Below are 144,179 nucleotides of genomic sequence, written 5' to 3'. Positions count from 1 at the left end.
ACCTGGACAAGAAGATGGTCCAGAATCTCATGGTGCCGAGGTTTGCCAACAGGATCTTGGCCCTATCTGGAGCCAGGACAACATCGTCAACAGCACCCTTACCTGCAAGGAGCGTTTCAGTCCGGAGAGCTGCAGAAGCCACTTCGATGAATTTGGGCTCATCCTACAGGTGATGCAGAACCGCCTCCTGCAGATGCTGTGTCTGGTGGCCATGGAAAAGCCCGTCTCCACTGACTCAAAAGAAGGCCAAGGGGTTGAAATGTATCTCAGAGGGGTAGGAGAACAACGCTGCCCTGGCCCGTGCAGGGGGAATCTAACAGAGGACGAAGCTGAAAGGCCCGCCACCCGCCTCTCGGGGCGGTGCGGGAGGAGGAGTCTGACCACTGGCTCTGGGATCCCTCCGCGCCCGCCGTGGGGCCTGGCCTCCCCGGAGCGGATCCGGGTGTCCCGACCGGCTGCGTGGTGTCCGGACCGGCTGCGTGGTGGCCGGACCGGCTGCGTGGTGGCCGGCGGCGGGCCGAGGGGTGGGGCCGGGCGGCGACCGACCACGGAGGAGGTCATGGGAGCCGAGGGCCTCACCGCTTGGCTCTTTCCTCCCTCCCCCTGTGGTCGGCTCCCCGCTTGCCCGCGCTGGGGCTGAGGGTCCATGCGGCCCTCGGGGCCCGGTCAGGGGGACCGGGGCCTGCGTGGGCCGGCCACCGGGTCCCATGGGGGGGGGGGCGTTGGCTCCCCGACCCATGGCGGGAGCCCGGTGCAGGCTGCCACCCGCCCGCTGCCCCCCCGGACTGGGCCCGTTGCAGGGGCAGCGGCGGCAGCGGAGTGGGGCGCGTGCCCTAGCTCGGGGAGGCCGCCATGCTGCAGTGCACCAGCGCCATGGCCGGGCCTGCTCCGGGCAGATGCCGCTCCTCCGGGGCTGGGCCGCTCCACCGGCCGCACCCCGTTGTTTACTGGACGCCTGTGACGCCCAGACGCGCTGGAGTCCCAGTCTGCCCGCGGGCCAGCTGCGGGTGCTATGGGGGAGGGCCATCCTACCTTGTGGCGAGTTCGAGCGGCAGCAGCAGGAGCCGGGCAAGGACTGCGCCCTCCATCTTGCCTTGGGTCCTCCATCTTGGGACAGAGCCATGTGCGCCCTCCGTCTTGCCTTGGGTCCTCCATTTTGGGACGGTGCCATGTGCTTCTTCCCGGAAGACGCCGCTGCTAGCCACACCCAGGATTTCTCTGGACTGACCAATAATGATCAAGGGAAGTACACGCCATCACTATGACTGACTCGCACCTGGCCAATCTGGCCAATTGGCGGGACCCACAGTCCCCTCTCCTGCCCTCACTCCACCCCCCTTTAAAACCCCCTGTCCCATCAGGTCTCTCTCTCTCGGCCACTGGAGCTTACCCTTGCATCGGTGAGTGTGGCAGGGGAGCCAAACCTAGGTTTGAAAATAAATGACTCTTTGCTTTTGCAGCGGACTGACTGGCTCCCTGGAGGTCTTGGGAACTTTGAAATCTGGGCACAACAAAGCCACCGAGGGGTACCTGGACCTTCGTGCAGAGCTGCCCTTCCTCCTCCTCCGCTGCAAAGCCCTGCACACGTGCAAGACTGAGCCGTGGCTGCAGTGCCACGACGCTGCTGACAGCTCCCAGCAGCGCGCAAGCGCAGTGAGCTGCAGGCCCCTGGGCAGTGCAAGGGCCTGCACAGCCACAGGAGGGCCAGGAGGCCCGGCGGGTTCTTCCGACCCGAGGATTCAGAGCCGGACCTGACACACCGCAGCAGTAACAAGAAATGAAGCTCCGCTGTCCGTTAGAGCGCCTCACGCTGGGCTAATGTAACCGAAGCCACGGGGTGTGCCTGTGTGCCCGTGTGCCGTGAGGCGCTCCGACCGCCTGGCAGGTCTTCACGCCACTGCTGCAGGAGGCAGAGCCTGGGAGGCGCGCCCCGGGCCTACTTTATGGCAGCGGAGGCCGACCAGATGAGGAAAAGAGGGAGCTTCCTCTACCAGGACGCCTGCAAGTAGGTGAACCCCCAAAAGCGCGGAGTCCCTGGACCCCCGTCTCCGCTTGGTCCTGTCTGTCGCTCCCAGCCCCTGAGGATTTCAGACCCTCAGGCCGGGTGCTCGGTGCATAGAGTGTCCTTTCCAGGCACCAGGGTTGCAGGTCCCATCCAGGTCAGGGCACACACAAGAATCAACCAATGAATGCATAAGTACATGGAGCAACAAATCTATGTCTCTTTCTCTCTCCTCCTTCCTCTCTCATCAATTAAAAAAGAAGTAAAAATTCCCCAGCCAGCCCAGGCCAACACCGGCTGCCCCTTGCAGCTGCAGCCCGAGCCCAGCTACATTCCTCCAGCACCGAGCGCTGGCACTGTGCCTGTCCGCAGCCCTGCCTGAGCCAGCTCTGCCCACAGGACTGAGCCCCAACAGAAGGAAGGAGACGCATGGTCCTCTGTCTGTCTCAGCCACCTGGACCTAGGACAGGAGTTAGTAAGGACAGGGAAGGCCAGCGGGTAGACCTCAGGGGCATGGCCAACCACACCCCCGTATGCCGTTCAGTGGGGAATATATAGCCTTTGTCTGTCCAGGCAAATAATATTACACAGGAATAGAAAGAAGTAAACTGTTGTTTCACACGATTGGATTTGGAACGCGTTTTCTAAGATCCAAAGGCTGCACAGTGCTCTCTGGCTTTGGACTGTACAGTAGCCGTGTGAGTGAAAGCAGTCGCCCAAGAGTATATCAGGGCAATGGAGCTGTTCTTCTGGGTACGGTCTTGTGTGCTTGAGGTTAGAATAAAGAAAAGTGATGAACAGGATTTCTGTGAGTACTGGATTGGGAGTGAGAACATGAAAAATTAAGATTAATCATTTCAAGTAAGTAACTATAACTCAGGTTTAATTCCATGCCCCATCACTTGTAAGATTAGTGAGCTTAGAAAAATAATTTACCCTCAACACTTCAGTTTTTCCATCTGATAAATGTGACAATAAAAATACCTGCTTAATAAGGTCAGTATGCAATTTGAACATTAAAATAAATAATGATGGCAATAAAAAATAACCCATTACATAAAATAGGAAATCAAAACCACATATAGATATAAATAAAGAGTTGAATAAATTGAAATTTTAATGAAGTATGGGGAGTTCTATGATTATGATATATCTACCAGAAAAATGCTTATTAATTGTGATAGGGAAGCATAACTTTATAGTGAAGTCTGGCAGACAGCAAGTACCTTAATCAAGTGAGCAAGGTGAACTTAATCAGTAACAAAGCAAACTGAAATATCGAGCCAACTGATAAGATGCAAGAAGTATACAACAACAGATAGAATGACATTTCTCTGATATTCCTACCTAAGATACACAGTTTGAATCTAGTCGTGATGAAACATCAGGCAAATGCGGCTTGAGAGACATTTTACAAAATAACTAGCTTGTAACCTTCAAAATATCAAGATCATAAAAATCAGGAAGTGCCTGAGGAACTCACCCAGACTGAATAAAACCAAAGAGATAAGGCAACAGCTCTCTTGAGCTGGAACCTTTGCTCTAAAAGGCATCGCCAAGACATGAATTCAGCCTAGGATCAGAGAGTATTTATAACAACTGATTTGGACAGTGTTTTTTAGTCACATAGGAAAATGTCCCTGTTTGTAAGAAATGTATACTGAAGAGGAAAGATGAGACATCCAGTCAGCAAATTACTCTCAAGTGGCACAGAATGGACTGTTATTCTGTAATCTCGAGATTGTAAGATTGTAAGTTTAAATGATAAATATTAAAATAAGATGGACAGCAAAGACTTCCCCTTCAATTCTTAAGTAAAACTAGTACTGTTATAATTGAATTTGTGGAAATTCAAATGGAAAAAAACACACACACAGAAGTACAAACTCATTTATGTGACATATGTTTTCAATCTTTTTCCATCCTGGGAAGGTGGGTCCAACCTCCATAAAATGGTGGAGTATTTGATAAATTGATGTTGACTTTTCTTTGCTCTCATTTTGCTAAACTCACTTCATATTCAAGTCATTTAAAAAAAATTTAAAGTATTTCATCCCTGGCCAGCTAGTGTGGCTAGCTGGTTGGAACATAGTCCTATACATCAAAAAGTGGCAGGGGCAAGTTCCATTCTCTGTCAAGACACTGAACCAGGTTGTGGGTTGGATCCCATGCTAAAAACAACTGGTTGATGTCTCTCTCTCTCTCTCTCTCTCAAGTCACTAAACAAAATTTAAGTATTTAATTTATAACTAGCATTTGTTTTGTATAAATAACTTATGTATCTTACCTAATTTAATTTTCCAGATATAACCACATTCTAAGGAGTACCTATATAATTAAACAGATATCTATTCCTACTATATGTGTAGATATAGATATAGATATATCTGTACCTCACATATATATTCATATACACAAATATATTTATAACATAAGTATACATGAATGTAAACATTTCTATTTACATATATATATCTATATATATATATAGATATAGATATACATATAGATATATAATATATTCATGCATATATAGTGTATGCATACACACATATATTTTCCCAAAAAGGATTATATTGGATAACTTTTTAAAAACTTGCTACTTTTACTTAACAGGTAGTTATATACACATTTCTCATACCAGTTTCTCCAGATGTTTAAAACTTTGTTTTACATATTAAGCAGTATACTTGAATTCATAACTGGATGTGTTACAAATTTTAATGTAACGGATATGCTTCAATCAATATCTTAGTATGTATATACTTAGTATATACTAACATATATGTAATGATAGCATTACAAATGTAAATATATCTAGACATATGTACTACTATCTAATATTTTAAACAATAAAATAAAATAAAAAATAAAACTAAAAAAACAAAAAATATAAATATATCTTGTAGAATAAATTGCATGATGTTTCTATGTTAGGAATTTATATACATAAGCATATATATGTATATATATGTGTGTATATATGTACATATGCTTATATATACATATATAACACATGGTAGTATATATACATATAAAATTATTGCCAAACTGATATTAAAGAATTTGTACTCATGAACATTCATATTAACAATGATAAAGACCAGGTTCTCAGATTACTACCAACACTGGCTAGAATCAATGTTTTAAATATTTACCAAGCTAATAGTTGAGAAATATTATCCATTATAGTAGTTTTCATTTATTTAAGTACAATATAGCTGGCCTCAGAAACTTTCATTATTTACATAGTTTAGAGATTGTTCAGGGATCAATTCTTTCAGGCTTTCTATACATTTTTTTTTCACACTTGATCTCATTTCCCATGCACAACTATATGAATTCAATGCTATTATTTCCATTTTAGAGACAAAGAAAGGGAAGCAAGAGTTAATAATTTACCTGCAGACAGAGGACTATAAGTGGTGAGATTGGATTCAATCTCAAGTCTACCTGTCTCAAACCCTGCTTTTATACTAGACCACCCCCCTCCCTGAAAACTTTTGGTGAGCATAAAACTAGGTACTAAGCATATAATTATGAGAATAGTCCATGGGTTGGCAGGTTAGACATGAATATACATGCTGCCTGATTAGTATCAAATTGAGGCGCTCTTCTAAACAAATGGTACATCCTATTTCCTTTTCCACAGAGCCTGAAGGATTTTGATGCCTTATTTATTTATTTATTTATTTATTTAAAATATGTTTTTATGGATTTTAAAGAGGGAGAGAGAGAAACAATGATGAGAGAGAATCAGCGATTGTCTGCCTCCTCCATGCTCCATATTGGGGCTCAAGCCCACAATCCAGACATGTGCCCTGACCTGGAATGGAACTAAGCCACACCAGTGGGGTATTGATGCCATTTTTAAGTGTCAGGGACTCAAACAATTTACAGAACTAGTAGCTGATGCAAAGATGTTCCCATTTGAAGACCTTTGTAATGAGCCCCTCTATATACCCCACACCTGCCTATTTGAATTGTGCTCATAGGAGTGACTAAAAATGAGTATTTCCATTTGTTTGGATTCATCCTTTAAAGTGTGAAGATAAAGATGTATTTCCTTGGCATGTGTAGTATAATATGCTTTGCACTCAGTGGTTGCTCAGTAAAATTTGATGTTGGCTGAATAGGTGGTGGTGATGGTACCCAGAGTTGTTTTCTTTCAAGTCAAGACCATGGGCTTTTGGCCAATTGTCAATGTAAGAAACTTTCAATCCTGTGAAGAATTTTTGTGGGTTTATTTGAGCCAAACTGTCAACAAATGCTGGGAAACAGAATCTCAATGGATTGCGATAATGCTCCAGAGAACAGCAGTTTTGCATCTTATTTTATACATTACAATCAACAGAGGAGATGCAAGTGGGTTACATGAAATCCATTGGTGATAGATTAGGAAGGTGGGAGAAAGCAAAGCGGGGAAACTTCTCAGATTGAATAAAAAGTAAAATGATAGTCACAGACTTCTTTTACTTAGGTGGGTGCAGGGGAGTTAACAGACAACAATTACCTATAACAATGAGGGGATTTGTGGTCTCCACAGAGTGGTACCTGAGATTTGAGGGGTCCTGAAAAAGAAAAATTATTTTGACATTGCAAGAATATGTTATCAAAGATGCAGAAAGATAATGGACCAGCTCAGTTAAGGTAAAGATTGACCTTTTTCAGGGAAGATGCTGGCCTAGGACAGTGGTCGGCAAACTGCAGCTCGCGAGCCACATGCGGCTCTTTGGCCCCTTGAGTGTGGCTCTTCCACAACATACCACGTGGGCTGCGCACGTACAGTGTGATTGAAACTTCGTGGCCCGTGCACAGAAGTCGGTTTTTGGCCTGAGTGAGTCTGTTTTGAAGAAGTACTGTTGATATTTGGCTCTGTTGACTAATGAGTTTGCCGGCCACTGGGCTACGACATGACTACTCACAATAAGCTGCTGTTGGTTTAAAAAGTTTTAATTTCAGACCATACTTTGTGGTTACTTTAGGTCTCTGAGTTTGCAAGGCCACCACGCAGGCTTCCCCTGAACTAGCCAAGTTAGCATGTGGCCCCCTTTCATCCACACAATCAAAAAGAAAACAAACGTGTTCTGTCAAACGCTAGAGAAAGCCCTGCAGTCATTAAAAAAAGCCACTTATTTTTCACTGGCCAGTGGTACTAAGTAGTTAGAGCGTAGGCCCATGCACCAAAGGGTCTTGGGTGTGATTCCTGGCCAAGGGCACATATCTGGGTTGCAGGTGTCATCCCTGGCCCCAGGGGCACGTGCGGGAGGCAGCCAATTGATGTGTCTTCTTACATGGCTGCTTACCTGTCTGTCTGTCTCTCCCTCCCTCCCTTCTACTCTTTCTAAAAATCAATGGGAAAAATATCCTCCGGTGAGGATTAACAAAAACTAAACATTTTTAAAAATCCACTTAATTTGAAATGCCAAACATTTTTCTTATAGCACCCTAGTCTCTGTTTAGGATGCTCAGACCAGAGAAATTTAGTGGTTCACTCTTTTCTGTCATATTATAATGTTTAATACTATATTGTCAGGTGATGAATCAGAGGGTAGGAGTTTACAAATCAGTCCCTAGGGTCTTTGCATTTCATCTTTCCAGGCAACCTGGAGTGATAGGCCTCCCTTAAGAAAAATAGTTCAGAAGCTAAGAAAACTTTGGCACAAAAAGAGGAAATATGAGCTAGGGCACTCAGCGGCCAATGAGTAGAAAGGCCCCACGGCATTCACATAGTTCATGTATGAGGAGACAAGAAGAAATACTCAGTCCTCAGGCTGATGTGGGCAACCTCTCCTGTGGCTCCATGCGTGGTACCATCTAACCAGAACCTTGGCTGAGGTCGAGGAAGCGCCCCGTAATGAGCTGGTGTGGGCTCATGGACACATGCAGGACTGGCCCTGGAAAGAACGCAACCTCGCATGGTCTCTGAGCAGCAAGAAGGGGCCCTGCTACCTCCTGAGGAAGAAGAGATTTTGGAGTAAAGCAGGTAAAGAAAATCCCAGGGGATATGATGAACAGAAAAGAGCATCCAGGTCTGAAGGAGCAGTTTCTAGGACTTGTCTGGACCCGTTGAAAAGGTCCGGACGCTCAGTCCTTGTTCAGGAAGAGCCAGGCACAGTAAAGCAAAAAATCCTTCTTACTCCTGAGAACAAGTAGTAAAATTATTTACTGCCCACCTCCCTCCAAAACTAAGCAAATTACAAGGGGAAAAAAACATAAGAAAGCTAAATGCTCATTTGGGCATAATCACAAGCACATAACTGATGTAGCATATTGAAAAAGATGATAGCCTGTTTCTTTTTTTTTTTAAAGCTTGGCTTTTGGTTTGACAGTTTTACGTTAAATGTCTTATCTTTGAGTATGCATTTACCTTGCTGAGAGGGATCATTATGCTAAGAAAATGATCTATTCTATTGGTATTATTTATTAAGTAACTACTAATACCACTTTTTATAAATGGATGCAATTAAATCATAGAGTGGCAGCTTTTGCTGAAATTCTCTTCTCCTTTCTGAGCTTATTCTAATCTCTGACTGGAACTTGTGAACAGCTGTCTAGAATGGATGAGATGACCCCATTTGGGTCCCAATCAGCTCAGCAGGAGAGACTGTCATGCTTAGGAGCTGAGTGTCACTGATGTAGTAAAAGCAACAAACTAAAAAAGTAAAAGTGCAGTAGAGGGAAAAACTCACAGGCTAATCCCTCTAATGATCCCTTTACACAGAGCTGAGACTTGAGGAGGGAAATGTTAAAATAATTACCAGAGTAATAACTTATACATGTGGTTAAAACACTCAGTGTACTGAAAGTAGGGAGCTTTCTTTGAAGATTAGTTTGAAACATAATGTGCCAGAGGCTCCCCCTAAGTGTCCCCAAGCCAGTCTGTTCCCTCTCTGCCTCCATAACGGGTAGAATTTGCCCCAACATACCACCTCACCCTTTGTACCCATGCAGAATGTCTTCCATCCAGAGGTTTCAGTGTTTCCACAAATGTAAATTAACAAGCCCCAGCATCACTTCTGTCCACAGAGATGGTTCATTTAAGTACCACAGAAATTCACCGGAATGGCCCTCTCAGGGCCCCCTGACAAGTCCTTTGTGTCATCTGGTATTGGATATTCAAAGTGTAAACATACTTGCAGCCTCATTACGGTTCCAAATTTATTGCCTCCTTAGCAAGTACCACTGGAAGGATAAATCATCTTTCACCTTGATCAAGGCCCCTACCACTTGGCCTTCCTCAGTCTCATGGAGCGACCACATTCCTGGGAAGCCAGACTTCAGCCCTCCTCTTTCCTATCTTATCTGCCCCCAAACCTAAGTGAGTGTTAGGTCGGGATGTTAGGTCGGAGAGAGCCCAGGTTCGGATGCATGCAGACATGTGACAAGATAATGGACTTCCCCTGGAATTTCTCACAGATCAAGGTGCCAGACACAGATACAGGCTTCTTTCCCTTAATCCACATACCCCCACACAGATAAGAACTTTGTCCTGAATATTCCGCCCATTCCCTGCAGCAGAGAATTCCTCAGCTCATGTCCCCGCCCCTCACCCCAACCACAGTATAAAAAAAGCGCCCCCCTCCCTGTTGGCGTGAATCCACGTGCCCTGTCCTTGGGGTACGTGGGTCTCCCGGGGACGCAGAATAAACCTTTTCCTTTCCTTTCTTTTCTGATTCACTGGACTCTATTTCTTGCGCCGCCTCCTGAGCCACCTAACCTCACAGTGAGGACAGAACATGATGGTTTTTTAAGATATTTTAGGAATCACTTTGATTAAATAAATACTTGGCCATATATTTTTTTATTCCCCAAACTCGTTATTAATCCAGTGAACAAATATTGATTAGAAACTTACTGTGTTGCCTGCCACTCATGTGCTAGACACAGGGAACACTTCAGTCATGCTCCTCCCTTCATGGGAAGGACAGACAGTAAACAAGAATCAGCCACACTGTGGTCAGTGCTATGAAGATGACAAACGTGATGGGCTGGGTGAGGCAGGTAGGAATGGATGGACCAGGGAAGCTCACTAAGCAGGTGATATTTGAACTGAGACCTGGAGCATGAGAATAAGTCAGACTTTCCCTTCCTTCCTTCCTTCCTTCCTTCCTTCCTTCCTTCCTTCCTTCCTTCCCTTCATATTTTCATGTCTAAAAAAGTATACATCAATCTTTAATATTCCACATTAAAAAAAAGCTCTTTTGTGGTCATTTTATTTTTCCCCAGAGTATAATGATCATGGGACCAAAAAGAGAGAAAACCACTGTGGTCCATCCCCAACCCTGATTGGTCCATTTCTTGCTCTGACCTCAAAAGGTGCCATTGTGATCCGTTGCAAACCAGTCCTATATAAGGGGCTGGCTGAGCCCAGGAAGCTGTGGGTGTAGTAGTGGTTGGTTAGATTGGTTGGTGTTAGTGGATTGGCGGATTGATTGTTGCTTTTTACCTCTTCCTTCTCCTTCTCCTTCTCCTTCTCCTCTTCCTCCTCCTCCTCGTCCTCTTCCTCCTCCTCCTGCTCCCCTCCTACCACTGATCCCCTTCAGTGGAAATTTTTTAATCACTATGTGTGATTTTTTTGAGGACGCCTCGTCCCAAGTGGACTTCCAGTGTGGCAACTATGCCATCCTCAGCAGCATTGGAAGGGGCTCCTTCGGGGAGGTGCGACTGGCCCGGCACCTCCTAACCAGCATGAAGGTGGCGGTGAAAATCGTCAGCTGTAAAGATCCCGCAGACGTGGCCAAAGAAATTCATTGTTTGAAAGAACTCAACCACCCAAACATCATCCGATTATTTGAGGTGGTCAACACCAACCACCAGGTATACATGTTTATGGAATATGCCTGGGGAGGTACCTTATACAATTATCTGAAGAAGTGGGGTCCTTTATCGGAGACGGCAGCACGAGCCCCATTCCGGCAGCTGCTGTCGGCCGTCCAGTACTGTCACCAAAAACATATCGTCCACCGGGACATAAAACCCACAAACATCCTGCTAGACATCGGGTTAAATATAAAACTGGCTGACTTCGGACTGAGTGCTGTGTTCACAGAGGAAAAACTCACCACCTTCTGTGGCACTCCCAACTATAAGGCCCCAGAATTGTTCCGTCTCGAACCATACGAAGGCCCGAAGGTGGACGTCTGGAGCATGGGGGTCGTGCTCTATAAGATGGTGACCGGAGTACGTCCATTTGTGGGAGAAACCATAGAAGAACTCAGGGAGCACATCTTGAGTGGGGCCTTTTCTATTCCATCTTTTCTATCTATACCGTGCCACACACTATTAAAGACGATGATCGACATCGACCCCGGCCGAAGACCGAACCTGGGAGTAATTATGCAAGATGTCTGGGTAAACATCGGGGAGGCAGAGAACGTGACCCCATACACAGAACCACCGTGGACTGACATAGACCCCCATGTCACTAACATCATGACAACACTGGGGTATGAGCCAAAGGAGATAGAGTCATCCCTGCTGGAGAGGAAATATGATAGTGTGATGGGGACCTACCGGATACTAAACCTGCAACTTACCACCGGCATCCGGACAATAAAAGTAAGTGCCAGGTCCCCCTCATACTCCAACAGAACAGTCTGTACAACCGAGGGGACTTACGGGTCAGAGGCGAAGGGCGGACACCCTCGGAATCCACCACCGAGCCCAGAGTTGAGTGTGCTCACCACCACACCACCGGGGTACGGGTCAGAGACGAAGGGCGGACACCCTCGGAATCCACCACCGAGCCCAGAGTTGAGTGTGCCCGCCACCACACCACCGGGGGGGCTGGACTGGAGTACTGCCACACCTCCAATTAGAGTGGAGGTGAAGACGATCATCCGGCCACGCAGTGAGCACTTGCAAAACATCAGCCAGCCTGGCAGTGCACACCTGAAGAACATCAGCCAGCCTGGCAGTGGGCACTTGCAGAACACCAGCCAGGCTGGCAGTGTGCACATGGAGAACATCAGCCAGGCTGGCAGTGCTCACTGGCAGATCACCAGGCAGGCTGGCAGCACAAACTTGCGGACCACCAGCCAGCATGCCAGCGAACAACTGGAGAGCACTTCCCAGCCAGACACCAGGGGGGAGTTAAGGAAACAGAAACTGAAGCCAGAACTCCAAGGTGAGAGTAACATGCTCCCTGCCACCCAGAGCAGTGGCAGCCCCGGAGGCTGTAGTGGAGGCACAGAGGAGAACACCACCAACAAAGGCCACGCTAGGTCATCTGGTGAGGAGACCCGAGCTTCTTCACCTGACCATAGCCAGCGCGGAAAGGGGATGGCAAGGAGGATTTTACGATTTTTGAAAAGATGCTTCTGCTGTACGGGAGACCCTAAAAAACCACGCGTTAAAATTACACGTGTGGTGCCAATTTAACATTCATGCACGGAGTGTCGGTGGCCACACTTCACCCAGACACGCGAAGAGAATAAGAGATTCAATGGGCCACAAGTGAAGAGAAGAAAGTTAACTGAGTGAGACCATGACCGGACAGTACACCACAGCTCACTTTGGCAAACGCGAGGGGAAGCCTGTTCACCAACGCTCACCGACCACAACCTGAGTGGAGGACAGCTAACCACAGCTCACTTGGGCAAACGCGTGGAGAAGCCTGTTCACCGACGCTCACCGACCACAACCTGAGGGGAGGACAGCTAACCACAACCTGAGTGGCCCCAGGCTGGAAGCAGGTATCTGGGATTTATTTATCTTCTATAATTGAAACTTTGTAGCCTTGAGCGGAGCTCAGGGCCGGCCAGGGCAGGCGGGAAGCTTGGCTTCCTCCATCGCCGGGGGCAACCTAAGCCTTCTGCTCACTCCAATTCCTTGGTCACTGCCATCTTTGTGATGGACTGATGGAGTGAGGGTGTGATGGTTAATTTGTATATTACTCTTTTATTAGATAGGATTCCTTCCAGTGTTCTGAACTTTGTATATTTATTTGTCACCAGTGTTCTGAAATTTCACAGTGACATGCATAGGTGTGGGATTCTGAAAATTCCTGTTCTTAAATTTTTAAGAAGTTATGTTTAAAATTCTTTACTGACATTTTTCACCCCTGTCTTCCTATTCTTTATGTGGATGTTCTACTTACTGGACTGATCTCTGTTTTTTCCCTGATTTTCCTATTTTCTCTTTGTTCTATTTTCCGAGAGATTTTCCCAACCTCATCTTCTGATACTTCTATTGAGTTTTTCATTTTTGTCTATTTTGTTTTTAACTAATTATCTGAAAGTTTTCCTTTTTAAAATGGCATCCTAAGTCTTTTGGGAGTGCTAGAAATGTTCTATATATTGATCTTGATGGTGATAGCATGTATGAAAACTCATTGAGCATTTAGTATGCATATGGTCATGAATTACTGTGTTCCTGTATGTTCACAGGCATTCAACTTTACCAATAAACCTCAAACTAAAGACCCTCTGCTTTAGCCCCTTTCAGAACTAGTTTTCAGTCTTGAGAAGCTGAGGAGACAGGGAATGGGCAACTGCCTAGAGATACAGTATCAGGAAGGGTATCTAGGAATCTACCTGCTTATGAATAAGTTCAAGAAGTTCATGGGGCCTGTTGTCACTTATTTCCATCTGCTTTCTAGCTTCCAAAAGTTTGTTGTGTCTGCTTTGTTATCTCCATCATTGTTGGTGGGTATATGTCTTAAACTATCCATTTGTTTTACATGACTGAGGCTTCAGCGGGATCAAAATTGTATATGTATGTTCAAGGTATCAGTGGCCTAAAGCAGTGGTTCTCAACCTTCTGGCTCTTTAAATACAGTTCCTCATGATGTGACCCAACCATAAATTATTGTCGTTGCTACTTCATAACTGTAATGTTGCTACTGTTATCATAATGTAAATATCTGATATGCAGGATTGTCTTAGGCGACCCCTGTGAAAGGGTCATTCGACCTCCAAAGGGGTCGCGACCCACAGGTTGAGAACTGCTGGTCTAAAGTATATATATATATATTGTTTTTAAATATATTTTATTGATTTTTTACAGAGAGGAAGGGAGAGAGATAGAGAGTTAGAAACATCAATCAGCCGCCTTCTGCACATCTCCTATTGGGGATGTGCCCACAACCAAGGTACACGCCCCTGACCGGAATCGAACCTGGGACCTCTCAGTCCGCAGGCTGACGCTCTATCCACTGAGCCAAACCGGTTTCGGCTAAAGTATATTTTTAATGTTAAATGAAGTTTGCATCCCCAGAATAAACCCAACATAGTTTTGATGTATTATTTTTTAAATATATACTGATAGATTTAGTTTGCTATTTGTTTAGAATTTTTGCATCTGTGATATAATTGATACTGACCTGTGGTTTTCATTTTATTGCTGTTTCTGTTTAATTTTTTTCTTATATATTTTTTATTTATTTCAGAGAGGAAGGGAGAGGGAGAGAGAGATAGAAGCATCAATGATGAGACAGAATCATTAGCTGGCTCCTGCATCCACTGGGGCTCGAGCCCGCAACCTGGGCATGTGCCCTGACCAGGAATTAAACTGTGACCTCCTGGTTCATAGGTCAACACTCAACCACTGAGCCACGTCAGCCAGGCTCTGTTTAATTTTTGTAATTAAGTTTATACTAGGCTCTTAACTCTTTTTCTTTCTATTCCTTGGAAAAAATTGAATGCTAGGTCTCTTGAAAGTTTAGTAAACTCACCTGGAAAGTTATCTAGGCTTTGTATTTCTTGTGGGAAGATTTTAAAATCCTGATTAAATTTCTTCTTTCATCAATTTTCTTAGATTTTTTTTCCTTAGAATTTGACCATTTTGTCTTTTAAATTTATTGTTTAAAAGTTTTATTATTTTTTAATCTTTATTTGTTGAAAGTATTACATATGTCCCCCTTCTACCCCCTTGATCCACTTCAGCCCACTAAAAGTTTTATTCACTTTTATTTTTTAACCTCTGCTGTTTCTATAGTTATGTCCTCACTTTTTATTGCAATATTATTTGTGCCTCCTTTTATTTTTTTCCTTGTGCAATCTCTGTTTTATTAGCCTTTTCAGTAAACTAACTTTTAGCTTGATTAAGAATTTTATTCAGATTTTATAGTTTTTATCATTATATAGATCAGGATATTTTATGGGAAAGGTAAAGGATGGACTTGGTCACTGAATTCTAAACATTCAAGAGTTAAAACTTGAAACTTAAAAAATATATTTTTCATAAGATGATGATATGAAAGAGATTATCCCCAAATGCTCTTGTTATCTAAAACTGGAGGTATAAGAATAGTGTAGACAAACATATGAATGATAGATGTATATGAAATAAGAAATCTAGTGATCCTTTGAGTACATGTTTTTTGATTTAAAGAAGAAAAAGTCCTGCAGTCATAGAGGTATGCTTATGAGGGTAGTACAAAGCTAAATGGATTCTCAGTTCAATCTGTTGTTGTGTTCTTACAGATAAACTTTAACTTTTGAGGCTATTTTACTAACCTTTCTGCCTATGTGCTGTATATACTTTACTTCCATAATTTGCTGTACTCATAAATAAATGGCTACCTTGTCAGGTAAATATTTCTCTGATTTTGTTTTACCTGTTTATTTATTTAGGTCTCAAAACATTTGCACTTTAAATATTAAGCCAGATAAACAACACAGTTTACATTTTCTCTCTCATTTATATCTTTATTATTACTGCCTTAAGCTCATGCCTTTAAGTATTCAGTGAAGGTAGAGATGGATTGGTTAGTGGAGAGGCATAATATTTGTTGGAGAAGAACAGTCTGCTGCTATATGGACGATTACATATGGGCCAAATGTTTCTTGTATGTTTCTTATTTAAATTGTTTCTTAGAGATTAGTGTTTATTATTTAGCATTTTAGAACTTCTCTGTGGTACATATGGTTAAATGTTTGATAAGTAGTTGGTAGTGCAACATGCTTGGTTAGAAAAATTTAAAAATAGTAATCTTGAAGTTTAAAGTTTATGACAGTCCATCTTTTTTCTTCTAGTTTTCTCTTTTTATCCCTCCTTTCCAGCAATAGATATCAGACTACTCTTGTAATCAAGATATACCAGCTATTTATCTTCCAGATTGAAAAGGAAATGTAGAAGAGGTGTTGATAGTATAAAATTTTGTAAATTTAAAATAAAACAACAAATTATCAAGTCCTTTTCAAAAATTGGAAGTTCTTGTTAGTCATTTGGAAATAAATGTATTATGTTTATTATTATTTATACATTTTATGATTATTTTTTAAAGATCTCCAAGAGGCTTGTCTCATTCTCCTTGGGCTGTGAAAAAGATTAATTCTAAATGTAATGGTGATTATCAAAGTATGTATCAAAAGAGATTAACTGATGAAGCTAAGATTTTGAAAAACCTTCATCATCCAAATATTATAGGTAAGTTTAAATTTTATTTGGTAGCAGGATCTTGTATATTATTCTGTTTATCAGAAACAGTTTATATAATTTCTTAACCATTTTCAGTAATAAAAATGAAGAGGATGGTGGTAGAGTTTGGTAAGAATCAAATTAAGGTAAACATTCTAAAATAAAAGTTAGTTTACATTTTTAGATGCTTAAGTATATATTTAAAACATCGTGGGATCACTTATATATGGAATCTAATGAACAAAATAAACTATGAACAAAAAAGACCCAGAGACATTAAAGCATGCAACAGACTGACTTGTTTCAGAGGGAAGGCAGGAGGTGGGGGGAAGAGATTAACCAATAAACTTATAAGCGTATATGCATAGCCCATGGATAGACAAGGCCTGGGGAGGAGGCAGAATCAGGGTGGAGAGAGTCAGCGGGGACATCTAATAATTTCAACAGTAAAGATAAATTTTAAAAAATAATAATTTAAAAAATCATGGGAATATTAGTCGTGCCCTAGCTGCCTTGGCTCAGTGGATAGAGCGTCAGCCTGTGGACTAAAGGGTCCTGGGTTCAATTCCGGTCAGGGGCACATGCCTGGGTTTCAGGCTCGATCCCCAGTAGGGGGCATGCAGGAGGAAGCCCATCAATGATTCTCTCTCATCATTGATGTTTCTATCTCTCCGTCTCCCTTCCTCTCTGAAGTCAATACAAATATTAAAAAACATATTTTAAAAGAATAGTCATGATGCTGGTACTATGGAGAATTCAGGAATATAGAGTGATCTTCATTTAGATATATGTAGGGCTCGAACCGTTATATTAAGGAATGCATAAGATATTTTAAAATTTTAATTTGTGATACTATTTGTAAAAACTGAAGGCATTTTAAATTAGATGACTGAATTAATTTTATAAATAACTAGAGGCCCGGTGCACAGATTTGTCCCTCAACCTGGCCTGTGCCCTCTTGCAATTTGGGACCCCTCGGGGCATCTTGGAGAGCTGGTTTCTGCCTGATCCCCACAGGCCAGGCCGAGGGACCCCACCAGTGCACGAATCCGTGCACCGGGCTGCTAATATGCATATAAGATCTTTGGTTAATCTCTTCCTGCCACCCCCCCCACCCCCCAGGATTCATCAGTTTGTTCCATGTTTCCATGCCTGTGGTTTCCGCTCCTGCGCTGAGCATCTGCCCCCTGGTGGTCAGTGTGCATTATAGCTACCAGCCAGTTGCTTAGGCTTTTTTATATATAAACTAGAGGCCCAGTGCACGAATTTGTGCATAATTGGGGGGCCGATGGCAGGGCCAGCTGGCCAGGGGGTAGGGGCTGCAGGAGGTTGGCTGTGAGAGTGCACCGACCACTAGGGGGCAGCTCCTGCATTGAGCATCTGCCCCCGGTGGTCAGTGCACGTCATAGTGACTGGTTGACCAGTCATTCAGGTTGTTCCGTCGTAACGATTGCTTAGGCTTTTATATATACATAGATAGATAGCTGTTTCATTATATATTTGTCAGTGTTAATCAAGGTCCATTTTCAGTCACAGTACTATGAAAAACGTAAGTACTGTTGTCTTCCCTATTCTAGTAGAAAATGTTATGTTTCTTTAAGGTTATCGTGCTTTCACTGAAGCCAATGATGGTAGTCTATGTCTTGCTATGGAATACGGGGGTGAAAAGTCTCTAAATGACTTAATCGAAGAACGAAATAAAGACAGCCACGATCCTTTTCCAGCAGCCACAATTTTAAAAGTTGCTTTGGACATGGCAAGAGGGTTAAAGGTAACTGTACCATTATATTTTACGTGACTTTTGTGGAACATTAGACAACTAAGTACAGTCTAGCCCAGCCGTGGGCAAACTACGGCCCGCGGGCCGTATCCGGCCCGTTTGAAATGAATGAAACTAAAAAAAAAGACCGTACCCTTTTATGTAATGATGTTTACTTTGAATTTATATTAGTTCACACAAGCACTCCATCCATGCTTTTGTTCCGGCCCTCCGGTCCAGTTTAAGAACCCATTGTGGCCCTCGAGTCAAAAAGTTTGCCCACCCCTGGTAGCCGGTGTGCCTCAGTGATTGAGCGTCGACCCATGCACCAAGAGGTTGCCCATTCAATTCCTGTTCAGGGGATGTGCCCAGGTTTTGGGCTTGATCCCCAGTGAGGGCCGTGCAGGAGGCAGCCAATCGATGTTCTCACTCATGGGTATTTCTATCTTCTTTTCCCTTTCTCCCTCTCTAAGAAATAAAAACATATTAAAAACAAAGCAAAACCACCCTAACTGGTTTGGCTCAGTGGATAGAGCATCGGCCTGTGGACTCAAGGGTCCCAGGTTCAATTCCAGTCAAAGGCATGTACCTTGGTTGCGGGCACATACCCAGTAGGGAGTGTGCAGGAGGCAGTTGATTGATGTTTCTTTCTCATCGATGTTTCTAATTCTCAATGGGGGAAAAAAGGAGACATATGTACTACTATTTGTAATACTTTAAACAATAAAAAAAAAAACAATAAAATATATTAAAAAAAAACACACAGAAAAAAAAACCAAAGCAAAACCAAGTACATTATATACCTAATCACATGGTAGGCTTCTTCTCCAACCCCGCAAAAGAAGGGGTTGCCTTGAGTCAGCGGTTCTCAACCTGTGGGTCGCGACCACTTTGGCAGTCGAACGACCCTTTCACAGGGGTCGCCTAAGACCATCCTGCATATCAGATATTTACATTATGATTTATAACAGTAGCAACATTACAGTTATGAAGTAGCAACGAAAATAATTTTATGGTTGGGTCACAACATGAAGAACTGTATTTAAAGGGCCAGAAGGTTGAGAACCACTGCCTTAACACATTGTTTGCGGGTAGTTTTTATTGTGCGCTAACAGGTGGCACGGGCCATTTTTGCAGTTGAATAGATTACCGTTATACCTGGAAGTACATACATAATTCACCATTGTATGTGTTAGAGACCCAAATTTTGTCCTTTGGAATTCGTATATCTGCATGTTAGCATCCCTTTAGAGCAATAAAAAAGTATAAAAATAAACGTATTTATATGTTACCCGCATTCTACCGCTAGTCTATAAAAAACGTATTAATACGTGTCCCGCGCTCTACTACCAGTCAACGTAAAATGTATAAATACGTTTCCCGCATACAATGTGTTAAGTGAAAGTTTCCTTATGGCAGCGGTTGCCAACCTTTCGGACCTCACAGACCACCAGTTGGTGACCCGCTGCCTTATGGAATATTTTATGTTACAGAGTGTACTATTTCCTTATTTTGAAAGACCTTCACATAGTCCGAAATAACGAAATAACCCAAGTTAGGCAGTTTTGCTTACAGAGATCACATGTTAGATTTAGTTATGAAAGGATTAAATTTAACACAAATTTATGATTACTGGGGGTGTAGCCTAACCCCCTGTTGATGTAAACAAGCTTCTTAACGATTGTTTTGTGGCCCTAGCTGGTTTGGCTCAGTGGATAGAGCGTCACCCTGCAGACTTGAAGGGTCTCGGGTTCAATTCTGATCAAGGGCACATGCCTGGGTTGTGGGCTCAGTCCTCAGTGGGAGGAATGCAGGAAGCAGCCGATCAGTGGTTCTCTCATCATGGATGTTTCAATCTCTCTCTCCCTTTCCCTTCCTCTCTGAAATCAATAAAAATATATTTAAAAAAAAAGATTTGGGATAGAGGTTTTGGCATCATGAATAGTCATCTATAGCAGCAGTCGCCAACCTTTCAGACCTCACGGACCACCAGTGGTCAGTGGACCACCAGTTCGCGACTGCTGATCTATAAGTCAAGTGAAAATAGCTCTCAATTTTATGCAAATAAATTATTGTGCCTTTGGATGGACACAGTGTTAGAAATAAAAATAATTCCATATCCTAAATAACTTAAACAGAAGTAGTGATGGCCCCAGAAAACTGTTGGATGACTCAAATGCAGATTAGGTAATGATACTGATGTCAAAATTGTACCTTAGAGTTTAAATAAAATTGATATATGAAGTGTGAAATTGGAGAAAGGCAGTATTTCTAAAGATACTTATTTTTTATTTTTAAATATATATTTTTATTGATTTCAGAGAGGAAGGGAGAGGGAGAGAAACATCAGTGAATAGAGAGAATCATTGATTGGCTGCTTCCTGCCTGCGCCCCACTGGGGATCAAGCCCCCCCAACCTGGACATGTGCCCCAACCAGGAATCAAACAGAGACCTTCTGTTTCATAGGTCTACACTCAACTACCGAACCCTGCCAGTCAGGCTAAGTATATATTTTTAATAAGCGTATAGAAAAAAAAATTTTAAGTGGATAGGATAAACTAAATCAACAATTTGATTATTTAATAAATGACTTTAAATATATATAATGGAATTAATAAATTACGTATTTGAGCATATTGTCTTTATGATGGGCAACATTTAAATGAAGCACAGTGAGTATTTCAAGTTATATTCCAATATTTTTGTCTGCATCGCTTTCAAACCCAGTCATAGAGTAGATGCTCAAATGCTGATGAATGAACAAATAACAGGTTTGTAAGACATGTTTTATTATGGATGAATGTTGTTAGTTGTCAATTCTAAGAAAGGATTAATGTGTAAAACAAAAAATACTCTTAGATTATATTTCTGCTTCCTCTTCTTGTAGCCCTTTGTAGGGGAGGGATGGAGGGAGCGAGAGCAAGAGTGAGAGGAGAGGGGGAATGGGAGAGTGAAAGAGAGGGTAGGAGCGAGTGAGAGAGAAACATCTGTGAGAGAGTCATCAGTTGGTGAGAGAAGAGAGGGAGAGAGAGAGAGAAACATCAGTGAAAGAGAATCATTGATTGGCTGCTTCCGGCACACCAAGACCGGGAGTAGAACCACTGGATGCATGGGAAGATGCTCAACCAACTGAGCCACACTGGCGGGGCTTACTGATGTTTAAAGAGAGAGGAAACGGGAGGGAGAGAGAGAGAGAGGGAAACATCGATCAGTTGCCTCCTACACATGCCCTGACTGGGGATTGAACCCAAACCTAGGTACATGCCCCAACAGGAATCAAACCTACAACTTTTTTGTGTACGGGACAACGCTCCAACTAACTTAGCCACCTGGCTGGGGCTTCTGCTGTAGCATCTTTTGATATAAAAGTATTAAAAAGGGTTTGTAAATAAAAAGCTTATCGACAAGATTTCCAACATATCTCTTAGGTTTCTGGTATGTTTGACAGACCAAGATAACATGAGATATTTCCTTCTCTAGCTTCAAATAATTTGAAATGATGGTATAATCCTATAGTTTATGAAGGGAGTTCAAATTGTATTTGTTTGAAGGTTATTTATGTGTATTTAGTTTGTATTTTTGTTCATATATGTTAAATTTTCCACTATTTTAGTATCTGCACCAAGATAAGAAGTTGCTTCATGGAGACATAAAGTCTTCAAATGTTGTAATTAAAGGTGATTTTGAAACAATTAAAATCTGTGATGTAGGAGTCTCTCTACCATTGGATGAAAATATGACAGGTGAGTAGTATTCTAATTTGTAAAATTTCTTTAATATAGTTTTAAAATTTCTAATTTTTACACGTTTAAATCAATAACTTTACATTCTTCAAAAATAAAAAACTATTCATAAAGTGTACAATAAAAATTATCCTTCCTGTATTTTTCACTCAGCCACCAGTCCCGTCTCTTGCCACATACACAGTATAAATTATTGTTTTCTTATTAATATATATTATAACTGAAGATAACTTTAGGAACTATTTCTAACCTAGATTGGGATTTTAAAAAAATGGTAGAAGATCTGGGAATAGAAAATGAAAAATTTTAAAAATATTTTAATTGTTGTTGTTAATCCTCACCGGAGGATATTCCTCCTGTTGATTTTTAGAGAGTGGATGGGAAGGAGAGAGGGTTGGGGGGAAGAGAGAGAGAAACATGATGCAAGAGACACACATTGATTGGTTGCCTCCCACACATGCCCTGACTGGGGCCCAGGACTGAACCTGCAACCCAGGTATGTGCCCTGGGCCAGGAGTTGAACCTGTGACCCTTTGGTGCCTGGGCTGATGCTCTAACCACTGATCCACACCAACCAGGGTGAAAATAAAATTTTAATAAGATTTTATAAAGGAATTCATTTAGCGTCAATACATTGACAAGGTTTGGGAAACTGATAGAAGAAGAAACTAGAGTGGAAGTAGGAGAGAGGTGCTAGCAAACGCCAGTATTCCACTTGGTGGGATTCCAAGATGGTGGGGCCTGTGTTCCACTTGGGGGAAGCCTAGTGTTGGTTTGTCGGTTTTCTGTTTGCACATCATGATAGCTCCTGTGTTGTGTCTGCCCTCTGGTGGTCAGTGTGCATCATAGCTACCAGTCGGACGGACGAACACAGCCTTTTACATATATAGATACTGTTCATTCTCTTAGGGAATTTAAGTTTTATTCTTAGTGAGAACCAAGAGACAGCTTCAAAGAAAAAGCTTCTGCTTTTAACATATTTAATAACATTTAAATTTTTCTCTTTATATGAATGCTATTTAGAATACACACACACACACACACACACACACACACACACCCCTTAATTTCCAGCTAAAGTTAAGGTCTATAAGTTGAATTGAAGGAAAAAGTCAAAATAAAGTCATGAACCCTCAGTCTAACTACTACAGATATGAAACTTTAGAAAAGGAGAATTTTTTAAAAAGAATAAAAATAAGATTTTCTAACGTAATTTTCTCAATCCTTAATACATGAAGTAGATAAAACTAAGATGTAAAAAAATTAAAAGACTGAGTAGATAAGGTCAGTCTATGCATTAGAAAATTGATTATATATATTGGTTAGGATATAAAAAAAACCCTTGGTTTACAAAAAGTAGAAGTAGCCTAATGTTTGATATTCATTGTCCTTAGTGAAATACATCTAGATATTAGTAACATAGTTGGAAACAATAAAGAAAAAAACACAAACAAATTTTTAAATTTAAAATACTTATAATTGATTCTAGGCTGAATGAAGAAATCAAATTCTAGTTGTAAAATATTTAGAAAACAGTGAGACTGTAATAACAAATTAAAAGCAATTTGTTAGGGTCAAAGCTACACAAAGGAACACTTTTTCATTATTTAACCTTTATGAAGTTGAGTCATTTCCTGAGCAAAAGCCAATATGTGATTCGACTCTTTCCCTTTTCCCTGATTTAGCAATCATAGAAGCATAGAAATGGTATTTCTCTCAGCCTAATAACAGCATAGTTTGAAAAATGAAGAAACAGACACAGAGTAAATGTTTAAGGTTACAGAGCTTGTAAATGTCTTTGAACCCAGGCAAGACAATCTTGCTCTAGAGCAGAGGTCCTCAAACTTTTTAAACGGGGCCAGTTCACTGTCCCTCAGACATGCCACACATGTGCACTGTGGGCCTGGGACGAGTCGGATGCTAAGCAGGACAGGCAGCGGCGGCAAAAACACCCGGCGGGCCGAAGTTTGAGGACCCCTGCTCTAGAGTCTGTACTAACATCCACAATCTATTTATATTCTTACCACTTTCTAAAAGAATTGCTGATTCTCTACACCCTTGGCAACTATCCAGCTTTTTTAATATTTATCCATCCGATAAGGAAAAAGTAATTTGTATTAATTATTGAGGTTGAGTGTATTTTTTCATGTTTACTGGCTAGACTTGATAACCTTTAAACCACCTGTCAAATCATTTGCCCATTTTGGTGGTCGTTGTTTGCCTTTCTCAGTGAGTTCTTGTGCTGGCCCTTATGACAGTTCTACCTGTGTTTTGCTTGTTTCAGTAACTGACCCTGAGGCCTGTTACGTTGGCACTGAGCCTTGGAAACCCAAGGAAGCTTTGGAGGAGAATGGTATTATTACTGACAGAGCAGACATATTTGCCTTTGGCCTTACTCTGTGGGAAATGATGACTCTGTGTATTCCACACATTACTCTTGCAGATGATGGTGATTATGATGAAGGTATAACTACATATTTTTAATGTAAAACTCAATCTCTTTGGTTTGAAATAAGATTAGTTTGTAAAGTTACATTTTATTTTTCTATTAAGTTAACTTTAAAAAGAACAAGGTGTTTGATTTAGTTGCATGAGTTATAGATTATATTATTGTTGACTAATTTGGTATCATCTTGGTTTAATTGCATACAAATGAGATGTAGATTAATTCAGAACAGGGAGGTAAATTGAGAAAATTCAGAGGAACAAAAAGTTACCTTAAAAACTCTCTTTGCCTGAGAAGATTAGAAAGCTATTATATTAAGGGTTGATGATCATAGATTAAATCCATGTAACAAATGCATGACAATAGCTATTCTACACCATGGGAGGACAATGGAAGAGACTGGTATAATGAAAAGCAAACTGGATGATGTTTCAGAAGGGTGAGTGAGCAGTCGATAAGTTTTTCCATGATTTAAAGTGATTTTATTTGTTTCAAACTTTCTCATGAGCAGATAAAACTTTTGATGAAAGTGACTTCGATGATGAAGCATACTATGCAGCTTTGGGAACGAGGCCACCTCTTTATATGGAAGAACTGGATGAGACATACCAGAAAGTAATCGAGCTCTTCTCTGTGTGCACTAATGAAGACCCTAAAGACCGTCCTTCGGCTGCGCACATTGTTGAAGCTTTGGAAATACATGTCCAGTGATCTCATATGCACAAATACCTGAGCTTCCAGTAGGGCTCATATATATAACTGTTCTCTTTACTGTAATACGTTTATGTAGTTACTGTGAGAATCCAGTTATTAGACTGTTTGAAAGTGGCCTGTTTTAGAACCATAGCACCTTGTTAACATTTGAAAACCTTTGTATTATAAAGGTATTTCATTAGTATTTAATATCGTAGTGGGTTTTCTCTAAAACTTAAAAAACTTTTATACTTAAGGAACAAGTATTGTAATTTGTTCATAGAGATTTAAAACACTAGCAAAATACCATAAACTCCTATGTCTAACATTAATTTGGGTAAGGGAACCAGTACTTTTATTAGTGATTTTCCTTGAATATTCTCTACTTAAATGGATCAATTTAAATTAGCACTTTGAAGTACAGAAGTTTGATTTTCTTTTAAAACATAAAACTATGCTGGTCTTTCTTGGCTGATATGTTTATTAAATACTAGGGGCCCGGTGCTTGAAATTCGTGCACTGGGTGTGTGTGTGGGGGGGGGAGTGTCCCTCAGCCCAGCCTGCCCCCTCTCACATACTGGGAGCCCTCAGGCGTTGACCCCCATCACCCTCCGATCGCCTGATCGGCCCCTTGCCCAGGCCTGACGCCTCCGCCAGAGGTGTCAGTCTTGGACAGGGGACCTCCATCTCCCCCCGATCACTGGCTCTGGCCCCCGCCCAGGCCTGAGGCCTCTGGCCCAGGAATCATGCCTGGGCAGGGGATCCCCATCTCCCTCTGATCGCTTGCTCCACCCCCCGCCCAAGCCTGACGCCTCTGACCCAGGCTTCAGGCCTGGGCAAGGGGACCATCATATCCCGCCAATCCCCGGCTCCGCCCCCCACCCAGGCCTGATGCCTCAGCCAGAGGAGTTGACCCTCATCACCCTCCGATCACCAATCACCGGATCGGCCCCTTGACCAGGCCTGAGGCCTCCGGCAGAGGTGTCAGGCCTGGGCAGGGCACCCCCAGCTCCCCGCGGTTGCAGGCTCCGCCCCTGCCCAGGCCTAACGCCTCTGGCCTAGGCGTCCAGTCCGGGCAGCGGGGACCTGCAGTGGCAGCGGGGGGCGCCGCGATCGTGGGCTTCGCTTTAGGCCCAGGCAAGTGACCCCTAGCTCCTGGGACTGCCAGCTTCGACCGTGCCCAGCTCCCATCGCTGGCTCCACCCCTACTTCCTGCTATCACTGGCCAGGGCGGCAAAGGCACCTGATTCTCTGATCATGGCTGGGGGGCAGCCTTTGCCCTGCCCCCCAGCTCTTAGCTCCCCACTGGGTTTCCGATCACTGTCAGTGGCAGGGGGCTTCTTCCTGCTTTCCCTTTCGCCTCCCTGCATTGTGCCTACATATGCAAATTAGCCGCCATCTTGTTGGCAGTTCACTGCCAATCTTAGTTGGCAGTTAATTTGCATATAGTTCTGATTAGCCAATGAAAACGGTATCGCCATATGCCAATTACCATTTTTCTCTTTTATTAGTGTAGATTAGTGTAGATGATCATTGGAAGCTGAGAGAATATGGCACAGTAGCTCCTTGGGTATTTCCAAACATTTTCGGTTAAGGCTTGTCTTGTCCTCTTGGTTCTCCTCAAATCTTTGGTGTTTGCTTTCATTTATTAAATGTATTTCTGTACTGAGATCCTTTTTTATTTTTTGTTTTCTAATCTAGCTCTTAAGCATTTTACAGCTCTTGTGTAAAAATAATAAAAGAAATAGGATGATACAGAATAACGGACACTTTAGTTAATCAGAAGGTGTATTATCTATTTTATACTCCCATTGATCTGAGTGTTGTCATTAAAGTTGCAGAATGAATGTGAGTAGATTTCTTTCCCTCTCTTGGCCTTATTTTGTTAATCTGTAAAATGAGGGTGACTTGGGTCAGTAATTTCTATCTGTGAACCATAGCTCTGAAGAGAGCTGAGCCTAACCAGAAGAATCGAGCGTAGCCCCCCAAAGCCAAGCTAACCCCAAAGAGCTGAGCCTAGCCCCAAAGAGCTGAGCCTAGCCCCAAAGGGCAAACGCGAGGGGAAGCCTGTTCACCAACGCTCACCGACCACAACCTGAGGGGAGGTCAGTTCACCACCGCTCACCGGCCAGAATCTGAGGGGAGGATAGTTCACCACCGCTCTCTTGGTAGCGGTGGTGGAGCCCCAGAAGGAGCCACTAATGTAAACAGCCTTCAAGATGTGTAGCCTTTTAGGGGCACCCCAGCCTCTGCCTCTGGCTGCAGGCAAGGCTGGCTAAAGTGGTGGTTCGAAGGTTCTTCAGATTTTTCTTACAATTCCTATGCTGTACGCCACCCACCGATAAGCCATGTATCAAAAGAACAAGAGTGAAGTCAAAATAATGTTTTTGCAATAGTGGCAGCCAAAGCAGGACCACGGCCAAAGCTGCTGGGGCAATCAGGCAGCACTCACTTCATTTGCAATGTTGAACTTTAAAGATGCTGAGCTCCAGGGAGGCGGGCCATGTGGCCTGGGACATGAGCCAGAGGCTAGATACAAACAGCTGTGGTCAGAGCTGTGCCAGAAATACACGCTGTGTGTGCAAGGTGAGAGGGCTTGTTCCAGTGGACCATGGAGGTGTGCAAACTGGGAGGCGTTGTCTGCATGGGATTCACCTCAGGACAGTATCCGGCATCTCCATCCATGACCTTCAGGAGCATCTTGTCCAAAATGCCTTCTGAGCTTGGAGGACTGCCTGGAGCCCCCTGGGGGTCAAGAGGAGAAGCTGCCTCCCTGTGAGTCCCGCCCCTAGGCCCCCACTGGAATGAAACTTCAGAGACTGGACTGTTTTTCCTGGGCCCTTCTCCCTCCCCTGCTCTCCTTTGCTCCCATGTTTTTGGGGGTTCTTATTTAAGTATTTGATTCTTTCAAGTTTTGTAATAAACTTGATTTCTAGAAAGATGTATTGGATACTCTGTTTTTCATCCTCTGCACAGAACTGGGCATGTGCATCCTCTGGTTTGAGAAGCATGTAGTGATGTGGTACTGGGACTTTATGAGGGAACTCCAACAGTAACCAACGTGGTTCCGCAGGGAAAAGGCCAGCATCCAGCATGCTGGACGGGCTCCAGACACCAGGGCACAGCAGTGGGTGAAGCAGGCAGAGGCTTCCATTCTCATGCAGCTGATGGTCTGGGTGCTCTATGACCTCAGCAGGAATCATCTCTGCTGACCTCTTGGCTTTGCTCACTTCCCTCTGTGCTGGTGTCATTCTTAGGTGGGCTTCCCCTTCATTTAGTCAGACTTTTATAACACTGAAGGAACAGTGCTCCCGGTAGAGGGAGCCGCAAAGCTTAAGAGAGAGCTCAAGTGGGAAAGAACTTGGCTTTTTTCAAGGCCGCCAAAGCGGAGTGAGCCAGTGTGAGAACAGTAGGAGTTGTAGCTGCAGACGAAGGGCAGAGCTTGTGGACCATGGGAAGGAGCGTGAAGTTTATTCTGAAAACAGTGTTCAACCCATGGAGGGTTTTAAGCTAGGAAGTAACATGATCCGATTATGTTTTAAAACTACTAAATTGTGGAATATCTTTCCTTTGCAATCACCTTTATCTCTTCGTATTACGTGATTCACGAGGCAGGGCAGGTTTTCTTAGAATCACTGAAACAATGTGAGTTGGAAACTGTATGTATTCTCCCCACTTTTATCCTTTCCACATCAGTTCCCTGGACATGAAGAGACACAAATGAATACATTGTATTAAAAGGGAAAGAGCTACCTGCCTCTGTGGAGCTGATTCATTGTCTGGTATCACTGATGAGCTGATCTGCTTGCCCTTTTCCCTGAGGAACCTGGTGGCCCTCTGATTCATCTGCCCTCCTTCCCTGTGATCCCAGCAGCTGATGGTGTAGACCAGGGGTGGGCAAACTTTTTGACTCGAGGGCCACAATGGGTTCTTAAACTGGACCGGAGGGCCGGAACAAAAGCATGGATGAAGTGTTTGTGTGAACTAATATAAATTCAAAGTAAACATCATTACATAAAAGGGTACGGTCTTTTTTTTTTTTTTTTAGTTTTATTCATTTCAAACGGGCCGGACCCGGCCCATTCGGCTGTTCTGTCCGGCCCTTGCTCTCCCCTCCGCTCCTTCACCAGCAGCAGTGTTAACATGGCAACATCGGGAAACACGGCCGCAGCTCCTCCTTCTGAGTCCAGTTTAAGAACCCACTGTGGCCCTCGAGTCAGAAAGTTTGCCCACCCCTGGTGTAGACCTCTGTGTGACTTTCATCACTTTTGTTGTCATTAAGTGGTTCCTCATCCCTCCTTGCCCTGGTCTTCCATCCCTGAGGCCTTGGGGGCTGGGAACTATCTTACTCATCTTTGTATTTCCAGTCATTATCACAGAGCCAGGTCCAGAGTCGGTGCTCAGAAAATGATGAACAGGTGAATGATCAACCTGGTGACTATATAGTGAATTGTCCCAAATGAGGACACACTGGCGTGTGATTAATGATTTTGCTAGGACAACAGTGTAAAGTTGGACTGGGACTTTCTGGGATGTATAGTCACCTCGGTAATTGTAAATAATTATGAACAAAATTATGAACTCTGCAGTTCTGGAGATCTCTTAGAAGGCATTACTACTTGATTTTCCCAAGCTGGTTTAGAGAAATAGTTGCCAACGTGAGGGAGACATAATAGCATAGGAAGTGTGTGTGTTTAATCCTCACCCAAGGATTTTTTTAAAAAATTGATTTTATAGAGAGAGGAAAGGAGAGAGAGAAACATCAATGTGAGAGAGAAACATTGATTGGTTGCTTCCTGTGCCTGCCTAACTGGGAATGGAACCCACAACCTAGGTATGTGCCCTGACCAAAAATCGAACCCACAACCTTTTGTTTGTGTGTGTGTGTGTGTGTGTGTGTGTGTGTGTGTGTGTGTGTATAGGGTGACACTCCAACCAACTGAGCCTCCTGGCCAGGGAAAAATAGGAAATGTTTTACCTTCACTTATTCCTTCTCTAATGTTCTTCCTTTCTTTCTGGAGATCTGAGTCTTTGTCTTATAATTTTCCTTTTCTCTAAAGAATTTCTTTTAACATTTCTTATGTTAAAGGAAGGTCTACTGCTAGTAAATTCAGTTTTTGTTTGCTCAAGAAAGTATTTCTCCTTTACTTTTTGAAGGATAATTCTGTAGGATACAGAATTCTAGTTTGGTGGGGTTTTTTTTCTTTTCTCAGCAGTAAATATTCCACCCCATTCTCTTCTTGTTTGAATGGTTTTTGAGGGTGTCACATTTAATTCTTATTTTTCTTCCTTTATAAGCAAGGTGTTCCTCCCTTCCCTCCCCCAGCTTCTTTCAAAAATGTTTCTTTATCTTTGATTTTCTTTAGTTTGAATATGATACAGTATACATAGGTATAGTTTTGGGGACATTTACCATGCTTGGTGGTCTCATAGCTTCCTGGACTTGTGGTTTGATGTCTGACATTAATCTGAGGCAAGTTCTCAGTCATTATTGCTTCATATATCATTTCTGTTCATTTCTCTCTTTTCCTTTTGGTATCCCTGTTCTATGTATGTAACACTTTTTGTTGTTGTTTTACAATTCTTGGATATTCTGTCCTTTCTTTTTCAATCTTTTTTAAATCTTTGCTTTTTTCAGTTTTGGAAGTTTCCATGGACATATCTTCAAACTCAAGATTTTTCATGAGCCATATCCAGTTTTGTAATAAGCCCATAAAAGGAACTCCACTTTTCTGTTACAATATATTTGATCTCCAGTATTTCTTTTTGATTTTCTTAAAATTTCCTTCTCTCTGCTTACATTACCCATTTTTTCTTTCATGTATCTTTCTGTTAGAGCTCTTAGCATAGAAATCATAGTTTTAAAAATATTTCTCATCTTATAATTCCAGAATTCCTGCTCTATCTGACTCTGGTCCTGATTGTTGTTTGGTCTCTTCAAACTATGTTTTTGTATTTTAATGTCCCTTGACAATTTTCCCTTGATAGTCAGACATGATGTTCTGAATAAAAGAAACTGTGATAAATAGGCCTTTAGTGTATAGGTGGGAAGGTGTAAGGGGAGTCCTACAGTCTTATGAGTAGGTCACAATCTCTTAGTGAACCTGTCCTTGAACTTTGATCTTCACAGTGCTTCTTAGATTATTTTCCCCCTTATGTGGGAGGATGATCAGAGGGTCTGTGCTGTGCATTTTCCTTCCCTTAGGTCACTCGGGCTCTGATAAAATCTCAATAGTTTAGGCTCCAGGAAATTAGTTTTTCTCTTGCGCAGTCCTTGTTAGATAGAACAGAACGCTCTGGCATATTTTAAATTGGTTATTTTTTTCCTAAACACTGCCCCCTCTCCCACCCCTTTCCAGCTGGAAACATGACAGGATTTTTCTCCCACCTTCACTGTGAGAACCTGGCAGGGTTCTGAAGGTAAAACTGACTGGCCCCCTCTGGAGTCTTTAACTCTCAGATTCATCTACAATGAACCTTCAGTGATGCACCTGTTATGATCAGCACTGTTTCTGCAGAGGTCTCTCCTTGTGGGTTTCTATCCCAGGAAGTTTGATGTTCGGTATCTGCTTGTTCATGTCTTCAGTTTGGGGCAGTGGTTTGTCCTATGACCTTACTTCTCTGATGGCTCTAAGACGAGTTGTTAATATTTCATGTTGTCCAGCTTTTTACTTGTTAGCACCGAGTGACGCCTTCCAACTCCTCATATGCAAGAAACTGGAAGTCAGATGAGGGCCTTGTAGCATTAAAATGAGTACAGTGCTGGGCAACCAGGGTGGTTTGGGACTCTACTTGGGAGTACAGAAATCTGGGATCTTGTCTTGGCTCTGGTGAACCCCTGTGTCTTAGAGCTTCAGTTTCCTTTTTTATGAAAAGAGAGAGGGTTGACTATGGGCTTCTTTCCAGCTACCTTTTCATTGCACAGGATCTGATTTCCTTTATGCTGGGTGGTGTTAAGGAATGGCATCTGGATTTAAAATAATGGAGCCTCCTATCTGGGAGATGAAACATAAATTATCTTGTTAATCATTTTGTTTTCTTTTGACTTGGGATAATCTTGGCTTGGAAGGCACAGTGACCTGTGCTCTCAGAGAAAGGGCTCCCTGCTGCTTTCACCCATTGTGATGTTTGTTATGCAGCAGGGAGTTTTCTTCCCTGTACACCACCCGTTGGACAACAGAACGATCCTTGCTAAAGATAGAAATATGATATTCCGTTCCTTTTGGTTGACTTTCACTTAAAGCAGTGGTTCTCAACCTTCTGGCTTGTAATAAAAATCCTCTTGCTTTTGCATCAAGTTTCGGTCTCCGCGTTTGACTTGGGGTCGTCGCCCCCTCCGTCGGACTCACCGGGGGTCTTGGGACCTTACACAGCCAAGGTTGAGAACCACTGCTCCGAAGGGCTGGTATTGGATATAAAAAGCAGTTTGTCCTTCCCTGCGTTTCTCTTCCTTCCATTTATCTTTTTTTCTTTTTTTTTTTTTTCCTTCTATTTATCTTAAAGGATCCCTATTTGGTGGTAAAATGGAATCAGTACAAAGAAAGACCGGAAAGAACGGACACGACTAGTTTTGTCCTTCGCGCCACCCCGTAGTTTGCGGCCGCCGCCGGGGACGCGCGCGTTTTTGAAAGCCCGGCGGGTTCCAGTCTCAACGACCATAGCAGGAGGTGTGCTTGGCCGTCGCGACGCGGAAGTAGCCGCGGGGTCCTGTTGGCGGCCCCTCGGGACCACTTTTTCAGGTAACCTTGGCCGGGGCCTCTCGTCTGCCGGCTCCTCTTCCACCTGGAGCGCGAGCGCCGCGCCGCCCGGGTAAGTGGGTGTGGGGGGCCCTTTCCGCGCGGGCCCGGGTGCCTGGTCGAGCGTTGGCGTAACAGCTCGCGGCCTCGCAGGAAAGTTGAAGACGCTGGAAAGCGGGCGTTAAACTGGGAATTCTCTTAGGATCCTTTCCTGCGACCCAGACCCCAGAATCACGGGGTAGGATGGGGATTTGGTGGGAGAAGTTGTTCTTTCTCGAAGCGAAGCCCGGCCGTCTGCCCTGGTGGTGGCAGCTCCGTGGGCGGGTACGTCGGTCAGGCAGGTGGGGGAGCCCCGGCCTGGCCAGCTGCAGTGGGTTCCGGAGGGCTCGCGGGGAGGCCCCCCTCCAGGCCGGTGTTGGCGGTGCACCAGATCCGAACACCAGGCCGGATGCCGGGTGGGAACTGTCGTCTCGATTTCCGCTCTGCAGGGAGTTAGAGCCGGTGAAGGGTCTGTGGCCGGGACGGGGGGGCTGGAGTTGGAGGGAGAAGGGCGAAGCACAGTTCCCTGCTTCGAACCCCGCAACTAACGTCGTCCCCGGCTTCCAGGTGAGCTGACGGCGCAGGTGGAGGGAGGATGTAAACCACCGGCCTCTGTGAACTCCCGGACTAGGGAGTGAACGGGCTGTGCCGCCGTCCCCAGGAGTCCTCCAGAGGGCGCCCCGGGTGCGGGCCCTCGGGGATGATCCGATCAGAACTTACGCCCCGCGCGCGCCCCCCCGCGGTGCTCCTGTGGGCTTATCTACACTTAGCGGCGCCGCGGTGTCTCTCTTTAGCCAGATGGTGGCTGACAAGTGAATGGAAAGGGGATCTTGAGTGTGAATCGAAAGGCAGTGGTGATTGTAGCTACCTTTAAAAACAATGAACAGACGCCTTGTTAATAGAAAAGTAAAGCCGGGCCTTTGAGATGATTTCTTTTTCCTTGGCACAGAGTTTTCAAAGGTGCCGCGTATTAAGGGCTCTACAAGAAATTAAAGCAAGTATTTTTTATAGGCAAACCAAATGAGCTTTAGACATGTAGGAACGGTTTGTTTTACAGTAAGTAACGAATAATATGAAACCTCACTATTTTTTAAAATATATTTTATTGATTTTTTACAGAGAGGAAGGGAGAGGGATAGAGAGTTAGAAACATCGATGAGAGAGAAACATCGATCAGCTGCCTCCTGCACCCCCCCCCCCCCCACTGGGGATACGCCCGCAATTAAGGTTTGTACCCCTGATGGGAATCGAACCTGGGACCCTTCAGTCCGCAGGCCGTCGCTCTAGCCACTGAGCCAAACCGGTTCGGCGAAACCTCACTATTTTTTAAAAAAGAAAAATTAATTTATTTGTAAAAAAGGTTCTATAAGAAATATGTTATGGAAGAAATAGAAAGCCCGGATTAACTTGCATGTATGTGCAGTATGTACATTTTATTTGCATAGACGATTTTTATAATAGCTAATTGAGATGTAATTCACGCAGCATAAAATTCATCCTTTGAAAGTATATAATTCACACATATGTAATACCCTTTGTAATACTGTAAGCAATAAAAAAAAAGAAAGTATATAATTCAGTGATAGACTCAATCCCATTGTTGAATATATTCAACCACTACCTAATTTAGAACATTTTCATCACCCCCAAAAGAAGCCCCACACCCACTTCCTCCCTTCCTCCTAACCCCCTGGCAGCTGCTAAGCTATTTTTGTCTGGATTTGCCTATTCTGGACATTTCGTGTAAATGGAATTACCTATTCATTCATCACCTGTTGGATATTTCTGTTCCCTTTTTGGGGGCTGCTATAAATAATGCTGTTTGCATAGACAATTTCTTTAAAGGGTGTGAAAGACCTGTTAACTATTAGGAAGTGTGAGAAGGAGATTGACTCTTTACCTTTTTGTAGTGGCGATTTTTTTTAACCAACTTAATATATTTTTAATTAAGACAAAAAATGCCCTAGTTGATTTGGCTCAGTAGGTAGAGTGTTGGCCTGGGAACTGAAGGGACCCAGGTTCGATTCCCATCAAGGGCACGTGCCTTAGTTGCAGGCTCAATCCTGGCCCCCGCCTTGTGCAGGAGGCAACATATCACAAGTGAGACACATCTATGTTTCTTTCTCTCTGCTGGGTTTGATTGGTTGTGAGCGCGATCCCTAGTAGGGGTAGTAGTGCAGGAAGCAGTAGATGGATGTGTCTCTCTCATCAGTGTTTCTATCTCTTTCTCCCTTCCTCTCTAAAATAAAAGAACAAAACAAAAAACTATATATAAAAAAATATATAGTATTATATATAGTATTATATAGTGAAAAAATCTTTCACTAATAGTATGGCCTTGGGTAAGGAATTGTACCTGTCTGGGTTTCAGTTTTCTCATTTCTCATGTAAATAAAATTGGACTAGATATTTTTCTTTTTTAAAAATATTTTTTTACCATGAGTGAAAACTTTATCGCTCCAAGCAATTTACATGAATGTCACCAGCACCTCATTGGGGCAAATATATAAAAAGCACAATCTTCTCAGCTAATGCACTGTACAGAAGCTTCCCAGGCCACACCCTCTGCACAACGGTTGCATTTCAATGGCAGCAGCTGTACTTGCTGGAGCCTCCTTTGCAGGTGCAGTTCTAGGCACACTTGGTGGGGCTGGGGGAGCAGTAGCTTTTTCAACATGTTTTACAGTTGCAAGCTGTGCATTTGTAGTTGTCTCTACAGATGCATTTTCCTCCAGACCATCAGGAGCATTCCCTGGGGTCCATGGTCCAGGTGTCTAAGAGGCTCCCGTGCTGGAGAAGGGAGGCTCTGGACTAGATCATGATCTTTTTCAGTTCTCAAATTTAATGCTTAATATGATAAAATGAAAGCTACTATAGGAGGTTTTTCTTAATGAATTAGAGTTGTGTTCTTTATAACTGCAATGTAACTTTCAATTTATTTTTATCATAGGACCTAGATTGATTATTACAATGGAAGAAATCAATAATTTTAAGACACCAAGCAAATTATCTGAAAAAAGAAAATCTGGTAAGATAGGTATACTAGTAAAACCTTTTTTCATTGTTATTGTTATTAGAACTGTAGTTTGATGCTTTAATTACCACCCACAAATTTAGATTAAGTCCTCTTTATAATGTTGGTCTTAACAAATTAGACTTACTTTATCATCCTGGCCATGACCTGATTTCCTTTATTCCTGATTATCTGAATGTATGTTGAACTTTTCAGAATCTATTGGGATAGTTTTATTTTTTAGTCTGTCAATATGGTAAATTCTGTTAATTTTAAAATGTTAAACCAAACTTTCACTCCTGAGGTAAAGCCAATTTAGTCATGAGGTATTTTATATATTGCTTGATTCACTTTGCTAATATTTTCTGTGTTCAAGAGGGATATTGGACTGTTGCTGTTTTTTGGGGGTTTTTGGAATGTCTGTCTAGTTTTGGTATCAGGGTATTCTGTATTCATAAAGTAAGATGGGAAGTGTTCCCTTTTCTTGAAGAGTATATGTAGAAGTAATATATTTCTTCTTTAAATGGTAGAATTCACCAGTAAAGCCATATGGGCCAGAAGTTTTCTTTATAGGAAGTTTTTTTTTCTTCAGTTTTTTATTTTAATATTATATTAATATTTTAAGAAAAAGATCTTAAATATAATAATGTTACATACAATAAACAATATCTCAAGAAAAACGATTTTAAATATGATAATGTTACATGCAATAAATACCAGTTATTCAAGAAAAATGATCTTATATATAATAATACTAGAGGCCCAGTGCAGGAAATTCTCCAACTGCTGGCCAGGGCCTTCCTTCTTTCTGCGCCGAACCCTGGTGGTCAGCGCATGTCATAGCAAACAATTGAACTCCTGGTTGGTCGAACTCCAGAGGGGACACTTTGCATATTAGGCATTTATATACATACTAGAGGCCCGGTGCACAAAAATTTGTGCACTGGGGGGGCGGTCCCTCAGCCCGGCCTGTGCCCTCTCGCAGTCTAGGACCCCTCGTGAGATAACGCCCTGCTGGCTTAGGCCTGCTCCCGGGTGGCAGAGGGCAGGCCCAATCCCTAGGTGCAGCCCCTGGTTGGGCTCAGAGCAGGGCCGATTGGGGAGTTGGGGCGCCGCCCCCCTGTCATGCACAGAGCAGGACGGATTGGGAGGTTGCGATGCCACCCTCAGTCACGCTCAGGGTAGGGCCGATTGGGGGGTTGGGGCACCGCCCCCTGTCACACTCAAGGCAGGGTCGATAGGGAGGTTGCGGCGCCACCCCCTGTCACGCACAGAGCAGGGCCCATCAGGGTGGTTGGGGCTCCTTACCCTGTCATACACAGAGCAGGGTTGATCAGGAGGTTGGGGAGCTCCCCCCTGTCACGCACAGAGCAGGGCCCATCAGGGGGTTGAGGAGCTCCCCCCTGTCATTCACAGAGTAGGGCCGATAGGGGAGTTGGGGCACCGCCCCCTGTCAAACATACAGCAGGGTGGATCAGGGGGTTGGGGCGCCGCCACTCTCACACTCAGGGCAGGGCCGATGGGGAGGTTATGGTTCTACCCTGTCACAAACAGAGCAGGGCCCGTGGGGGGGGGCGGGGGGAGGTGGTTGGGGCACCGCACCCTGTCACACACAGAGCAGGGCCGATCAGGGGGTTGGGGCGCCGCAGCCTGTCACACACAGAGCCGCAGGGCGATCAGGGGGTTGGGGAGCTCCCCCCATCAGTCACAGAGCAGGGCTGATCAGGGGGTTGGGGCGCCTTCCCCTGTCACGAACAGAGCAGGGCGGATAGGGAGGTTGTGGCCCCGCCCCCTGTCACACACAGAGCCACAGGGCGATCAGGGGGTTTGGGCACTGCCCTCTGTCACGCTGATCCCGGTGCTGGGAGGCATATTACCCTTTTACTATATAGGATAGAGGCCTGGTGCATGGGTGGGGCTGACTGGTTTGCCCTGAAGGGTGTCCTGGATCAGGGTGGGGGTCCCCACTGGGGTGCCTGGCCAGCCTGGGTGAGGGAATGATGGCTGTTTGCAGTTGGTCACACATCCTTCAGGGTGGGGGTCCCCACTGGGGTGCCTGGCCAGTCTGGGTGAGGGGCTGAGGGCTGTTTTCAGGCTGGTGGGTGACGGAAGCTCCCAACTGCTCCTTTTTTTCTTTTTTTTTTTTTTATTCTGGGGCAGCTTTAGCTCTGAGGCTCCAGCTCTTAGGCCTCTGCTGCTAAAAGCAGGTATCTGGTTTGTTTGCGTTCTATAGTCTAAACAATGTATAACTCCAACTCTGAGATCCCGGCTCGCTGAAAGCAGGTTTTTGGGGTTTTGTTTAGCTTCTGTATTTGTTACAATGTTTCAAACTGCAGGCTCAGAGGCAGGCAAGGCAGGTGGGGAACGTTGGAGTCCTCCGTCACTGAAGCAAGCAAGCCTCATGTTAGTTTCAAGCTGCCTGACTGCCGGCCGCCATCTTGGCTGCAGTTAATTTGCATATCGCCCTGATTAGCCAATGGGAAGGGTAGCAGTCGTATGCTAATTACCATGTTTCTCTTTTATTAGATAGGATATAGATTACATGCAATAAACATTAATATGTAAATAATAAAAGGATTTTAAGTATAATAATATTACCAAAACTGTACTAACATAGTATGATATCACAGAAGTTGTAGGAAATATTAAAAATCTGCAAATAACAGGATTATTTCTATTATATTCTAGAATACTTTTTTCTCCTCTGACTCTTTGTTCATCAGTTTACGTTGTTCATTATATTCCACAAATGAGTGAGATCATATGATATTTATTTTTCTCCAACTTGCTTATTTCACTTAGCATGATGCATTTAAAGTCTATTTTGTTGGATATGAATACTGCTACTCCAGCTTTTTTATCTTTTCCATTTGCATGGAAATTTTTTGTTCACCCCTTCACTTTCATCCTGTGTGTCTTTTGTTTTGAGGTGGGTCTCTTGTAGACAGCATATGATTGGATCATGTTTTTGTATCCATTCAGCTACCCTACACCTTTTGATTGGAGTATTTAATCCATTTACATTTAGGGTTATTATTGAGAACTACTTATTTATAGCCATTTTAATTTTGTATGGCTAGGTTTCTCTCTCTGTTTCTTCTCAGCATTCTCTTACAGCAATCCCTTTAGCATTTTTTGTAATGCTAGCTTGGTGGTGATGAACTCCTTTAGTCTTTTTTTGTCTGGGAAGCTGTTTATTTGACCATCTATTTTGAATGATAGCCTTGCTGGATATAGTAATCTTGGTCTCAGATCCTTGCTTTCCATTACCTTGAGTACTTCATGCCATTCCCTTCTGGCCTGTAAAGTTTCTGATGAGAAATCAGGTGTCAGCCTCATGGGAACTTCTTTGTAGGCAACAACTTTCTTTTCTTTTGCTGTCTTTAAAATTCTCCCTTTGTCTTTAATTTTTGGCATTTTAATTATGATATTATGATGTGTCTGGGTGTGGGTCTGTTTGGGTTCTTCTTGTTTGGTGTTCTCTGTGCCTCCTGAACTTGTGTGACTTTTTCCTTTTCCAGGTTAGGGAAGTTTTCTATCATTATTTCTTCAAACACCTTCTCTATTCCTTTCTCCCTTTTTGCCTCTTCTGGCATTCATACTATTCTAATATTGTTACATTTCACATTGTCCCACAGCTCCCTTAGGCGGTCCTGTTTTTTAATTGTTTTTTCTTTCTGGTTCTCTAATTGAGTGATATTTTCAACTCTGTCTTCTAATTCACTGATTCGATCCACAGCTTCCCCTAATCTGCTGTGTATTCCTTCCAATGTGTTCTTTATTTGTATGTCATTCTTTATCTCAGACTGTTCTTTTTTCATAGTTACTATATCTTTTTTCATATTGTTGAGCATTTTTATTTATTTTTATTTTTTTAATATATTTTATTGATTTTTCACAGGGAGGAAGGGAGAGGGATAGAGAGCTAGAAACATCGATGAGAGAGAAACATCGATCAGCTGCCTCTTGTGCACTCCCCACTGGAGATGCACCCACAACCAAGGCACATGCCCTTGACTGGAATCGAACCTGGGACCTTTGAGTCTGCAGGCTGATGCTCTATCCACTGAGCCAAACCGGTTAGGGCTTGTTGAGCATTTTTAACATCATTACTCTGAATTCTGTTTCAGATAAATTTCTTATCTCTTTCATTTATTTATCTCTTTTTCTGGAGAATTCGCTAGTTCTTTCATTCGGGGGTTCTTTCTTTGTTTCCTCAGTTTGGTTGTCTCTTTGGGTTTGTGACTATGTTTTATATAGATCCTCTATACCTCTCAATCTCTAGTGCAGGATAGTGTTAAAGGTTGTTTCTGACTTATTGGATCAGGCAAAGACTCCAAACCTCCAGAGACTGCCTCTGTCCACAGACTAGTAGGATTCCGACTTGAATTGCCCCCAGCCAGGCAATGGTCCTCAGGTGTGGCAAGACTCTTCCCCCAAGGCAAGGCAGATGTCTATGTGGGAAAGATGTCCTCCACAGTGTGAGGGAATTACACAGCGCGAGAAACTTGGGGTGTCTGCCTTCTGAGCTCTATCCCCCGAGTCCCCAGTCATGAGTTCTGCTCTTACAGCTCCAGTCCACTTCACTGTCCCTCTGCCAGAGCACAAGGTGGGTGGCTCAGGGAATTTTTGTGCGTTGGCTCTTTAAGAGGGTGCCCGAACTTTTAGCTGCCACTCCTTGGCAGACAACATCCCACTGCTTTTCACAGCTAGATGTGGGTACCCTCCTCAGTTTTGGTGCTCTCTGCTAGGGAGCCCAACTTCGGGATTAGATCCCAGAGTTCTCAGTGGCACCCCCACCCCCACCCCCCCCAGCTGAGATATCTCTCCGGGACTTCAGTTGCCATCTTTGGGTGCCCCACCAGTCCTCTAGCGCCTCTGCCCCTCCTACCAGTCTCTATGCGGTCTCCACCTTTGGTCCTTGGGCATCAGGGTTCTCTCCTGTGAGTTTTCCATTGATTATTCAGGAAGCCTTTCCGTATTTCACTTGCTATTCCAGCTTGTTCCTGGGAGCATGTCCATGCAGAACCCTCCTACTCTGCTGCCATTTTAAATCTCCAAATTGTTTTGAAGTTTTATTTTTTACCTATGAATTGAACTGAGTCCTAAATTTGTCTAGTTTTCCTGGATGTTTAGCTACAGCTCTCCAGACTAATACTTACTTTCTTCCCATCCTTAGCCTTGGAATCAATGACTACTAAAATCTTCTTTATAGGAAGATTTTTAACTGTGACTTCACAGTTAAAAATCTTCTTTATAGGAAGATTTTTAACTGTGACTTCACAGTTAATTGATATTGGGCTATTCAAGTTATCTATTTCTTCTTGTGTAAACTTTGTTAGTGTTTTTCAAGGAATTTGTTTATTCTAAGTCAGCCGTGGGCAAACTACGGCCCGCCGGATCCAGCCCGTTTGAAATGAATAAAACTAAAAAAAAAAAAGACCGTACCCTTTTATGTAATGATGTTTACTTTGAATTTATATTAGTTCACACAAACACTCCATCCATGCTTTTGTTCCGGCCCTCCGGTCCAGTTTAAGAACCCATTGTGGCCCTCGAGTCAAAAAGTTTGCCCAACCCTGTAATCTAAGTTGTCAAATTTATGTGCATAAAGTTATTTATGACATACTCTTACTACCCTTTTAATGTCAGTAATGTCAGCAGGGTCTGTGGTGATATCTTTTTGATTTCTGGTACTGATTTTTCTTCCTTGATCAGTTTATCTTGGTGAATGTTTCATGCAATTGAAAAGATCACATTTTCTACTGTTTTTTGGTATAGTGTTACATAAATATCAATGAGGCCAATCTAGTTGACTTACGTTGAACAAGTTCAGGTCTTCTGTATCCCTATTGATTTTCTGTCTATTCTGTTACTGAGAGAGGTGTATCTTCAACTACAATTGTGGATTTGTCTATTTTTTAAAATATGTTTTTACAGAGAGAGAGGAAGTGAGAGGGAAACATCAGTGAGAGAAACATTGATTGGCAGCCTCCTACACGCCCACACTGGGGATCAAGCTCACAACTCCCAGGCATGTGCCCTGACTGGGAATGGAACCAGTGACTTCTTATTTCATGTGTTGATCCTCAACCACTGAGCCATATCAGCTGGGCTTGATTTGTCTAATTTTTTCTTTCCATTCTATCACTTGTTTTACATTTTTTGAAACTTGTTATTAGGTACATATACATTTAGGAAGGTTTATTCTTTGATGAATTTACCCCCTTACTGATATGAATTGTTTTTATTTATCTGATGTTGTACTCTCTTCTAAGTTCACTTTATGTGATATTAATTGAACCACTCCAGTTTGATTAGTGTTTGAATATTATGTTTTACAACCCTTTACTTTTAACCTATTTGTGTCTTTATATTTAAAGTGAGTTTATTACATAGCATGTAGTTACTTATGTCTTGTTTTGGTTTTATCATGTCAACTTCTGCCTTATATTGGACTGTTTAGTCACTGTCTACATGTGGCTATTTAAATTTAGATTCAAATGAATTAAAACTAAATAAAATTATAAATTTAGTTTCTTAGTTATACTAGTCACATTTCTATCATGACAGGAAGTTCTATTGGATAACACTGTGTAGACCATTTACATTTAATGTAATTCTCTATGGTTGGATTTAAATCTATTTTTTTTATTGTCCATAGCAAATTGGTGATATCCTTATTTTTCTTCCTAATATTTTTCTCTGTGCTTCATTTTTTTTTTTAATATATTTTTATTGATTTCAGAGAGGGAGGGAGAGGGAGAGAGAGATAGAAACATCAATGATGAGAGAGAATCATTGATCGGCTGCCTCCTGCATGCCCCCTGCTGGGGATTGAGCCTGCAACCCAGGCATGTGCCCTTGACTGGAATCGAACCTGGGACCCTTCATTCCGCAGGCTGATGCTCTATCCACTGAGCCAAACCAGGTAGGGCTGTGCTTCATTTTTGATATTTTTTGTTGTTTTGTCTTAAAATTTAGTGACCTTTTGCTCTAAGATGGTATCATTCTTATACTTTGTATTTTTCATTTCTCTTAAGTTCATTAGGATCTTTTTTAATTTTTCTGTCTTAATTTGTTATGCTCACATTTTCCTTTACATCATTAGTGTATTTTTTAAGATTTATATGTTAAGGCTTTTATCTGCTACTTCTATATCTGTATGTTTCTATTGGTTTATTTTTCTCCTGGAAAGGGTCATATTTTCTTGCTTCTTTCATACCTGGTAATTTTTTATTGGCTGTGAGAGATTTTACATGGTTAAGTGCTGAACTTTATTCCTTTGAAGGGTGTGTGATTTTGTTGTGCTGAACCTGCAGTTAAGTTTCCTGCACATTGGCTTTTTTCTTTTGAGTCTTGCTTTTAGGCTTTGTTCTAAATTTTTTCCTTAGGCTAAAATTTAGCTGCACTACTAAGTTATGACCCTTTAGAGCAGCGGTTCTCAACCTGTGGGTCGCAACCCCTTTGGGGGTTGAATGACCCTTTCACAGGGGTCGCCTAAGACCATTGGAAAACACATATATAATTATATATTGTTTTGTGATTAATCACTATGCTTTAATTATGTTCAATTTGTAACAATGAAATTGGGGGTCACCACAACATGAGGAACTGTATTAAAGGGTCGCGGCATTAGGAAGGTTGAGAACCACTGCTTAAAGGACTTTATTCAATGCCCTGTGTTAGAGTTACCACACTCTGGCTGATCGTAAGTGAACTATTCCTAGACCTGTGTCATCTCCCATCATGATTTAGCCTATTACTTGGGTTTGGTGGTTTCTTTAGCTTTGGGGAATCATGTCCATTATATGTACAGAAAGTATTTAGTCAAATGCTTAAAGGGAGATCTCTTTTTAGATCTCTGGAGCTTTCTTATTTTGTGGCTTCCTCTTTAGTTCTCTGCTCCATAAATTCTAGCTATTTAGGTTTCCTTGACCTATGACATCTCTCTCCTCAACTTGACAAGACCTCTGAGCTCTGTTTCTTTGTGCTTTGTCTAGAAACTGCTTTTTAGCAGTAAGTTAGGGTAACGATAGGGATCCCCCCATTTGTTTCTCTTCTCTCAAAGATCACAATCCTGCTCTGCCTATTGTCAGGTATATGAAAACTGTTATATTTTGTCAAGTTTTCTAGATGGCAATTCCAAGGGCAGTTAATTATTCACTAGCAAAAATAAGACTTCTATATTTTATTTTTTTTTATGACTATATAATGTTTTGTAATATAGATGTACTATAATTATGACTAATGATTATTACTAAGGGGTGTTTTTCTGCAGCCACAAAAGTGAATCCCAATCCTATATAATAAAAGCCTAATATGCTAAGTGTCCGGTCAACCGGTCGGCCGTTCAACCAATCAAAGCATAATATGATAGATATGCTAGGCCGCTCAACTGCTCGCTAGGATGTGCACTGACCACCAGGGGGCAGATAGTTGACCAGTCGACCAGTTGCTGTGACATGCACTAACCACCAGGGGTTAGCTTGCTGCTGGGGTCCGGCTGATTGGGACTGAGTGAGACGGGCCGGACATGCCCTAGAGCCCTCCCATAGTCCCTCCCCAGCTGGCCAACCTCCCACATTCCTTCCCGGCCCTGATTGTGCACCGGTGGGGTGCACCAGTGGGGTCTCTCGGCCTGGCCTGCGCCCTCTAGCAATCGGGACCCCTCGGGGGATGTCGGAGAACTGGTTTCAGCCCGATGCCACAGGCCAGGCCGAGGGACCCCACTGGTGCACGAATTCGTGCACTGGGCCTCTAATATTCAAATATATATGCTTGCATACATGTATGTGTATGATGTCTTTGGGCACATGCTGTACTGAGGTGTTGGCAAACTATTTGTAAAGGGCCAGATAGTAAATAGTTTAGACTTTAGACTTTGTTGGCCACACAGAAACACTATTGTATATTCTTATTTTACCTGTTTTTGTGTGTGTGTTTCTTTTAATCAACCCTTTCAAAAACATTTCTTAACTTCTGGACCATATAAAAACAAGCTTCAGTGTTACTGTAAGATAGAACTCCAAAAGTAGACTTGACCAAGGGGTCTCCATTTAAAATTAGGGTGGATAGTGTCAAATTGCTCTCCAAAAGATTATGCCAATTAATACTCTTAACAATAGTGTATTGCAAATGTTCAGATGCATTTGCAGAAGTCTTTTCAAATACTAATTTTTAATTCTTTCTGACACTTAGTGTTATGTTCAACTCCATGTATAAAAATTCCTGCCTCTCCGTTTATGCAGAAGCTTGGCTATGGCACAGGGGTAAATGTCTACCTTATGAAAAGGTGAGTACACGATTTTAGATTAACCTTTTTACATGGAACCATAGTTCAACTGTACTTGGAGACAAAGGAAAATTCAAGTATTTAGATTTGAGGTATGTTCCTGATCCTGCTATATTCAGTCTCAGAACCTTTTATAACTTTACCAGAGCTCTCTACCTGGTATACATTTCTTTTAACTTTTCTCCTAATTAATTATTAAAGGAACAGTAATCTACCTTATAATTTTTCCTTGGCTTTATGGGAAGGGAAGCAGCCTGACTAACACAATATGTTTTTAGGTTTATATTGTTTCTAGATAGAAATGCTTTCTTTAATATAAAGCTAATTAATTGAGAATAGCATAGCAATAATATGTAAGTGGGTGTCTCGAAGCATTTTGGCCACTTAAACACTCCTTTTGTGTTTGTGTGCTGTTTTGTGAACATGTGTTTTTTAGTGAATAAAAACTCAGTCATCTAAGTTATTTTGAAAGAAAAAAATTTTTGTAGACTCATGGCTAGTCTCATTTTTTTCCTCTTTCTTAAAAAATTGTCTTTAAATGTAAGTGTATTGTTAATAAAGTTCTACTGTATATAACAATCAAAAAGCTTCATATGGTGGCTGATTGAAAAGTAGCAGTCCCTGCCTGATTCTACTACTACTTGTAATGTGTCCCTGTCAGCCTGGGATTTTCCTCTCCTGGTAACCTGGAGATTGCCTTTGTTTCTCAGGTGAATTGGATCTTCTGTTGTTCTGTACCTCATGTCTTACTATTTCTTAGTTTACATCTTGTTTTGTTTGAGGACATTTGGTAGCTCCATATGAAAAAGTACACAGAGGTACCTTTTAAAAAATATATATTTTTATTGATTTCAGAGAGGATGGGAGAGATAGAAACATCAATGATGAGAGAGAATCATTGATTGGCTGCCTCCTGCACGCCCCCTACTGGGGATCGAGCCTGCAACCTGGGCATGTGCCCTTGTCTAGAGTCGAACGTGGGATCCTTTAGTCCACAGGCTGACGCTCTATCCACTGAGCCAAACCGGCTAGGGCAGGGGTGGGCAAACTTTTTGACTCGAGGGCCACAATGGGTTCTTAAACTGGACCAGAGGGCCGGAACAAAAGCATGGATGGAGTGTTTGTGTGAACTAATATAAATTCAAAGTAAACATCATTACATAGAAGGGTACGGTCTTTTTTGTTTTAGTTTTATTCATTTCAAATGGGCCAGATCCGGCCCGCGGGCCGTAGTTTGCCCACGGCTGGGCTAGGGCCACAAGAGATGCATTTTTGAGAATTGGCATTTCTAAAATGTTTTCATTCTACACTAATACTTGAATGGCTCTTTTTGTTTTTCTGGGCCAGAATTCTTGTTTGGACATAATTTTCCTCCACAACTTTGAGGACATTGTTCCATTATCTGTTAGCCTGCAATGTTGCTGCTGAGAATTCTGAAGCCTTTCTGATTGCCGTTTCTTTTGTTACCTGTTTTATGTTATCTACTAGAGGCCTGGTGCACAAAAATTTGTGCAGGGGGGGGGGGGCGTTCCTTAGCCCAACCTGTGCCCTCTCGCAGTCTGGGACCCCTCAGGGGATGTCAACCTGCTGGTTTAGGCCCTCTCCCCGGGGGGATCGGGCCTAAGCTGGCAGTCAGACATCCCTCTGGGAGCCTGGGAGCCCTCGGGGGATGTCCACTTGCCAGCGGGGAGCAGGCCTAAGCTGCAGTTGGACATCCTTAGCGCTACTGAGGAGGCGGGAGAGGTTCCCGCCACCACCGCTGTGTTGGCAGCTGTCAGCCTGGCTTGTCGCTGAGCAGAGCTCCCCCTGTGGGAGCGCACTGACCACCAGGGGGCATCTCCTGCATTGAGCATCTGCCCCCTGCTGGTCAGTGTGTGTCATACTGACCAGTCATTCCCAGTTGTTCTGCTATTAGGGTCAATTTGCATATTACCCTTTTATTATATAGGATAGAGGCCTGGTGCATGGGTGGGGGCTGGCTGGTTTGCCCTGAAGGGTGTCCCGGAACAGGGTGGGAGTCCTGCTGGGGTGCCTGGCCAGCCTGGGTGAGGGGCTGAGGACTGTTTTCAGGCTGGCCACACCCTTTTCAGGGTAGTGGTCCCCACTGGGGTGCCTGGCCAACCTGGGTGAGGGGCTGATAGCTATTTGCAGGCTGGTCAAGCCCCCTAGTGGGGACCCTCACCCCATGGGGGTGTGGCCAGCCTGGGTGAGGGGCTGAGGGCTGTTTTCAGGCTGGCCACACCACTTCAGGGTGAGGGTCCCTACTGGGTGGGGTGCCTGGCCAGCCTGGGTGAGGGGCTGATGGCTGTTTGCAGGCTGGTCAAGGCCCACAGTGGGGACCCTCATCTCATGGGAGTGTGGCCAACCTGGGTGAGGGGCTTATGGCCGTTTTCAGGCTGGCTACAGCCCTTTCAGGGTGGGGGGCCCTACTGGGGTGCCTGGCCAGCCTGGGTAAAGGTCTGATGGCCATTTTCAGGCTGGCCATGGCCCCAGGCTGGAAGCAGGTATCTGGGATTTATTTATCTTCTATAATTGAAACTATGTAGCCTTGAGCGGAGCTCAGGGCCGGCCAGGGCAGGCGGGAAGCTTGGCTTCCTCCATCGCCGGGGGCAACCTAAGCCTTCTGCTCACTCCAATTCCATGGTCACTGCCATCTTTGTGATGGACTGATGGAGTGAGGGTGTGATGGTTAATTTGTATATTACTCTTTTATTAGATAGGATTCCTTCCAGTGTTCTGAACTTTGTATATTTATTTGTCACCAGTGTTCTGAAATTTCACAGTGACATGCATAGGTGTGGGATTCTGAAAATTCCTGTTCTTAAATTTTTAAGAAGTTATGTTTAAAATTCTTTACTGACATTTTTCACCCCTGTCTTCCTATTCTTTATGTGGATGTTCTACTTACTGGACTGATCTCTGTTTTTTCCCTGATTTTCCTATTTTCTCTTTGTTCTATTTTCCGAGAGATTTTCCCAACCTCATCTTCTGATACTTCTATTGAGTTTTTCATTTTTGTCTATTTTGTTTTTAACTAATTATCTGAAAGTTTTCCTTTTTAAAATGGCATCCTAAGTCTTTTGGGAGTGCTAGAAATGTTCTATATATTGATCTTGATGGTGATAGCATGTATGAAAACTCATTGAGCATTTAGTATGCATATGGTCATGAATTACTGTGTTCCTGTATGTTCACAGGCATTCAACTTTACCAATAAACCTCAAACTAAAGACCCTCTGCTTTAGCCCCTTTCAGAACTAGTTTTCAGTCTTGAGAAGCTGAGGAGACAGGGAATGGGCAACTGCCTAGAGATACAGTATCAGGAAGGGTATCGAGGAATCTACCTGCTTATGAATAAGTTCAAGAAGTTCATGGGGCCTGTTGTCATTTATTTCCATCTGCTTTCTAGCTTCCAAAAGTTTGTTGTGTCTGCTTTGTTATCTCCATCCTTGTTGGTGGGTATATGTCTTAAACTATCCATTTGTTTTTACATGACTGAGGCTTCAGCGGGATCAAAATTGTATATGTATGTTCAAGGTATCAGTGGCCTAAAGCAGTGGTTCTCAACCTTCTGGCTCTTTAAATACAGTTCCTCATGATGTGACCCAACCATAAATTATTGTCGTTGCTACTTCATAACTGTAATGTTGCTACTGTTATCATAATGTAAATATCTCATATGCAGGATTGTCTTAGGCGACCCCTGTGAAAGGGTCGTTCGACCTCCAAAGGGGTCGCGACCCACAGGTTGAGAACTGCTGGTCTAAAGTATATATATATATATATATATATATATATATATATATATATATATTTTAAATGTATTTTATTGATTTTTTACAGAGAGGAAGGGAGAGAGATAGAGAGTTAGAAACATCAATCAGCCACCTTCTGCACATCTCCTATTGGGGATGTGCCCGCAACCAAGGTACACGCCCCTGACCGGAATCGAACCTGGGACCTCTTAGTCCGCAGGCTGACGCTCTATCCACTGAGCCAAACCGGTTTCGGCTAAAGTATATTTTTAATGTTAAATGAAGTTTGCATCCCCAGAATAAACCCAACATAGTTTTGATGTATTATTTTTTAAATATATACTGATAGGTTTAGTTTGCTATTTGTTTAGAATTTTTGCATCTGTGATATAATTGATACTGACCTGTGGTTTTCATTTTATTGCTGTTTCTGTTTAATTTTTTTCTTATATATTTTTTATTTATTTCAGAGAGGAAGGGAGAGGGAGAGAGACATAGAAGCATCAATGATGAGACAGAATCATTAGCTGGCTCCTGCATCCACTGGGGTTCGAGCCCGCAACCTGGGCATGTGCCCTGACCAGGAATTAAACTGTGACCTCCTGGTTCATAGGTCAACCAACACTCAACCACTGAGCCACGTCAGCCAGGCTCTGTTTAATTTTTGTAATTAAGTTTATACTAGGCTCTTAACTCTTTTTCTTTCTATTCCTTGGAAAAAATTGAATGCTAGGTCTCTTGAAAGTTTAGTAAACTCACCTGGAAAGTTATCTAGGCTTTGTATTTCTTGTGGGAAGATTTTAAAATCCTGATTAAATTTCTTCTTTCATCAATTTTCTTAGATTTTTTTTCCTTAGAATTTGACCATTTTGTCTTTTAAATTTATTGTTTAAAAGTTTTATTATTTTTTAATCTTTATTTGTTGAAAGTATTACATATGTCCCCCTTCTACCCCCTTGATCCACTTCAGCCCACTAAAAGTTTTATTCACTTTTATTTTTTAACCTCTGCTGTTTCTGTAGTTATGTCCTCACTTTTTATTGCAATATTATTTGTGCCTCCTTTTATTTTTTTCCTTGTGCAATCTCTGTTTTATTAGCCTTTTCAGTAAACTAACTTTTAGCTTGATTAAGTATTTTATTCAGATTTTATAGTTTTTATCATTATATAGATCAGGATATTTTATGGGAAAGGTAAAGGATGGACTTGGTCACTGAATTCTAAACATTCAAGAGTTAAAACTTGAAACTTAAAAAATATATTTTTCATAAGATGATGATATGAAAGAGATTATCCCCAAATGCTCTTGTTATCTAAAACTGGAGGTATAAGAATAGTGTAGACAAACATATGAATGATAGATGTATATGAAATAAGAAATCTAGTGATCCTTTGAGTACATGTTTTTTGATTTAAAGAAGAAAAAGTCCTGCGGTCATAGAGGTATGCTTATGAGGGTAGTACAAAGCTAAATGGATTCTCAGTTCAATCTGTTGTTGTGTTCTTATAGATAAACTTTAACTTTTGAGGCTATTTTACTAACCTTTGTGCCTATATGCTGTATATACTTTACTTCCATAATTTGCTGTACTCATAAATAAATGGCTACCTTGTCAGGTAAATATTTCTCTGATTTTGTTTTACCTGTTTATTTATTTAGGTCTCAAAACATTTGCACTTTAAATATTAAGCCAGATAAACAACACAGTTTACATTTTCTCTCTCATTTATATCTTTATTATTACTGCCTTAAGCTCATGTCTTTAAGTATTCAGTGAAGGTAGAGATGGATTGGTTAGTGGAGAGGCATAATATTTGTTGGAGAAGAACAGTCTGCTGCTATATGGACGATTACATATGGGCCAAATGTTTCTTGTATATCTCTTATTTAAATTGTTTCTTAGAGATTAGTGTTTATTATTTAGCATTTTAGAACTTCTCTGTGGTACATATGGTTAAATGTTTGATAAGTAGTTGGTAGTGCAACATGCTTGGTTAGAAAAATTTAAAAATAGTAATCTTGAAGTTTAAAGTTTATGACAATCCATCTTTTTTCTTCTAGTTTTCTCTTTTTTATCCCTCCTTTCCAGCAATAGATATCAGACTACTCTTGTAATCAAGATATATCAGCTATTTATCTTCCAGATTGATAAGGAAATGTAGAAGAGGTGTTGATAGTGTAAAATTTTGTAAATTTAAAATAAAACAACAAATTATCAAGTCCTTTTCAAAAATTGGAAGTTCTTGTTAGTCATTTGGAAATAAATGTATTATGTTTATTATTATTTATACATTTTATGATTATTTTTTAAAGATCTCCAAGAGGCTTGTCTCATTCTCCTTGGGCTGTGAAAAAGATTAATTCTAAATGTAATGGTGATTATCAAAGTATGTATCAAAAGAGATTAACTGATGAAGCTAAGATTTTGAAAAACCTTCATCATCCAAGTATTATAGGTAAGTTTAAATTTTATTTGGTAGCAGGATCTTGTATATTATTCTGTTTATCAGAAACAGTTTATATAATTTCTTAACCATTTTCAGTAATAAAAATGAAGAGGATGGTGGTAGAGTTTGGTAAGAATCAAATTAAGGTAAACATTCTAAAATAAAAGTTAGTTTACATTTTTAGATGCTTAAGTATATATTTAAAACATCGTGGGATCACTTATATATGGAATCTAATGAACAAAATAAACTATGAACAAAAAAGACCCAGAGACATTAAAGCATGCAACAGACTGACTTGTTTCAGAGGGAAGGCAGGAGGTGGGGGGAAGAGATTAACCAATAAACTTATAAGCGTATATGCATAGCCCATGGATAGACAAGGCCTGGGGAGGAGGCAGAATCAGGGTGGAGAGAGTCAGTGGGGACATCTAATAATTTCAACAGTAAAGATAAATTTTAAAAAATAATAGTTTAAAAAATCATGGGAATAGTTAGTCGTGCCCTAGCTGCCTTGGCTCGGTGGATAGAGCGTCAGCCTGTGGACTAAAGGGTCCTGGGTTCAATTCCGGTCAGGGGCACATGCCTGGGTTTCAGGCTCGATCCCCAGTAGGGGGCATGCAGGAGGAAGCCCATCAATGATTCTCTCTCATCATTGATGTTTCTATCTCTCCGTCTCCCTTCCTCCCTGAAGTCAATACAAATATTAAAAAACATATTTTAAAAGAATAGTCATGATGCTGGTACTATGGAGAATTCAGGAATATAGAGTGATCTTCATTTAGATATAAGTAGGGCTCGAACCGTTATATTAAGGAATGCATAAGATATTTTAAAATTTTAATTTGTGATACTATTTGTAAAAACTGAAGGCATTTTAAATTAGATGACTGAATTAATTTTATAAATAACTAGAGGCCCGGTGCACAGATTTGTGCACTGGTGTGGTCCCTCAACCTGGCCTGTGCCCTCTTGCAATTTGGGACCCCTCGGGGCATCTTGGAGAGCTGGTTTCTGCCTGATCCCCACAGGCCAGGCCGAGGGACCCCACCAGTGCACGAATCCGTGCACCGGGCTGCTAATATGCATATAAGATCTTTGGTTAATCTCTTCCTGCCACCCCCCCCCCCCATGATTCATCAGTTTGTTCCATGTTTCCATGCCTGTGGTTTCCGCTCCTGCGCTGAGCGTCTGCCCCCTGGTGGTCAGTGTGCATTATAGCTACCAGCCAGTTGCTTAGGCTTTTTTATATATAAACTAGAGGCCCAGTGCACGAATTTGTGCATAATTGGGGGGCCGATGGCAGGGCCAGCTGGCCAGGGGGTAGGGGCTGCAGGAGGTTGGCTGTGAGAGTGCACTGACCACCAGGGGGCAGCTCCTGCATTGAGCATCTGCCCCCGGTGGTCAGTGCACGTCATAGTGACTGGTTGACCAGTCATTCAGGTTGTTCCGTCATAACGATTGCTTAGGCTTTTATATATACATAGATAGATAGCTGTTTCATTATATATTTGTCAGTGTTAATCAAGGTCCATTTTCAGTCACAGTACTATGAAAAACGTAAGTACTGTTGTCTTCCCTATTCTAGTAGAAAATGTTATGTTTCTTTAAGGTTATCGTGCTTTCACTGAAGCCAATGATGGTAGTCTATGTCTTGCTATGGAATACGGGGGTGAAAAGTCTCTAAATGACTTAATCGAAGAACGAAATAAAGACAGCCACGATCCTTTTCCAGCAGCCACAATTTTAAAAGTTGCTTTGAACATGGCAAGAGGGTTAAAGGTAACTGTACCATTATATTTTACGTGACATTTGTGGAACATTAGACAACTAAGTACAGCCTAGCCCAGCCGTGGGCAAACTACAAAAAAGACCGTACCCTTTTATGTAATGATGTTTACTTTGAATTTATATTAGTTCACACAAACACTCCATCCATGCTTTTGTTCTGGCCCTCCGGTCCAGTTTAAGAACCCATTGTGGCCCTCGAGTCAAAAAGTTTGCCCACCCCTGGTAGCCGGTGTGCCTCAGTGATTGAGCGTCAACCCATGCACCAAGAGGTTGCCCATTCAATTCCTGTTCAGGGTATGTGCCCAGGTTTTGGGCTTGATCCCCAGTGAGAGCCGTGCAGGAGGCAGCCAATCGATGTTCTCACTCATGGGTATTTCTATCTTCTTTTCCCTTTCTCCCTCTCTAAGAAATAAAAACATATTAAAAACAAAGCAAAACCACCCTAACTGGTTTGGCTCAGTGGATAGAGCATCGGCCTGTGGACTCAAGGGTCCCAGGTTCGATTCCAGTCAAAGGCATGTACCTTGGTTGCGGGCACATACCCAGTAGGGAGTGTGCAGGAGGCAGTTGATTGATGTTTCTTTCTCATCGATGTTTCTAATTCTCAATGGGGAAAAAAAGGAGACATATGTACTACTATTTGTAATACTTTAAACAATAAAGAAAAAAACAATAAAATATATTTAAAAAAAAAAAAACTCAGAAAAAAAAAACAAAGCAAAACCAAGTACATTACATACCTAATCACATGGTAGGATTCTTCTCCAACCCCGCAAAAGAAGGGGTTGCCTTGAGTCAGCGGTTCTCAACCTGTGGGTCGCGACCACTTTGGCAGTCGAACGACCCTTTCACAGGGGTCGCCTAAGACCATCCTGCATATCAGATATTTACATTATGATTTATAACAGTAGCAACATTACAGTTATGAAGTAGCAACGAAAATAATTTTATGGTTGGGTCACAACATGAAGAACTGTATTTAAAGGGCCGGAAGGTTGAGAACCACTGCCTTAACACATTGTTTGCGGGTAGTTTTTATTGTGCGCTAACAGGTGGCACGGGCCATTTTTGCAGTTGAATAGATTACCGTTATACCTGGAAGTACATACATAATTCACCATTGTATGTGTTAGAGACCCAAATTTTGTCCTTTGGAATTCGTATATCTGCATGTTAGCATCCCTTTAGAGCAATAAAAAAGTATAAAAATAAACGTATTTATATGTTACCCGCATTCTACCGCTAGTCTATAAAAAACGTATTAATACGTGTCCCGCGCTCTACTACCAGTCAACGTAAAATGTATAAATACGTTTCCCGCATACAATGTGTTAAGTGAAAGTTTCCTTATGGCAGCGGTTGCCAACCTTTCGGACCTCACAGACCACCAGTTGGTGACCCGCTGCCTTATGGAATATTTTATGTTACAGAGTGTACTATTTCCTTATTTTGAAAGACCTTCACATAGTCCGAAATAACGAAATAACCCAAGTTAGGCAGTTTTGCTTACAGAGATCACATGTTAGATTTAGTTATGAAAGGATTAAATTTAACACAAATTTATGATTACTGGGGGTGTAGCCTAACCCCCTGTTGATGTAAACAAGCTTCTTAACGATTGTTTTGTGGCCCTAGCTGGTTTGGCTCAGTGGATAGAGCGTCACCCTGCAGACTTGAAGGGTCTCGGGTTCAATTCTGATCAAGGGCACATGCCTGGGTTGTGGGCTCAGTCCTCAGTGGGAGGAATGCAGGAAGCAGCCGATCAGTGGTTCTCTCATCATGGATGTTTCAATCTCTCTCTCCCTTTCCCTTCCTCTCTGAAATCAATAAAAATATATTTAAAAAAAAAGATTTGGGATAGAGGTTTTGGCATCATGAATAGTCATCTATAGCAGCAGTCGCCAACCTTTCAGACCTCACGGACACCAGTGGTCAGTGGACCACCAGTTCGCGACTGCTGATCTATAAGTCAAGTGAAAATAGCTCTCAATTTTATGCAAATAAATGATTGTGCCTTTGGATGGACACAGTGTTAGAAATAAAAATAATTCCATATCCTAAATAACTTAAACAGAAGTAGTGATGGCCCCAGAAAACTGTTGGATGACTCAAATGCAGATTAGGTAATGATACTGATGTCAAAATTGTACCTTAGAGTTTAAATAAAATTGATATATGAAGTGTGAAATTGGAGAAAGGCAATATTTCTAAAGATACTTATTTTTTATTTTTAAATATATTTTTATTGATTTCAGAGAGGAAGGGAGAGGGAGAGAAACATCAGTGAATAGAGAGAATCATTGATTGGCTGCTTCCTGCCTGCGCCCCACTGGGGATCAAGCCCCCCCCCAACCTGGACATGTGCCCCAACCAGGAATCAAACAGAGACCTTCTGTTTCATAGGTCTACACTCAACTACCGAACCCTGCCAGTCAGGCTAAGTATATATTTTTAATAAGCGTATAGAAAAAAAAATTTTAAGTGGATAGGATAAACTAAATCAACAATTTGATTATTTAATAAATGACTTTAAATATATATAATGGAATTAATAAATTACGTATTTGAGCATATTGTCTTTATGATGGGCAACATTTAAATGAAGCACAGTGAGTATTTCAAGTTATATTCCAAGATTTTTGTCTGCATCACTTTCAAACCCAGTCATAGAGTAGATGCTCAAATGCTGATGAATGAACAAATAACAGGTTTGTAAGACATTTTTTATTATGGATGAATGTTGTTAGTTGTCAATTCTAAGAAAGGATTAATGTGTAAAACAAAAAATACTCTTAGATTATATTTCTGCTTCCTCTTCTTGTAGCCCTTTGTAGGGGAGGGATGGAGGGAGCGAGAGCAAGAGTGAGAGGAGAGGGGGAATGGGAGAGTGAAAGAGAGGGTAGGAGCGAGTGAGAGAGAAACATCTGTGAGAGAGTCATCAGTTGGTGAGAGAAGAGAGGGAGAGAGAGAGAGAGAAACATCAGTGAAAGAGAATCATTGATTGGCTGCTTCCGGCACACCAAGACCGGGAGTAGAACCACTGGATGCATGGGAAGATGCTCAACCAACTGAGCCACACTGGCGGGGCTTACTGATGTTTAAAGAGAGAGGAAACGGGAGGGAGAGAGAGAGAGAGGGAAACATCGATCAGTTGCCTCCTACACATGCCCTGACTGGGGATTGAACCCAAACCTAGGTACATGCCCCAACAGGAATCAAACCTACAACTTTTTTGTGTACGGGACAACGCTCCAACTAACTTAGCCACCTGGCTGGGGCTTCTGCTGTAGCATCTTTTGATATAAAAGTATTAAAAAGGGTTTGTAAATAAAAAGCTTATCGACAAGATTTCCAACATATCTCTTAGGTTTCTGGTATGTTTGACAGACCAAGATAACATGAGATATTTCCTTCTCTAGCTTCAAATAATTTGAAATGATGGTATAATCCTATAGTTTATGAAGGGAGTTCAAATTATATTTGTTTGAAGGTTATTTATGTGTATTTAGTTTGTATTTTTGTTCATATATGTTAAATTTTCCACTATTTTAGTATCTGCACCAAGATAAGAAGTTGCTTCATGGAGACATAAAGTCTTCAAATGTTGTAATTAAAGGTGATTTTGAAACAATTAAAATCTGTGATGTAGGAGTCTCTCTACCATTGGATGAAAATATGACAGGTGAGTAGTATTCTAATTTGTAAAATTTCTTTAATATAGTTTTAAAATTTCTAACTTTTACACGTTTAAATAAATAACTTTACATTCTTCAAAAATAAAAAACTATTCATAAAGTGTACAATAAAAATTATCCTTCCTGTATTTTTCACTCAGCCACCAGTCCCGTCTCTTGCCACATACACAGTATAAATTATTGTTTTCTTATTAATATATATTATAACTGAAGATAACTTTAGGAACTATTTCTAACCTAGATTGGGATTTTAAAAAAATGGTAGAAGATCTGGGAATAGAAAATGAAAAATTTTAAAAATATTTTAATTGTTGTTGTGAATCCTCACCCGAGGATATTCCTCCTGTTGATTTTTAGAGAGTGGATGGGAAGGAGAGAGGGTTGGGGGGAAGAGAGAGAGAAACATGATGCAAGAGACACACATTGATTGGTTGCCTCCCACACATGCCCTGACTGGGGCCCAGGACTGAACCTGCAACCCAGGTATGTGCCCTGGGCCAGGAGTTGAACCTGTGACCCTTTGGTGCCTGGGCTGATGCTCTAACCACTGATCCACACCAACCAGGGTGAAAATAAAATTTTAATAAGATTTTATAAAGGAATTCATTTAGCGTCAATACATTGACAAGGTTTGGGAAACTGATAGAAGAAGAAACTAGAGTGGAAGTAGGAGAGAGGTGCTAGCAAACGCCAGTATTCCACTTTTTGCCCCATCCCACCCCACTCATTCTTCTCACTTTATTGTAAACTAGTGTCCCCGTGCACAGATTCGTGCACATTGAAAGTTAATTAGAAGAAATATTTTAATATCTCTATTTGCGTCTTGCTAATGAAAAGAAAATAGGATTCTACTGAGTCTCCTATCTACCAACTCTAGGACTTCTGTAAGGATGAAATGAGATGTGGCATGGGAAAATGCTTCACAAACATTTGGTTAAACTGTAAAATGTTTGCACCTGGCTATAAAGCCAGTCAGGTTCCTGGGCTGAAGAAACTCCAAGGTTGCTAGTCTCTAGGGAGAGGAAGCCGGGCGTTGCTATGTGACATCATTACCTGGCGCCCACAGCAACCATTGCTGGGCTGGGCTAAGCTGTGGGCCCCACTTTGCGCCATGGGGTCTTGGCAGTGTTGGCTGCGACTTGGTGGGGTATTGCTCCAAGATGGTGGGGCCTGTGTTCCACTTGGGGGAAGCCTAGTGTTGGTTTGTCGGTTTTCTGTTTGCACATCATGATAGCTCCTGTGTTGTGTCTGCCCTGTGTTGGTCAGTGTGCATCATAGCTACCAGTCGGACGGACGAACACAGCCTTTTACATATATAGATACTGTTCATTCTCTTAGGGAATTTAAGTTTTATTCTTAGTGAGAACCAAGAGACAGCTTCAAAGAAAAAGCTTCTGCTTTTAACATATTTAATAACATTTAAATTTTTCTCTTTATATGAATGCTATTTAGAATACACACACACACACACACACACACACACACACCTTAATTTCCAGCTAAAGTTAAGGTCTATAAGTTGAATTGAAGGAAAAAGTCAAAATAAAGTCATGAACCCTCAGTCTAACTACTACAGATATGAAACTTTAGAAAAGGAGAATTTTTTAAAAAGAATAAAAATAAGTTTTTCTAACGTAATTTTCTCAATCCTTAATACATGAAGTAGATAAAACTAAGATGTAAAAAAAATTAAAAGACTGAGTAGATAAGGTCAGTCTATGCATTAGAAAATTGATTATATATATGGGTTAGGATATAAAAAAAACCCTTGGTTTACAAAAAGTAGAAGTAGCCTAATGTTTGATATTCATTGTCCTTAGTGAAATACATCTAGATATTAGTAACATAGTTGGAAACAATAAAGAAAAAAACACAAACAAATTTTTAAATTCAAAATACTTATAATTGATTCTAGGCTGAATGAAGAAATCAAATTCTAGTTGTAAAATATTTAGAAAACAGTGAGACTGTAATAACAAATTAAAAGCAATTTGTTAGGGTCAAAGCTACACAAAGGAACACATTTTCATTATTTAACCTTTATGAAGCTGAGTCATTTCCTGAGCAAAAGCCAATATGTGATTCGACTCTTTCCCTTTTCCCTGATTTAGCAATCATAGAAGCATAGAAATGGTATTTCTCTCAGCCTAATAATAGCATAGTTTGAAAAATGAAGAAACAGACACAGAGTAAATGTTTAAGGTTACAGAGCTTGTAAATGTCTTTGAACCCAGGGAAGACAATCCTGCTCTAGAGCAGAGGTCCTCAAACTTTTTAAACGGGGCCAGTTCACTGTCCCTCAGACATTCCACACATGTGCACTGTGGGCCTGGGACGAGTCGGCTGCTAAGCAGGACAGGCAGCAGCAGCAAAAACACCCGGCGGACCGTAGTTTGAGGACCCCTGCTCTAGAGTCTGTACTAACATCCACAATCTATTTATATTCTTACCACTTTCTAAAAGAATTGCTGATTCTCTACACCCTTGGCAACTATCCAGCTTTTTTAATATTTATCCATCTGATAAGGAAAAAGTAATTTGTATTAATTATTGAGGTTGAGTGTATTTTTTCATGTTTACTGGCTAGACTTGATAACCTTTAAACCACCTGTCAAATCATTTGCCCATTTTGGTGGTCGTTGTTTGCCTTTCTCTGTGAGTTCTTGTGCTGGCCCTTATGACAGTTCTACCTGTGTTTTGCTTGTTTCAGTAACTGACCCTGAGGCCTGTTACGTTGGCACTGAGCCTTGGAAACCCAAGGAAGCTTTGGAGGAGAATGGTATTATTACTGACAGAGCAGACATATTTGCCTTTGGCCTTACTCTGTGGGAAATGATGACTCTGTGTATTCCACACATTACTCTTGCAGATGATGGTGATTATGATGAAGGTATAACTACATATTTTTAATGTAAAACTCAATCTCTTTGGTTTGAAATAAGATTAGTTTGTAAAGTTACATTTTATTTTTCTATTAAGTTAATGTTAAAAAGAACAAGGTGTTTGATTTAGTTGCAAGAGTTATAGATTATATTATTGTTGACTAATTTGGTATCATCTTGGTTTAATTGCATACAAATGAGATGTAGATTAATTCAGAACAGGGAGGTAAATTGAGAAAATTCAGAGGAACAAAAAGTTACCTTAAAAACTCTCTTTGCCTGAGAAGATTAGAAAGCTATTATATTAAGGGTTGATGATCATAGATTAAATCCATGTAACAAATGCATGACAATAGCTATTCTACACCATGGGAGGACAATGGAAGAGACTGGTATAATGAAAAGCAAACTGGATGATGTTTCAGAAGGGTGAGTGAGCAGTCGATAAGTTTTTCCATGATTTAAAGTGATTTTATTTGTTTCAAACTTTCTCATGAGCAGATAAAACTTTTGATGAAAGTGACTTCGATGATGAAGCATACTATGCAGCTTTGGGAACGAGGCCACCTCTTAATATGGGAGAACTGGATGAGACATACCAGAAAGTAATCGAGCTCTTCTCTGTGTGCACTAATGAAGACCCTAAAGACCGTCCTTCGGCTGCGCACATTGTTGAGGCTTTGGAAATACATGTCCAGTGATCTCATATGCACAAATACCTGAGCTTCCAGTAGGGCTCATATATATAACTGTTCTCTTTACTGTAATACGTTTATGTAGTTACTGTGAGAATCCAGTTATTAGACTGTTTGAAAGTGGCCTGTTTTAGAACCATAGCACCTTGTTAACATTTGAAAAACTTTGTATTATAAAGGTATTTCATTAGTATTTAATATCGTAGTGGGTTTTCTCTAAAACTTAAAAAACTTTTAGACTTAAGGAACAAGTATTGTAATTTGTTCATAGAGATTTAAAACACTAGCAAAATACCATAAACTCCTATGTCTAACATTAATTTGGGTAAGGGAACCAATACTTTTTATTAGTGACTTTCCTTGAATATTCTCTACTTAAATGGATCAATTTAAATTAGCACTTTGAAGTACAGAAGTTTGATTTTCTTTTAAAACATAAAACTATGCTGGTCTTTCTTGGCTGATATACTTATTAAATACTAGGGGCCCGGTGCATGAAATTCGTGCACTGGGTGTGTGTGTGTGTGTGTGTGTGTGTGTGTGTGTGTGTGTGTGGAGGGGAGTGTCCCTCAGCCCAGCCTGCCCCCTCTCACATACTGGGAGCCCTCAGGCGTTGACCCCCATCACCCTCCGATCGCCTGATCGGCCCCTTGCCCTGACCTGACGCCTCCGCCAGAGGTGTCAGGCTTGGACAGGGAACCCCATCTCCCCCCGATCACTGGCTCTGGCCCCCGCCCAGGCCTGAGGCCTCTGGCCCAGGAATCATGCCTGGGCAGGGGACCCCCATCTCTCTCTGATCGCTTGCTCCTCCCCCTGCCCAAGCCTGACGCCTCTGACCCAGGCTTCAGGCCTGGGCAAGGGGACCATCATATCCCGCCAATCCCCGGCTCCGCCCCCCACCCAGGCCTGATGCCTCAGCCAGAGGAGTTGACCCTCATCACCCTCCGATCACCAATCACCGGATCGGCCCCTTGACCAGGCCTGAGGCCTCTGGCAGAGGTGTCAGGCCTGGGCGGGGGACCCCCAGCTCCCCGCGGTTGCAGGCTCCGCCCCTGCCCAGGCCTAACGCCTCTGGCCTAGGCGTCCGGCCCGGGCAGCGGGGACCTGCAGTGGCAGCGGGGGGCGCTGCGATCGTGGGCTTCGCTTTAGGCCCAGGCAAGGGACCCCTAGCTCCTGGGACTGCCAGCTTCGACCGTGCCCAGCTCCCATCGCTGGCTCCACCCCTACTTCCTGCTATCACTGGCCAGGGCGGCAAAGGCACCTGATTCTCCGATCATGGCTGGGGGGCCGCCTTTGCCCTGCCCCCCAGCTCTTAGCTCCCGACTGGGTTTCCGATCACTGTCAGTGGCAGGGGGCTTCTTCCTTCTTTCCCTTTCGCCTCCCTGCATTGTGCCTACATATGCAAATTAGCCGCCATCTTGTTGGCAGTTAACTGCCAATCTTAGTTGGCAGTTAATTTGCATATAGCCCTGATTAGTCAATGAAACCGGTATTGCCGTACGCCAATTACCATTTTTCTCTTTTATTAGTGTAGATTAGTGTAGATGGTCATTGGAAGCTGAGAGAATATGGCACAGTAGCTCCTTGGGTATTTCCAAACATTTTCGGTTAAGGCTTGTCTTGTCCTCTTGGTTCTCCTCAAATCTTTGGTGTTTGCTTTCATTTATTAAATGTATTTCTGTACTGAGATCCTTTTTTATTTTTTGTTTTCTAATCTAGCTCTTAAGCATTTTACAGGTCTTGTGTAAAAATAATAAAAGTAATAGGATGATACGGAATAACGGACACTTTAGTTAACCAGAAGGTGTATTATCTATTTTATACTCCCATTGATCTGAGTGTTGTCATTAAAGTTGCAGAATGAATGTGAGTAGATTTCTTTCCCTCTCTTGGCCTTATTTTGTTAATCTGAAGATGAGGGTGACTTCGGTCAGTAATTTCTATCTGTGAACAATAGCTCTGAAGAGAGCTGAGCCTAACCAGAAGAATCGAGCGTAGCCCCCCAAAGCCAAGCTAACCCCAAAGAGCTGAGCCTAGCCCCAAAGGGCAAACGCGAGGGGAAGCCTGGGTTACATGAAATCCATTGGTGATAGATTAGGAAGGTGGGAGAAAGCAAAGCGGGGAAACTTCTCAGATTGAATAAAAAGTAAAATGATAGTCACAGACTTCTTTTACTTAGGTGGGTGCAGGAGAGTTAACAGTCAACAATTACCTATAACAATGAGGGGATTTGTGGTCTCCACAGAGTGGTACCTGAGCCTTGAGGGGTGCTGAAAAAGAAAAATTATTTTGGCATTGCAAGAATATGTTATCAAAGATGCAGAAAGATAATGGACCAGCTCAGTTAAGGTAAAGACTGACCTTTTTCAGGGAAGATGCTGGCCTAGGACAGTGGTCGGCAAACTGCAGCTCGCGAGCCACATGCGGCTCTTTGGCCCCTTGAGTGTGGCTCTTCCACAACATACCACGTGGGCTGCGCACGTACAGTGTGATTGAAACTTCGTGGCCCATGCACAGAAGTCGGTTTTTGGCCTGAGTGAGTCTGTTTTGAAGAAGTACTGTTGATATTTGGCTCTGTTGACTAATGAGTTTGCCGGCCACTGGCCTAGGACATGACTACTCACAATAAGCTGCTGTTGGTTTAAAAAGTTTTAATTTCAGACCATACTTTGTGGTTACTTTAGGTCTCTGAGTTTGCAAGGCCACCACGCAGGCTTCCCCTGAACTAGCCAAGTTAGCATGTGGCCCCCTTTCATCCACACAATCAAAAAGAAAACAAACGTGTTCTGTCAAACGCTAGAGAAAGCCCTGCAGTCATTAAAAAAAGCCACTTATTTTTCACTGGCCAGTGGTACTAAGTAGTTAGAGCATAGGCCCATGCACCAAAGGGTCTTGGGTGTGATTCCTGGCCAAGGGCACATATCTGGGTTGCAGGTGTCATCCCTGGCTCCAGGGGCACGTGCGGGAGGCAGCCAATTGATGTGTCTTCTTACATGGCTGCTTACCTGTCTGTCTGTCTCTCCCTCCCTCCCTTCTACTCTTTCTAAAAATCAATGGGAAAAATATCCTCCGGTGAGGATTAACAAAAACTAAACATTTTTAAAAATCCACTTAATTTGAAATGCCAAACATTTTTCTTATAGCACCCTAGTCTCTTTTTAGGATGCTCAGACCAGAGAAATTTAGTGGTTCACTGTTTTCTGTCATATTATAATGTTTAATACTATATTGTCAGGTGATGAATCAGAGGGTAGGAGTTTACAAATCAGTCCCTAGGGTCTTTGCATTTCATCTTTCCAGGCAACCTGGAGTGATAGGCCTCCCTTAAGAAAAATAGTTCAGAAGCTAAGAAAACTTTGGCACAGAAAGAGGAAATATGAGCTAGGGCACTCAGCGGCCAATGAGTAGAATGGCCCCACGGCATTCACATAGTTCAGGTATGAGGAGACAAGAAGAAATCCTAAGTCCTCAGGCTGATGTGGGCAACCTCTCCTCTGGCTCCATGCGTGGTACCATCTAACCAGAACCTTGGCTGAGGTCGAGGAAGCGCCCCGTAATGAGCTGGTGTGGGCTCATGGACACATGCAGGACTGGCCCTGGAAAGAACGCAACCTCGCATGGTCTCTGAGCAGCAAGAAGGGGCCCTGCTACCTCCTGAGGAAGAAGAGATTTTGGAGTAAAGCAGGTAAAGAAAATCCCAGGGGATATGATGAACAGAAAAGAGCATCAAGGTCTGAAGGAGCAGTTTCTAGGACTTGTCTGGACCCACTGAAAAGGTCCGGAAGCTCAGTCCTTGTTCAGGAAGAGCCAGGCACAGTAAAGCACAAAATCCTTCTTACTCCTGAGAACAAGTAGTAAAATTATTTACTGCCCACCTCCCTCCAAAACTAAGCAAATTACAAGGGGAAAAAAACATAAGAAAGCTAAATGCTCATTTGGGCATAATCACAAGCACATAACTGATGTAGCATATTGAAAAAGATGATAGCCTGTTTCTTTTTTTTTTAAAGCTTGGCTTTTGGTTTGACAGTTTTACGTTAAATGTCTTATCTTTGAGTATGCATTTACCTTGCTGAGAGGGATCATTATGCTAAGAAAATGATCTATTCTATTGGTATTGTTTATTAAGTAACTACTAATACCACTTTTTATAAATGGATGCAATTAAATCATAGAGTGGCAGCTTTTGCTGAAATTCTCTTCTCCTTTCTGAGCTTATTCTAATCTCTGACTGGAACTTGTGAACAGCTGTCTAGAATGGATGAGATGACCCCATTTGGGTCCCAATCAGCTCAGCAGGAGAGACTGTCATGCTTAGAAGCTGAGTGTCACTGATGTGGTAAAAGTAACAAACTAAAAAAGTAAAAGTGCAGTAGAGGGAAAAACTCACAGGCTAATCCCTCTAATGATCCCTTTACACAGAGCTGAGACTTGAGGAGGGAAATGTTAAAATAATTACTAGAATAATAACTTATACATGTGGTTAAAACACTCAGTGTACTGAAAATAGGGAGCTTTCTTTGAAGATTAGTTTGAAACATAATGTGCCAGAGGCTCCCCCTAAGTGTCCCCAAGCCAGTCTGTTCCCTCTCTGCCTCCATAACGGGTAGAATTTGCCCCAACATACCACCTCACCTTTGTACCCATGCAGAATGTCTTCCATCCAGAGGTTTCAGTGTTTCCACAACTGTAAATTAACAAGCCCCAGCATCACTTCTGTCCACAGAGATGGTTCATTTAAGTACCACAGAAATTCACCGGAATGGCCCTCTCAGGGTCCCCTGACAAGACCTTTGTGTCATCTGGTATTGGATATTCAAAGTGTAAACATACTTGCAGCCTCATTACGGTTCCAAATCTATTGCATCCTTAGCAAGTACCACTGGAAGGATAAATCATCTTTCACCTTGATCAAGGCTGATCAAGACTTCAGCCCTCCTCTTTCCTATCTTATCTGCCCCCAAACCTAAGTGAGGACAGAACATGATGGTTTTTTAAGATGTTTTAGGAATCACTTTGATTAAATAAATACTTGGCCATATATTTTTTTATTCCCCAAACTCGTTATTAATCCAGTGAACAAATATTGATTAGAAACTTACTGTGTTGCCTGCCATTCATGTGCTAGACACAGGGAACACTTCAGTCATGCTCCTCCCTTCATGGGAAGGACAGACAGTAAACAAGAATCAGCCACACTGTGGTCAGTGCTATGAAGATGACAAACGTGATGGGCTGGGTGAGGCAGGTAGGAATGGATGGACCAGGGAAGCTCACTAAGCAGGTGATATTTGAACTGAGACCTGGAGCATGAGAATAAGTCAGACTTTCCCTCCCTTTCTCCCTCCCTCCCTCCCTCCCTCCCTCCCTCCCTTCCTTCCTTCCTCCCTTCCTTCCTTCCTTCCCTTCATATTTTCATGTCTAAAAAAGTATACATCAATCTTTAATATTCCACATTAAAAAAAAGCTCTTTTGTGGTCATTTTATTTTTCCCCAGAGTATAAGGATCATGGGACCAAAAAGAGAGAAAACCACTGTGGTCCATCCCCAACCCTGATTGGTCCATTTCTTGCTCTGACCTCAAAAGGCGCCATTGTGATCCTTTGCAAACCAATCCTATATAAGGTGCTGGCTGAGCCCAGGAAGCTGTGGGTGTAGTAGTGGTTGGTTAGATTGGTTGGTGGTAGTGGATTGGCGGATTGATTGTTGCTTTTTACCTCTTCCTTCTCCTTCTCCTTCTCCTTCTCCTCTTCCTCCTCCTCCTCATCCTCTTCCTCCTCCTCCTGCTCCCCTCCTACCACTGATCCCCTTCAGTGGAAATTTTTTAATCACTATGTGTGATTTTTTTGAGGACGCCTCGTCCCAAGTGGACTTCCAGTGTGGCAATTATGCCATCCTCAGCAGCATTGGAAGGGGCTCCTTCGGTGAGGTGCGACTGGCCCGGCACCTCCTAACCAGCATGAAGGTGGCGGTGAAAATAGTCAGCTGTAAAGATCCCGCAGACGTGGCCAAAGAAATTTATTGTTTGAAAGAACTCAACCACCCAAACATCATCCGATTATTTGAGGTGGTCAACACCAGCCACCAGGTATACATGTTTATGGAATATGCCTGGGGAGGTACCTTATACAATTATCTGAAGAAGTGGGGTCCTTTATCGGAGACGGCAGCACGAGCCCCATTCCGGCAGCTGCTGTCGGCCGTCCAGTACTGTCACCAAAAACATATCGCCCACCGGGACATAAAACCGGAAAACATCCTGCTGGACATCGGGTTGACTATAAAACTGGCTGACTTCGGACTGAGTGCTGTGTTCACAGACGAAAAACTCACCACCTTCTGTGGCACTCCCAACTATAAGGCCCCAGAATTGTTCCGTCTTGAACCATATGAAGGCCCGAAGGTGGACGTCTGGAGCATGGGGGTCGTGCTCTATAAGATGGTGACCGGAGTACGTCCGTTTGTGGGAGAAACCATAGAAGAACTCAGGGAGCACATCTTGAGTGGGGCCTTTTCTATTCCCTCTTTTCTATCTATACCGTGCCACACACTATTAAAGACGATGATCGACATCGACCCCGGCCGAAGACCGAACCTGGGAGTAATTATGCAAGATGTCTGGGTAAACATCGGGGAGGCAGAGACACTGACCCCATACACAGAACCACCGTGGACTGACATAGACCCCCATGTCACTGACATCATGACAACACTGGGGTATGAGCCAAAGGAGATAGAGTCATCCCTGCTGGAGAGGAAATATGATAGTGTGATGGGGACCTACCGGATACTAAACCTGCAACTTACCACCGGCATCCGGACAATAAAAGTAAGTGCCAGGTCCCCCTCATACTCCAACAGAACAGTTTGTACAACCGAGGGGACTTACGGGTCAGAGGCGAAGGGCAGACACCCTCGGAATCCACCACCGAGCCCAGAGTTGAGTGTGCCCACCACCACACCACCGGGGTACGGGTCAGAGACGAAGGGCGGACACCCTCGGAATCCACCACCGAGCCCAGAGTTGAGTGTGCCCACCACCACACCACCGGGGGGGCTGGACTGGAGTACTGGCACACCTCCAATTAGAGTGGAGGTGAAGACGATCATCCGGCCACGCAGTGAGCACTTGCAAAACATCAGCCAGCCTGGCAGTGCACACCTGAAGAACATCAGCCAGCCTGGCAGTGGGCACTTGCAGAACACCAGCCAGGCTGGCAGTGTGCACATGGAGAACATCAGCCAGGCTGGCAGTGCTCACTGGCAGATCACCAGGCAGGCTGGCAGCACAAACTTGCGGAACACCAGCCAGCATGCCAGCGAACAACTGGAGAGCACTTCCCAGCCAGACACCAGGGGGGAGTTAAGGAAACAGAAACTGAACCCAGAACTCCAAGGTGAGAGTAACATGCTCCCTGCCACCCAGAGCAGTGGCAGCCCCGGAGGCTGTAGTGGAGGCACAGAGGAGAACACCACCAACAAAGGCCACGCTAGGTCATCTGGTGAGGAGACCCGAGCTTCTTCACCTGACCATAGCCAGCGCGGAAAGGGGATGGCAAGGAGGATTTTAAGATTTTTGAAAAGATGCTTCTGCTGTACGGGAGACCCTAAAAAACCACGCGTTAAAATTACACGTGTGGTGCCAATTTAACATTCATGCACGGAGTGTCGGTGGCCACACTTCACCCAGACACGCGAAGAGAATAAGAGATTCAATGGGCCACAAGTGAAGAGAAGAAAGTTAACTGAGTGAGACCATGACCGGACAGTACACCACAGCTCACTTGGGCAAACGCGAGGGGAAGCCTGTTCACCAACGCTCACCGACCACAACCTGAGTGGAGGACAGCTAACCACAGCCCACTTGGGCAAACGCAAGGGGAAGGCTGTTCACCGACGCTCACCGACCACAACCTGAGGGGAGGACAGCTAACCACAACCTGAGTGGCCCCAGGCTGGAAGCAGGTATCTGGGATTTATTTATCTTCTATAATTGAAACTTTGTAGCCTTGAGCGGAGCTCAGGGCCAGCCAGGGCAGGCGGGAAGCTTGGCTTCCTCCATCGCCGGGGGCAACCTAAGCCTTCTGCTCACTCCAATTCCGTGGTCACTGCCATCTTTGTGATGGACTGATGGAGTGAGGGTGTGATGGTTAATTTGTATATTACTCTTTTATTAGATAGGATTCCTTCCAGTGTTCTGAACTTTGTATCTTTATTTGTCACCAGTGTTCTGAAATTTCACAGTGACATGCATAGGTGTGGGATTCTGAAAATTCCTGTTCTTAAACTTTTAAGAAGTTATGTTTAAAATCCTTTACTGACATTTTTCACCCCTGTCTTCCTATTCTTTATGTGGATGTTCTACTTACTGGACTGATCTCTGTTTTTTCCCTGATTTTCCTATTTTCTCTTTGTTCTATTTTCCGAGAGATTTTCCCAACCTCATCTTCTGATACTTCTATTGAGTTTTTCATTTTTGTCTATTTTGTTTTTAACTAATTATCTGAAAGTTTTCCTTTTTAAAATGGCATCCTAAGTCTTTTGGGAGTGCTAGAAATGTTCTATATATTGATCTTGATGGTGATAGCATGTATGAAAACTCATTGAGCATTTAGTATGCATATGGTCATGAATTACTGTGTTCCTGTATGTTCACAGGCATTCAACTTTACCAATAAACCTCAAACTAAAGACCCTCTGCTTTAGCCCCTTTCAGAACTAGTTTTCAGTCTTGAGAAGCTGAGGAGACAGGGAATGGGCAACTGCCTAGAGATACAGTATCAGGAAGGGTATCGAGGAATCTACCTGCTTATGAATAAGTTCAAGAAGTTCATGGGGCCTGTTGTCATTTATTTTCATCTGCTTTCTAGCTTCCAAAAGTCTGTTGTGTCTGCTTTGTTATCTCCATCCTTGTTGGTGGGTATATGTCTTAAACTATCCATTTGTTTTTACATGACTGAGGCTTCAGCGGGATCAAAATTGTATATGTATGTTCAAGGTATCAGTGGTCTAAAGCAGTGGTTCTCAACCTTCTGGCTCTTTAAATACAGTTCCTCATGATGTGACCCAACCATAAATTATTGTCGTTGCTACTTCATAACTGTAATGTTGCTACTGTTATCATAATGTAAATATCTGATATGCAGGATTGTCTTAGGCGACCCCTGTGAAAGGGTCGTTCGACCTCCAAAGGGGTCGCGACCCACAGGTTGAGAACTGTGGTCTAAAGTATGTGTATATATATATATATATATATATATATATATATATATATATTTTTTAAATATATTTTATTGATTTTTTACAGAGAGGAAGGGAGAGAGATAGAGAGTTAGAAACATCAATCAGCCGCCTTCTGCACATCTCCTATTGGGGATGTGCCCACAACCAAGGTACACGCCCCTGACCGGAATCGAACCTGGGACCTCTCAGTCCGCAGGCTGACGCTCTATCCACTGAGCCAAACCGGTTTCGGCTAAAGAATATTTTTAATGTTAAATGAAGTTTGCATCCCCAGAATAAACCCAACATAGTTTTGATGTATTATTTTTTAAATATATACTGATAGATTTAGTTTGCTATTTGTTTAGAATTTTTGCATCTGTGATATAATTGATACTGACCTGTGGTTTTCATTTTATTGCTGTTTCTGTTTAATTTTTTTCTTATATATTTTTTATTTATTTCAGAGAGGAAGGGAGAGGGAGAGAGAGATAGAAGCATCAATGATGAGACAGAATCATTAGCTGGCTCCTGCATCCACTGGGGCTCGAGCCCGCAACCTGGGCATGTGTCCTGACCAGGAATTAAACTGTGACCTCCTGGTTCATAGGTCAACACTCAACCACTGAGCCACGTCAGCCAGGCTCTGTTTAATTTTTGTAATTAAGTTTATACTAGGCTCTTAACTCTTTTTCTTTCTATTCCTTGGAAAAAATTGAATGCTAGGTCTCTTGAAAGTTTAGTAAACTCACCTGGAAAGTTATCTAGGCTTTGTATTTCTTGTGGGAAGATTTTAAAATCCTGATTAAATTTCTTCTTTCATCAATTTTCTTAGATTTTTTTTCCTTAGAATTTGACCATTTTGTCTTTTAAATTTATTGTTTAAAAGTTTTATTATTTTTTAATCTTTATTTGTTGAAAGTATTACATATGCCCCCCTTCTACCCCCTTGATCCACTTCAGCCCACTAAAAGTTTTATTCACTTTTATTTTTTAACCTCTGCTGTTTCTGTAGTTACGTCCTCACTTTTTATTGCAATATTATTTGTGCCTCCTTTTATTTTTTTCCTTGTGCAATCTCTGTTTTATTAGCCTTTTCAGTAAACTAACTTTTAGCTTAAGTATTTTATTCAGATTTTATAGTTTTTATCATTATATAGATCAGGATATTTTACGGGAAAGGTAAAGGATAGACTTGGTCACTGAATTCTAAACATTCAAGAGTTAAAACTTGAAACTTAAAAAATATATTTTTCATAAGATGATGATATGAAAGAGATTATCCCCAAATGCTCTTGTTATCTAAAACTGGAGGTATAAGAATAGTGTAGACAAACATATGAATGATAGATGTATATGAAATAAGAAATCTAGTGATCCTTTGAGTACATGTTTTTTGATTTAAAGAAGAAAAAGTCCTGCGGTCATAGAGGTATGCTTATGAGGGTAGTACAAAGCTAAATGGATTCTCAGTTCAATCTGTTGTTGTGTTCTTACAGATAAACTTTAACTTTTGAGGCTATTTTACTAACCTTTGTGCCTATATGCTGTATATACTTTACTTCCATAATTTGCTGTACTCATAAATAAATGGCTACCTTGTCAGGTAAATATTTCTCTGATTTTGTTTTACCTGTTTATTTATTTAGGTCTCAAAACATTTGCACTTTAAATATTAAGCCAGATAAACAACACAGTTTACATTTTCTCTCTCATTTATATCTTTATTATTACTGCCTTAAGCTCATGTCTTTAAGTATTCAGTGAAGGTAGAGATGGATTGGTTAGTGGAGAGGCATAATATTTGTTGGAGAAGAACAGTCTGCTGCTATATGGACGATTACATATGGGCCAAATGTTTCTTGTATGTCTCTTATTTAAATTGTTTCTTAGAGATTAGTGTTTATTATTTAGCATTTTAGAACTTCTCTGTGGTACATATGGTTAAATGTTTGATAAGTAGTTGGTAGTGCAACATGCTTGGTTAGAAAAATTTAAAAATAGTAATCTTGAAGTTTAAAATTTATGACAGTCCATCTTTTTTCTTCTAGTTTTCTCTTTTTATCCCTCCTTTCCAGCAATAGATATCAGACTACTCTTGTAATCAAGATATATCAGCTATTTATCTTCCAGATTGAAAAGGAAATGTAGAAGAGGTGTTGATAGTATAAAATTTTGTAAATTTAAAATAAAACAACAAATTATCAAGTCCTTTTCAAAAATTGGAAGTTCTTGTTAGTCATTTGGAAATAAATGTATTATGTTTATTATTATTTATACATTTTATGATTATTTTTTAAAGATCTCCAAGAGGCTTGTCTCATTCTCCTTGGGCTGTGAAAAAGATTAATTCTAAATGTAATGGTGATTATCAAAGTATGTATCAAAAGAGATTAACTGGTGAAGCTAAGATTTTGAAAAACCTTCATCATCCAAGTATTATAGGTAAGTTTAAATTTTATTTGGTAGCAGGATCTTGTATATTATTCTGTTTATCAGAAACAGTTTATATAATTTCTTAACCATTTTCAGTAATAAAAATGAAGAGGATGGTGGTAGAGTTTGGTAAGAATCAAATTAAGGTAAACATTCTAAAATAAAAGTTAGTTTACATTTTTAGATGCTTAAGTATATATTTAAAACATCGTGGGATCACTTATATATGGAATCTAATGAACAAAATAAACTATGAACAAAAAAGACCCAGAGACATTAAAGCATGCAACAGACTGACTTGTTTCAGAGGGAAGGCAGGAGGTGGGGGGAAGAGATTAACCAATAAACTTATAAGCGTATATGCATAGCCCATGGATAGACAAGGCCTGGGGAGGAGGCAGAATCAGGGTGGAGAGAGTCAGTGGGGACATCTAATAATTTCAACAGTAAAGATAAATTTTAAAAAATAATAGTTTAAAAAATCATGGGAATAGTTAGTCGTGCCCTAGCTGCCTTGGCTCAGTGGATAGAGCGTCAGCCTGTGGACTAAAGGGCCCTGGGTTCAATTCCGGTCAGGGGCACATGCCTGGGTTTCACGCTCGATCCCCAGTAGGGGGCATGCAGGAGGAAGCCCATCAATGATTCTCTCTCATCATTGATGTTTCTATCTCTCCGTCTCCCTTCCTCTCTGAAGTCAATACAAATATTAAAAAACATATTTTAAAAGAATAGTCATGATGCTGGTACTATGGAGAATTCAGGAATATAGAGTGATCTTCATTTAGATATAAGTAGGGCTCGAACCGTTATATTAAGGAATGCATAAGATATTTTAAAATTTTAATTTGTGATACTATTTGTAAAAACTGAAGGCATTTTAAATTAGATGACTGAATTAATTTTATAAATAACTAGAGGCCCGGTGCACAGATTTGTGCACTGGTGTGGTCCCTCAACCTGGCCTGTGCCCTCTTGCAATTTGGGACCCCTCAGGGCATCTTGGAGAGCTGGTTTCTGCCTGATCCCCACAGGCCAGGCCGAGGGACCCCACCAGTGCACGAATCCGTGCACCGGGCTACTAATATGCATATAAGATCTTTGGTTAATCTCTTCCTGCCACCCCCCCCCCCCATATTTCATCAGTTTGTTCCATGTTTCCATGCCTGTGGTTTCCGCTCCTGCGCTGAGCGTCTGCCCCCTGGTGGTCAGTGTGCATTATAGCTACCAGCCAGTTGCTTAGGCTTTTTTATATATAAACTAGAGGCCCAGTGCACGAATTTGTGCATAATTGGGGGGCCGATGGCAGGGCCAGCTGGCCAGGGGGTAGGGGCTGCAGGAGGTTGGCTGTGAGAGTGCACTGACCACCAGGGGGCAGCTCCTGCATTGAGCATCTGCCCCCGGTGGTCAGTGCACGTCATAGTGACTGGTTGACCAGTCATTCAGGTTGTTCCGTCATAACGATTGCTTAGGCTTTTATATATACATAGATAGATAGCTGTTTCATTATATATTTGTCAGTGTTAATCAAGGTCCATTTTCAGTCACAGTACTATGAAAAACGTAAGTACTGTTGTCTTCCCTATTCTAGTAGAAAATGTTATGTTTCTTTAAGGTTATCGTGCTTTCACTGAAGCCAATGATGGTAGTCTATGTCTTGCTATGGAATACGGGGGTGAAAAGTCTCTAAATGACTTAATCGAAGAACGAAATAAAGACAGCCACGATCCTTTTCCAGCAGCCACAATTTTAAAAGTTGCTTTGAACATGGCAAGAGGGTTAAAGGTAACTGTACCATTATATTTTACGTGACTTTTGTGGAACATTAGACAACTAAGTACAGTCTAGCCCAGCCGTGGGCAAACTACGACCCGCGGGCCGGATCCGGCCCATTTGAAATGAATAAAACTAAAAAAAAAGACCATACCCTTTTATGTAATGATGTTTACTTTGAATTTATATTAGTTCACACAAACACTCCATCCATGCTTTTGTTATGGCCCTCCGGTCCAGTTTAAGAACCCATTGTGGCCCTCGAGTCAAAAAGTTTGCCCACCCCTGGTAGCCGGTGTGCCTCAGTGATTGAGCGTCGACCCATGCACCAAGAGGTTGCCCATTCAATTCCTGTTCAGGGGATGTGCCCAAGTTTTGGGCTTGATCCCCGGTGAGGGCCGTGCAGGAGGCAGCCAATCGATGTTCTCACTCATGGGTATTTCTATCTTCTTTTCCCTTTCTCCCTCTCTAAGAAATAAAAACATATTAAAAACAAAGCAAAACCACCCTAACTGGTTTGGCTCAGTGGATAGAGCATCGGCCTGTGGACTCAAGGGTCCCAGGTTCGATTCCAGTCAAAGGCATGTACCTTGGTTGCGGGCACATACCCAGTAGGGAGTGTGCAGGAGGCAGTTGATTGATGTTTCTTTCTCATCGATGTTTCTAATTCTCAATGGGGAAAAAAAGGAGACATATGTACTACTATTTGTAATACTTTAAACAATAAAGAAAAAAACAATAAAATATATTTAAAAAAAAAAAAACTCAGAAAAAAAAAACAAAGCAAAACCAAGTACATTACATACCTAATCACATGGTAGGATTCTTCTCCAACCCCGCAAAAGAAGGGGTTGCCTTGAGTCAGCGGTTCTCAACCTGTGGGTCGCGACCACTTTGGCAGTCGAACGACCCTTTCACAGGGGTCGCCTAAGACCATCCTGCATATCAGATATTTACATTATGATTTATAACAGTAGCAACATTACAGTTATGAAGTAGCAACGAAAATAATTTTATGGTTGGGTCACAACATGAAGAACTGTATTTAAAGGGCCGGAAGGTTGAGAACCACTGCCTTAACACATTGTTTGCGGGTAGTTTTTATTGTGCGCTAACAGGTGGCACGGGCCGTTTTTGCAGTTGAATAGATTACCGTTATACCTGGAAGTACATACATAATTCACCATTGTATGTGTTAGAGACCCAAATTTTGTCCTTTGGAATTCGTATATCTGCATGTTAGCATCCCTTTAGAGCAATAAAAAAGTATAAAAATAAACGTATTTATATGTTACCCGCATTCTACCGCTAGTCTATAAAAAACGTATTAATACGTGTCCCGCGCTCTACTACCAGTCAACGTAAAATGTATAAATACGTTTCCCGCATCCAATGTGTTAAGTGAAAGTTTCCTTATGGCAGCGGTTGCCAACCTTTCGGACCTCACAGACCACCAGTTGGTGACCCGCTGCCTTATGGAATATTTTATGTTACAGAGTGTACTATTTCCTTATTTTGAAAGACCTTCACATAGTCCGAAATAACGAAATAACCCAAGTTAGGCAGTTTTGCTTACAGAGATCACATGTTAGATTTAGTTATGAAAGGATTAAATTTAACACAAATTTATGATTACTGGGGGTGTAGCCTAACCCCCTGTTGATGTAAACAAGCTTCTTAACGATTGTTTTGTGGCCCTAGCTGGTTTGGCTCAGTGGATAAAGCGTCACCCTGCAGACTTGAAGGGTCTCGGGTTCAATTCTGATCAAGGGCACATGCCTGGGTTGTGGGCTCAGTCCTCAGTGGGAGGAATGCAGGAAGCAGCCGATCAGTGGTTCTCTCATCATGGATGTTTCAATCTCTCTCTCCCTTTCCCTTCCTCTCTGAAATCAATAAAAATATATTTTAAAAAAAAGATTTGGGATAGAGGTTTTGGCATCATGAATAGTCATCTATAGCAGCAGTCGCCAACTTTCAGACCTCACGGACACCAGTGGTCAGTGGACCACCAGTTCGCGACTGCTGATCTATAAGTCAAGTGAAAATAGCTCTCAATTTTATGCAAATAAATTATTGTGCCTTTGGATGGACACAGTGTTAGAAATAAAAATAATTCCATATCCTAAATAACTTAAACAGAAGTAGTGATGGCCCCAGAAAACTGTTGGATGACTCAAATGCAGATTAGGTAATGATACTGATGTCAAAATTGTACATTAGAGTTTAAATAAAATTGATATATGAAGTGTGAAATTGGAGAAAGGCAATATTTCTAAAGATACTTATTTTTTATTTTTAAATATATTTTTATTGATTTCAGAGAGGAAGGGAGAGGGAGAGAAACATCAGTGAATAGAGAGAATCATTGATTGGCTGCTTCCTGCCTGCGCCCCACTGGGGATCAAGCCCCCCCAACCTGGACATGTGCCCCAACCAGGAATCAAACAGAGACCTTCTGTTTCATAGGTCTACACTCAACTACCGAACCCTGCCAGTCAGGCTAAGTATATATTTTTAATAAGCGTATAGAAAAAAAAATTTTAAGTGGATAGGATAAACTAAACCAAGAATTTGATTATTTAATAAATGACTTTAAATATATATAATAGAATTAATAAATTACGTATTTGAGCATATTGTCTTTATGATGGGCAACATTTAAATGAAGCACAGTGAGTATTTCAAGTTATATTCCAATATTTTTGTCTGCATCGCTTTCAAACCCAGTCATAGAGTAGATGCTCAAATGCTGATGAATGAACAAATAACAGGTTTGTAAGACATTTTTTATTATGGATGAATGTTGTTAGTTGTCAATTCTAAGAAAGGATTAATGTGTAAAACAAAAAATACTCTTAGATTATATTTCTGCTTCCTCTTCTTGTAGCCCTTTGTAGGGGAGGGATGGAGGGAGCGAGAGCAAGAGTGAGAGGAGAGGGGGAATGGGAGAGTGAAAGAGAGGGTAGGAGCGAGTGAGAGAGAAACATCTGTGAGAGAGTCATCAGTTGGTGAGAGAAGAGAGGGAGAGAGAGAGAGAGAAACATCAGTGAAAGAGAATCATTGATTGGCTGCTTCCGGCACACCAAGACCGGGAGTAGAACCACTGGATGCATGGGAAGATGCTCAACCAACTGAGCCACACTGGCGGGGCTTACTGATGTTTAAAGAGAGAGGAAACGGGAGGGAGAGAGAGAGAGAGGGAAACATCGATCAGTTGCCTCCTACACATGCCCTGACTGGGGATTGAACCCAAACCTAGGTACATGCCCCAACAGGAATCAAACCTACAACTTTTTTGTGTACGGGACAACGCTCCAACTAACTTAGCCACCTGGCTGGGGCTTCTGCTGTAGCATCTTTTGATATAAAAGTATTAAAAAGGGTTTGTAAATAAAAAGCTTATCGACAAGATTTCCAACATATCTCTTAGGTTTCTGGTATGTTTGACAGACCAAGATAACATGAGATATTTCCTTCTCTAGCTTCAAATAATTTGAAATGATGGTATAATCCTATAGTTTATGAAGGGAGTTCAAATTATATTTGTTTGAAGGTTATTTATGTGTATTTAGTTTGTATTTTTGTTCATATATGTTAAATTTTCCACTATTTTAGTATCTGCACCAAGATAAGAAGTTGCTTCATGGAGACATAAAGTCTTCAAATGTTGTAATTAAAGGTGATTTTGAAACAATTAAAATGTGTGATGTAGGAGTCTCTCTACCATTGGATGAAAATATGACAGGTGAGTAGTATTCTAATTTGTAAAATTTCTTTAATATAGTTTTAAAATTTCTAATTTTTACACGTTTAAATAAATAACTTTACATTCTTCAAAAATAAAAAACTATTCATAAAGTGTACAATAAAAATTATCCTTCCTGTATTTTTCACTCAGCCACCAGTCCCGTCTCTTGCCACATACACAGTATAAATTATTGTTTTCTTATTAATATATATTATAACTGAAGATAACTTTAGGAACTATTTCTAACCTAGATTGGGATTTTAAAAAAATGGTAGAAGATCTGGGAATAGAAAATGAAAAATTTTAAAAATATTTTAATTGTTGTTGTGAATCCTCACCCAAGGATATTCCTCCAGTTGATTTTTAGAGAGTGGATGGGAAGGAGAGAGGGTTGGGGGGAAGAGAGAGAGAAACATGATGCAAGAGACACACATTGATTGGTTGCCTCCCACACATGCCCTGACTGGGGCCCAGGACTGAACCTGCAACCCAGGTATGTGCCCTGGGCCAGGAGTTGAACCTGTGACCCTTTGGTGCCTGGGCTGATGCTCTAACCACTGATCCACACCAACCAGGGTGAAAATAAAATTTTAATAAGATTTTATAAAGGAATTCATTTAGCGTCAATACATTGACAAGGTTTGGGAAACTGATAGAAGAAGAAACTAGAGTGGAAGTAGGAGAGAGGTGCTAGCAAACGCCAGTATTCCACTTTTTGCCCCATCCCACCCCACTCATTCTTCTCACTTTATTGTAAACTAGTGTCCCCGTGCACAGATTCGTGCACATTGAAAGTTAATTAGAAGAAATATTTTAATATCTCTATTCGCGTCTTGCTAATGAAAAGAAAATAGGATTCTACTGAGTCTCCTATCTACCAACTCTAGGACTTCTGTAAGGATGAAATGAGATGTGGCATGGGAAAATGCTTCACAAACATTTGGTTAAACTGTAAAATGTTTGCACCTGGCTATAAAGCCAGTCAGGTTCCTGGGCTGAAGAAACTCCAAGGTTGCTAGTCTCTAGGGAGAGGAAGCCGGGCGTTGCTATGTGACATCATTACCTGGCGCCCACAGCAACCATTGCTGGGCTGGGCTAAGCTGTGGGCCCCACTTTGCGCCATGGGGTCTTGGCAGTGTTGGCTGCGACTTGGTGGGGTATTGCTCCAAGATGGTGGGGCCTGTGTTCCACTTGGGGGAAGCCTAGTGTTGGTTTGTCGGTTTTCTGTTTGCACATCATGATAGCTCCTGTGTTGTGTCTGCCCTCTGGTGGTCAGTGTGCATCATAGCTACCAGTCGGACGGACGAACACAGCCTTTTACATATATAGATACTGTTCATTCTCTTAGGGAATTTAAGTTTTATTCTTAGTGAGAACCAAGAGACAGCTTCAAAGAAAAAGCTTCTGCTTTTAACATATTTAATAACATTTAAATTTTTCTCTTTATATGAATGCTATTTAGAATACACACACACACACACACACACACACACACACCTTAATTTCCAGCTAAAGTTAAGGTCTATAAGTTGAATTGAAGGAAAAAGTCAAAATAAAGTCATGAACCCTCAGTCTAACTACTACAGATATGAAACTTTAGAAAAGGAGAATTTTTTAAAAAGAATAAAAATAAGTTTTTCTAACGTAATTTTCTCAATCCTTAATACATGAAGTAGATAAAACTAAGATGTAAAAAAAATTAAAAGACTGAGTAGATAAGGTCAGTCTATGCATTAGAAAATTGATTATATATATGGGTTAGGATATAAAAAAAACCCTTGGTTTACAAAAAGTAGAAGTAGCCTAATGTTTGATATTCATTGTCCTTAGTGAAATACATCTAGATATTAGTAACATAGTTGGAAACAATAAAGAAAAAAACACAAACAAATTTTTAAATTCAAAATACTTATAATTGATTCTAGGCTGAATGAAGAAATCAAATTCTAGTTGTAAAATATTTAGAAAACAGTGAGACTGTAATAACAAATTAAAAGCAATTTGTTAGGGTCAAAGCTACACAAAGGAACACATTTTCATTATTTAACCTTTATGAAGCTGAGTCATTTCCTGAGCAAAAGCCAATATGTGATTCGACTCTTTCCCTTTTCCCTGATTTAGCAATCATAGAAGCATAGAAATGGTATTTCTCTCAGCCTAATAATAGCATAGTTTGAAAAATGAAGAAACAGACACAGAGTAAATGTTTAAGGTTACAGAGCTTGTAAATGTCTTTGAACCCAGGGAAGACAATCCTGCTCTAGAGCAGAGGTCCTCAAACTTTTTAAACGGGGCCAGTTCACTGTCCCTCAGACATTCCACACATGTGCACTGTGGGCCTGGGACGAGTCGGCTGCTAAGCAGGACAGGCAGCAGCAGCAAAAACACCCGGCGGGCCGTAGTTTGAGGACCCCTGCTCTAGAGTCTGTACTAACATCCACAATCTATTTATATTCTTACCACTTTCTAAAAGAATTGCTGATTCTCTACACCCTTGGCAACTATCCAGCTTTTTTAATATTTATCCATCTGATAAGGAAAAAGTAATTTGTATTAATTATTGAGGTTGAGTGTATTTTTTCATGTTTACTGGCTAGACTTGATAACCTTTAAACCACCTGTCAAATCATTTGCCCATTTTGGTGGTCGTTGTTTGCCTTTCTCTGTGAGTTCTTGTGCTGGCCCTTATGACAGTTCTACCTGTGTTTTGCTTGTTTCAGTAACTGACCCTGAGGCCTGTTACGTTGGCACTGAGCCTTGGAAACCCAAGGAAGCTTTGGAGGAGAATGGTATTATTACTGACAGAGCAGACATATTTGCCTTTGGCCTTACTCTGTGGGAAATGATGACTCTGTGTATTCCACACATTACTCTTGCAGATGATGGTGATTATGATGAAGGTATAACTACATATTTTTAATGTAAAACTCAATCTCTTTGGTTTGAAATAAGATTAGTTTGTAAAGTTACATTTTATTTTTCTATTAAGTTAATGTTAAAAAGAACAAGGTGTTTGATTTAGTTGCAAGAGTTATAGATTATATTATTGTTGACTAATTTGGTATCATCTTGGTTTAATTGCATACAAATGAGATGTAGATTAATTCAGAACAGGGAGGTAAATTGAGAAAATTCAGAGGAACAAAAAGTTACCTTAAAAACTCTCTTTGCCTGAGAAGATTAGAAAGCTATTATATTAAGGGTTGATGATCATAGATTAAATCCATGTAACAAATGCATGACAATAGCTATTCTACACCATGGGAGGACAATGGAAGAGACTGGTATAATGAAAAGCAAACTGGATGATGTTTCAGAAGGGTGAGTGAGCAGTCGATAAGTTTTTCCATGATTTAAAGTGATTTTATTTGTTTCAAACTTTCTCATGAGCAGATAAAACTTTTGATGAAAGTGACTTCGATGATGAAGCATACTATGCAGCTTTGGGAACGAGGCCACCTCTTAATATGGGAGAACTGGATGAGACATACCAGAAAGTAATCGAGCTCTTCTCTGTGTGCACTAATGAAGACCCTAAAGACCGTCCTTCGGCTGCGCACATTGTTGAGGCTTTGGAAATACATGTCCAGTGATCTCATATGCACAAATACCTGAGCTTCCAGTAGGGCTCATATATATAACTGTTCTCTTTACTGTAATACGTTTATGTAGTTACTGTGAGAATCCAGTTATTAGACTGTTTGAAAGTGGCCTGTTTTAGAACCATAGCACCTTGTTAACATTTGAAAAACTTTGTATTATAAAGGTATTTCATTAGTATTTAATATCGTAGTGGGTTTTCTCTAAAACTTAAAAAACTTTTAGACTTAAGGAACAAGTATTGTAATTTGTTCATAGAGATTTAAAACACTAGCAAAATACCATAAACTCCTATGTCTAACATTAATTTGGGTAAGGGAACCAATACTTTTTATTAGTGACTTTCCTTGAATATTCTCTACTTAAATGGATCAATTTAAATTAGCACTTTGAAGTACAGAAGTTTGATTTTCTTTTAAAACATAAAACTATGCTGGTCTTTCTTGGCTGATATACTTATTAAATACTAGGGGCCCGGTGCATGAAATTCGTGCACTGTGTGTGTGTGTGTGTGTGTGTGTGTGTGTGTGTGTGGAGGGGAGTGTCCCTCAGCCCAGCCTGCCCCCTCTCACATACTGGGAGCCCTCAGGCGTTGACCCCCATCACCCTCCGATCGCCTGATCGGCCCCTTGCCCTGACCTGACGCCTCCGCCAGAGGTGTCAGGCTTGGACAGGGAACCCCATCTCCCCCCGATCACTGGCTCTGGCCCCCGCCCAGGCCTGAGGCCTCTGGCCCAGGAATCATGCCTGGGCAGGGGACCCCCATCTCTCTCTGATCGCTTGCTCCTCCCCCTGCCCAAGCCTGACGCCTCTGACCCAGGCTTCAGGCCTGGGCAAGGGGACCATCATATCCCGCCAATCCCCGGCTCCGCCCCCCACCCAGGCCTGATGCCTCAGCCAGAGGAGTTGACCCTCATCACCCTCCGATCACCAATCACCGGATCGGCCCCTTGACCAGGCCTGAGGCCTCTGGCAGAGGTGTCAGGCCTGGGCGGGGGACCCCCAGCTCCCCGCGGTTGCAGGCTCCGCCCCTGCCCAGGCCTAACGCCTCTGGCCTAGGCGTCCGGCCCGGGCAGCGGGGACCTGCAGTGGCAGCGGGGGGCGCTGCGATCGTGGGCTTCGCTTTAGGCCCAGGCAAGGGACCCCTAGCTCCTGGGACTGCCAGCTTCGACCGTGCCCAGCTCCCATCGCTGGCTCCACCCCTACTTCCTGCTATCACTGGCCAGGGCGGCAAAGGCACCTGATTCTCCGATCATGGCTGGGGGGCCGCCTTTGCCCTGCCCCCCAGCTCTTAGCTCCCGACTGGGTTTCCGATCACTGTCAGTGGCAGGGGGCTTCTTCCTTCTTTCCCTTTCGCCTCCCTGCATTGTGCCTACATATGCAAATTAGCCGCCATCTTGTTGGCAGTTAACTGCCAATCTTAGTTGGCAGTTAATTTGCATATAGCCCTGATTAGTCAATGAAACCGGTATTGCCGTACGCCAATTACCATTTTTCTCTTTTATTAGTGTAGATTAGTGTAGATGGTCATTGGAAGCTGAGAGAATATGGCACAGTAGCTCCTTGGGTATTTCCAAACATTTTCGGTTAAGGCTTGTCTTGTCCTCTTGGTTCTCCTCAAATCTTTGGTGTTTGCTTTCATTTATTAAATGTATTTCTGTACTGAGATCCTTTTTTATTTTTTGTTTTCTAATCTAGCTCTTAAGCATTTTACAGGTCTTGTGTAAAAATAATAAAAGTAATAGGATGATACGGAATAACGGACACTTTAGTTAACCAGAAGGTGTATTATCTATTTTATACTCCCATTGATCTGAGTGTTGTCATTAAAGTTGCAGAATGAATGTGAGTAGATTTCTTTCCCTCTCTTGGCCTTATTTTGTTAATCTGAAGATGAGGGTGACTTCGGTCAGTAATTTCTATCTGTGAACAATAGCTCTGAAGAGAGCTGAGCCTAACCAGAAGAATCGAGCGTAGCCCCCCAAAGCCAAGCTAACCCCAAAGAGCTGAGCCTAGCCCCAAAGGGCAAACGCGAGGGGAAGCCTGGGTTACATGAAATCCATTGGTGATAGATTAGGAAGGTGGGAGAAAGCAAAGCGGGGAAACTTCTCAGATTGAATAAAAAGTAAAATGATAGTCACAGACTTCTTTTACTTAGGTGGGTGCAGGAGAGTTAACAGTCAACAATTACCTATAACAATGAGGGGATTTGTGGTCTCCACAGAGTGGTACCTGAGCCTTGAGGGGTGCTGAAAAAGAAAAATTATTTTGGCATTGCAAGAATATGTTATCAAAGATGCAGAAAGATAATGGACCAGCTCAGTTAAGGTAAAGACTGACCTTTTTCAGGGAAGATGCTGGCCTAGGACAGTGGTCGGCAAACTGCAGCTCGCGAGCCACATGCGGCTCTTTGGCCCCTTGAGTGTGGCTCTTCCACAACATACCACGTGGGCTGCGCACGTACAGTGTGATTGAAACTTCGTGGCCCATGCACAGAAGTCGGTTTTTGGCCTGAGTGAGTCTGTTTTGAAGAAGTACTGTTGATATTTGGCTCTGTTGACTAATGAGTTTGCCGGCCACTGGCCTAGGACATGACTACTCACAATAAGCTGCTGTTGGTTTAAAAAGTTTTAATTTCAGACCATACTTTGTGGTTACTTTAGGTCTCTGAGTTTGCAAGGCCACCACGCAGGCTTCCCCTGAACTAGCCAAGTTAGCATGTGGCCCCCTTTCATCCACACAATCAAAAAGAAAACAAACGTGTTCTGTCAAACGCTAGAGAAAGCCCTGCAGTCATTAAAAAAAGCCACTTATTTTTCACTGGCCAGTGGTACTAAGTAGTTAGAGCATAGGCCCATGCACCAAAGGGTCTTGGGTGTGATTCCTGGCCAAGGGCACATATCTGGGTTGCAGGTGTCATCCCTGGCTCCAGGGGCACGTGCGGGAGGCAGCCAATTGATGTGTCTTCTTACATGGCTGCTTACCTGTCTGTCTGTCTCTCCCTCCCTCCCTTCTACTCTTTCTAAAAATCAATGGGAAAAATATCCTCCGGTGAGGATTAACAAAAACTAAACATTTTTAAAAATCCACTTAATTTGAAATGCCAAACATTTTTCTTATAGCACCCTAGTCTCTTTTTAGGATGCTCAGACCAGAGAAATTTAGTGGTTCACTGTTTTCTGTCATATTATAATGTTTAATACTATATTGTCAGGTGATGAATCAGAGGGTAGGAGTTTACAAATCAGTCCCTAGGGTCTTTGCATTTCATCTTTCCAGGCAACCTGGAGTGATAGGCCTCCCTTAAGAAAAATAGTTCAGAAGCTAAGAAAACTTTGGCACAGAAAGAGGAAATATGAGCTAGGGCACTCAGCGGCCAATGAGTAGAATGGCCCCACGGCATTCACATAGTTCAGGTATGAGGAGACAAGAAGAAATCCTAAGTCCTCAGGCTGATGTGGGCAACCTCTCCTCTGGCTCCATGCGTGGTACCATCTAACCAGAACCTTGGCTGAGGTCGAGGAAGCGCCCCGTAATGAGCTGGTGTGGGCTCATGGACACATGCAGGACTGGCCCTGGAAAGAACGCAACCTCGCATGGTCTCTGAGCAGCAAGAAGGGGCCCTGCTACCTCCTGAGGAAGAAGAGATTTTGGAGTAAAGCAGGTAAAGAAAATCCCAGGGGATATGATGAACAGAAAAGAGCATCAAGGTCTGAAGGAGCAGTTTCTAGGACTTGTCTGGACCCACTGAAAAGGTCCGGAAGCTCAGTCCTTGTTCAGGAAGAGCCAGGCACAGTAAAGCACAAAATCCTTCTTACTCCTGAGAACAAGTAGTAAAATTATTTACTGCCCACCTCCCTCCAAAACTAAGCAAATTACAAGGGGAAAAAAACATAAGAAAGCTAAATGCTCATTTGGGCATAATCACAAGCACATAACTGATGTAGCATATTGAAAAAGATGATAGCCTGTTTCTTTTTTTTTTAAAGCTTGGCTTTTGGTTTGACAGTTTTACGTTAAATGTCTTATCTTTGAGTATGCATTTACCTTGCTGAGAGGGATCATTATGCTAAGAAAATGATCTATTCTATTGGTATTGTTTATTAAGTAACTACTAATACCACTTTTTATAAATGGATGCAATTAAATCATAGAGTGGCAGCTTTTGCTGAAATTCTCTTCTCCTTTCTGAGCTTATTCTAATCTCTGACTGGAACTTGTGAACAGCTGTCTAGAATGGATGAGATGACCCCATTTGGGTCCCAATCAGCTCAGCAGGAGAGACTGTCATGCTTAGAAGCTGAGTGTCACTGATGTGGTAAAAGTAACAAACTAAAAAAGTAAAAGTGCAGTAGAGGGAAAAACTCACAGGCTAATCCCTCTAATGATCCCTTTACACAGAGCTGAGACTTGAGGAGGGAAATGTTAAAATAATTACTAGAATAATAACTTATACATGTGGTTAAAACACTCAGTGTACTGAAAATAGGGAGCTTTCTTTGAAGATTAGTTTGAAACATAATGTGCCAGAGGCTCCCCCTAAGTGTCCCCAAGCCAGTCTGTTCCCTCTCTGCCTCCATAACGGGTAGAATTTGCCCCAACATACCACCTCACCTTTGTACCCATGCAGAATGTCTTCCATCCAGAGGTTTCAGTGTTTCCACAACTGTAAATTAACAAGCCCCAGCATCACTTCTGTCCACAGAGATGGTTCATTTAAGTACCACAGAAATTCACCGGAATGGCCCTCTCAGGGTCCCCTGACAAGACCTTTGTGTCATCTGGTATTGGATATTCAAAGTGTAAACATACTTGCAGCCTCATTACGGTTCCAAATCTATTGCATCCTTAGCAAGTACCACTGGAAGGATAAATCATCTTTCACCTTGATCAAGGCTGATCAAGACTTCAGCCCTCCTCTTTCCTATCTTATCTGCCCCCAAACCTAAGTGAGGACAGAACATGATGGTTTTTTAAGATGTTTTAGGAATCACTTTGATTAAATAAATACTTGGCCATATATTTTTTTATTCCCCAAACTCGTTATTAATCCAGTGAACAAATATTGATTAGAAACTTACTGTGTTGCCTGCCATTCATGTGCTAGACACAGGGAACACTTCAGTCATGCTCCTCCCTTCATGGGAAGGACAGACAGTAAACAAGAATCAGCCACACTGTGGTCAGTGCTATGAAGATGACAAACGTGATGGGCTGGGTGAGGCAGGTAGGAATGGATGGACCAGGGAAGCTCACTAAGCAGGTGATATTTGAACTGAGACCTGGAGCATGAGAATAAGTCAGACTTTCCCTCCCTTTCTCCCTCCCTCCCTCCCTCCCTCCCTCCCTCCCTTCCTTCCTTCCTCCCTTCCTTCCTTCCTTCCCTTCATATTTTCATGTCTAAAAAAGTATACATCAATCTTTAATATTCCACATTAAAAAAAAGCTCTTTTGTGGTCATTTTATTTTTCCCCAGAGTATAAGGATCATGGGACCAAAAAGAGAGAAAACCACTGTGGTCCATCCCCAACCCTGATTGGTCCATTTCTTGCTCTGACCTCAAAAGGCGCCATTGTGATCCTTTGCAAACCAATCCTATATAAGGTGCTGGCTGAGCCCAGGAAGCTGTGGGTGTAGTAGTGGTTGGTTAGATTGGTTGGTGGTAGTGGATTGGCGGATTGATTGTTGCTTTTTACCTCTTCCTTCTCCTTCTCCTTCTCCTTCTCCTCTTCCTCCTCCTCCTCATCCTCTTCCTCCTCCTCCTGCTCCCCTCCTACCACTGATCCCCTTCAGTGGAAATTTTTTAATCACTATGTGTGATTTTTTTGAGGACGCCTCGTCCCAAGTGGACTTCCAGTGTGGCAATTATGCCATCCTCAGCAGCATTGGAAGGGGCTCCTTCGGTGAGGTGCGACTGGCCCGGCACCTCCTAACCAGCATGAAGGTGGCGGTGAAAATAGTCAGCTGTAAAGATCCCGCAGACGTGGCCAAAGAAATTTATTGTTTGAAAGAACTCAACCACCCAAACATCATCCGATTATTTGAGGTGGTCAACACCAGCCACCAGGTATACATGTTTATGGAATATGCCTGGGGAGGTACCTTATACAATTATCTGAAGAAGTGGGGTCCTTTATCGGAGACGGCAGCACGAGCCCCATTCCGGCAGCTGCTGTCGGCCGTCCAGTACTGTCACCAAAAACATATCGCCCACCGGGACATAAAACCGGAAAACATCCTGCTGGACATCGGGTTGACTATAAAACTGGCTGACTTCGGACTGAGTGCTGTGTTCACAGACGAAAAACTCACCACCTTCTGTGGCACTCCCAACTATAAGGCCCCAGAATTGTTCCGTCTTGAACCATATGAAGGCCCGAAGGTGGACGTCTGGAGCATGGGGGTCGTGCTCTATAAGATGGTGACCGGAGTACGTCCGTTTGTGGGAGAAACCATAGAAGAACTCAGGGAGCACATCTTGAGTGGGGCCTTTTCTATTCCCTCTTTTCTATCTATACCGTGCCACACACTATTAAAGACGATGATCGACATCGACCCCGGCCGAAGACCGAACCTGGGAGTAATTATGCAAGATGTCTGGGTAAACATCGGGGAGGCAGAGACACTGACCCCATACACAGAACCACCGTGGACTGACATAGACCCCCATGTCACTGACATCATGACAACACTGGGGTATGAGCCAAAGGAGATAGAGTCATCCCTGCTGGAGAGGAAATATGATAGTGTGATGGGGACCTACCGGATACTAAACCTGCAACTTACCACCGGCATCCGGACAATAAAAGTAAGTGCCAGGTCCCCCTCATACTCCAACAGAACAGTTTGTACAACCGAGGGGACTTACGGGTCAGAGGCGAAGGGCAGACACCCTCGGAATCCACCACCGAGCCCAGAGTTGAGTGTGCCCACCACCACACCACCGGGGTACGGGTCAGAGACGAAGGGCGGACACCCTCGGAATCCACCACCGAGCCCAGAGTTGAGTGTGCCCACCACCACACCACCGGGGGGGCTGGACTGGAGTACTGGCACACCTCCAATTAGAGTGGAGGTGAAGACGATCATCCGGCCACGCAGTGAGCACTTGCAAAACATCAGCCAGCCTGGCAGTGCACACCTGAAGAACATCAGCCAGCCTGGCAGTGGGCACTTGCAGAACACCAGCCAGGCTGGCAGTGTGCACATGGAGAACATCAGCCAGGCTGGCAGTGCTCACTGGCAGATCACCAGGCAGGCTGGCAGCACAAACTTGCGGAACACCAGCCAGCATGCCAGCGAACAACTGGAGAGCACTTCCCAGCCAGACACCAGGGGGGAGTTAAGGAAACAGAAACTGAACCCAGAACTCCAAGGTGAGAGTAACATGCTCCCTGCCACCCAGAGCAGTGGCAGCCCCGGAGGCTGTAGTGGAGGCACAGAGGAGAACACCACCAACAAAGGCCACGCTAGGTCATCTGGTGAGGAGACCCGAGCTTCTTCACCTGACCATAGCCAGCGCGGAAAGGGGATGGCAAGGAGGATTTTAAGATTTTTGAAAAGATGCTTCTGCTGTACGGGAGACCCTAAAAAACCACGCGTTAAAATTACACGTGTGGTGCCAATTTAACATTCATGCACGGAGTGTCGGTGGCCACACTTCACCCAGACACGCGAAGAGAATAAGAGATTCAATGGGCCACAAGTGAAGAGAAGAAAGTTAACTGAGTGAGACCATGACCGGACAGTACACCACAGCTCACTTGGGCAAACGCGAGGGGAAGCCTGTTCACCAACGCTCACCGACCACAACCTGAGTGGAGGACAGCTAACCACAGCCCACTTGGGCAAACGCAAGGGGAAGGCTGTTCACCGACGCTCACCGACCACAACCTGAGGGGAGGACAGCTAACCACAACCTGAGTGGCCCCAGGCTGGAAGCAGGTATCTGGGATTTATTTATCTTCTATAATTGAAACTTTGTAGCCTTGAGCGGAGCTCAGGGCCAGCCAGGGCAGGCGGGAAGCTTGGCTTCCTCCATCGCCGGGGGCAACCTAAGCCTTCTGCTCACTCCAATTCCGTGGTCACTGCCATCTTTGTGATGGACTGATGGAGTGAGGGTGTGATGGTTAATTTGTATATTACTCTTTTATTAGATAGGATTCCTTCCAGTGTTCTGAACTTTGTATCTTTATTTGTCACCAGTGTTCTGAAATTTCACAGTGACATGCATAGGTGTGGGATTCTGAAAATTCCTGTTCTTAAACTTTTAAGAAGTTATGTTTAAAATCCTTTACTGACATTTTTCACCCCTGTCTTCCTATTCTTTATGTGGATGTTCTACTTACTGGACTGATCTCTGTTTTTTCCCTGATTTTCCTATTTTCTCTTTGTTCTATTTTCCGAGAGATTTTCCCAACCTCATCTTCTGATACTTCTATTGAGTTTTTCATTTTTGTCTATTTTGTTTTTAACTAATTATCTGAAAGTTTTCCTTTTTAAAATGGCATCCTAAGTCTTTTGGGAGTGCTAGAAATGTTCTATATATTGATCTTGATGGTGATAGCATGTATGAAAACTCATTGAGCATTTAGTATGCATATGGTCATGAATTACTGTGTTCCTGTATGTTCACAGGCATTCAACTTTACCAATAAACCTCAAACTAAAGACCCTCTGCTTTAGCCCCTTTCAGAACTAGTTTTCAGTCTTGAGAAGCTGAGGAGACAGGGAATGGGCAACTGCCTAGAGATACAGTATCAGGAAGGGTATCGAGGAATCTACCTGCTTATGAATAAGTTCAAGAAGTTCATGGGGCCTGTTGTCATTTATTTTCATCTGCTTTCTAGCTTCCAAAAGTCTGTTGTGTCTGCTTTGTTATCTCCATCCTTGTTGGTGGGTATATGTCTTAAACTATCCATTTGTTTTTACATGACTGAGGCTTCAGCGGGATCAAAATTGTATATGTATGTTCAAGGTATCAGTGGTCTAAAGCAGTGGTTCTCAACCTTCTGGCTCTTTAAATACAGTTCCTCATGATGTGACCCAACCATAAATTATTGTCGTTGCTACTTCATAACTGTAATGTTGCTACTGTTATCATAATGTAAATATCTGATATGCAGGATTGTCTTAGGCGACCCCTGTGAAAGGGTCGTTCGACCTCCAAAGGGGTCGCGACCCACAGGTTGAGAACTGTGGTCTAAAGTATGTGTATATATATATATATATATATATATATATATATATATATATATTTTTTAAATATATTTTATTGATTTTTTACAGAGAGGAAGGGAGAGAGATAGAGAGTTAGAAACATCAATCAGCCGCCTTCTGCACATCTCCTATTGGGGATGTGCCCACAACCAAGGTACACGCCCCTGACCGGAATCGAACCTGGGACCTCTCAGTCCGCAGGCTGACGCTCTATCCACTGAGCCAAACCGGTTTCGGCTAAAGAATATTTTTAATGTTAAATGAAGTTTGCATCCCCAGAATAAACCCAACATAGTTTTGATGTATTATTTTTTAAATATATACTGATAGATTTAGTTTGCTATTTGTTTAGAATTTTTGCATCTGTGATATAATTGATACTGACCTGTGGTTTTCATTTTATTGCTGTTTCTGTTTAATTTTTTTCTTATATATTTTTTATTTATTTCAGAGAGGAAGGGAGAGGGAGAGAGAGATAGAAGCATCAATGATGAGACAGAATCATTAGCTGGCTCCTGCATCCACTGGGGCTCGAGCCCGCAACCTGGGCATGTGTCCTGACCAGGAATTAAACTGTGACCTCCTGGTTCATAGGTCAACACTCAACCACTGAGCCACGTCAGCCAGGCTCTGTTTAATTTTTGTAATTAAGTTTATACTAGGCTCTTAACTCTTTTTCTTTCTATTCCTTGGAAAAAATTGAATGCTAGGTCTCTTGAAAGTTTAGTAAACTCACCTGGAAAGTTATCTAGGCTTTGTATTTCTTGTGGGAAGATTTTAAAATCCTGATTAAATTTCTTCTTTCATCAATTTTCTTAGATTTTTTTTCCTTAGAATTTGACCATTTTGTCTTTTAAATTTATTGTTTAAAAGTTTTATTATTTTTTAATCTTTATTTGTTGAAAGTATTACATATGCCCCCCTTCTACCCCCTTGATCCACTTCAGCCCACTAAAAGTTTTATTCACTTTTATTTTTTAACCTCTGCTGTTTCTGTAGTTACGTCCTCACTTTTTATTGCAATATTATTTGTGCCTCCTTTTATTTTTTTCCTTGTGCAATCTCTGTTTTATTAGCCTTTTCAGTAAACTAACTTTTAGCTTAAGTATTTTATTCAGATTTTATAGTTTTTATCATTATATAGATCAGGATATTTTACGGGAAAGGTAAAGGATAGACTTGGTCACTGAATTCTAAACATTCAAGAGTTAAAACTTGAAACTTAAAAAATATATTTTTCATAAGATGATGATATGAAAGAGATTATCCCCAAATGCTCTTGTTATCTAAAACTGGAGGTATAAGAATAGTGTAGACAAACATATGAATGATAGATGTATATGAAATAAGAAATCTAGTGATCCTTTGAGTACATGTTTTTTGATTTAAAGAAGAAAAAGTCCTGCGGTCATAGAGGTATGCTTATGAGGGTAGTACAAAGCTAAATGGATTCTCAGTTCAATCTGTTGTTGTGTTCTTACAGATAAACTTTAACTTTTGAGGCTATTTTACTAACCTTTGTGCCTATATGCTGTATATACTTTACTTCCATAATTTGCTGTACTCATAAATAAATGGCTACCTTGTCAGGTAAATATTTCTCTGATTTTGTTTTACCTGTTTATTTATTTAGGTCTCAAAACATTTGCACTTTAAATATTAAGCCAGATAAACAACACAGTTTACATTTTCTCTCTCATTTATATCTTTATTATTACTGCCTTAAGCTCATGTCTTTAAGTATTCAGTGAAGGTAGAGATGGATTGGTTAGTGGAGAGGCATAATATTTGTTGGAGAAGAACAGTCTGCTGCTATATGGACGATTACATATGGGCCAAATGTTTCTTGTATGTCTCTTATTTAAATTGTTTCTTAGAGATTAGTGTTTATTATTTAGCATTTTAGAACTTCTCTGTGGTACATATGGTTAAATGTTTGATAAGTAGTTGGTAGTGCAACATGCTTGGTTAGAAAAATTTAAAAATAGTAATCTTGAAGTTTAAAGTTTATGACAGTCCATCTTTTTTCTTCTAGTTTTCTCTTTTTATCCCTCCTTTCCAGCAATAGATATCAGACTACTCTTGTAATCAAGATATATCAGCTATTTATCTTCCAGATTGAAAAGGAAATGTAGAAGAGGTGTTGATAGTATAAAATTTTGTAAATTTAAAATAAAACAACAAATTATCAAGTCCTTTTCAAAAATTGGAAGTTCTTGTTAGTCATTTGGAAATAAATGTATTATGTTTATTATTATTTATACATTTTATGATTATTTTTTAAAGATCTCCAAGAGGCTTGTCTCATTCTCCTTGGGCTGTGAAAAAGATTAATTCTAAATGTAATGGTGATTATCAAAGTATGTATCAAAAGAGATTAACTGGTGAAGCTAAGATTTTGAAAAACCTTCATCATCCAAGTATTATAGGTAAGTTTAAATTTTATTTGGTAGCAGGATCTTGTATATTATTCTGTTTATCAGAAACAGTTTATATAATTTCTTAACCATTTTCAGTAATAAAAATGAAGAGGATGGTGGTAGAGTTTGGTAAGAATCAAATTAAGGTAAACATTCTAAAATAAAAGTTAGTTTACATTTTTAGATGCTTAAGTATATATTTAAAACATCGTGGGATCACTTATATATGGAATCTAATGAACAAAATAAACTATGAACAAAAAAGACCCAGAGACATTAAAGCATGCAACAGACTGACTTGTTTCAGAGGGAAGGCAGGAGGTGGGGGGAAGAGATTAACCAATAAACTTATAAGCGTATATGCATAGCCCATGGATAGACAAGGCCTGGGGAGGAGGCAGAATCAGGGTGGAGAGAGTCAGTGGGGACATCTAATAATTTCAACAGTAAAGATAAATTTTAAAAAATAATAGTTTAAAAAATCATGGGAATAGTTAGTCGTGCCCTAGCTGCCTTGGCTCAGTGGATAGAGCGTCAGCCTGTGGACTAAAGGGCCCTGGGTTCAATTCCGGTCAGGGGCACATGCCTGGGTTTCACGCTCGATCCCCAGTAGGGGGCATGCAGGAGGAAGCCCATCAATGATTCTCTCTCATCATTGATGTTTCTATCTCTCCGTCTCCCTTCCTCTCTGAAGTCAATACAAATATTAAAAAACATATTTTAAAAGAATAGTCATGATGCTGGTACTATGGAGAATTCAGGAATATAGAGTGATCTTCATTTAGATATAAGTAGGGCTCGAACCGTTATATTAAGGAATGCATAAGATATTTTAAAATTTTAATTTGTGATACTATTTGTAAAAACTGAAGGCATTTTAAATTAGATGACTGAATTAATTTTATAAATAACTAGAGGCCCGGTGCACAGATTTGTGCACTGGTGTGGTCCCTCAACCTGGCCTGTGCCCTCTTGCAATTTGGGACCCCTCAGGGCATCTTGGAGAGCTGGTTTCTGCCTGATCCCCACAGGCCAGGCCGAGGGACCCCACCAGTGCACGAATCCGTGCACCGGGCTACTAATATGCATATAAGATCTTTGGTTAATCTCTTCCTGCCACCCCCCCCCCCCCATATTTCATCAGTTTGTTCCATGTTTCCATGCCTGTGGTTTCCGCTCCTGCGCTGAGCGTCTGCCCCCTGGTGGTCAGTGTGCATTATAGCTACCAGCCAGTTGCTTAGGCTTTTTTATATATAAACTAGAGGCCCAGTGCACGAATTTGTGCATAATTGGGGGGCCGATGGCAGGGCCAGCTGGCCAGGGGGTAGGGGCTGCAGGAGGTTGGCTGTGAGAGTGCACTGACCACCAGGGGGCAGCTCCTGCATTGAGCATCTGCCCCCGGTGGTCAGTGCACGTCATAGTGACTGGTTGACCAGTCATTCAGGTTGTTCCGTCATAACGATTGCTTAGGCTTTTATATATACATAGATAGATAGCTGTTTCATTATATATTTGTCAGTGTTAATCAAGGTCCATTTTCAGTCACAGTACTATGAAAAACGTAAGTACTGTTGTCTTCCCTATTCTAGTAGAAAATGTTATGTTTCTTTAAGGTTATCGTGCTTTCACTGAAGCCAATGATGGTAGTCTATGTCTTGCTATGGAATACGGGGGTGAAAAGTCTCTAAATGACTTAATCGAAGAACGAAATAAAGACAGCCACGATCCTTTTCCAGCAGCCACAATTTTAAAAGTTGCTTTGAACATGGCAAGAGGGTTAAAGGTAACTGTACCATTATATTTTACGTGACTTTTGTGGAACATTAGACAACTAAGTACAGTCTAGCCCAGCCGTGGGCAAACTACGACCCGCGGGCCGGATCCGGCCCATTTGAAATGAATAAAACTAAAAAAAAAGACCATACCCTTTTATGTAATGATGTTTACTTTGAATTTATATTAGTTCACACAAACACTCCATCCATGCTTTTGTTATGGCCCTCCGGTCCAGTTTAAGAACCCATTGTGGCCCTCGAGTCAAAAAGTTTGCCCACCCCTGGTAGCCGGTGTGCCTCAGTGATTGAGCGTCGACCCATGCACCAAGAGGTTGCCCATTCAATTCCTGTTCAGGGGATGTGCCCAAGTTTTGGGCTTGATCCCCGGTGAGGGCCGTGCAGGAGGCAGCCAATCGATGTTCTCACTCATGGGTATTTCTATCTTCTTTTCCCTTTCTCCCTCTCTAAGAAATAAAAACATATTAAAAACAAAGCAAAACCACCCTAACTGGTTTGGCTCAGTGGATAGAGCATCGGCCTGTGGACTCAAGGGTCCCAGGTTCGATTCCAGTCAAAGGCATGTACCTTGGTTGCGGGCACATACCCAGTAGGGAGTGTGCAGGAGGCAGTTGATTGATGTTTCTTTCTCATCGATGTTTCTAATTCTCAATGGGGAAAAAAAGGAGACATATGTACTACTATTTGTAATACTTTAAACAATAAAGAAAAAAACAATAAAATATATTTAAAAAAAAAAAAACTCAGAAAAAAAAAACAAAGCAAAACCAAGTACATTACATACCTAATCACATGGTAGGATTCTTCTCCAACCCCGCAAAAGAAGGGGTTGCCTTGAGTCAGCGGTTCTCAACCTGTGGGTCGCGACCACTTTGGCAGTCGAACGACCCTTTCACAGGGGTCGCCTAAGACCATCCTGCATATCAGATATTTACATTATGATTTATAACAGTAGCAACATTACAGTTATGAAGTAGCAACGAAAATAATTTTATGGTTGGGTCACAACATGAAGAACTGTATTTAAAGGGCCGGAAGGTTGAGAACCACTGCCTTAACACATTGTTTGCGGGTAGTTTTTATTGTGCGCTAACAGGTGGCACGGGCCGTTTTTGCAGTTGAATAGATTACCGTTATACCTGGAAGTACATACATAATTCACCATTGTATGTGTTAGAGACCCAAATTTTGTCCTTTGGAATTCGTATATCTGCATGTTAGCATCCCTTTAGAGCAATAAAAAAGTATAAAAATAAACGTATTTATATGTTACCCGCATTCTACCGCTAGTCTATAAAAAACGTATTAATACGTGTCCCGCGCTCTACTACCAGTCAACGTAAAATGTATAAATACGTTTCCCGCATCCAATGTGTTAAGTGAAAGTTTCCTTATGGCAGCGGTTGCCAACCTTTCGGACCTCACAGACCACCAGTTGGTGACCCGCTGCCTTATGGAATATTTTATGTTACAGAGTGTACTATTTCCTTATTTTGAAAGACCTTCACATAGTCCGAAATAACGAAATAACCCAAGTTAGGCAGTTTTGCTTACAGAGATCACATGTTAGATTTAGTTATGAAAGGATTAAATTTAACACAAATTTATGATTACTGGGGGTGTAGCCTAACCCCCTGTTGATGTAAACAAGCTTCTTAACGATTGTTTTGTGGCCCTAGCTGGTTTGGCTCAGTGGATAAAGCGTCACCCTGCAGACTTGAAGGGTCTCGGGTTCAATTCTGATCAAGGGCACATGCCTGGGTTGTGGGCTCAGTCCTCAGTGGGAGGAATGCAGGAAGCAGCCGATCAGTGGTTCTCTCATCATGGATGTTTCAATCTCTCTCTCCCTTTCCCTTCCTCTCTGAAATCAATAAAAATATATTTTAAAAAAAAGATTTGGGATAGAGGTTTTGGCATCATGAATAGTCATCTATAGCAGCAGTCGCCAACTTTCAGACCTCACGGACACCAGTGGTCAGTGGACCACCAGTTCGCGACTGCTGATCTATAAGTCAAGTGAAAATAGCTCTCAATTTTATGCAAATAAATTATTGTGCCTTTGGATGGACACAGTGTTAGAAATAAAAATAATTCCATATCCTAAATAACTTAAACAGAAGTAGTGATGGCCCCAGAAAACTGTTGGATGACTCAAATGCAGATTAGGTAATGATACTGATGTCAAAATTGTACATTAGAGTTTAAATAAAATTGATATATGAAGTGTGAAATTGGAGAAAGGCAATATTTCTAAAGATACTTATTTTTTATTTTTAAATATATTTTTATTGATTTCAGAGAGGAAGGGAGAGGGAGAGAAACATCAGTGAATAGAGAGAATCATTGATTGGCTGCTTCCTGCCTGCGCCCCACTGGGGATCAAGCCCCCCCAACCTGGACATGTGCCCCAACCAGGAATCAAACAGAGACCTTCTGTTTCATAGGTCTACACTCAACTACCGAACCCTGCCAGTCAGGCTAAGTATATATTTTTAATAAGCGTATAGAAAAAAAAATTTTAAGTGGATAGGATAAACTAAACCAAGAATTTGATTATTTAATAAATGACTTTAAATATATATAATAGAATTAATAAATTACGTATTTGAGCATATTGTCTTTATGATGGGCAACATTTAAATGAAGCACAGTGAGTATTTCAAGTTATATTCCAATATTTTTGTCTGCATCGCTTTCAAACCCAGTCATAGAGTAGATGCTCAAATGCTGATGAATGAACAAATAACAGGTTTGTAAGACATTTTTTATTATGGATGAATGTTGTTAGTTGTCAATTCTAAGAAAGGATTAATGTGTAAAACAAAAAATACTCTTAGATTATATTTCTGCTTCCTCTTCTTGTAGCCCTTTGTAGGGGAGGGATGGAGGGAGCGAGAGCAAGAGTGAGAGGAGAGGGGGAATGGGAGAGTGAAAGAGAGGGTAGGAGCGAGTGAGAGAGAAACATCTGTGAGAGAGTCATCAGTTGGTGAGAGAAGAGAGGGAGAGAGAGAGAGAGAAACATCAGTGAAAGAGAATCATTGATTGGCTGCTTCCGGCACACCAAGACCGGGAGTAGAACCACTGGATGCATGGGAAGATGCTCAACCAACTGAGCCACACTGGCGGGGCTTACTGATGTTTAAAGAGAGAGGAAACGGGAGGGAGAGAGAGAGAGAGGGAAACATCGATCAGTTGCCTCCTACACATGCCCTGACTGGGGATTGAACCCAAACCTAGGTACATGCCCCAACAGGAATCAAACCTACAACTTTTTTGTGTACGGGACAACGCTCCAACTAACTTAGCCACCTGGCTGGGGCTTCTGCTGTAGCATCTTTTGATATAAAAGTATTAAAAAGGGTTTGTAAATAAAAAGCTTATCGACAAGATTTCCAACATATCTCTTAGGTTTCTGGTATGTTTGACAGACCAAGATAACATGAGATATTTCCTTCTCTAGCTTCAAATAATTTGAAATGATGGTATAATCCTATAGTTTATGAAGGGAGTTCAAATTATATTTGTTTGAAGGTTATTTATGTGTATTTAGTTTGTATTTTTGTTCATATATGTTAAATTTTCCACTATTTTAGTATCTGCACCAAGATAAGAAGTTGCTTCATGGAGACATAAAGTCTTCAAATGTTGTAATTAAAGGTGATTTTGAAACAATTAAAATGTGTGATGTAGGAGTCTCTCTACCATTGGATGAAAATATGACAGGTGAGTAGTATTCTAATTTGTAAAATTTCTTTAATATAGTTTTAAAATTTCTAATTTTTACACGTTTAAATAAATAACTTTACATTCTTCAAAAATAAAAAACTATTCATAAAGTGTACAATAAAAATTATCCTTCCTGTATTTTTCACTCAGCCACCAGTCCCGTCTCTTGCCACATACACAGTATAAATTATTGTTTTCTTATTAATATATATTATAACTGAAGATAACTTTAGGAACTATTTCTAACCTAGATTGGGATTTTAAAAAAATGGTAGAAGATCTGGGAATAGAAAATGAAAAATTTTAAAAATATTTTAATTGTTGTTGTGAATCCTCACCCAAGGATATTCCTCCAGTTGATTTTTAGAGAGTGGATGGGAAGGAGAGAGGGTTGGGGGGAAGAGAGAGAGAAACATGATGCAAGAGACACACATTGATTGGTTGCCTCCCACACATGCCCTGACTGGGGCCCAGGACTGAACCTGCAACCCAGGTATGTGCCCTGGGCCAGGAGTTGAACCTGTGACCCTTTGGTGCCTGGGCTGATGCTCTAACCACTGATCCACACCAACCAGGGTGAAAATAAAATTTTAATAAGATTTTATAAAGGAATTCATTTAGCGTCAATACATTGACAAGGTTTGGGAAACTGATAGAAGAAGAAACTAGAGTGGAAGTAGGAGAGAGGTGCTAGCAAACGCCAGTATTCCACTTTTTGCCCCATCCCACCCCACTCATTCTTCTCACTTTATTGTAAACTAGTGTCCCCGTGCACAGATTCGTGCACATTGAAAGTTAATTAGAAGAAATATTTTAATATCTCTATTCGCGTCTTGCTAATGAAAAGAAAATAGGATTCTACTGAGTCTCCTATCTACCAACTCTAGGACTTCTGTAAGGATGAAATGAGATGTGGCATGGGAAAATGCTTCACAAACATTTGGTTAAACTGTAAAATGTTTGCACCTGGCTATAAAGCCAGTCAGGTTCCTGGGCTGAAGAAACTCCAAGGTTGCTAGTCTCTAGGGAGAGGAAGCCGGGCGTTGCTATGTGACATCATTACCTGGCGCCCACAGCAACCATTGCTGGGCTGGGCTAAGCTGTGGGCCCCACTTTGCGCCATGGGGTCTTGGCAGTGTTGGCTGCGACTTGGTGGGGTATTGCTCCAAGATGGTGGGGCCTGTGTTCCACTTGGGGGAAGCCTAGTGTTGGTTTGTCGGTTTTCTGTTTGCACATCATGATAGCTCCTGTGTTGTGTCTGCCCTCTGGTGGTCAGTGTGCATCATAGCTACCAGTCGGACGGACGAACACAGCCTTTTACATATATAGATACTGTTCATTCTCTTAGGGAATTTAAGTTTTATTCTTAGTGAGAACCAAGAGACAGCTTCAAAGAAAAAGCTTCTGCTTTTAACATATTTAATAACATTTAAATTTTTCTCTTTATATGAATGCTATTTAGAATACACACACACACACACACACACACACACACCTTAATTTCCAGCTAAAGTTAAGGTCTATAAGTTGAATTGAAGGAAAAAGTCAAAATAAAGTCATGAACCCTCAGTCTAACTACTACAGATATGAAACTTTAGAAAAGGAGAATTTTTTAAAAAGAATAAAAATAAGATTTTCTAACGTAATTTTCTCAATCCTTAATACATGAAGTAGATAAAACTAAGATGTAAAAAAATTAAAAGACTGAGTAGATAAGGTCAGTCTATGCATTAGAAAATTGATTATATATATTGGTTAGGATATAAAAAAAACCCTTGGTTTACAAAAAGTAGAAGTAGCCGATTGTTTGATATTCATTTTCCTTAGTGAAATACATCTAGATATTAGTAACATAGTTGGAAACAATAAAGAAAAAAACACAAACAAATTTTTAAATTTAAAATACTTATAATTGATTCTAGGCTGAATGAAGAAATCAAATTCTAGTTGTAAAATATTTAGAAAACAGTGAGACTGTAATAACAAATTAAAAGCAATTTGTTAGGGTCAAAGCTACACAAAGGAACACATTTTCATTATTTAACCTTTATGAAGTTGAGTCATTTCCTGAGCAAAAGCCAATATGTGATTCGACTCTTTCCCTTTTCCCTGATTTAGCAATCATAGAAGCATAGAAATGGTATTTCTCTCAGCCTAATAATAGCATAGTTTGAAAAATGAAGAAACAGGCACAGAGTAAATGTTTAAGGTTACAGAGCTTGTAAATGTCTTTGAACCCAGGCAAGACAATCTTGCTCTAGAGCAGAGGTCCTCAAACTTTTTAAACGGGGCCAGTTCACTGTCCCTCAGACATTCCACACATGTGCACTGTGGGCCTGGGACGAGTCGGCTGCTAAGCAGGACAGGCAACAGCGGCAAAAACACCCGGCGGGCCGTAGTTTGAGGACCCCTGCTCTAGAGTCTGTACTAACATCCACAATCTTTATATTCTTACCACTTTCTAAAAGAATTGCTGATTCTCTACACCCTTGGCAACTATCCAGCTTTTTTAATATTTATCCATCTGATAAGGAAAAAGTAATTTGTATTAATTATTGAGGTTGAGTGTATTTTTTCATGTTTACTGGCTAGACTTGATAACCTTTAAACCACCTGTCAAATCATTTGCCCATTTTGGTGGTCGTTGTTTGCCTTTCTCTGTGAGTTCTTGTGCTGGCCCTTATGACAGTTCTACCTGTGTTTTGCTTGTTTCAGTAACTGACCCTGAGGCCTGTTACGTTGGCACTGAGCCTTGGAAACCCAAGGAAGCTTTGGAGGAGAATGGTATTATTACTGACAGAGCAGACATATTTGCCTTTGGCCTTACTCTGTGGGAAATGATGACTCTGTGTATTCCACACATTACTCTTGCAGATGATGGTGATTATGATGAAGGTATAACTACATATTTTTAATGTAAAACTCAATCTCTTTGGTTTGAAATAAGATTAGTTTGTAAAGTTACATTTTATTTTTCTATTAAGTTAATGTTAAAAAGAACAAGGTGTTTGATTTAGTTGCATGAGTTACAGATTATATTATTGTTGACTAATTTGGTATCATCTTGGTTTAATTGCATACAAATGAGATGTAGATTAATTCAGAACAGGGAGGTAAATTGAGAAAATTCAGAGGAACAAAAAGTTACCTTAAAAACTCTCTTTGCCTGAGAAGATTAGAAAGCTGTTATATTAAGGGTTGATGATCATAGATTAAATCCATGTAACAAATGCATGACAATAGCTATTCTACACCATGGGAGGACAATGGAAGAGACTGGTATAATGAAAAGCAAACTGGATGATGTTTCAGAAGGGTGAGTGAGCAGTCGATAAGTTTTTCCATGATTTAAAGTGATTTTATTTGTTTCAAACTTTCTCATGAGCAGATAAAACTTTTGATGAAAGTGACTTCGATGATGAAGCATACTATGCAGCTTTGGGAACGAGGCCACCTCTTTATATGGAAGAACTGGATGAGACATACCAGAAAGTAATCGAGCTCTTCTCTATGTGCACTAATGAAGACCCTAAAGACCGTCCTTCGGCTGCGCACATTGTTGAGGCTTTGGAAATACATGTCCAGTGATCTCATATGCACAAATACCTGAGCTTCCAGTAGGGCTCATATATATAACTGTTCTCTTTACTGTAATACGTTTATGTAGTTACTGTGAGAATCCAGTTATTAGACTGTTTGAAAGTGGCCTGTTTTAGAACCATAGCACCTTGTTAACATTTGAAAAACTTTGTATTATAAAGGTATTTCATTAGTATTTAATATCGTAGTGGGTTTTCTCTAAAACTTAAAAAACCTTTAGACTTAAGGAACAAGTACTGTAATTTGTTCATAGAGATTTAAAACACTAGCAAAATACCATAAACTCCTATGTCTAACATTAATTTGGGTAAGGGAACCAGTACTTTTATTAGTGATTTTCCTTGAATATTCTCTACTTAAATGGATCAATTTAAATTAGCACTTTGAAGTACAGAAGTTTGATTTTCTTTTAAAACATAAAACTATGCTGGTCTTTCTTGGCTGATATGCTTATTAAATACTAGGGGCCCGGTGCATGAAATTCATGCACTGGGTGTGTGTGTGTGTGTGTGTGTGTGTGTGTGTGTGTGTGGAGGGGAGTGTCCCTCATCCCAGCCTGCCCCCTCTCACATACTGGGAGCCCTCAGGCATTGACCCCCATCACCCTCCGATCGCCTGATCGGCCCCTTGCCCAGGCCTGACGCCTCCGCCAGAGGTGTCAGGCTTGGACAGGGGACCCCCATCTCCCCCGATCACTGGCTCTGGCCCCCGCCCAGGCCTGAGGCCTCTGGCCCAGGAATCATGCCTGGGCAGGGGACCCCCATCTCCCTCTGATCGCTTGCTCCACCCCCCGCCCAAGCCTGACGCCTCTGACCCAGGCTTCAGGCCTGGGCAAGGGGACCATCATATCCCGCCAATCCCCGGCTCCGCCCCCCACCCAGGCCTGATGCCTCAGCCAGAGGAGTTGACCCTCATCACCCTCCAATCACCAATCACCGGATCGGCCCCTTGACCAGGCCTGAGGCCTCTGGCAGAGGTGTCAGGCCTGGGCAGGGGACCCCCAGCTCCCCGCGGTTGCAGGCTCCGCCCCTGCCCAGGCCTAACGCCTCTGGCCTAGGCGTCCGGCCCGGGCAGCGGGGACCTGCAGTGGCAGCGGGGGGCGCCGCGATTGTGGGCTTCGCTTTAGGCCCAGGCAAGGGACCCCTAGCTCCTGGGACTGCCAGCTTCGACCGTGCCCAGCTCCCATCGCTGGCTCCACCCCTACTTCCTGCTATCACTGGCCAGGGCGGCAAAGGCACCTGATTCTCTGATCATGGCTGGGGCCGCCGTTGCCCTGCCCCCCAGCTCTTAGCTCCCCACTGGGTTTCTGATCACTGTCAGTGGCAGGGGGCTTCTTCCTGCTTTCCCTTTCGCCTCCCTGCATTGTGCCTACATATGCAAATTAGCCGCCATCTTGTTGGCAGTTAACTGCCAATCTTAGTTGGCAGTTAACTGCCAATCTTAGTTGGCAGTTAATTTGCAATAGCCCTGATTAGCCAATGAAAACGGTATCGCCGTACGCCAATTACCATTTTTCTCTTTTATTAGTGTAGATTAGTGTAGATGGTCATTGGAAGCTGAGAGAATATGGCACAGTAGCTCCTTGGGTATTTCCAAACATTTTCGGTTAAGGCTTGTCTTGTCCTCTTGGTTCTCCTCAAATCTTTGGTGTTTGCTTTCATTTATTAAATGTATTTCTGTACTGAGATCCTTTTTTATTTTTTGTTTTCTAATCTAGCTCTTAAGCATTTTACAGGTCTTGTGTAAAAATAATAAAAGTAATAGGATGATACAGAATAACGGACACTTTAGTTAACCAGAAGGTGTATTATCTATTTTATACTCCCGTTGATCTGAGTGTTGTCATTAAAGTTGCAGAATGAATGTGAGTAGATTTCTTTCCCTCTCTTGGCCTTATTTTGTTAATCTGAAAATGAGGGTGACTTCGGTCAGTAATTTCTATCTGTGAACCATAGCTCTGAAGAGAGCTGAGCCTAACCAGAAGAATCGAGCGTAGCCCCCCAAAGCCAAGCTAACCCCAAAGAGCTGAGCCTAGCCCCAAAGGGCAAACGCGAGGGGAAGCCTGTTCACCAACGCTCACCGACCACAACCTGAGTGGAGGACAGCTAACCACAGCTCACTTGGGCAAACGCGAGGCGAAGCCTGTTCACCAACGCTCACCGACCACAAATTGAGGGGAGGTCAGTTTACCACCGCTCACCGGCCAGAAATTGAGGGGAGGTCAGTTCACCACCGCTCACTGGCCCGAACAGTAGTGGAGGATAGCTAACTACAGTCACTCGGCCAAATGTGAGGGGAAGGCAGTTTGTTATGCCCAGAGCTCGGGGTCCCCAATAATCCACCACCAGGGAGCCTCCTCCGATGCAAAAGCAACGAGTCTTTATTGATCAATTCTAGAATTGGCTCCCAGCCTCTATCCGGCACAGCGGTGAGGCGAGAGACCGTGTCCCAGGAGAACAAAGGTTATATAGGGCTAGCTATTTGGGGTGGGCTTTAGGGGTGGCGTGAGTTACAGAGATTGGTCAGGGTTTTACAGCATAAGGGTCAGGAAGTGACCATCACATTCTGAAGGTTGGAGCCGTCCTCCACTATAGCCTTATTAGGACCTTAGCTACATTTCTGGAGCTTCATTGGTCCACTCAGGTGGGTGATTGGGAGAGTTTAGGACAATACCAGCATTCTTGTGGTCACTCTCGGGGGGGCGGGGGGGCGTCTTGGGCTGGCTGAGGGCCCAGCCTTGCAAGACAAGATAGAGGAGAGGGAGAAGAGTATGTCCCTGCTTTGTCCTTGAAGAGGGAGGAGGGTGCATTTCTGCTTAGTTCTGCTTAGTTCTTTCAAGTTCCGTTCTGTCCCTTCATTCCCCCCTTGTCTTGGAACTCACGGCTCAATCATGAGATGGACTGCATTTCTACCTCCCCCTCCGTCACTAGAGGCCGGTATTGAGCTTGTAAGACCATTAATTGAACTACCCCTATGCGTTCCTTGACAAATTGAACTAGCTTGTTAATAATGCAGGGGCCAAAAGTTAGCAACATTAGGAGGATTACAAGGGGCCCGACGAGGGCAGAAATGAGAGTGGTTAACCATGGGGACCAATTAAACAGGGATTCATACCAAGACTGAGACCGCTCTTTTTCCAACTTCCGCTTCTGCAATCCTTCCCTTATGAGGGCCATAGACTCTTTAACAACACCTGAGTGGTCAACATAAAAACAACATTCCTCTCCCAAAGCTGCACATAAGCCCCCCTGCTGCAGGAATAGCAAGTCTAGTCCTCTTCTGTTTTGGAGCACTACCTCAGATAAGGAGGTGAGAGAATCCTGTAAATGGGTAATAGATTTTTCAATTCTGTCTATGTCTAGGTCAATGGCTGCTCTTAGGGCTCCATAATTCTTGTCTTGTATGACAAGTGAGGATATTCCAGTCCCTGCTCCCGCTAGTCCCAGTCCCAAGAGGGCGGCCATAGTTAAGGCTGTGATGGGCTCTCTTTTATTTCGGGGATTGGCAGCGCCGAATTTGTTAAGGACTTCTTTCTCTGAATGGTATATTAACTTGGGAATTAACTGCACGAGCACGCAAAAGCCCTCCTTCTGGGAATTAAGGACCAGGGAGTGGACACAAGGAGCGAGGCCACTGGAGCAGGCCCACCATGCATTCTTGGGAGGCAAAAGGTATACTGCCTCTTCAGGGATAGTCAGAGTTTCGTTGCAGAGATGCAACTGCTCAGGGGGTATGTTGCCTACGCAGGCCCCCTGCCCCATTACTGCCTGGAGGGTTAGCCTTGCAACAGTTTGCTGCCACCTGCAGGAGCTGACAATCGTGGCGGTTGTATAGTTACCCTTAACCGCGATACCCTCATAATACGGTGGCTCAACGTCTAGACAGAGCCAGCAAGATTTGGTCAGGTCAGGCCTGGAGGCATTTAAAACATAATAAGCTCCTATAACCATGCTTATAAGTGGGTCTACTTCAGGCGGGGGGGTATGACTCAGAGTCAGGTTCTTCGTGGTAGGTGCGAGTAGGGTGTTAGGCAGTGATGCTGGGGCCCATGCTCCTTCAGTTGTAGATACCCGGGGAGTGGTCAGCTGAGGTTGAGGAGCTAGTACTTTGTTGGGCCCCATTCCCACAGGGGAATGATAGTGAAGGGGGATATTTTGAGCCCAGAGGGTGAATAACATCCCAGGGTCCGCCCTACGCAAAGCCCCCCTGCAAGAATAGATTCGGAACCCCCAAGTCTTTCCGGTGTCCCATCCTGTAGCCTTTCCCTCCTCTTTTGTGAAGGAAATGCTCACGGGGTTGCAGTAGACACGGCCACTCTGGGGACACGGTGGAGCAGCCGGTCGCCCGACGGTGATTAGGTCACCCTTCTTGGGGGCCTTCCACCAGATGTGTCCGGTTGACACACATGACCAGGAAGCACAGAAGTAGTCTCCAGCACTTCCACAAGGGTCATTTCCCCGGGACCGAGCTTGTGAGTGTCCGGGGCAGACATAAAAATAGAGGGTTCTCCTTGGTTTTGAGTCCTCAAAAGCCTGGCGTATTGCCGCACCCAGGCAGTAATCGCTGGTGTCGAGTGGGTTGGGAAGGAGAGTTAGGAGGTCTACTCGCAGTTCAGGGAACCAGGTGTCTTTGGGATGGATTTGAGAAGTCTGATTAAGGATCACCCCTGAGTTAGTGTCTATGATCTGCCAGGTGATATTATAAGGAGTGTGTGGGCTCCCGGTGGCAGGAGTGTTCACGAGTAAAGTTACCAACATCAGGTAGGTCGAGTACGCCGCAGCTTGAGCTTGAGCGGGTTGCGCTGGTCTTGGTCGATGCTCCATTGTGTGATGAAGTCTTCCTGGATTGCAGAGGGGTCAGCTGGGCGAACGTGGGAGTGATGGACCCAAGTCGCGATGCCGTCTACCTTGAGAGCGGTGGGTGTAGTCAGCACGACGATGTAGGGGCCTTTCCAGCGTGGTTCGAGGGTCTCCCGGCGGTGTCTTCTGATGAACACCCAGTCACCTGGCTTGTACTGATGAGGCGTCGGGGTGGGGCCAGCCTCGTAGATGGCGAGGAGGCGCGGCCAAATGTCCTCATGTGCCCTCTGCAATTCTCTTAGGAAAGAAGATATCTCCTGATTTTCAAACTCAATAAGAAGTTCAGCTTTTAGATTAGGGATGATAGGAGGGGGCCTACCAAACATGATCTCGTAAGGGGTGAGTCCCAGGGTGTAAGGAGAGTTCCTCACCCGGTAAAGGGCATATGGAAGGAGAGCCACCCAATCCCCGCCAGTCTCCATGGTTAATTTGGTAAGGGTCTCTTTTAGAGTTCTATTCATTCTTTCTACCTGCCCTGAACTCTGGGGCCTGTAAGCACAATGCAATTTCCAATCCGCCCCTATGACTTTGGCTACTGCCTGTGTTACCTGCGAAATAAAGGCTGGCCCGTTGTCGGAGCCTATCATAGCAGGAAAACCATACCTGGGTAAGATGTCTTCCAGCAGCTTCTTGGCCACCGTCTGGGCCGTCTCATGCTTGGTTGGGTATGCCTCTACCCAGCCAGAAAAGGTATCTATGAATACTAAAAGATATTTATAACCATACTTCCCTGGTTTGACTTCAGTGAAATCAACCTCCCAGTGTGCTCCTGGTTTGGTGCCTCTGAGCCTGGTTCCTTGTCCACCTGACCCAGCTCTAGCATTTGTGAGTTGGCAGGTCTTACAGGAGGTTATAATTTGATTGATTTTGGAGTCTTGTTGGTGGATCTTGATTTTGGCATGCTGAATTAAGTCCTTTAACTTCCGGGCTCCCAAGTGGGTGGACCGATGCATGCGTTCTAATACTGTGACCCCAAGCCAGTCCGGTAGTATGAGTTTCCCATCTGAGGTGTACCACCATCCTTTCACTTCCTTAGCGAGGAGGAGTTTTCTGATCTGCTGCAGCTCTTCCTGAGAGTATTTAGGCTGATCTGGTAGAACTGGGTCCCCGGGGTCTGGTAGTTGTATGGCCATTGCAGGGACCGAGGTGAAGGCCGCTGCCTTGGCTGCCTGATCAGCCTTTTGGTTACCTTTTGCTACTGGGTCATCTGCCTTCTGGTGCCCTTGACAGTGGATAATGGCTAGCTTCGCGGGAAGCCATAGGGCCGCAAGCAGGTCGAGAATCTCCTGTTTGTTTTTCACTGTTGGTCCTTCTGCTGTCAACAGCCCTCTTTCCTGGTAAATCGCCCCGTGAACATGAGCCGTAGCAAATGCATAACGGCTGTCTGTGTAAATGTTGAGCCGTTTCCCCGCCCCCAGTGTCAGTGCCTTGGTGAGAGCAATGAGTTCTGCTCGCTGGGCTGATGTCCCAGGGAGCAGTGCTTCTGCCCACACAGTGTCTGTGTCGGTGACCACCGCTGCACCCGTGTACCTGCATCCGTCCCGCACGAAGCTGCTTCCATCCGTGAACCAGGTGGCCTCTGCATCAGGGAGGGGCCGGTCGGTCAAGTCCTTCCGAAGTCCATGTACCTGCTCCAGGATCCCCGCACAGTCGTGCAGCGGGGCATCTAGGTCGGGGTCAGGCAGCAGGGTAGCGGGGTTGAGAGCTGCGCTGGGATGGAACCGCACTCTAGGAGGGTTGAGCAATAAGCTCTGATAGTGGGTCATGCGTGCATTGCTCATCCATCGGTCAGGAGGCTGTTTTAGGACTCCCTCAATGGCATGCGGGGTTGTTATCCAGATTTCCTGTCCCAGGGTCAATTTGTCGGCATCCTTAACTAAGAGCGCGGTTGCTGCAATGATTCTTAGGCACGGTGGCCAGCCAGCGGCCACGGGGTCCAGCTTTTTGGACAAATACGCTACCGGGCGGCTCCAGGGGCCTAAAGCCTGAGTTAAAACCCCTTTTGCTATTCCCTTGCGCTCGTCTACAAAGAGGCGGAAGGGTTTTGTAATGTCTGGCAGGCCCAGGGCTGGAGCAGCCAAAAGAGCTCTCTTTATCTGATTAAAGGCAATTTCCTCTGTCTCAGTCCATTCAAAGGCCTTTCCCTCTTTGGTAGCTTCATATAGGGGCCTGGCGATCTCTGCAAAACTTGGGATCCAGAGGCGGCAATAGCCAGCTGATCCTAGGAATTCCCTTACTTCCCTCCGGGTGGTGGGAATAGGGATTTTCAGGACTGTCTCCTTCAGAGCATCCGAAAACCTCCGCTGTCCGCCCTCCAGTATGTACCCCAGGTAACTCACCCTTTCTTGGCATATCTGAGCTTTCTTCGCAGAGGCCCGGTACCCTAAGGTCCCTAGGGTGGTTAACAAGTCTTTGGTCCCTTGCTCACAGTCCTTGGCAGTGTCTGCAGCAACCAGGATGTCATCTACATACTGAAGGAGGGTGAGACTGGGGTGTTCTCTCCTGTACTCACCGAGATCCTCGTGCAGTGCCTCGTCAAAGATGGTGGGCGAATTCTTGAACCCTTGGGGTAACCGCGTCCAGGTTAATTGTCCACTGTAGCCGCCCTCTGGATCGTGCCATTCGAAGGCGAACAGGGGTTGGCTTTGAGGCGCGAGCGGCAGGCTGAAAAAAGCATCCTTCAAATCCAATACAGTGTACCACACTCTAGTGGGTGTTAAAGAGCTTAGGAGAGTGTACGGGTTAGGAACGGTTGGGTGTATATCCATAACTCTTTTATTTACTTCTCGGAGGTCCTGGACTGGTCGGAAGTCATTCGTGTGGGGCTTTCTGACTGGCAGGAGGGGGGTGTTCCAGGCAGATTGGCATGGAACCAGTATCCCTAGGCTTCGCAGTCTTCGGATATGAGGCTGAATCCCCTTCCGGGCCTCCTGGGGCATTGGATACTGTTTGACTCTTATCGGACTTTCCCCTGGTTTTAACTCTACCAGGGTTGGGGCCCTGTGAGCGGCCAGTCCTACTCCCCCCGTCTCTGCCCAGGCAGTGGGGAATTCTTGTAGCCATCTGTCCATATTGTTCTCTCCTGGGGGCGCCCCCTGGTGGAGGCGATATTCATCCTCCAGTCTCAGAGTCAGAACCTGGATGGGATGGCCTTTGCCATCAGTGACCTGGGCCCCCCCTTGTCTGAAAGTTATTTGGGCTCCGATCTTGGTCAGCAAGTCCCGTCCTAATAGGGGGTAGGGGCACTCCGGTATTACCATGAAGGAATGGGATACCCGGCCCGTTCCTAGATCTACTGTTCTTCGGGTAGTCCATGAATACTGGCTTATGCCAGTTGCCCCTTGCACCCAGGACTTCTTGCTGGCTAGCTTCCCTTGAGGTGTGCGTAGGACTGAATGTTGTGCCCCAGTGTCGACAAGGAAGTTAACAGGCGTCCCCTCCACTCTAAGAGTTACCCTGGGCTCGGGGAGGGGGTCCGAACCCCGACTCTCCTAATCACTCAGTCCTCCCAGCTCCAAGACCTCCACCCGATCTGTCTTGTTTCCTTTTTGACCGGCCTTCTTTGGGCATTCCCGGGCCCAGTGTCCTATCTCTTTGCAGTAAGCACACTGATTCCGCTGTAGCTTCTTCTTTCCGCCCCGGGCGGTCCCCTTACCTCCCTCTTGGTCATCGGCGAGCTGGCGAAGGTGGCGGGTCCGCTCCTCAGGGTTCTCCGTGGTGGTGGCCAGCAGAATCTTGGCCAGGTTTCGGGTCTGCTTGTCACTGGCAGCCACCATGGCACGGGCTTGCCTATCCTCAGGAGATTCTCGGTTGTTATATACCTTTTCAGCCACCTCCAACAAGTCCCGAAAACTCTTTTCCCCTAATCTATCTATCCTCTGCAGTTTCTTTCTAATGTCTGTGGCTGACTGGTTTATAAAGCTCATGACCACAGCCGCCTTATTTTCAGGAGCTTCTGGATCCATGGGGGTAAAGGTGCGATACGCCTCCATGATCCGTTCTAGAAAGGCAGCTGGAGATTCATCCCTTTCCTGTTGTACGTTCCCTACCTTGGTCAAATTGGTAGGCTTCCTAGCAGCCATACGAAGACCCCCCATCAGAGTCTGACGGTAGATTTTGAGCCTCTCCTTACCTTCTGCCGTGTTGAAGTCCCATTCAGGCCTGGTTAAGGGGAAAGAGACATCTATCTGGGCCTGGTTGGTAGTTGGATTCCCATCTACGCCGGGAACCACCTTCCGGGCTTCATTCAGGATTCTCTCTCTCTCTCCTCTGTTGTGAACAGGACCTGCAAAAGCTGCTGGCAATCGTCCCATGTGGGCTGGTGGGTGAAGAGAACAGAATCTAGCAAGTCAATAAGCCCCCCTGGTTTCTCGGAGAACTTAGGGTTCTGCGCCTTCCAGTTGTAAAGATCGCTAGTTGAGAAAGGCCAATAAAAATAAGGTTGATTGCCGTCCGCATCTGGGGGTCCGGCAGCCCGTAAGGGCAGGGTCTTGATAGTGGAATCGGGTGCAGCGACTGACAGCTCCCGCTGTGCTCTCAGGCGGGTGAGGGGCGGACCTCCCATCGGAACCACGGCCATTCCCGGAACTCCCACACCCGCACCCGGAACCGGAACTGCGCTCCCTGCCACACCCGGAACCGGAACTGCATCAGCTTCCCGCGACGGGGCAGGATCTAATCTCTCCGGAGTCCTGGGAAGCTGATATGGGGGAGGAAAGATTAACTCTTCTTCATTACCCCCCTGCAAAACTGGGTAGAGGGGAGCTGGAGCCGACGGCAGGGTGGTTTTTTTCTCCTCCTTCTCCTTTTCTGCATCCTGCAAGGCAAGTATGGGTGCCGGCTCAGGAGGGCGTGGAGCCAGGAAGGGCTTGAGCCAGGAGGGAGGGTCCTCCACGAGGTCCTGCCAAGTAATAATGTAAGGGAGTTGATTGGGATGACCCCCCTTCGGCCGAGATACGACTTCCCTGACCCGGCGAATGGTGGGGAGGTCGAACGTCCCCTCCGGCGGCCACCCGGCATTGAGAGCCGGCCACTTGCTGGAACAGAAAGTCTGCCATTGACCCTTCTTCACTTCTGCACTGAGGTTGTTAGCCCTTCCCTTAACCTCTTTAAAATGATCAACCATAATGCTTAAAGGAGTAGTTTGAGTCTGTCCCATAGCGTCCGTCCAGTGAGTCCACAAAATCAAACAAAAGAACAAAGACACCTAAGAACAGCCTTTTGACCCCGCGGAAGAAAAACTGAAAAAGCCAGATGGGGGCTTTTACACCCCGCCAGATGGAGGTGCAAGGCGTCCCTTGCCTCCTCCTGCCCGAGACCCGCCTGTGCGTCCACTTAGATCTTTATCAGGCCAGATTACAGAAGCGAGCTCGCATAAGACAGAACAGATAACACATAGACACTTACCGCGGACAGCAGACTCTCGGAGTGGGGTCCCTCGTGGGTTTTTCTGGGGGATTCCGGACAAGCCCCCAAAATGTTATGCCCAGAGCTCGGGGTCCCCAATAATCCACCACCAGGGAGCCTCCTCCGATGCAAAAGCAACGAGTCTTTATTGATCAATTCTAGAATTGGCTCCCAGCCTCTATCCGGCACAGCGGTGAGGCGAGAGACCGTGTCCCAGGAGAACAAAGGTTATATAGGGCTAGCTATTTGGGGTGGGCTTTAGGGGTGGCGTGAGTTACAGAGATTGGTCAGGGTTTTACAGCATAAGGGTCAGGAAGTGACCATCACATTCTGAAGGTTGGAGCCGTCCTCCACTATAGCCTTATTAGGACCTTAGCTACATTTCTGGAGCTTCATTGGTCCACTCAGGTGGGTGGTTGGGAGAGTTTAGGACAATACCAGCATTCTTGTGGTCACTCTCGGGGGGGGGGGGGGAGGGGCATCTTGGGCTGGCTGAGGGCCCAGCCTTGCAAGACAAGATAGAGGAGAGGGAGAAGAGTATGTCCCTGCTTTGTCCTTGAAGAGGGAGGAGGGTGCATTTCTGCTTAGTTCTGCTTAGTTCTTTCAAGTTCTGTTCTGTCCCTTCAAGTTCACCACCGCTCACTTGGCCAGAACCTTAGGGGAGGAGAGCTAACCACAGCTCACTCAGCCAAAGGCGAGGGGAAGTCAGTTGACCACATCTCACTGGCCAGAAGCTGCGGGGAGGTCAGTTCTCCACCACTCACTCAGCCAAACGCAAGGGGAGGTCAGTTCACCACCGCTCACCGGCCAAACGCGAGGGCAGGTCAATTTACCTCTGTTCACTGGCCAGAACCTGAGGGGAGGACAATTAACCACAGCTCAGTTGGCCAAACGCGAGGGGAAGTCAGTTCACCACCGCTCACCGACCAGAACCTGAGAGGTCACTTCACCACCGCTCACTTGGCCAAACGTGAGGGGAGGTCAGTTCACCACCGCTCACCGGCCAGAATCTGAGGGGAGGATAGTTCACCACCGCTCTCTTGGCCAGAACGCGAGGAGAGGACCGTTCACCACAGTTTATTCAGCCAGAGTGCAAGGGGGATAGTTCACTCTAGTTGAGCAGGAATGGAGGACAGTGCTCCACAGTTCACCCGTCCAGAGCACTAGGGGAAGACGGTTCAACAGGACAGAGCCTAAAAAAGGACGACAGTTCATCTGGCCAGAGCCCAAAGATTAGGACAGTTCATTCGGCCAGAGCCCAAGAGAGGAGGACAGTTCATTCAGCCATGGTTTGAGAGGAGGACAGTTGTCGGGCCAGAGTACAAGAGAGGACCACCGTTCAGCCAGCCAGCATTGCCGCCAGGAATTCCATCCCCTTAGCCAGCATGGAAGGAAGGACCACAAGTCCTTCATGCAGTCTAGAATCACGCACTGCCATCTCAAGCCCCGACCTCCAGCCTGACCCTGGGGGCTCACCCACCGCCCTCAGCAACAGTATCACCAGTCGCGGTGGTGGAGCCCCAGAAGGAGCCACTAATGTAAACAGCCTTCAAGATGTGTAGCCTTTTAGGGGCACCCCAGCCTCTGCCTCTGGCCGCAGGCAAGGCTGGCTAAAGTGGTGGTTAGAAGGTTCTTCAGATTTTTCTTACAATTCCTATGCTGTACGCCACCCACCGATAAGCCATGTATCAAAAGAACAAGAGTGAAGTCAAAATAATGTTTTTGCAATAGTGGCAGCCAAAGCAGGACCACGGCCAAAGATGCTGGGGCAATCAGGCAGCACTCACTTCATTTGCAATGTTGAACTTTAAAGATGCTGAGCTCCAGGGAGGCGGGCCACGTGGCGTGGGACAAGAGCCAGAGGCTAGATGCAAACAGCTGTGGTCAGAGCTGTGCCAGAAATACACGCTGTGTGTGCAAGGTGAGAGGGCTTGTTCCAGTGGACCATGGAGGTGTGCAAACTGGGAGGCGTTGTCTGCATGGGATTCACCTCAGGACAGTATCCGGCATCTCCATCCATGACCTTCAGGAGCATCTTATCCAAAATGCCTTCTGAGCTTGGAGGACTGCCTGGAGCCCCCTGGGGGTCAAGAGGAGAAGCTGCCTCCCTGTGAGTCCCGCCCCTAGGCCCCCACTGGAATGAAACTTCAGAGACTGGACTGCTTTTCCTGGGCCCTCCTCCCTCCCCTGCTCTCCTTTGCTCCCATCTTTTTGGGGGTTCTTATTTAAGTATTTGATTCTTTCAAGTTTTGTAATAAACTTGATTTCTAGAAAGATGTATTGGATACTCTGTTTTTCATCCTCTGCACAGAACTGGGCATGTGCATCCTCTGGTTTGAGAAGCATGTAGTGATGTGGTACTGGGACTTTATGAGGGAACTCCAACAGTAACCAACGTGGTTCCGCAGGGAAAAGGCCAGCATCCAGCATGCTGGACGGGCTCCAGACACCAGGGCACAGCAGTGGGTGAAGCAGGCAGAGGCTTCCATTCTCATGCAGCTGATGGTCTGGGTGCTCTATGACCTCAGCAGGAATCATCTCTGCTGACCTCTTGGCTTTGCTCACTTCCCTCTGTGCTGGTGTCATTCTTGGGTGGGCTTCCCCTTCATTTAAGTCAGACTTTTATAACACTGAAGGAACAGTGCTCCCGGTAGAGGGAGCCGCAAAGCTTAAGAGAGAGCTCAAGTGGGAAAGAACTTGGCTTTTTTCAAGGCTGCCAAAGCGGAGGGAGCTAGTGTGAGAACAGCAGGAGTTGTAGCTGCAGACAAAGGGCAGAGCTTGTGGACCATGGGAAGGAGTGTGAAGTTTATTCTGAAAACAGTGTTCAACCCATGGAGGGTTTTAAGCTAGGAAGTAACATGATCCGATTATGTTTTAAAACTACTAAATTGTGGAATATCTTTCCTTTGCAATCATCTTTATCTCTTCGTATTACGAGATTCACGAGGCAGGGCAGGTTTTCTTAGAATCACTGAAACAATGTGAGTTGGAAACTGTATGTATTCTCCCCACTTTTATCCTTTCCACATCAGTTCCCTGGACATGGAGAGACACAAATGAATACATTGTATTAAAAGGGAAAGAGCTACCTGCCTCTGTGGAGCTGATTCATTGTCTGGTATCACTGATGAGCTGATCTGCTTGCCCTTTTCCCTGAGGAACCTTGTGGTCCTCTGATTCATCTGCCCTCCTTCCCTGTGATCCCAGCAGCTGATGGTGTAGACCAGGGGTGGGCAAACTTTTTGACTCGAGGGCCACAATGGGTTCTTAAACTGGACCGGAGGGCCGGAACAAAAGCATGGATGGAGTGTTTGTGTGAACTAATATAAATTCAAAGTAAACATCATTACATAAAAGGGTACGGTCTTTTTTTTTTTTTTTTTTTTAGTTTTATTCATTTCAAACGGGCCGGACCCTGCCCCTTCGGCTGTTCTATCCGGCCCTGGCTCTCCCCTCCGCTCCTTCACCAGCAGCAGTGTTAACATGGCAACATCGGGAAACACGGCCGCAGCTCCTCCTTCTGAGTCCAGTTTAAGAACCCACTGTGGCCCTCGAGTCAGAAAGTTTGCCCACCCCTGGTGTAGACCTCTGTGTGACTTTCATCACTTTTGTTGTCATTAAGTGGTTCCTCTTCCCTCCTTGCCCCGGTCTTCCATCCCTGAGGCCTTGGGGGCTGGGAACTATCTTACTCATCTTTGTATTTCCAGTCATTATCACAGAGCCAGGTCCAGAGTAGATGCTCAGAAAATGATGGACAGGTGAATGATCAACCTGGTGACTATATAGTGAATTGTCCCAAATGAGGACACACTGGCGTGTGATTAATGATTTTGCTAGGACAACAGTGTAAAGTTGGACTGGGACTTTCTGGGATGTATAGTCACCTCGGTAATTGTAAATAATTATGAACAAAATTATGAACTCTGCAGTTCTGGAGATCTCTTAGAAGGCATTACTACTTGATTTTCCCAAGCTGGTTTAGAGAAATAGTTGCCAACGTGAGGGAGACATAATAGCATAGGAAGTGTGTGTGTTTAATCCTCACCCAAGGATTTTTTTTAAAAATTGATTTTATAGAGAGGGGAAAGGAGAGAGAGAAACATCAATGTGAGAGAGAAACATTGATTGGTTGCCTCCTGTGCCTGCCTAACTGGGAATGGAACCCACAACCTAGGTATGTGCCCTGACCAAAAATCGAACCCACAACCTTTTGTGTGTGTGTGTGTGTGTGTGTGTGTGTGTGTGTGTGTGTGTGTATAGGGTGACACTCCAACCAACTGAGCCACCTGGCCAGGGAAAAATAGGAAATGTTTTACCTTCACTTATTCCTTCTCTAATGTTCTTCCTTTCTTTCTGGACATCTGAGTCTTTGTCTTATAATTTTCCTTTTCTCTAAAGAATTTCTTTTAACATTTCTTATGTTAAAGGAAGGTCTACTGCTAGTAAATTCAGTTTTTGTTTGCTCAAGAAAGTATTTCTCCTTTACTTTTTGAAGGATAATTCTGTAGGATACAGAATTCTAGTTTGGTGGGGTTTTTTTTCTTTTCTCAGCAGTAAATATTCCACCCCATTCTCTTCTTGTTTGAATGGTTTTTGAGGGTGTCACATTTAATTCTTATTTTTCTTCCTTTATAAGCAAGGTGTTCCTCCCTTCCCTCCCCCAGCTTCTTTCAAAAATGTTTCTTTATCTTTGATTTTCTTTAGTTTGAATATGATACAGTATACATAGGTATAGTTTTGGGGACATTTACCATGCTTGGTGGTCTCAGAGCTTCCTGGACTTGTGGTTTGACGTCTGACATTAATCTGAGGCAAGTTCTCAGTCATTATTGCTTCATATATCATTTCTGTTCATTTCTCTCTTTTCCTATTGGTATTCCCTGTTCCATGTATGTAACACTTTTTGTTGTTGTTTTACAATTCTTGGATATTCTGTCCTTTCTTTTTCAATCTTTTTTAAATCTTTGCTTTTTTCAGTTTTGGAAGTTTCCATGGACATATCTTTAAACTCAAGATTTTTCATGAGCCATATCCAGTTTTGTAATAAGCCCATAAAAGGAACTCCACTTTTCTGTTACAATATATTTGATCTCCAGTATTTCTTTTTGATTTTCTTAAAATTTCCTTCTCTCTGCTTACATTACCCATTTTTTCTTTCATGTATTTTTCTGTTAGAGCTCTTAGCATAGAAATCATAGTTTTAAAAATATTTCTCATCTTATAATTCCAGAATTCCTGCTCTATCTGACCCTGGTTCTGATTGTTGTTTGGTCTCTTCAAACTATGTTTTTGTATTTTAATGTCCCTTGACAATTTTCCCTTGATAGTCAGACATGATGTTCTGAATAAAAGAAACTGTGATAAATAGGCCTTTAGTGTATAGGTGGGAAGGTGTAAGGGGAGTCCTACAGTCTTATGAGTAGGTCACAATCTCTTAGTGAACCTGTCCTTGAACTTTGATCTTCACAGTGCTTCTTAGATTATTTTCCCCCTTATGTGGGAGGATGATCAGAGGGTCTGTGTTGTGCATTTTCCTTCCCTTAGGTCACTCGGGCTCTGATAAAATCTCAATAGTTTAGGCTCCAGGAAATTAGTTTTTCTCTTGGGCAGTCCTTGTTAGACAGAACAGAATGCTCTGGCATATTTTAAATTGGTTATTTTTTTCCTAAACACTGCCCCCTCTCCCACCCCTTTCCAGCTGGAAACATGACAGGATTTTTCTCCCACCTTCACTGTGAGAACATGGCAGGGTTCTGAAGGTAAAACTGACTGGCCCCCTCTGGAGTCTTTAACTCTCAGATTCATCTACAATGAACCTTCAGTGATTCACCTGTTATGATCAGCACTGTTTCTGCAGAGGTCTCTCCTTGTGGGTTTCTATTCCAGGAAGTTTGATGTTCGGTATCTGCTTGTTCATGTCTTCAGTTTGGGGCAGTGGTTTGTCCTATGACCTTACTTCTCTGATGGCTCTAAGACGAGTTGTTAATATTTCATGTTGTCCAGCTTTTTACTTGTTAGCACCGAGTGACGCCTTCCAACTTCTCATATGCAAGAAACTGGAAGTCAGATGAGGGCCTTGTAGCATTAAAATGAGTACAGTGCTGGGCAACCAGGGTGGTTTGGGACTCTACTTGGGAGTACAGAAATCTGGGATCTTGTCTTGGCTCTGGTGAACCCCTTTGTCTTAGAGCTTCGGTTTCCTTTTTTATGAAAAGAGAGAGGGTTGACCTTGGGCTTCTTTCCAGCTACCTTTTCATTGCACAGGATCTGATTTCCTTTATGCTGGGTGGTGTTAAGGACTGGCATCTGGATTTAAAATAAGGAAGCCTCCTTTCTGGGAGATGAAACATAAGTTATCTTGTTAATCATTTTGTTTGCTTTTGACTTGGGATAATCTGGGCTTGGAAGGCACAGTGACCTGTGCTCTCAGAGAAAGGGCTCCCTGCTGCTTTCACCCATTGTGATGTTTGTTACGCAGCAGGGAGTTTTCTTCCCTGTACACCACCCGTTGGACAACAGAACGATCCTTGCTAAAGATAGAAATATGATATTCCGTTCCTTTTGGTTGACTTTCACTTAAAGCAGTGGTTCTCAACCTTCTGGCCCTTTAAATACAGTTCCTCATGTTGTGACCCAGCCATAAAATTATTTTCAGTGCTACTTCATAACTGTAATGTTGCTACTGTTATGAATCGTAATGTAAATATCTGATATGCAGGATGGTCTTAGACGACCCCTGTCAAAGGGTCATTCAACCGCCAAAGGGGTCGCGACCCACAGGTTGAGAACCACTGACTTAAAGGATCCAGAGTAGAATAGGAGTGAGGTTGGTGTAAACTTCTGGCGCGGACTGTGAGAATAGGACACAAGTCTTACACTGGTCACTGGTTCATTTCTTTCCAAAAACCTTTTAGTCTCTGCTTCTCCAGTTATTCCATGACCCTTGATTTGCCCAGTAACATAATCAGAAACATTAAGCACACCAATATCTTCCTAAGTCCACAGCACAGAAACAGCTGAGACAATTTTTATGAAATTGCAATGTGCCCACTTGAACACAAACCCTCATTACCTGAAGTCTAACTCTAGTTTGAAAAATTGCCTGATTTAATTTAAAATTGAACTTTTCTTTTAGAGAAGCTGCCAGTACTTACTGCTGGCATTGTTATTTTTTTCTTTACATATTTTAGTCTTAGCTCTTGAGAATAAAAAGCCCTTTCCTTTCTTTCCTTTCACAAACTGAGTTTCAACTGCATGACCAGATTGTACAATTGCACATGAGTTTAAGGTTTTCCAGGGAAGTGAAAGGTGTTGCTGGCTCATTGTCTATTTTTTTAAAATGACAGATTTTCCCATGGCAAATAAACACCGGGAGAGGTTAAACAATTCTAAAAAGTAGAAAGGGCCTTAAGAGGTCTGCTCTAGCTCTCCATCCACTGTCAGGACTATATTCAAATCATTTCATATAGAAAAGGGGGTGTCACAAATGTCCTTTGGGAATCATTTCATTCTCAAGAGGTTCTTGTGTAGAAGGTCTTTAATTTCAAGCCGATTTAGTCAACAACTATAGAAGACAACATTATGTATCAGCTGTGATTTCAAGGACTTCCAATACAGCAATGAGCAGGGCAGGTGAATAAATAAGAAAATCAGGCATATGTTTTATCAAGAAAAGAAAGCAGGGACATGTGATAGAGAGGCCAAGGGATTGATAACAACTTGAGAGGGAACAGTTGGGTTAGAAAAGTAGTGATATTTAAAATAAGATCTGGATGACAACTATTTGGACTCTATCCTACAGACATCTTGGAACTAGCAAAGGTTCCTCAATTGGGTGACCATGGTCTAGTATAGTCAATAACCTATTACCACACTGGATAACTGTGCATGTCTTATTTTCTTAAAAGAAACTCTGGCAGGTAACTATCATTTCCATTTTACACATAAGCACACTGCTATTCAGAAGTCCCCAGGGACCTTGTGCCTGAGGAGAACTGCAGTCCCTTATTCCCATTGATTTCAAACACTGATATTCCTTTTTCTTTGCTCAAAGTCACACAGGTGGGCTAAGAAACTGGCTCTTTCACACACGTTGGCTGTTTGACCTGGAGTCAGCTACCTTTGGGACCTGTTTGTCCATCTGTAGGTGGATGTGGTGCCCTTAAGAGACCTCAAGACCTTAGATATTTTGAGTTGGAAATTCATCCTTATACGGGGCTTCCCTTTTAGGCCCACAGGAAGCAGGATGTCTGTGTGGAGCCCTCTGGCTCACTTTTTGAGTTGTCTTCTCCAGTCAGTGATGATAAAAATGGGAGGCCATTTCTTCTCCTGTGGGCCTGAAGGAGAACCACAGAATGCTTAGGGGTCTTTGCTGACGTCTGGCCAGCTTGCTTTGGAATGTTCATCCTCTTTGGTGAGCCCACATTCCATCTGGTCCTTGAAATAGATACCCACACCTTTATTTCTCTCCTCACCTCCATCCTCATTATAGTGGGTTTAACACTGACCTACTAGGCTGTTTATTAAAAGTGGTGAGTAAAAAATAAACCATTGTTCAATTCTCAAGAAGTAGGCCAAACATGCCAGAATCTGCTATCCTGTTATTTAATCTTCAGCTATTAACTCTCATCTAGTTTGTAACCTCCCATGGGGAGCCTGCAATGAGAAGGGATGTTTTATAGCATGAAAGGTGTGTTTGATGATCTCTGCTTCATGAAATTGGAACAGAACCCCCCATTTGCTCTTCTAGTAGATATCTGAACAACACACCACGTATTAGCATTCTTTGTTATAGTTTTTCTTTGAGACACCTAAGCAGAAAGCAGTCAAGGCTTCTAAGCTTGGTTTCAGCCTCCTGCCCCCGAATACCCTGGAGTTTTCTGGGACTGTTTACAGCAGGTGTGGAAGACTTACCCCTGTGCCTCAGAACAATGGCTCTACCAGAGAGATTTACAGCCCCTCAGCTCCTTTCTTATTTGGGGGTGGGGGTGCTTGGTGATTACTTAAAACATTTTTTATTGTAGTAAAGTCCAGATGATGTGATACTCACCACAACCACCTTTATGTGTACAGTTCAACAGCATTAAGTACATTCATATTGTCCAGTCATTGCCATGATCTATCTCCATAACTCTTTTCATCTTGCAGAACTGAAACTCGATATCCATTAAATAATAATTCCTAGTTCCCCTTCTCCAAAGCCCCTGACATCCACCATCCTACTTTCCGTCTCTATGATTTTGACTATTCTATGTACCTCATATAAGTGGATTCATACAGTATTTGCCTTTTTTGTAACTGGCTCATTTCATTTAACATGTCCTCAAGGTTCACCCATGCTGTAACTATGTCAGAATATCCTTCCTGTTTAAGGCTTAATCATATTCCATTGTATGTATAGATCACATTATGCTTATCCATTCATCTGTCTGTGGACACGTGGGTTGCTTTCACCTTTTGGTATTGTGAATAATACTGCAACCACGAGTATGGGTGTGCAAATATCTGTTTGCATCCCTGCTTCCAATTATTTTTGAGCATGTACGTAGAGGTGGAATTGCTTGGTTATATGATAATTTTGTTTGTAAGTTTTAGGAGCTGCCACACTGTTTTCTAGCTGTATCATTTCACTGAATTTATGTATAATTATTTTTATTACTTCAATTTTAGTGATACATAATTTATTATATATTCAAATATTTTATGGGAAAATTTCCTTTACCTTAAAATATTCGTTGTAACTTCCCTTTTTATCCTTATCAGTAGATCTTCCTTCGGAATCCTCTATGGCTTGTCTTTTGTTCCCCACCCAACATCTAAACCATGAGGAAATAGTGCCAACTCACATATCCAGAATCCTAATCCACTTCCTACCACTTCTACCTGCCTGCCTTGCTAGTCTGTTCTCCCCACAGCAGCTAGACAGTCCATTTAGAACCTAATCAGATCACATCACTACTCGCTCAAAATTCTCCTAAGGTTTTTTGCCATTTCATAAAATCCAAAGCCCTTGCAATGGCCTGAGAGGTCCTTTAGAAATTCGTCCCTGTTCTGAACTCACTTAGTTCCCTCCCTTCCTCTGCCTCCTCCTGTAGCCACATCAGTGTTCTTGCTGTTCTTTGAGCACACAGAGCATCCTTCCTCAGCATCCCAGCACCACCCTGACCCCAGCTTCATAGTTGTGTACTTGTTTTCTTACTCTGCTCAAATGACACCTCAAAAATACCTCTCTGGATGACTCTATTAAATGTTAAACCTAACACCCTCCCCAACCCCTTCCCATCCTCTGACCTTGCTCTAGTTTCTTCATCGTTCTTATCTTCATCATCACATTTTTTATCTTCTACCTCCACCAAAATGTGAGCTCCATGAGATACATTACCTTGTTTGTTTTGTTAATTCTGTATCTCAGAACCTTAAAAAGGGCCCAGCACATCTAGGCATTCCTATGTGTTTGTCTTAAATGCACCTTCTTATCTGCATTTCCAGATAGTAGCAATAAGCACTTAACTAAAGAGAAGGCTCTGGACATAAATTTTCCTAGCTTATCAAATGGGTTCTAGTTTAATTACTTTGGGCATTTTACTTAACTTGAGCCTCAGTTTCCTCATCTGAAAAATGGGGATAAATAATTATACCTACTTCATAGAGTTATAGTTGAGGATTTAATGAGATCTTCTACATAATGTACTAGGCACTATATTTGCACATACTATATGATTAAAAACATTATTTGTTGTAGTTGATGTTGACATTCTTTTGGTTTCTACTTTTATTTTTTTTGCTTGAACTTGTTTCATGTGATACTAGAGGATGGGTACCCCTGACACTGGGCTTGCCTTCTATCATCTTAAAATCATTTATGAAAGGAGGAACCCTTTCCTTTCATAATGCTCTCTAATAATAGGCAAACATGGTAACTGACAGTACCTTCGCTACGCCTTCCACTGGCTAATCAGTGTGATATGCAAATTAACTGCCAACAAAGATGGAGGCTAATTTGCATACTGCAGGCAGGGCGGGTCAGCACGAGCCACCAGAGCGCTGCCATCCAGGGCAGGCTTGCCCCTGCCTTGCTGCCCGGGACCCGATTGGCGGGTCCCGGGCAGCAAGGCAGCCCCACCCCAGAAGCCCCAGAAGCCGCCTGATATGGTAGTAACTCTATCAGTAAGCACTCTGAAAGTCAGTGGCATAAATGCACCAATAAAAAGACAGATTATGAGGGTGAATCAAAAACAAACCCCACTTTATTTTATTATTATTTTTTTTAAATATATTGTATTGATTGTTTACAGAGAGGAAGGGAGAGAGAGAGTTAGAAACATCGATGAGAGAGAAACATTGATCAGCTGCCTGCTGCACATCTCCTACTGGGGATATGCCCGCAACCAAGGTACATGCCCTTGACCGGAATCGAACCTGGGACCTTTCAGTCCGCAGGCCGATGCTCTATCCACTGAGACAAACCGGTTTGGGCACAAAACCCACTTTAAATATAAAGACACATATAGATTAAAAGTAAATGAATTAAGCTGCAGCCTGTTTTGCTCAGTGGACAGAGCGTCAGCATGAGGACTCAAAGGTCCCAGGTTCGTTTCCGGTCAAGGGCATGTACCTTGGTTGTGGGCACATACCCAGTTGGGGGTGTGCAGGAGGCAGCTGATCGATGTTTCTCTCTCATTGATGTTTCTAACTCTCTATGCCCCTCCCTTCCTCTCTGTAAAAAATCAATAAAATATATTTAAAAAACAAAACAAAACAAAACACACAAAAAACAAAGAAACCGGTACAAATGTGCAATAGACAAGATATTAAATTATGTTAATAAAATTTTAATATTGAACAAAATTATAAATAACCCAATGCATGTCAATAAGAGAAGACATAAGAATATTAGTCAGAAATTATAAAAATCAAGCTATAGGTATAAAAAATAAAATGAGTAGATATATGCAACAACTAGAATGAATCTCCAGAGAATTATACTGAGCGAAAAGAAAGCCAATACCAAGAGGTGATATAATGGAAGATTCCATTTATTCAGCTTGAAATGACACAATCCTAGAAATGGGGAACAGGTTAATGATTACTTGGGTTACAGATGAGAGAGAGGCAATGTGAAGTGGTTGTGGTAATAAACCTGAGGCTTTTGTGCTCATTGAGTAGTTCCTTACTGCCACTATGGTGGGCACAGTACGTGAATTATGTATGCAATAAAATTGTATAGAGTCATATTCAAGACAACACACACACACACACACACACACACACACACACACACACACACATACAAATGAATACAAGAAAACCTGGAAAATCAGAATATCTTATCAATGGCATACTCAGTTGCTTGCTGAGACTTTGGTCAGTTTTTTTTCCTTCCCTTTCCCTTTATGTTCTCTATTTTGAATAGTTTATATCACTATGTGTTCTGCTTCATGAATATTCTTCTGCAGTATCCAATTTATCATCTCCAACATTGCATATTTTATCCATACAAGTGTTTTTTGGATCTTTTGAGTATATTCTGAGTTTTTTTTAATATGCTCATGCTTCCCTCTACCTTCTTGAATATATTAATCACAGTCATAATAATTTTAACATTCTTGTCTACTTATTCTATCATCTGTCATTTTGGGAGCAATATCTATTGTTGGGCTTCATCTCATGAAGGATATCACAGTCGATCTGAAACTAGAGCAGCCTGTAGTCTAGGAATATTATGACCCATTACTGAATTATATTCTTCTGAGTTCTCTGCCTTTTATCTGATTTATAACCAAGGTCTTTGTTTTCTTATTTTAGTTTTCCATTCTGTGTGGGACCAGAGGGTGTTCTGCTTTCTCGTTGCCAGTAGTACTGTCCAGACTTTGGATATTTTCCTCCCGCCTGTATTCTGATTACTGTTCAGCTGAAGAATAGTGGAAAACGTTCTGATGCTCTTTCTGTGTTCCTCTCTCTGCTGTTCATTCTGCTCTTTCCTCTTCTTCAAATGTCTGGCTTGTGCATTCTAGCTGGTTTATTTACCCTGAATTCTCAGCTCTTTCTCCTTAACTGAGGAGCTTTTTGGGGTTTTGTTGGGGTTCATCCTTTCTGTTCTGTCCTATAAACTCTCTCTAGGTGGTAAAATGGGACAATTGTAAGAATCACTTCATTTCTTTCTCTTGTTTAATGATTCACTGTTATGTGCTGTTTATTTTACAACTTCTAAAAACCTATTGATTAATACCTTTTATCGTTTTAAAATTTATTTTTATTTTTGAAAGTATTACAGATGTCCCCTCTTTTTCCTCATTGGCCATTCACATATGTTTTATCTTATCTTATAATTAGTTAAAACATCAGGACACAGTGACTCCATCATGGCTATACGTTTTTATGCATATTATTTATTTCAGCAATTATTTCTGAATGGACTAGAGATAACATCATATTTTATTGCAACTAAGATTCCATTGATTGTTACATGCATTATTAGTTTATGTACCATTTAGAAAAAATAAGATTTTTTTCACATGCGATCACCATATTCAGATTCAGACATACTAAAATGTGAAAGAAAAAATGAGCACCATCAAGCTAATGAAACATGATCACATTGTAATATATGGTAAACAAGGATACTAAAAATTAAAATTCAGCCCGGATGGCATGGCTCAGTGGTTAAGCGTCGACCTATGGAGGTCACAGTTCAGTTCCCTGTCAGGGCACATTCCTGGGTTATGGGCTCGAGCCCCGGTAAGGGGTGTGCAGGAAGCAGCCAATCAATGATTCTCTCTCTCCATCGATGTTTCTCTCCCTCTCCCTCTCCCTGTCTCTCTGAAGTCCATAAAAATATTTTCTTAAAAATTAAAATTCATGGTATCATATTTAACTATTTTCACCTTTTCTGGTTTATTAAATGCAACATAAATAGCTATTAAATATCTCATTAAAATTGTTCTAGTCATCGCACTCTTTTCCATGGGTGAGACTTGGCCTTTAAAAAAACTAAAAATTATTATAAAGAATGAGAATTTCTTTTCTTCATTTGTCTCTTAGTCTTTAAATATATCTTCCTGCAACTATGATAACTTGACCAATAAGCTCTCTACACATATACAAATAAAGTATTTAAATGGCCTGGTGGTATGTCCTTAATTAATTGTATTGAAGGAAAATATAAAGGGGAATACATATTACAGTGAAACATCACTTTTAAAAGTGTATATTTATCACATCACTATTCTGAAGCTGATCATTCACATTACTACATTTTCATATAATAAGTGAAACTGTGACAGATACCACTTCAAAATGCAATTCAAATTTGAAACCCTGTGGCAAGTCCACAGAACTTTCAATAGAGTAACTAAATTAATCCTCACAATTCTTTGAATGATTGTAGGCTGAGAACATACAGTAAGTCTGGAAGAAACAATTACCTGATAGTACATAAGTATAACAAAAATGAATGTCTATACTAGATATAAACAACTTTTATAAAGGGGACAAGATATCATAAAATATGATCTTCCTAGTTCACTGTCATTATTAATAATAACTCTTTAAGTTCAGTACAAATGAAAGCTCTGATTTACTGCCTCACATTTCCAATAGGTATGTGAATTATAAAGGAAAGGAAACACGTTCTTCTTCCTGTGGTTTAGCTTCTATAATATTTCAAACATTATAGATACGTAAATATTTCTAGAAATGAATTTTCAATGAACTATGGGAAAAGTAAATCTCTAATGTACATAACCAGCCACAGTCAAATTCAATGTTTACTAATCAGTGGAGAAGGAATGATCCTAACTCAATATATCTGGATGCCTAGACCTTAATAATAATGTTGAAGGAAACAAATGAGCCATAATTATAGAGACAATTTTTGAAATAATGAGATATTTCATATCATCTGAGGCTTCATGACTAAGCATTCTTGTTAATGAGGTAGCTTATAGAAGTTGTAACTATAGTTTGAATAAAGGTCAGTATGCACACATTTGTATTATCATAAAATAAGGATTACAAAGTAATTAATTTCATGGTCCATAACTATGCAATTAAAAATGTGAAGTCATCAAATTATCTAAAACTTCAAAGCCTGCATCCCTGGTGATCATTTAAATTAGCTACATTAGTGCATATTTCTTCTGCATAACTGGATGATGATTTGGGGTTACACTTTATGCTCACTGACAAATCTATACAGCTTCTTGTCTTGACTATGTACTTCAAGGTCTCTTTTTTAATGAAGGGCAGAAACTTAATAGATTCAGAAAACTGATTATCTAATATCAATAATGGGAACCCAGGTAGTAGCAGTACAGAACCCAATTTGTGTCATATGAGCCAAATTATTTGATCTATTAAACAGAGATGATGAATATTCTTTCTATTCCTATAATTAGGTAAAATATTTGAAAATCAGTTACCATTCAAATAACAACATTCAACAAGTTTCTGTTAAGAATTACCATGATTTTTGTCATTAGTTATGCAAGAAGTTACAAAACATAGCCCCTTGCTTTCAGGTATAACAGACTACATCATCACTTTCAAATGTTACTCTAGAAATCAAGTCCCATGCTGTTTGATATTCTGATAGATTTCAATGAGAATGAAGCAAGTATCCAAATATATATATTTGTATGTATATGCATACATACAGGACGGGGCAAAAGTAGGCTGCAGTTGTAAGTAAAACACAGAATATATTATTATTTACTAATTATTGTATTATTTTCTATATGAACAACTATAAGCATACTTTTGCCCAGCCATATAAATATTTAATTATACACATATAATATATATATTATCAACCATAACATATATTTATTAAGAAAGAAATTATTCCACAAGATAAAAAACAATGGGTGGTCCCTAGTAAATTATCTCCAGAGTTATCCAAAAGTAATTTTAAAAATTATTCATTGGCAGGAGTGGTCTTTGAAAATTGAGAAAAATGGCCCAGCCAGTGTTTCTCAGTGGTTGATCATTGATCTATGAACCAGTTCAATTCCAGGTGAGGGCACATACACAGGTTGAGGGCTTGATCCCCAGTTAGGGAGTGTGTAGGAGGCAGCTCTCTAATCATTAATGTTTCTACATATCTCTCCCTCTCTCTTCCTCTTTGAAATCGATTTTCAGGAAAATGGTCAATGCCCATGAATCACTTCAGTGAAGTGAAAGGATACAAGTGCATCCTGTATGTATAATTTTTTCATCCTCGGTATCTATACATTTAATAATAGTTAACTGAATTCTGGATACAATCAATTAAGTATCACATTATTTCTAGGCTTCTGGGAAAGTATATAAATGTCTATTGAATAATGTGTCTTTGGATTTTAAAATATAAAGAATTCCATATGCTCTAATTTTCCCAAATGAACTAATGTTTTTGAAAATTAATAATGACACTTTTGTAACAAACAACACATGCTGGCAAGAATGTACACCATTGGTGGGAAGCAGACTGCTACAACCACTGTGGAAAACAGTGTGGAGTTTCCTCAAAAAATAAAAAAATGGAACTTCCATTTGACACCGTGATCCCACTTCTAGGACTATATCTTAAAAAGCCTGAAACACCAATCAGAAAGAACACATGCACCCCTATGTTCATAGCAGCTTTATTTATAACAGCTAAGATCTGGAAACAGCCAAAGTTTCCATCAGTAGAAGAATGGATTAAAAAAAACAAACTATGAATACACACACACACACACACACACACACACACACACACACACACTGGAATGCTATGTAGCTGTGAAAAAATAAGGATCTTTTACCCCTTTGAACAGCATGGAGAGATCTGGAGAATATTATGCTAAGTGACATAAGCCAGACAGAGAAAGAGAAGTATCACATGATCTCACTTGTGTGTGGACTCTAATGAAGAAAATAAGCTGATGAACAAAATAGAACCAGAGATATTGAAGCATGCAACAGACAGAGGGAAAGGGAGGGGGAGCAGGCAGAGATTATCCAAAGAATGTATAGGCATATATGCTAAGCCATGGACACAGACAATAGTGCAGTGAAGGCCTGGAGGAATGGAGGGGGTCCATAGGGGGAAAGGGGGACATCTATAATACTTTCAACAACAAAGATACATTTCAAAAATAATGACACTTTGAAATTAAATAAACCATCTTTCAAATGCCTGTTAATAAGTATGTTCAATATTTTTACAGTTCAAACTCATGGAAGGACATTACCTATAATGAAAACAGTATGAGGACATCAAGGGCAACTGCATAAAAAACTAGATTGTGAAGAGAAGACAGATTTTGGAACTTAAAAAGTCAGTAAGTACCTCATGTAAGAAATAAAAAATACTTTTAGTTTCAGTTAGCAACATCACCATTTATTCAGTGAAGTAAATTAACAAATTGATACCTCCAGGCAAAAGCACCACCCCCCAGCTTTCAAAATAGGAAAATTACAATTCTTAGACTATTTGCGAATCAATTTCACTCTAAAAACTCACTTTTCAATTCTCATTAGTATTGACTGAATTAAATGACATAATTATACTATTGGAAAATAGTATTTTTAGCTTTCAGTCATAAAGGTTACTTCATCGATTCATAAAGCACATTACTGTTGGAAACACATTTGAAAATACAAAGTTTATTCTTTTATTTATTCATTTTTTAAGATATTTTATTGATATTTTACAGAGAGGAAAGGACAGGGATAGAGAGTTAGAAACATCAATGAAAGAGAAACATTGATCAGCTGCCTCCTGCACACTCCCTACTGGGTATGTGCCCGCAACCAAGGTACCTGCCCATGACCGGAATCGAACCTAGGATCCTTCAGTCCGCAGGACGACATTCTATCCAGAGCCAAACCAGTCAGGGACAAAGTTTCTTCTGTTATTCCCATGTTTAAAATTGGGTTTTATACTATCGGCTTAAATATAAAGACCAAATACCTTAAAACGGAATTAAAGGTCTATTATAGTCTGTCACTTTCTGGCATATTCTCTCTCTTTCTTTCTCTCTCTCTCTCTCTCTCTCTCTCTCTCTCTCTCTCTCTCTCTCTCTCTCTCTCTCCTTCCCATTCTCTCCCCACTTTCTACCCCCACTTCCTACGTCCTGGTCTATTTCTGCCTCCTTCTCCCATGCCATCTCTCTCTTTCTTCCTCCCTCTTTCTCCAACCCTTCTTCACACTGTCTTTCTCTCTTGTGTGCACAGGTACTTTTGTACGGCTTCTCTGCAAAATTTAGGTCTTCCTTTGTTCAACTCAAATCATCTCTATAGCTCTTAGGGCAGTGGTTCTCAACCTTCCTAATGCCGCAACCCTTTAATATAGTTCCTCATGTTGTGGTGACACCCAACCATAAAATTATTTTCATTGCTACGTCATAACTATAATTTTGCTACTGTTATGAATCGTAATGTAAGTATCTGACATGCAGGATATATTTTCATTGTTACAAATTGAACATCATTAAAGCATAGTGATTAATCACAAAAACAATATGTAATTATATATTCAATATGTGTTTTCTGATGGTCTTAGGCGACCACTAGGAAAGGGTCGTTTGACCCCCAAAGGGGTCGCAACCCACAGGTTGAGAACTGCTGTCTTAGGGTATGGGTCAAATATAAGTTTCTATGGTCTCCCTGAAGTCCTTAAAGTTGTTTGTTCTACCCCAACCTGTGTGCGCGTGGTCCATTATAATTACTAGAATACGTCATTGTATTAAGATGTATTGTTTTCACATCTGTTTCCTCTACTAAACTGTACATTATTTGAAGACAGGAACTATGTAGCACTTGAACTTTACAATGGTCTAACATACAACACAATATCAAAAATGAAGGTTGAAGAAATAAAATGAGATTTTTTCTCTAAAGAAAATGAAAAAATATTGTTTGAATGAACTTGACAAAATAGTGACAACAAAATTTTTTGCAGTTCTCATGTCGCAAACCAGACCAACTCATTCTTACAGACCCATATTACACGAGAAGGAACCTCTAAGTGATCAAGACAAAAAGAAAAATGAGTTCAAGTAAGTGAATATAAGTTTTTGTATGCTAATGAGATCCACGCGTTTATTTAAGGAGATGAGCGGGTCTCTAAAATAGTTACATTAATTGAAGATATTGACAGGTTATGAAAAGCTAATAGAAAAGGCAGAAAGAAGACAAATAATATAGTTTGTAGAGGCAACTATCTGAGAAATAGTCTCCAGATTGGGAAGCAAACAAGCAATTTGTTCTTTCAGTTTACAAGAGCCACAGATTACTGTATTGATCATAGGCATGGGGATTATAGACAATGTTGTGTCTAAATAATGACCAACAGTATATTTACTTTAAGATTTAGTTTAGGGCTCACCTTTCTTGCCACACCTCACCCCCACCCTCTTTTTTTAGATTCCTATAGCACCTTAAACTCTTTTGCCACAACTTTACCATCAATGGTTTCACCATGTATTATAATTTACTGTTTACCTGTATGCCTCATACGGAAACCCAAACTATTTGGGGGAAGAGGGTGTCACTATTTGATTTTTGTCTTTATATTTCATCACATGGCTTTTAATAGTTGTTCAACATTTGCTTAATACTAAAGAATGTGGTGTGTGTGAGAAGTCACTGACAATGACTACAATAAACTCAGGTCACCCTCTGTAATAGAGTAGATGACACTGTTTGAGAAATGTCACTCAGTAAGTCAACTTGATAAAAGGGATGTAGACTTTAGGAACAGTGAAGGAACTATAGTCCAAGTTTGGGATGATTCTGAGCAAGATTATATATATATATGAAGCTTTTTAAAGTCAGATTTATTAAAGTTTAATTTACATATAAAGTCACTCTTTTTAACATGTTGTTCTGTGAATATACACATATGCACACAGTAGTATTATCACCCATCTAATGAAAATATAAAATGCTCTAACACCCCCAAAAATGTTCACAAGTCCTTTATAGACAACTACTCCCAATTTGTAGGCTTTCCAATAACTGACAATGGCTTTAAAAAAGAAGACAATATTCTTTAAGGCTTGAGAAACTGTGGAGCCCATGGTGGTAGACACAAGCCTTTTAAAAAATTCTAATTATCATTTATAAATTTGAATCTTATAATTGACACCAAATACTGCCAACTGTTGTTCTTGAAGTAATAGGCTAACTTTATATATTTCTGAGAAAATGTCTAGCAAAGTACAAAACATGGATGACCATCTTTATTTTGTCAGTAATTTTTGAAAGCAATAATAACATTCTAAAATGTGATTTAACTCATAGTTATAAATCATACATTTATTACTGAGATACAATTATACTGTTGTGTATAGTAGAACTGCTTTATATATGCTTCCATTCTCTCCATACAGAACAGAAAAGCAATGTGTACTCAATGGTCAATCTTTAATAAAAGGAATAACCTTTTATTCCTTCATCACTATGTTGGTTCAGAGAAGAAGACATCGAGATGAACTGAACTTGCAATAAGTTTATTGGGAGGAATAGCTATAAAAGAAAATATGAAGTGAGCCACAGTACAGGTCTGACCTTGAGTGACGGAGAGCGAAAAGGAAAAACAGTTGGCAGAAAATCTATTTAGACTCCAGTTCAGTTCTACAGAATGTTTGTCAAGGTCACTGGTAAACCCTCCAACCATAGTTTCCTGATGGAGGAGACCCACTCTCTCAGGAGCAAGCTTGCTTTAGTATCCATGCTGCCTTCAGCCATTATTCATTAGCTAGGAGCAGCCCAAGGATTTCAGAGCTCAACCACTGGGGCCTTGTAGTTAGGATCTGAGATGCATATTCTTATGGCTGCTACAATCAAAGACATTCATAAGGGAAAAAAAGGTTTTTTTAAAAAATATATTTTTATTGATTCCAAAGAGGAAGTGAAAAGGAGAGAGAGACAGAAAAATCAATGATGAGAGAGAATCCTTGATCAGCTGCCTCCTGCATACCCACTACTGGAGATCGAGCCTGCAACCCAGGCATGTGCCCTTGACAGGAATCAAACGTGGGACCCTTCAGTCCCCAGCCAACACTCCATCCACGGAGCCAAACTGGCTAGGGCAAAAAAGTTTTTCTTTTTAATGAATGTGAGTGTGAAGTGGTCATAAATACAGTGTCTATTAGTATTTTTGTTACTACCACCTTGATTTGTGCTAAGGCACCATTGCTTTCGCAATATCAGTGAAAATGTTAACACAATGAAAATGACAAATAACATTTTAATATCACTATAAAAAGAGTTTTGTAAAGTCACTGAAAAAAAGTATTGAAATTCCCCCGAGACACATGGACAACCACTGTGCTAGATCAAGTTAGGAAACACATCACTGTTTTAAACTTAATTCAAATCCTTTTTATTTCTGAATTGCATTCCATTCTGTGGATATACCAACATTTGTTTCTCTCTTCCCTTGTCAAATAATACCTTTTTTCAAGTTTGGGACAATAATTTATAATGTTGCTATAATCATTTCATAGGAATAGAAGTTTTTATTTCTCTAGAGCAGGGGTTCTCAACCTGTGGGTCGTGACCCCTTTGGCGGTCGAAAGACCCTTTCACAGGGGTCGCCTATGACCATCCAGCATATCAGCTATTTACACTACGATTCATAACAGTAGCAACATTACAGTTATGAAGTAGCAACAAAAATAATTTTATGGTTGTGTCACAACATGAGGAACTGTATTTAAAGGGCCAGAAGGTTGAGAACCACTGCTCTAGAGTAAATACCTGGCAGTGGCACCTTGGACATCAGTGAAGTATATGTGCATCATTACAAAGTGCCACCAAACGGCGATACATTTTGAATTCCCATCAGCAGGAAATACAAACTTGGAGTAGACATAAAAGGGTAGCAGGTGAGAGTGTTATTGGGAAATGAGCTGTTCTATAGTCTCTTTGTAATGGGGGTTACACAAATCTATAGATGTGTTAAAATTCACTGAACTGTGCACCAATAAAATTCTCAGTTTTACTGCATGTTGATTTATAAAATAAACTTAGAACAAAAATAAATGTATATAGTTTGGGAAATATATATATATATATATATATATATATATACATATATATATATATATATACACATACATACATATATACATATATATATATATATACACATACATACATATATACATATATATATATATAATCTCCAATTGAATCTCTCTTTGACACCATTTAGTATTTAGAAGCACTGTGTAGGAATCTAACAAAAATGACATTAATTTCATGATTGTATAGATAGCTAATACTAATGTTTCAGAGTACTACTCAAATAGGAATGTGAACTCAAATCAATGAAAATATCACACTGCCTTATATGTGCTTCTTTGAACTTAAACTCAAACAACTGGAAACAGGCACAATGCCATCTAAACAGATTGGTTTGAATCGCTATCAGACAGTTAGAAAAGTGTATATGTACATCAGACAGACAAGCATCCCTGCTCTCAAAAATAGAATTGATGCCACTTTAGGCTTGTCCACATATTTTCAGTGTAGGGTTGCTGATGTAGTTATGAAAAAATGAACAGAATAATATTGTAGAGCCAGCTAATGACTAGTTTCTCTGGAAAAAAAATAAAGGACAATCTTTTCTCTGAATTCAGACACTGCATCAACACTTTGTTTTAAAGAAGTCTATAGCAATACTACATGTTATATTTTGTGATTTATTGGCATCTTTTATCAATATGTTCTTAACATAGTTTTTGACAAATAACAAAAACAGTTCTATGAGAAAATGCACTGTACCATAAACAGTTGTATGAATGATAGCACTGAAATCAATTCACATAATAGCACAAGAATACAGAAACATATTTTACATAATAAAGAGAAATACATGAAATGTGAGCAACAGAATGAGTTCTCCTATAGTAAAAAAAATAACTTTACTGGTTACATAAAGCCTTCCCCAAAAGTATCTCATTTTAGCCTAATGATAAACCATATAAATAAATAGGGAAGGTATTATCTTCCCAATTCTAGAAGGTGATGAGGTAGACAGAAACTGCCCCTGCCCCCAACGAAGATACCTAAGTCCTAATTCCTAGAGACTGTGACCTTAGATAGCAAAAGGGATGTTGCAGATGTGATTAATTTATAGATACTGATCGGGCCCCATATAGTCACAGTGTCCTCATGGGAGGGAGGCAGGAGGGTCAGAGCCCTAGAGGGATGATGGAAGCAGAGGCTGGAGTGAGCAGAAAAGGACACATGGAGGGGATGTAGGCAGCCTCTGGTGCAAAAGGCGAGGAAACAGATCTTCTCCTGGAACTTCCAGGAGGAATGCAGTCTGGTTGACACCTAGATTTTATAACTCATGACCTCCAAAACTATAAAATCATAAATGTGAGTTGTTGTAAACCACTAGGTTTGTGGTAATTTCTTCAAGCAATAATAGAAAACCAATACGTATGAAAAAAACAAAGATCCAGAAATAAGTAAGTTTACCCCAAATCTCAAAGTGAATGCATTACTGAGTCTAAACTGAACCCAGGACCTGTGACTTCTTTTTAGGGGTCATCCCATCATCCATATAGAGTTGTTATAATACAATCCAGTGTGGAAAAAACCATAAAGGATATAAACAGTTGTATATTAAAATTTTGTGTTAGGGGAAATCAAATTCACATAAATAAGAGAAAGCAAAACTATTAGAAGAGTTCCTCTTGTATCAATCAGGACATGATTGTTGGCAGGAATGCTAACAGAGTTAAAGGCATAAAAGGGTGTTTTAGGGACCAATAGAGTCAAAGTTACTCTTAAATTTTTCTTCTTCAAGAGCAGAGGGACCCAGGAAAACAAAATTTATTACACACACAGGTCCTACAGGGCCACCAGAAATACTCCAGGGTGGTTAGGAGGCAGAAGACAGGCGTCAGGAGAAAGCATTAGACCAGAGCCTTTATTGAGGTTTCTGTAGGAAAGGAGAGGCAGGGCAGATGAACAGTTTGGAAATGGCAAAGTTTTGACAATTTCATTTTGGCAGGCTTGGAGCTATATAGGGGTGGTCCCTAGTTGTCTGGCACTAGCCCTGGGGTGATTAGGCAGACAAATCCTGCCTCCTGGAGTGCAGGGGCCAGATGGACCTGGTAGGTAGGACCCTGGATTGCTTAGTTTGCATAACAAGAGCAATCTTGCCCTCTGGACCCTTTCCTAGCTCTAAGAATTAGCTAGTCCTGAGAGGGGTAGTCAGTCTCTCTTCTACCAGAGAGGTTTTTCTAAGGTGTCAAACATCATAATACACAGGAAATTAAAACTATATACCAATACACAGGCATTTAATTTTAAATAGATAGATGAGAGAGAGATAAAGAGATAGATATAGATATAAAATTAGGAATCACCTTTAGCTTTATATTATAAAAGATAGTTGAGAACTGGGAATTTATTGACATCTCATAACTCACGCTCAGTCCAGAACAAATACTCTAGATGTTGCCTGTAAGGCAAATTGTCCTGTAAATTTACAATCAATTTCTAGCTCTCATTCTCTCTGCATACAAAAGTGAACTAAGTTAGGTTAACTCTATCCAGGATGGGACTCCTCTCCACTGATAAATGGAACTGAGAGAAAATGCACGGAAAGGTTTCTCCTGGCTATGTTGAATGGGGGGTATCTTGATCATTCTTAGGGCTTTGAGAAGAACTAGAAATATGAATGTAATTGTTTCTATGAACAGAATCTTTTGGAAGAACTCACTTTTGCTATCATGTAACTTCACTAGAAGTGTTTTTTTATGAGAATGTCCTAAAAATGGCATTCTGTTACAAACTAAACCTCCCTTTATTAGCCATTTTTAATTACCTAATTTCATATATGTAGCATACATCTTCAAATTCCAGCTTTTTTAAAGTGAGACTCCAACATTAAAATTATTTGTTAATTCAATCTTGACCAATCTAATCTAATCTAATATATAACCAGTTATAGCTCACTGCTAGAAATGCCTTCTCACTAATCCCTCCTGTTTCACTGCCATACATCTCCACTACCATCCAAGCCCAGTCTTCTGCCGGGATGGTCAATGTAAATAGTAAAAGATTTTTTTTCCCTGCATAAAATGTTTAAATGTTTGCCTCAGGTATCCAGATTATGCACTTTATCATTCTGAGTCCCATCAACTCTATTCCCTTACTACCTCAAAATATATACTTGCACAGTATATATTGTGAACATCAGACTATAAACTAGCTGAAATTACCTTCCTGCATATGTGCTTGGTGAATCTTTATTCATCCTTCACACCTCAGTTCAAGATTCTTTTACCATCTTTGAATCCTGAGATCAGTATTAGAGCTCCTTACTATGTGCCACCAGTGTAGCTTGCAAATGCTCCTACTATACTCAATAAAGATCAATTGTCTTTACTTCTCTCTATGAGATTAGGAATTACGAATTCTTTATGTTCAGGGATCGGTTCTTGATAAAATTTCAATCTGTGCCTAGTAGAGCATAGGGATTGACTGTCCTATTATAGGTACTAAAAGGGTGTTTGCTTGAAGGATTAATGTTTTTGGATTTTTCCCTAAACTAAAGAAAACCATTTTTTAATATACATTTTTATTAACTCCAGAGAAAGGAAGGGAGGGGGAGAGAGAGATAGAAACATCAATGATGAGAAGAAATCATCAATTGGCTGCCACCTGCACTGGGGATCAAGCCTGCAACGCAGGCATGTGCCCTGACCGGGCCTGACCGTGACCTCCTGGTTCATAGGTCAGCCCTCAACCACTGAGCCACACCCAGCTGGGCAAGACAACCATTTTAACCTTACACTTAGAGAAGGTATACCAAGTATAAATTAACCAAAGTACCTAAGCTCAGCCTGTTAATTAATAAAACTAGTCCAAACAGTGTAATTTTGTGGGAAGAGCTCAGGAGATTTATCTCAGTGCAGTGGCAGATGCAATGGCGTGAGCGCACTCCGCCTATGCAAGCTTCCTTGGCACACTTGAGAAATCATAACTAGATTTTTACAAGGGTTATGTAACTATTCCTAATTTAGGGATAATTAAACGAGGGCTCTGCGAAGTTCATTTATGATCTAAAGTTACACAACTACTAAGTAAGATCATCAGACTCTTGCTGTTTTCACTACATGGATTACTTCTAAACCTACTATTAAGTAAGGCTGTTTAGACCAAATGCTAAGTGAGAAAAATATGAAATGCCAGACTTGACATTGCATTTAAAGTATACAGGATATGAGACAAGTTGTGCAGTACTATTTGAAAAACACATGTAGTCTCATCCATAAAGAATGCTTTCTTGCCAGTGATATAGATGAATATTCATTTTCAGACCTAGTTTTATGAACATATGCATTGTAGAAATGTCTGTATAAGTAAATAAATGTATTTTATAGTACAACTTTATGTTTGCAAATTAAATTTTATACCATACCTATATGTCCTACAAATAAATAATAGTCACTTTGTAATAATCATTCTAAAGTAGTAATAGATCTATACATATTTTCTAGGTACCCCCTATATTTCCATGTTATGGGCTAAATTACATCTCCCCAAATTTTCTCTGTTGGATTCCTAAACCCAAGTACCTCAGATGTGATTGTATTCAGAGACAGGTCTTTAAACAGGTAATTAAGTCATAATGAGGCCATTAGGGTAGCCTAAAATCTATATAACTAGTGTCACTGTAAGAGATTAGGACACAAAGACACAGTGGGAGCATATGAAGACACAGGGAGAAGACAGCCATCTACAAAAATGGAGAGACCTCTGAAGAAACCAACACTGCTTATACCTGATCTAGCCTGTATAGCTCCAGAACTGTGAGAAATAAATTTCTTTTGCTTAAACAACCCATTCTGTGATGTTTCATATGGCAACCCTAGCAAACTAGTTCTCTCCCAACTCATTACAGATCCATGTATACTTCAGATGCAGTATATACTACTGGCATATTTCCAAATACTCCTACATTATCTTCCTTACATTTACTGTCATATAACTTCCCCTTCATTAAACCCCAGCATGAGATCCCTTGCCATCAAATATCTGTAAGAAGTGAGCAGAAAATGGCAAAGTCAGTAGCTGTCATTTGACTTGATAGAACAGATTTTCGAACATGTTTTGATGGTAGTTGATCCTCAGTTAAAGACAAGTAGACATTTAAGAGAATAATTTTTCCTAAAATATTAGTAAACTATAAAAACTCAAAGAACACTGACTATATAACTCAAGACATGCTCTCAAATTAGTACTCCACCCTCTAGTGGAGTACTAATTTTGTTGTCTTACCAAAAATATCCCTCCTATCAGAATATTTGTCTTTTAAGACATATGAAAAGAGTGGGATGTGCTTTTGGTCTGTCACAAATGAAAGGGATATTCTGGGTGATTAGAGAACAGGGGTATCTTCGTGGTTTGCAAAAGTGTTTTTGTTTTTTTTAAATGTTAAGTGAGATAGAATTTTCTAAAACTGAATTGATAAGACGGTATGTTAAACTTAACATATTTATCATATCTAGCATTTTTCAAAATAAATAAAATGGGAGGGAGATGATACAAAATAACTTCTAGTCACATCAAGTGTTTAACATGTTAACTCTGAGTACACCAATTTAACAATTTGAGAATGAATATTAAATACTGATGACATGAACTTTATATTTTAGATTATAGCTTATGTGGTTTCAAATAAAAAAATATTCCTAACTTTGAGTAAAATAACAACTCATGACTGTAAAATGAAACAAATTGTTGCTCTACCAAAATTAGAAAACTATTTTATTTGCTTTGTATTTTATAATATGACAGATCATCACTTAACCTAGGATACAATAAAACTTGGAATAAAAAGAAATCAATATTATTCAGAGCTCATAGTACACCTAACAATTGCCTAATTTTATTCAGATTATACATGTCCAAAACAATCTTTGTAGAACCTCCCCCAAATTACCTGTTTTCTACAAGTTCTTATAAAAATAAAGTCATTTAATATATATTTAGCATCTACCAATAATTTTTCCTCCCTATAAGGAGGTAATTCATGAGATTTGAATTATATCTAACACTAAATACGCTCCTGAATTATTAATTTCAATTATTTTTTCTTTTCATTAAGAAATAATGTTCAGGCCTCCTAACGCAAACATTTTAGCCTATCCAAGCTAGATGTGAAACTTACCTTTTGACAACTGCACCCACCTCCACTTTCACAATTTCAGTCCCTGCTTGCCTATTATATTTTCCACTTCTGCAACTTCTCTCTTTATCACCACACATATTTCTTCTCTTTTTTTTTAATTGATGTCACAAGACTTTTAAAGGCAAGCTTCCTCTCATATGTCAAACATAATTTACCATTAAACTTGATACACCAGTAATATCTGAAATAATTTTGAGCTCAAATCCTTCATGGCATTAAGAGAAGAAAAATGGCATAAGCTCTCCATTACAAATATTAACTGAACACTATAAAAAGATAACTATTGCAAATGCCAACTTCCATAATTATAAGTATTTGCATAAATATTTGAGAATTTCATTAATAATTTGATTACACAACAGATAGTACCTAAAAAAATCCTTTGAAACTTATGAGAGATAAAAATGTAGTACTTCTTGTTTCAGCTCATTGGTGCAAAGAAGGAATGCACATTGCTTCTAGCATTACAAGAAGGAAAAAGCTAGAGATAGGAAAATGAACAACTTTTTACAAAATCTATTAGGGAACTGAGGTCACAAAGAAAATAATAGGGAACCCAAAATATATTGCCATGGCTGTGTGATTTTCAAATATTAAGTTTGCATAAAGAATCAGCCTGAGAGTGTGCCTTCTCCAGAGCCATCCCAGAAGAGGTAACCCAAGCTGGAGGAATTCTTTCCCCTAAATCCTACATGGCTGGCCATTAGGATTATGGCCTCCCAAGGGCAGCTCAACAGCCACATGGAGACCTACCACCAAGAGCCACAGGCCAACTTTCTACCCAGCTTTGCCCTGCACCATCTATGAGGTCGTCACCAAGAACATGTAGCAGACATCCATGAATCAGACAGGCTAGAACGGCATCATCATGGAGTAGCCCTTCAGGAGGAACCTGAAAGCACTCCAACCAGCTTCCCACCCATCTCTCTCCCCTATTCTGCGAGGATTAGATCTACCGCATCAACCGCTACCTGGACAAGAAGATGGTCCAGAATCTCATGGTGCCGAGGTTTGCCAACAGGATCTTGGCCCTATCTGGAGCCAGGACAACATCGTCAACAGCACCCTTACCTGCAAGGAGCGTTTCAGTCCTGAGAGCTGCGGAAGCCACTTGGATGAATTTGGGCTCATCCTACAGGTGATGCAGAACCGCCTCCTGCAGATGCTGTGTCTGGTGGCCATGGAAAAGCCCGTCTCCACTGACTCAAAAGAAGGCCAAGGGGTTGAAATGTATCTCAGAGGGGTAGGAGAACAACGCTGCCCTGGCCCGTGCAGGGGGAATCTAACAGAGGACGAAGCTGAAAGGCGCGCTGCCCGCCTCTCTGGGCGGTGCGGGAGGAGGAGTCTGGCCGCTGGCTCTGGGATCCCTGCGCACCCGCCCTGGGGCCTGGCCTCCCTGGAGCGGATCCGGGTGTCCGGACTGGCTGCGTGGTGGCCGGCGGCAGGCCGAGGGGTGGGGGCCGGGCGGCGACCGACCACGGAGGAGGTCATGGGAGCGGAGGGCCTCACCGCTTGGCTCTTTCCTCCCTCCCCCTGTGGTCGGCTCCCCGCTTGCCCGCGCTGGGGCTGAGGGTCCATGCGGCCCTCGGGGCCCGGTCAGGGGGACCGGGGCCTGCGTGGGCCGGCCACCGGGCCCCATGGGGGGGGGGCGTTGGCTCCCCGGCCCACGGTGGGAGCCTGGCGCAGGCTGCCACCCGCCCGCTGCCCCCCCCGGACTTAGCCCATTGCAGAGGCAGCGGCGGCAGCGGAGTGGGGCGCGTGCCCTAGCTCCGGGAGGCCGCCATGCTGCAGTGCACCGGCCCCATGGCCGGGCCTGCTCCGGGCAGATGCCGCTCCTCCGGGGCTGGGCCCCTCCACCGGCTGCACCCCGTTTGCTGGGCCTGTGACGCCCAGACGCGCTGGAGTCCCAGTCTGCCCGCGGGCCAGCTGCAGGTGCTGTGCGGGAGGGCCATCCTGCCTTGTGGCGAGTTCGAGCGGCAGCAGCAGGAGCCGGGCAAGGACTGCGCCCTCCATCTTGCCTTGGGTCCTCCATCTTGGGACAGAGCCACGTGCGCCCTCCGTCTTGCCTTGGGTCCTCCATTTTGGGACGGTGCCATGTGCTTCTTCCTGGAAGACTCCGCTGCTAGCCACACCCAGGATTTCTCTGGACTGACCAATAATAATCAAGGGAAGTACACGCCATCACTATGACTGACTCGCACCTGGCCAATCTGGCCAATTGGCGGGACCCACAGTCCCCTCTCCTGCCCTCACTCCACCCCCCTTTAAAACCCCCTGTCCCATCAGGTCTCTCTCTCTCGGCCACTGGAGCTTACCGTTGCATCGGTGAGTGTGGCAGGGGAGCCAAACCTAGGTTTGAAAATAAATGACTCTTTGCTTTTGCAGCGGACTGACTGGCTCCCTGGAGGTCTTGGGAACTTTGAAATCTGGGCACAACAAAGCCACCGAGGGGTACCTGGACCTTCGTGCAGAGCTGCCCTTCCTCCTCCTCCGCTGCAAAGCCCTGCACACGTGCAAGACTGAGCCGTGGCTGCAGTGCCACGACGCTGCTGACAGCTCCCAGCAGCGCGCAAGCGCAGTGAGCTGCAGGCCCGTGGGCAGTGCAAGGGCCTGCACAGCCACAGGAGGGCCAGGAGGCCCGGCGGGTTCTTCCGACCCGAGGATTCAGAGCCGGACCTGACACACCGCAGCAGTAACAAGAAATGAAGCTCCGCTGTCCCATAGAGCGCCTCGCGCTGGGCTAATGTAACCGAAGCCACGGGGTGTGCCTGTGTGCCCGTGTGCCGTGAGGCGCTCCGACCGCCTGGCAGGTCTTCACGCCACTGCTGCAGGAGGCGGAGCCTGGGAGGCGCGTCCTGGGCCTACTGTATGGCAGCTGAGGCCGACCAGCTGAGGAAAAGAGGGAGCTTCCTCTACCAGGACGCCTGCAAGTAGGTGAACCCCCAAAAGCGCGGAGTCCCTGGACCCCCGTCTCCGCTTGGTCCTGTCTGTCGCTCCCAGCCCCCGAGGATTTCAGACCCTCAGGCCGGGTGCTCGGTGCATAGAGTGTCCTTTCCAGGCACCAGGGTTGCAGGTCCCATCCAGGTCAGGGCACACACAAGAATCAACCAATGAATGCATAAGTACATGGAGCAACAAATCTACGTCTCTTTCTCTCTCCTCCTTCCTCTCTCATCAATTAAAAAAGAAGTAAAAATTCCCCAGCCTGCCCAGGCCAACACCGGCTGCCCCTTGCAGCTGCAGCCCGAGCCCAGCTCCATTCCTCCAGCACCGAGCGCTGGCACTGTGCCTGTCCGCAGCCCTGACTGAGCCAGCTCTGCCCACAGGACTGAGCCCCAACAGAAGGAAGGAGACGCATGGTCCTCTGTCTGTCTCAGCCACCTGGACCTAGGACAGGAGTTAGTAAGGACAGGGAAGGGCAGCGGGTAGACCTCAGGGGCGTGGCCAACCACACCCCCGTATGCCGTTCAGTGGGGAATATATAGCCTTTGTCTGTCCAGGCAAATAATATTACACAGGAATAGAAAGAAGTAAACTGTTGTTTCACACAATTGAATTTGGAACGCGTTTTCTAAGATCCAAAGGCTGCATATAGTGCTCTCTGGCTTTGGACTGTACAGTAGCTGTGTGAGTGAAAGCAGTTGCCCAAGAGTATATCAGGGCAATGGAGCTGTTCTTTTGGGTACGGTCTTGTGTGCTTGAGGTTAGAATAAAGAAAAGTGATGAACAGGATTTCTGTGAGTACTGGATTGGGAGTGAGAACATGAAAAATTAAGATTAATCATTTCAAGTAAGTAACTATAACTCAGGTTTAATTCCATGCCCCAATCACTT

General features: G+C 42.3%; 3 protein-coding genes across 4 annotated transcripts; all 3 read left to right on the top strand.

Annotated features, from left to right (window-relative positions):
- The first annotated feature begins 32,652 nt into the window (after window positions 1-32,652).
- Window positions 32,653-60,812, top strand: LOC308512531 (lymphokine-activated killer T-cell-originated protein kinase-like). 2 transcript variants are annotated; one of them, XM_081115472.1, is made up of 8 exons: window positions 32,653-32,747; window positions 35,734-35,811; window positions 44,998-45,091; window positions 51,161-51,303; window positions 52,907-53,076; window positions 56,638-56,767; window positions 59,491-59,670; window positions 60,164-60,812. In XM_081115472.1, the coding sequence occupies exons 2-8, from the start codon at window positions 35,754-35,756 to the stop codon at window positions 60,361-60,363; spliced, it is 975 nt and encodes a 324-aa protein (XP_080971598.1). In that variant the 5' UTR covers window positions 32,653-32,747; window positions 35,734-35,753; the 3' UTR covers window positions 60,364-60,812. The 2 variants fall into 2 exon arrangements, with proteins under 2 accessions (XP_080971598.1, XP_080971597.1); XM_081115471.1 differs by having other exon boundaries at window positions 32,666-32,817.
- Window positions 60,813-71,729: 10,917 nt separating this feature from the next.
- On the top strand, window positions 71,730-81,575 carry LOC308512532 (lymphokine-activated killer T-cell-originated protein kinase-like). Its single transcript, XM_081115473.1, has 5 exons — window positions 71,730-72,024; window positions 73,628-73,797; window positions 77,401-77,530; window positions 80,254-80,433; window positions 80,927-81,575. Exons 1-5 carry the CDS (start codon window positions 71,958-71,960, stop codon window positions 81,124-81,126), a joined length of 747 nt encoding a protein of 248 aa, XP_080971599.1. The 5' UTR covers window positions 71,730-71,957; the 3' UTR covers window positions 81,127-81,575.
- Window positions 81,576-87,987: 6,412 nt separating this feature from the next.
- On the top strand, window positions 87,988-102,327 carry LOC308512533 (lymphokine-activated killer T-cell-originated protein kinase-like). The gene is made up of 6 exons (XM_081115474.1): window positions 87,988-89,077; window positions 92,639-92,781; window positions 94,386-94,555; window positions 98,159-98,288; window positions 101,007-101,186; window positions 101,680-102,327. The coding sequence occupies exons 2-6, from the start codon at window positions 92,715-92,717 to the stop codon at window positions 101,877-101,879; spliced, it is 747 nt and encodes a 248-aa protein (XP_080971600.1). The 5' UTR covers window positions 87,988-89,077; window positions 92,639-92,714; the 3' UTR covers window positions 101,880-102,327.
- Window positions 102,328-144,179: the final 41,852 nt, after the last annotated feature.

The sequence above is a fragment of the Myotis nattereri genome (genome assembly GCF_964212035.1).
Source record: "Myotis nattereri genome assembly, contig: HAP1_SCAFFOLD_89, whole genome shotgun sequence".
Lineage (NCBI taxonomy): Eukaryota > Metazoa > Chordata > Mammalia > Chiroptera > Vespertilionidae > Myotis > Myotis nattereri.
Note: the sequence above shows the minus strand (reverse complement) of the source record. Positions and strands in the feature narration are given on the sequence as shown.

Bases quoted from the DNA above. Each gene is read 5' to 3' on its own strand.
- LOC308512531 (XM_081115472.1), top strand. From the start codon at position 35,754: ATGGAAGAAATCAATAATTTTAAGACACCAAGCAAATTATCTGAAAAA. The intron at 51,304-52,906 runs GTAAGTTTAAAT...TGTTTCTTTAAG, and splicing joins TCATCATCCAAGTATTATAG to GTTATCGTGCTTTCACTGAA. The intron at 59,671-60,163 runs GTATAACTACAT...TCTCATGAGCAG, and splicing joins TGATGGTGATTATGATGAAG to ATAAAACTTTTGATGAAAGT.
- LOC308512532 (XM_081115473.1), top strand. From the start codon at position 71,958: ATGTATCAAAAGAGATTAACTGGTGAAGCTAAGATTTTGAAAAACCTT. The intron at 73,798-77,400 runs GTAACTGTACCA...CCACTATTTTAG, and splicing joins ACATGGCAAGAGGGTTAAAG to TATCTGCACCAAGATAAGAA. The intron at 77,531-80,253 runs GTGAGTAGTATT...TGCTTGTTTCAG, and splicing joins ATTGGATGAAAATATGACAG to TAACTGACCCTGAGGCCTGT.
- LOC308512533 (XM_081115474.1), top strand. From the start codon at position 92,715: ATGTATCAAAAGAGATTAACTGGTGAAGCTAAGATTTTGAAAAACCTT. The intron at 92,782-94,385 runs GTAAGTTTAAAT...TGTTTCTTTAAG, and splicing joins TCATCATCCAAGTATTATAG to GTTATCGTGCTTTCACTGAA. The intron at 101,187-101,679 runs GTATAACTACAT...TCTCATGAGCAG, and splicing joins TGATGGTGATTATGATGAAG to ATAAAACTTTTGATGAAAGT.